Here is a 123,375-nt window from a genome sequence, read left to right on the forward strand (position 1 = left end):
TACCTCCAAGCCCTCCGCCTTATTCCATATCACTGCCTCCGTATTGGCTTCCAATTTCCAGGTACGTTTCTGGGCCTGTGCTCTTGTTGGGAGCCCCTTGGGCATTGTATTGATCTGAAGACCTTAGGGAGGGGGAATTTCTGGGCCAAGCAGTGACTGGTGATGGAATAATCAGCTGTTACTTGGCTGATATACCTGCGCTCTTCCACAGATAATTTGCCCCTGCTTTTCTTGGAGGCATAAGACTTTGGCACAGACAGAAGGATTTGTCCTGGAACTTCTCCACTCTGTGGATGTCTGCCTAAGGTTTTTCATTTTCAGAGGGCCTTCAGCTGTGATTTTTCCAATAAGATCTTTTGCTTGAATTATGTCTCTGCCTCCTCACTACAATCTTAGTTATTTAAAAAATCTTAAATAAAACAATCTGCCATAGTTATGGTCTTATCCTGTTGGTTTTTACTTTTTACCGTAATGGTCTGATAGTATTTTTTTTTTAAGTTTCTGCCTATACTAGACATGGTCAGATATGTTGTCTTGCCCAGAACCCCCCATTCCTATGTTCGGGACATCCTTACATAGGAGTCTTGGTGTGAAATGGAATCCCAAATCCCACATAGTTGGCATCTCAGCCTTCAGCTTGGGCCCATGCATTATGACCTAGGTGTGATCAGTCCGGTACCTCCACATGGACTTTGAAACTGGAGCCTGTGCGGATAAGAAGCAGGGGCAGTGGTGAATCGCCACAACATCCAGTTTCAGAGGAAGTACCTAGTGTCCAGTTCCAGTGAAGGTTGTGTGGTAAACAGTCGGTGGTCAGTAGTTTGGGATGCAGGTACAGCCATGTGCTCATGGATTCTTCTGTGGCATGATATTTGCCTATGATCTTGGCTCCTGTGAGCCTTTCCAGCAATTATGCAGGGCCAACAATATTCTTTCAGTTGACTTCTATTTAGGAATCAGCCAGAGTTAGTTGCATTTAAGAATTCTACCTATTTTCTTTACTGATTTCTCTTTACATCATTCCTCCTTGTACCTCTGATCATCTTTTTTGGGGTCCTTTTCTTTCTTGAAGGTCACACTTTAAAATTTTTTAATGTTTATTTTAGAGACAGAAGGAGAGAGAAAGACGGGCAGAGAGAGGGGGAGACACAGAATCTGAAGCAGGCTCCAGGCTCTGAGCTGTCATCACAGAACCCAATGCAGAGCTCAAATTCACGAACCATGAGATCATGACACAAGCCAAAGTCAGATGCTCAACTGACTGAGCCACCCAGGTGCCCCATGAAGTGCATACTTTAGAAGTTCTCTTAGTGTGGAACTACTGATGGTACAATTGACTTGAGCAATGCAGAAATTGGGGATGCTGATCCCCTGTGCAGTTGGAAGTTTGTGTGTAACTCTTGCCTCCCCCACAACTTAACTACTAATAGCCTGCTGTTGGAGTGGATGCCTAACTGATAACATAAAGAGCTGAAAAACAAACATTTTGTATGTTGTATGTATTATATACTATATTCTTAGTAAGCTCGAGAAAAGGAATGTTACTAAGAAAATTATAAGGAACAGAAAAAACATTTATAATATTATATTGTATAAAAAGAATACCCATGGACGCCTGGGTGGCTCAGTCAGTTAAGCATCCAACTTCAGCTCAGGTCATGATTTCATGATCCTGTGTTTCCTTTCTCTCTGTCCCTTCTTCTCTCTCTCTCTCAAAAATAAATAAATATTAAAAAAAAAAAAAAAGAATCCCCATATAGGGGGATCTGTGCAATTCAAACCCATGTTGTTCAACGATCAACTGTTCAGTACTCTCTCTCTCTTTTTATCCATAAATAAATATTTTACTCTCATCCTTGAAAGATAGTTTTTCTGGGTAGTTACTGGGTAGTTATTTTTCTCAGCACTTTGAAGGTATTTTTCCATTGCCTCCTGGCCTTAATTATCACTAAGAAAAGTCAATTTTCTAATGATTTCTTTGTAGGTGATCCATCTCTTTTTCACCTACTTTTGCATTCTTCTTTTTAAGAACTGAAGATCAAACTGAGAAGGTCTAGAACTTACTAGAAATGTATTTCCCAGGAAATTTCCTAGTAGTCATCCTGTTTTAGTCTGAATATCAACTCCAAGAGCCAAGTTCTGCTTCGTCTATACAATTGGTTCAGTTTTTCTTTTATTGTGATTCTATCACTCCTTCACCCTCATACCTTCTTTGTATTCCTTTTTTTTTTTTTAACTTATAGTCATCTGCATTTGTAGTTACCCTCAGAAGTCTTACCTCCTACATAGCTGCTGACTCTCCATCAGCCCCTCTCCCTCTCTAAGTCTAGATTTAAAATCAGTAGGCAGAAATTATGGAAACAGCCCAAGTGTCCATCAGCTGATGAATGGATAAAGAAGATGTGGTATATATACACAATGGAATATTACTCAGCTATAAAAAGAGAATGAAATCTTGCCATTTGTAGTGACATAGATGGAGCTAGTGTATTATGCTAAGTGAAATAAGTCAGTCAGAGAAAGACAAATACCATATGATTTCACTCATACATGAAACTTCAGAAACAAAACAGACAACCAAAGGAAAAACAAAATAGAGAAAGAGACAAACCAAAATGCAGACTCTTAATTATCAAGAACAAGCTCCTGGTTACCAGAATGGAAGTGGGTTAGGGGATAGGTTAAATAGGAGATGGGGATTAAGGAGGGCACTTGTGATGAGCACCGGGTGTTGAGTAGAAGTGTTGAATCACTATTTGTACCCCTGAAACTAATATTACACTGTCTGTGAACTAACTCGAATTTAGATAAGAACTTAATAATAATAAAATGGAATCAGTAGGCAAGGATGTAATGATCTGAGATAAACAGACCTCCAAGCTGAATGATGTTGACAGATCAGCACAGCAACTGTAGAATCAAACAAGCATAAACTGTAGAAGGCTAACAGAAGCATTGTGCTCGATGAAGAAGCACTAGAAGCGTGCTCCCATTCAATCAGGAATGAGATAAAGATGAATTCATCATAACTATCTCTGTTCTCAAGATATTGGCCATTGCAATTAGGCTGAAATAGAAATGAATGGCAAAAAAGTAAACATTTTATTTTTTTTAATGTCCATTTATTTTGAGAGAGAGAGAGAGAGAGTAGGTGAGGGGCAGAAAGAGAGAGAATCCCAAGCAAACCTCACTGTCAGCACAGAGCCTAATGTGGGGCTCAAACTCACAAACTGTGAGATCATGACCTGAGCCAAAATCAAGAGTTGGACACTTAACTGACTGAACCATCCAAGCTCCCCACAAGAAATGTTTTAAAAAGAAGGAGATTAAACCAATATTCACAGACCTCAGGATTCAACTAAAAGGCTAAGTGGTAGGATGATTCAGTAAGGTCACCAAGACAAAAAGCACAGAAATAGAACTTTATTTATTCAAACAACAACCAGTTAGAAGTGGTGATGGAAGAAATGATCCCACTGCATAGATTTGAAAAAGATAAAAAGAAAGGAATAGACTTAGCATGAAACATGAAGAATCTTTATGAAGAAAATTGTAAGACCCAATGGAAAGAACAGAAAAGAGACATTTATATAGGAAAATTTAATGTCTTCATAATATCAGTTCTTCAGCCAATCCGACTGACACCAACAGTATATTTTGGTTTTTGTTTTTTGTTTGGACAAACTGATTCCAGAAATCACATGGACAAACAAAGAAGTAACAGTTACCAGGAAATTTTTGAAAAGAGAAGATTAATGAAAGGGTACTAACTGTACTAAAAATAAAAACATATTCTACAGTAATAATAATGAGCTACTGGCACATGAGTAAATCAATAATTCAAAAGAACAGACTAGAAAACCCAGAAACAGACCCAAAGATACACAACAATTAAATGAAAGTCTTATTTCAAAACAGTGGAGAAGAAAGGGATTATTCAGTGAATTGTGTTGGGACAACTGTGTAGCCATCTTAAAAAAAAAAAGTTGGATCTCTACTGCAGAGATTATACCAAAATGATTTCCAGATGAATCAAAGAAATCCCATTTAAAAAATGAAACCATGAATTACCAGAAGACAAACAAGAAAACCCACTTATTTAACTACAAAAAGGAAGAAGGAAGGAAGGAAGGAAGGAAGGAAAGAAAGAAAATCACATAACCATAAAAAGAAGTCTAAAGAGAAAGGGCAAAAGGTGGGGATATTTTATAATTTACCTCACTGACAAAGGGCTAACTCCCTTAACATATAAAGTCATTAAGAAAAAAGATCAACAGTCCAGAAAAAAAATAGGTAAAACCTATGACAGTTAAGAAAAAAAGACAGAATGTAGTATGAGAAATGCATATGCAGTGACAGTATGATATTTTCCACAACATAACGGCACTTGGTTGGTGAGGAAGTGGAGAAACCAGCATTCTGGCTGGGCTGGAGTGCACATTTCCACAGCAGCTGTGATGGGCAGTTGGGAAATAGCAAAGTTCTTAGAGCACTTTTCCTTTAACTCAGCAATGTCATTCTTAGAAATTTATCTCAGACTATATTCACATATGTGTGAAATAACATATGGACAGGAATATTCCTTTTTAAGTTTTGAGAGAGAGAGAGAGATAAGTATGAGAGGGGAGGGGCAGAGAGAGGGAGAGAGAGACTCCCAAGCAGGCTCTGAGGTGTCGGCGCAGAGCCAGACGTGGGGCTCGAACTCATGAACTGCGAGATCGTAACCTGAACTGAAACCAAGAGTCAGACACTTCACTGACTGAGCCACCCAGGTGCTCCAGGAATATCCTTTGTAACAGAAAAAAAGATTGGAAATGACTGACATGTCTATCAACGGTGGCTGGTTATATAACGTATGGGACACCCACACAATGGAATAAGAGACAGCCACTAGGAAAGAATGCAGCAGCTGCAAGGAAAGAGCTCCAAGATGTACAGCCAGTTTCAAAAATATAAGGCATAGTAGGGTGTCTAGTGATCTACTTTCAGGGAAAAGGAAAGTGTCTGTACACACACACACACACACACACTATATATAAGACAAGTAGCCTGATTATCACCATTTTTAAGATAAGGCAACTGAGGATTACAGAGGCTAAGTAACTTTTTTCCCCTAAGTAACAGTTATATAAATAAATAAATAAATAAATAAATAAATAAATAAATAAATAAATAAATAAATGTAACACGGATAACAATGACCACGACAATAAGAGTCCAGGAAATCTAACTGCACTGTTCCTAGTCTTTACTCATATGTATTGTCTCCAGTGGGGAAGGGAATGTATACTCTTTCAAAGCTGCCCAAATGTTCACTTTCTTTTATTTGAAGATACACCAACGTGTGGTAACAAAGTAGTACTGAAACACTGATGACAAAAGGGACAATTTCAGGCTCAGCCCGTTCTTGTCTCAGCCCTCCTCTCCAGGGGTATCATAACGTCTTTTTCAGTGTCTGTGTTCTTCCAGTGATCACCCCACACAGCCTTATAAAATATGCTCATTCCTCTCTTTTTTGATTTGTCAAACTATGCTTTGTCAGTAAGTTCAGTTTAAATGGTGGAAACCAATAAATAGCATTTACATTCTTATGACTGTATCATAGCTCAACCAGAGAAGCAGAATGAGTAGGAGATTATATATATCCAGCTGTCAAGTTATCCAGGTGTCAGTCTAGCCATCTATCTATACATGTATATATGTGTAAATAGACATATATACCTATGTGTCCATACACACACACTAGTTTGTTTGCTGTTTCATGAAAGATAAGAATATGTGCCTATATTGGCAAGCTTTCTGTCTTCTCATTCATACTTAATACTTCATGAGGTACATTCCTTCCTCCCTCCCTCCCTCCCTTCCTTCCTTCCTTTCCAGCAAGAGTCTTCTGTCATCCCTTTTCAGTCTAGACTGCTCACCTTCCATGCTTGCTGTCCACTGGTCATTCCAGAACCTACCTTTCACTATTCTCCTGGATTGAATCCAGTTATTTCTGGATCCCATGTCTTTTGTTTTGCTTGAGTACGTCTGCAAGCAACTTCTAAGAATGATACATGGGATATACATTTCTGAGTCCTCGCTGTATCTGTTAGATACTGCATTACAAATAGACTCACCACGTAATCAAAAAGGAATTTATTGGAAGGATAATGGGGTGCTCAGAGACTCCAGGAGGCTCAGCCTTAGAAAAAGATAAAGCTCATGTAGATCCAGGGAAGGTCACAGCAAAAGGTGCGCATCTGTGTTGCTTGCAACCTACCTCAAGAACGGACTCCCATTGTCAGCCTCCTTGTTCGGCTCTGATCCCCAGTCCAAGAAAGGGGCACCAGCTTTTTCTGGTGCGTGGGTCACAGGCTTGTCACTTGGCTATGGAAAGGCGAATCTTGATCAGTGGTCCCATTGAACTACATGGAGACGTTGAGTCCCCAAAAGTAAAAAAGCAAAAACTATTATTAGCAAAGAGTGGTGGAATAGATGTTGAACAAAATATGACACATGTTCATTATACTCTGCTTGAGTTAAATGTCCTTTTTTAAAAGTTTACTTATTTTGATAGATAGATAGAGGGTGAGCAGGGGAGAGGCAGAGAAAGAGGGAGACAGAGAATGCCAAGCAGGGTTTGTGCTGTCAGCACAGAGCCCGATGCAGAGCTCGAACTCATAAACTGTGAGATCATGACCTGAGCTGAAACCCAGAGTCAGATGCTTGACCAACTGAGCCACCCAGGCTCCCTGAGTAAAAATGTCTTTAAATGTCTTTATTCTGTTCTCATGTAATGGATTACAGAATTTTAGGTTGAAAAATCATTTAGTTTTTCTGTAGGACCTTGAAGGCATTGCTCTGTGTCTTCAATCATCCAGTACTGTTGGTAAGACTTATGCCAGTATGATTCTTATCCTTTTGTGGGACTTTCTCTCAAGGTTTTTATTGTTTTTTGTTTTTTGGGTTTTTTGGGGGTTCTTTTATTTATTTATTTATTTTACAAATAGTTTATTGTCAAATTAGTTTCCACATAACACTCAGTGCTCATCCCCACAAGTGCCCTCCTCCATGCCCATCCCCCCTCCCCCCCACATCCATCAGTCCTCAGTTTTTGTCAGCATTCAAGAGTCTCTCATGGTTTGCCTCTCTCCCTTTCCCCCACCATTTCCCCCCTTCTTCTCCCCCTTGTTCCTCAGTTAAGTTCCTCCTAATCCTCCTATACGTGCAAACATATGATATTTGTCCTTCTCTGCCTGACTTATTTCGCTCAGCATAACACCCTCAAGGTCCATCCATGTTGCTACACATGGCCAGATTTCATTGTTTCTCATTGCCATGTAGTATTCCATGGTATAGATAAACCACATCTTCTTGATCCATTCGTCTGTTGATGGACACCTAGGCTCTTTCCATGTTTTGGCTATTGTCGAGAGTGCTGCTATGAACTGTTTTTTGTTTTTTAATAAACAATCCAATGGCTGACAAAAATACAACTGCCTGTGGAGATGCTTTCTTGAGGCCATCTTGTTAAACCACCTAATTGTCTGGTGACTCTTTCTAAGGAAGCATAAACAGTTATTGGTTCAAAGGATGCTGTGATCTTTGGATTTGAATTTCAGCCAACCCCTCACATCTCTCTAATGGGGTACAGTAATAGAACAGAAGTCAACGGGAGACCAGCATGCACTCAGATTCCAGATTCTTATCTAATACAGGTAAGTTCAAGTATGCCCTAGCTTCTTCCTCCACCTTCAGTCTCCAGGATGCATTCACCAGGGATTGCCCCAACTAGATGGCAGTTGGCTGAGGACCCCCTGGTCTCCAGCCAGAAGCAGCTGTAAACTAGGCCAGAGGAGAGCTTAGAGTGGAGCGGACTGGGACAGGGAGGAGGAAGGAGGGGTTGCTTTCCAAAAGTTTTTAAGCATCTTTATCCTTTTTCTGAAATTTCATTAAGTGTGATCAGATATGAGCCTGTTTTCATTTTTCATGTCGACTTTTTAGTCTGTATACTTGTGTCTTTGTTTTGCTTTGAGAAGATGTTGGATTTTCTTTGCCCGTTGTCTATATTAGTACTTTTTCTCCAATGATTTTACCATTTAAAACATCTGTTTTGTTCTCTTGATGATTCCCATCCCTCTTCTCTATGACCCTTATGATAGCTGTGATCAAAACTGTTTTCCCTTGGACACCTTGAAACTTATCTTTATTTCTAGATTACTTTTTCTGTTTCTTCCATTTCCTGAGTTTGGTCAACTCTCACTTCACATCTTCTCATTTTTTTTTTCCCTCTGTTTCTATTCTGAGTTATTTTGAACTTATTATTCAAGGTAATTTTTGTTTCAATGTGCAGACGCTTAATGTTAACATTTTAATTCAGATTAGAGGGTTCTGTGTTTTCTCTCTGTTTTCTCTCCTGTGTTCTTTTTGTTTATTTGTTGCTTTGGGCAGGGAGATTATTTTCATCTGTTGAAATGTTTCAGTTCTCATGATCTGTCTTCTAATAGCTTTGTATGATGTTGCCTGCCACTTTGTGTTCATTTTCAAACATATTTTATCTGGACAGGCCTCAAGGAGGGGGCAGGAGTTGAGTGTCTAGCCAGGTTTCTGAATTCAAAAGCATCTTCTGTTGCTTTAATGAAGTTCAGTTTTGAAGTAGATGGAAACTTTCCAGGGGTAGAGTCAGTGTGTTTCTCAATTATGTGGTTCCCTTCTATCTCTGTAAGGCCTTTCATTTCTATTGCTTTCTTTTCTCTCTTCACCATCTAACATCTGAGAGATACCTCCATCTTCTACAGCATCTTACCTCTTCTTCAAATGTTGCTCTCCTAAAACTGTGAAGACTTTCAAGCCAGTGCTCTAACCTGCGAGTTCTCAAAGCTGGTCTTAGTATTTCCTCTCTTAGGTAGTGGGCTCTCTGAGAGGGATTATCTGTATTCGACTGCTGCAAACTCTTGCTGGTCTCTCTTCTTTTCCATACAGTCTCTCCCTGACCTTTCTGTGGTATAGACTCTGAAGTCAGTCCTTGCTTTTCCTACTTACATGCAAATTGAAATTGTTAGTAATCTCTGGTTCCTAGTTGCTCTAGGATTGTTTTATTGAGTCTTCTAATTTATGTGATTTTTAGGGAGAATATATGGGGAAATTCAGTTCTAAGTGGCCACCATTTATCTTCCATGATGTTTTTTACTTATTAGTTTGTTCATTTGTTTGTTTTGTAAAGATTTTATTTTTAAGTAATCTCCACACCCAACTTGGGGCTCGAATTTACAAACCCAAGATCCAGAATCACATGTTCTACTGACTGAGCTAGCCAGGTGTCCCTTCATTTATTTATTTTTAAGAAGTCTCACCTAGCCCCCAGATTATGGTTTAAACATACCATTTCTCAGTAAAAAGAATCAGAATTCTGTACATAAATAACTGATTTCTTGCCTGGGACAGGAAATGTATAAGGTGACCCTGGAATATCTTGTCCTATAAGAAAGGGAGGAAAGGAGGAAGGAAACTATCAGAGATTACTAGAGTCATTTCAAAAAGACCAGTGCCAACTTTAAGATCACATCTGCCTAAAATTGCACACTTTGAGCAATAGTGGATAATAACTCTAACAGATAGAAACACTCAAATATTTAAGTAGAAATCTATTGGGGCACTTGGGTGGCTCAGTCAGTTAAGCATCTGACTTTGGCTCACTCAGGTCCATGATCTCACGTTAGTGGGTTTGAGCCCCACGTTGAGCTCTGTGCTGACAGCTCAGAGCCTGGAGCGTGCTTTGGATTCTATGTCTCCCTCTCTCTCTGCCCCTGCTCTACCCTGCTGTCACTCTGCATCTCTCTCTCTCTCAAAAAATAAACATTAAAAATTTAAAAAAAAAAAGAAACCTGTGAATTCATAATGAAAAACCTACAAGTTCATACTAAAAACAAACCTTATTTCTTAATTGCTTCAATGAGGATTCTAGAAAACCAAGTCACTATTTTCAAAGCGGTAAGTGAAAGAATGAAACATTTATTTTGCCTTTACTTAGGAACTATACCTCTGAGTAACCAGATGGCTGTTGAAGGAAAGTTGATCTTTATAAACATATTCCAGCAAATAAATGAAGAATAAATGATAAAATATCATCATATTGCAGCCTCTAATGAATTTAACAGATGTGGGAAAGAAATGACAGCTGCTATGTCATGAAAAGAGAGACAAGCAGACTTTATGTGCCTCCTGTTGAAAGTATCCAAAAACACCTATGAAGTAGTCCTGCCAAAAAAAGTAAACCTGAATCTGACCAAGCCTCTAAATCAACTTAACAACTTACAAGACAAATGAGATAGACTTACGGTAGAAAAAGATACCATGGTGATGCAATCAGCAAAATCCAGACTGTGGATTAGCTGTACATTACTGTACATTAGCAGTAGCTAATTCTTCAACTAATGAGTTGCAAGGAGAAAGAGAGAAAATGACAGGAGAGAAGGAGGGAAGTTGCCTGTAGATTAAAAAACTTCAAGGATAATGGCTAAAATTAACAACTTAGGAAACAACAGATGTTGGTGAGGATGTAGAGAAAGGGGAACCCTCTTGCACTGCTGGTGGGAATACAATCTGGTGCAGCCCCTCTGGAACACACTGTGAATGTTTCTCAAAAAGTTAAAAATACAACTACCCTATGATCCAGCAATTGCACTACTAGGTATTTATTGAAAGGATTCAAAAATACTGATTTGAAGGGACACATATTCCCTGATGTTTATAGCAACAATAGCTGAATTGTGGAAAGAGTTCAAATGTCCATGGACTGATGAATAGGTAAAGAAGATGTGGTGTATATGTATGATGGAATCATGCTCAGCCATGAAAAGAATGAAATCTTGCCATTTGCAGTGATGTCAGTGAACTAGACAGTATTATGCTAAGTGAAATAAGTCAGAGAAAGACAAATACCATAGGATTTCACTCAATGTGGATTTTAAGAAACAAAATAGATGAATATGGTAGGAGTGAGGTGGAAAGAGAGAGGCAAACCAGAAAACAGACTCTTAACTCTACAGAACAAACCAAAGGTTGCTGGTGGAAGGGAGGTAGGTGGGAAGGTGGGTTAAATGGGTAATGGGTGTTAAGGAGGGCAAATTGTTGTGATGAGCACTGAGTCTTGTATGGAAGTGACGAATCCTAATTCTCCTGAATCTAACATTGCACTGTATGTTAACTAACTGGAATTTAAATAAAAACTTGGGGAAAAAAACCCTTAAAGATATATGTTAATTGCAACGTATGAACCTTATTGGATTTTTATTCATACCAAGTATAACCAATTTTATGCATGAGATAGCTGGGAAATAGGAACAGCCACTGGATAGATGTCCAGGAATCATTCTTATCTTGAAGAATGAAGTGGTATTCTGGCTTTAATTAAAAAGTCATTTTCCTTAAGGAATATATACTGAACTATATATATGGATGTTTAAGATATCTTCAGGATAATCCTGGAGAAGAAAAATTGATGGGTAGGTGTAACAATGAAACAGGACTAAAGCTAGTTGATGGATGCAAAGAGGCTAATAACACTATTCTTCCTACTTGTTCTAATGTGTGAAATATCCCGTAATAAACATTTTTTAAATGGGAGAGAACTGTTCATCTAGGGTGACCAAAATGTCCTTGTTATTTCATTCTTTGAACTTTCTGAGTCTTTATAAGTTTTATTATATAGAAAGGATGAGCAAAGTATGTCTCTGGATGGGGTGGACTTTGAAACCATGAAGCAATGGAAATGTCCAGAAAGAAGAATATGGATAAATTTGATTGCATCACATTTGAATTACTGTACATCAGAGCTCATTGATTAAGTGAGCAAATTTGGTTTAATATTCACAGTAAATATTGCAAGGGAGTATTTTACCATTTCACAAGCAAAACACTAAAATTCCAGTAGGACATGGTCAAGAATAAGTCCAGATAATTTATAGAGGAAAAAATGGCTAACAAGCATATTGTAAATGTTCAGCTGCACCAATACGAAAACAAGAAAAACAGTGAGATACTTTTTTGGCTTATTATAGATTATATTTCATTCTCAGTGCTGCATTTTCTGGAAAGCAATTTGCCAGCATGTATCAGGAGTCTTCAATATATTCGTATCCTAAGAAAACATTTCAAATGTAGGGACAGATTTTTGTTTGTTTATTACCACATTATTCATAACAGGAAAACATTGAAAGCAGCTGAGTGTCTTACATTTAAAGAATTTTCATGTAGTTATAGTTATTTTATATATGTAATTGTGAAAACTTCTGAAAAAAACACTTGAATTACATGAGAAAATAATCAGAATTAACAAGGACTGAAAGCTATGTACAGAAGGATCCTACATGAAATATAGAAGTGTGTAGGGAAAAGACTAAGTATGTCAATGTTAGCAGTGATTCTATCTGACCATTGGTTTATAGGTAATTAATTTCCCTATACCTGTTTATATTTTTCAAGTTTTGCATAATGAGCACCTTTACAGTCAGAAAGAAATCCCCCCCCCCCCAAAAAAAAAGTCAAAGTCATTCATTCTTCTTCCAATTAGCCCCTTCTCTGGTTCTCAACCTTCCTAACTAGATACCCAGTGCCTGATTTGTGTTTCAGGGGGAAGGACATCTCTCATCGCACTATTACAGATAAATGACCTGCTATGGGAGTTCTCTTGGAACTCATTTGCATCAAAGTTAGTTCATCAGTAACTCTGACTGAAGCAGATCCTTATCTTCTAGGGGAAGGAAAGCACTACTCAAATGGGGGGGAAGCATCACGTGGGGCCAAATGAAGAAGGGAAACAAAGGTGTTGCTGGGGGGAACAGAGGGTGATGTCACCTGCTGCTTCATAATTTTCTTGAGAGCCATCAGTGTACATCTACGACACGACCAGATATTCCTATTTTGATACAATGTGGGGAAGCAGCAAACCAGTGTTGCTACAGAGACTGAAAATTACAGCCCGCTTCCATACAAAACCTTGATCACCTTCTGTAGTCAGAAGCCAGCAGCAAAAAGGAGCCCCAGGTTTCTGATAACTGAGTTCTTATTACAGAGAAACATTTCGTTGAGTTCTGCGCATTTTTTCAGATTGAGGAGTAACTTTCTTCTTTAGGTCAAGGACACCAGAAAAGGTAAGAGAAAGATGTTTCTTATACAGGCCCTTCCAAGAATAGATTACACCCACATACTTACTAGCAGGTTCTATATGGACATATAAAAGGATGTTTGAAGGAGAGCATGAGTGTAAAACAGGTTTTATTCTCATTAGTAAAAAAAAATTGCTAGCCCCACTGACCATTTATGACCTGTGGGATCCTTAGTAAATCAGAGAGAGTCTGGGCTCAGTAGCCAAAGTCACCCTAAGCGGATATAATCTGTGATACCAAGGCCATTCACAAAACCAAGAATCTGGAGAACAGCTTGGTATATCACTGGTCTTACTGATTCCCATGCATACACAGCTCATTCCCATCTTTGTGCTTTGTGTATTTACTTATCTTGTTTACCCTGTCGACAAGATCGTCTCTACTTTTTTAAAAGTCCCAATATTTCTGGGGCGCCTGGGTGGCTTAGTCGGTTAAGCGTCCGACTTTCGCTTAGGTCATGATCTCGCGGTTCGTGGGTTTGAGCCCCGCGTCGGGCTCCGTGCTGACTGCCAGCTCAGAGCCTGGAGCCTGTTTCAGTCTGTGACTCCCTCTCTCTCTGACCCTCCCCTGCTCACGCTGTCTCTCTCTCTCTCTCTCCTAGAAATAAATTTTAAAAAAATTTAAAAAAAAGTCCCAATATTTCTTTAAGACATAGCTATGAAGCTCTCTTTGGCAGATTTTCTTCTCTTAAACCTCATTGTATGTAGCTGGCATTTCCTTTTAACATTCATGCTTTTCCCCAGGCACTCAGTAGGCCCATTATGATTTACCGACTTTGAGAATAGTCATATGTAGGTTTCTGAACGTTCCTGGACGGGTGTATTAAAGATGGTAGGTTTGGAGAAACTCCACCTCTTAATATTTCTAAAGAAAATGATCTTTGGTTCTCTGAAAGAGGCAGTTAGTTGGAAATTCCAACTGCCTAGCCTTTAGATTTTCCAAGCCCACTTCTATACTTGGTAGCAGCTGATTGGCTGTTACTAAAGTTAAGTGGACCATTAAACCAGTAAACTGAAGCTGAGTCTTCTTGCTCAGCCTGAATGGAAGAAAGCTTGGGAAAACATAACACAGAAAAGTGTAAGTAACCAGGCATCTACTATTAGGAGGCAGTCACGGTAAGAAATAGTAAAATAAGATCCCTACTATAGTACATACTGATAGTGTAATCGTTATTCTATAACAGAGTGACTAAAAATTAATCAGATGGTGAAAAATGCAGGTTTCTTCTTTAGGACAATTCCCAGTGTTTATTTGGTGCTAGAGAATAGAAAATGCCCAGGTTTGTGACTTACTTCTGACCATTATATAAAGCTCATAATAATTAGATGGGATTGAAAACTGGAGGTAATTTAACTGCTAACAGAGTGAGTCAGGAGTGGGGTCAAGATAAAGAAGTTGCTTCAGTACATCAGGGCATGGATTCAGAGCTAGTATTTATCAATTACTTAGCCTATGTAAAGCAGCTTTTAAACGTTTGAAGGATATTATTTATAACAACTCTGTGAAGTGGCTGTTATACCTAGTTTACCGAATTCAAGAAGTGAAGTAACTTTCCAAAGATCAAACATCCCAACGGGCAGAGCTGATCGTAAGCCAAAGTCAGTGCTTTTTCTGTAGCCATGAGATGGCTGTTGAAAGGAGGTAGGACTCCATTGAGGAAGGTTGAAATACTGAAGAAGGGGGAAAGGAGACTAATGAACGTATGGAACAGAATCACGGTGGGCACATGCAGCAGTTTTGGCGAGAGGTCAAATCTAATCATGTACTTGATAGCTTTCTGTTTATAAAGGGTCACTTTGTGGGATCTTTGTGTGCTGACTTAGTCTTTCGAATCAGGAGATCTTGGTTCTATGCCCAGTGCTGTTACTAGCTAGTAATGGGCTTTAGATATGTGACTTCGTGTCTCGTATATTCGCTCTAAAGTACATTCCTTCTCTAAATGTAAAAAAGAACAAGTACGGGCTGAATTACTAGAACAAGGGAACGTGCAGCTACTCGCAAAGCCACAGAGAGCCCAGACATTGTTCCTTAGCTGTCTCTCCCTTCAATTATGCTCTGTCAGCTTTCCTTTCCTTAATGAAAGCACTTAAAAGCCTTTCAAAGTAGGTTTTTAGTTCTTTGGTCAAAGATAGATACAACCAAATCCACTCAAATGAAATTAGAGATCCTTTTATATTTATCTGAGAGAACTGAATTGGGACAACTCAGAGGATAACGTAATAACAGATCAACCGCACTGGAGCCCGGGAACATAATACATTTCAGTCAGCTTTTTAAGGAGGAGAAACACTAATGGATTCTGATACTGGTGTTAGGTCATTTAATGTGAATGTTCGGTGAACTAATACAAGATTTTCCTGGCAAAGGTACTACTTTCTTTCTCTTTCTCTCTCTTTTTTAATGTTTATTTATTTATTTTGAAAGAGAGAATTCCAAGCAGGCTCCGCACTGTCAGCACAGAGACTGATGTGAGTCTGAATCTCACGAACTGTGAGATCATGACCTGAGCCGAAACCAAGAGTCAGATGCTTAACTGACGGAACCACCCAGGCGCCCCTAAGACACTATTTTCAAAGTGGCTGTGATGACTTCTCCATTTAATGTTAAATTCATTCTCACACCACAAACATAATGGCACACAGCACCATGCTGATACAGTTTCACCATGCTGAAAAACTGTTCAGGGCTGTGTGAATTATGCGACTGACCATCCTCGATGCACTGCGTTTTTTAAAAAAAAAAATAATGTTCATAAGGAGTCAGTATGCAGCTTAAGAGACAATCGGTGTATGTCTTACATAAACAGTACATCTGTGGTTTTTAATCTGTGCTAGACTTCAAAACTGTGGTCTCCTGTTATTGAATGCAACCTTGAACTCCATCTCTCCAGTGTTCCTTCAGTGTTTAAGTAGATTATAATTATAAGCGAAGTCAGAGCAACTGAGTACTTACCTAAAAAGATTTTCTTTGGCTGGAGGTGAGCTGCACTGAAACTTACAACAAAATGTTTCTGGACAAGGAGAGTGAGAGAAGAGAAACAGAAGGACACTAATTCATCTGTTTTGTGTTAGCTTGTGAAAACAAATTGTTTTCTCAGATGACGAAAAAAAGCGCACTTAAAAAACCCACAGTTCTCCCCAACCATGTGATAAAAATGATGAATTTAAAAATCCAAAGAATGTGTGGATGTTAGATTGTCGAGTAAATGTATTGAATCAAGCAAACCAATTTTGAAGGAGGAAAAACATCAGTGAAATTGAATTCACTCAGCAGATGTCAGGAACCACACGGGATCTGGTTACGCTTTCCCTATATCTGGCAAGTCAGTCCGTTACTGTTTCTTGGATGCTGGCAAAAGACACAAGTCTCCTAGGTCAGAGACAGAGGACTTCATCACTAACAGCCAAAGCAATAGCCAGAGTCTCAGCATGATGCTCACTCTCCGTCTCCATGCCCCCAAGTCCCATGAAGTAGATATGCATCGTGGAAGCTGCATTAGCATATTAGGGTTACAGTAACAAAATGCCACAGACCGGGTGGCTTAAACAATAGAATTGACTCAGACTTCTGGAAGCTTAATGTCCAAGATCAAGGTGTTGGCAGGGTCGGTTCCTTCTGAGGGCCAAGAAGGAAGGATCTGTTCCAGGCTTCTCTCCTTGGGCATTTTCTCCCTGTGTTTTCACATTATCTTCCCTTTGTGCATATCTGCGTCCAAATTTCCTCTTCTTATAAGGACATAAGTCACACTGGATCAGGGCCCATCCTAATGATTTCACTTTACTTAATTACTTTTGTGAAGACCCCGTCTTCAACTACAATTGCATTCTGAAGCACTGGGGGTTAGGGCTTCAACATATGAGTTTTTAGGGGACACATCTCAGCCCATCACAGATGCTTGTTCGCACACATTGTGGGCTGCGTTGCAGGAGGAGAACACTGAGCCTGGGAGATTCACCATAGAAACAAGCCTGCTCTTGCCCAAGGGGGATGTTACCTTGTTCCTTAAGGTTTCCTGCCACAAACACAACTCTGAGAAAAAGCCTGAGTAAAGAGGGCCAGTGTTGGCACAGGGAGACACACAGGGTTGCTCAGGGCTCATGTGGATTCTTTCAAGAGCAATGCAGTCAGAGTCTCAGATCAAGGGACAGCTCTACCATCCTCAGAGCCTTTATCAGGTCAGGCTCTGTTTTATCCAGCTGTAGAATTGATCACACCTCTCCAACAGCTATCTGCATGAAAGAAAAACCAGAGCCACAGCTCTTTAGTTTGCAATAATTAGATTTATAAATATCTTTAATACCAACAAGGAAGTAAATGTAGAGCTTAGTCAACTGTTAACATTGTCTGTTTTGTCACATAAAGGGAAATATTTTGATCTTAAAAGGAAAAGATGGTTTCTTTATTATGTAGCTGTCTATAGAAAAAGGAACTAAAAAGTATGTTCAGAACAGCTAAATAGAAACAATTCTTATTTCTTTCAATAGATGGAATTGCCACTTTTATATATTATAATTTTACTTTTGAACATATTTGAGCTTCCATCAGGAATAATATATAATAAAGGTAAGTTTCTGATTCTCTTACTCTCTATTTTCTTGTAGTTCTCTTTTCCATCCCTTCCTCACTAACAGTTAAAATACATTTTTGGTGCTTCTTCTTTACCTTACCTCCCAAATTTTCTCAGGTGTTATATATTGTACCCTTGTCCAGCGATTGCTAATAATATTGTGAATCTATTGTTATTAAGTTGTGTAAATAGAGACTTTTGTTATAGTTTTCATCATTTTAAAGTCATAGAATATTTAAAGTTTGAGGAGCATTTTATTTTTTTAATTAACATTTTTTAAAGTTTATTTATTCTGGAGAGAGAGAGAGAGAACGAGCAGGGGAGAAACAGAGAGAGAATCCCAAGCAGGTTCTCCACTGACAGTGTGTAACCTGATGTGGGGCTTGAACTCACAAACCAGTGACCTGAGCCAAGATCAAGAGTCGGATGCTTAACCAACTGAGCCATCCAGGCACCCCTAAGGAGCATTTTGTATTTGAAAGTGTTCTTCATTTAAATAGATATTTTTGATTCTTTGGTTACCTATGGTATGAATTATAAACTGCATTGTGAGTCTAACTGATGAAGACTGAAGATCCTTTTCTGTTTTGTTTTGTTTTTTAATGTTTTATTTATTTCTAGAAGAGAGAGAGAGAGAGAGACAGCGTGAGCAGGGATGGGTCAGAGAGAGAGGGAATCACAGACTCTGAAACAGGCTCCAGGCTCTGAGCTGGCAGTCAGCACAGAGCCCGACGCGGGGCTCGAACCCACGAACCGCGAGATCATGACCTAAGCGAAAGTCGGANTTTGTTTTTTAATGTTTTATTTATTTCTAGAAGAGAGAGAGAGAGAGAGACAGCGTGAGCAGGGATGGGTCAGAGAGAGAGGGAATCACAGACTCTGAAACAGGCTCCAGGCTCTGAGCTGGCAGTCAGCACAGAGCCCGACGCAGGGCTCGAACCCACGAACCGCGAGATCATGACCTAAGCGAAAATTGGACGCTTAACCAACTAAGCCACCCAGGCACCCTGATCCTTTTCTGAAACTAATACATGGATTAAATTATTCAGTAGGACTTTCATGGTGGAAATGCTTTGTAAAAGGAATAAAACAATCCACCTCCATTTGTACAGATTGTCTAGATATTTAGCATTTTGGACTGTATCTGCTAGAACGTAGTAGATGCTTGATTAAAAAAAATTTGTTGACCAAATAATGAAGAGATGTGTGTTATTCACAGATGTGTCACAAAATCTGGAGTTCTGGGATGACCCAGTACCAGTTGCTAAGTTCTACTGAAGAATATGTAATATGCGCACGGGTATACTCTAAGATTGGAGCATCACAAACCAACTAAGGAGATTTTAGAGAAGGGAGAATTTACTTCCACCTGAGTGGGAGGTGATCAGGGAAGGCTTTGTACAAAGGAGAGCAATTAATCCAGGCCCCCCAAATGAGTAATCTGTGTCTATGCATGCATGGGGAAGAATAGTTTACAAAGACAACATCAGGGCAAGTGATGGTAAAGTCACAGAGGTGGGTAATCATATAATGTGAAGGGAGAAACAAATAGTTCGGTTTGGCTAGAACAAAGGGATAGAAAAAGTAAAATACTTTGGAAAGGTAGGAAACTGGCTCATGTCATCGGGGTACTGGAATGCCAGGCTGAGATTTGGGCTTTAGTCTAAATTCCTTGTGATGAAGATTGTCAGAATGGATAAAACACTTGATCCAGCTCCGCTGTCTACAAGAGACTCCCTTTAGATCAAGATAAGGAGAAGGGGTCTTCCTCCCAACCCTGCCCTTTTTGGGAAAGGAGTCACCTATCAGCAGCTCTCTATTAAAATACAAATTCTGTTTTTCGGGTGTGGAGTTTGGTGAGTTCCTTATAGATTTGGGATATTAACCTTTTATCTGATATGTCATTTGCAACTATCTTTTCCCATTCTGTCGGTTGCCTATTCGTTTTGTGGATTGTTTCCTTTGCTGTGCAGAAGCTTTTGATCTTGATGAGGTGCCAATCATTTATTTTTGCTCTTGATTCCCTTGCTTTTGGGGATGTGTCAAGTAAGAAGTTGCTGCGGTGGAGGTCAAAGAGGTTGTTTCCTATACCATGGAATACTACATGGCAATGAGAAACAATGAAATCTGGCCACGTGTAGCAACATGGATGGACCTTGAGGGTGTTATGATTAGCGAAATAAGTCAGGCAGAGAAGGACAAATATCACATGTTAGCACGTATAGGAGGATTAGGAGGAACTTAACTGAGGACCATGGGGGAGAAGAAGGGGGGAAATGGTGGGGGAAAGGGAGAGAGGCAAACCGTGAGAGACTCTTGAATGCTGAGAAACAAACTGAGGACTGATGGATGTGGGGGAGATGGGCATGGACGAGGGCACTTGTGGGGATGAGCACTGGGTGTTATATGGAAACCAACTTGACAATAAACTATTTGTAAAAAAAAAACAAAAAAACAAATTCTGTCTTCTGTTCCTTTTCTGTGCTCACCAAAGACTTTAAGAGTCAAGAACTATTTAAATTTACACTGCAGATTTTCCAGCTGTTTTTTATTGTTGATCTTTAGTTTTGTAAAACTGTGGTTGGAAAATATACTGGCTATGATTTCAGTCTTACTAAATTTGTAATATGTGTTATGTCTCTTTTAGTGTGATTTAACCAGGGGATTCTTCTGTGTGTACTTGAGGATAATGTGTATTCTATTTTTCTTGGATGGAAACATACATATATATATATATGTATTCTGAAGAATGCTTCAAATAAAAAAATGTTCTTGTTGATTTTGCATCTGGATAATGAAATTTGTTGAAAATTTTAAGAATTAAAAAAAAAACCCTGGTTTTTGGCCACTTCTGAATTTAAAACATACAACTATAATTTATACCTCCTTAAATTATTTTGTCCGTTAAAAAAATATGATTCAATGGAAATCTTTCTATCAGTGACCTAGAGTATATGTATTTTTGGTGTTATTTAGGTGATACGGAGAAACGCTTTGCCTGTGCCAGCCAAGGGATCCCCAAAAAGAATGAAATAATCAAGTTGTATCTTTCCTCAGATGACTTGGTAAGATCCATTCATAATATGTGACATCTCATATTCTTTCTGGCTCCACATTAAAATCAGTATCCCTGTACTCTTTTCAAGTACCTTCTATGTTCAGACTTGGGGAGGTAAAATTCTATATAAATAATCATCTTTTCTATTCCATTCCATTTGGATCAAGTGAAATACTGCATTTAGCCATTGAACAGCCTGGGTTGTTTTTGCTTTTTCTTCTTTTTATAAAGATACCGCCTCCTTCCCTTTTTATTTTATTTTTTTTTAAGTTTATTTATTTATTTTGAGAGATAAATACAGAGCTCATTACAGAGCCCAACTCAGAACTTAAACTCATGAACTGGGAGATCACAAAGTGACCTGAAATCGAAAGGCACGTAACTGACTGAACGCCTCCCTCCTTCCCTTTTTAAAAGGGTGACTGTAATGATTTTTATTTTTTATGGATCTGATTTGTTCTTTGGAAATGTGACCCATACAGCCTGTTAGAGAAATGTACTTCACATGACCTAAAGAAAGAATCTTTCTCTTTTATAACAAATACCACATTGCAGATGCCATTTGGGTTAAGGGATAATTTGATTTCTTCATTTCAATAGTGGCATTTACACACACACACACATACACACACACACACACACACACACACACACGCCCCAAAATAAGATAGCCATTCAGCAAATGCTAACAAAAACATAAGTTAAAACAATTTATGGATTGCTTGAAAATCTATGATAAATATAACACCCCACAAGGACAAATACATTTTTCCCAAAGTCTTTTTTGACTTAGTTCCCAGTTCTTTCCTGATATGCCAGACATATGTCCAGTTTTTTATTCACAATTGTTGTGAAGTGCATGCCCCTTGAATCAAAAATGCCTTTCCTCTTCGTGATTACTTATCATGGGGGAGAAATGGATTTTAGAGGAAGAAAAACCTTCAGAGTCGGGGTCAAGTCTTGGAATTACGCACAGACGTGCATGGTCTGCCATGCCCTGGGCCAGGGTACCTAACCCCTCTAATCCCTAGGTTTGTCCTCTTAAAAAGGGAATTAATTTTAACCTACTTTTAGATAGTTGTAATAGTAGTTCTAGAAGTGATATTAGAAGTAAAACCTAACATTTAGAAAATGTTTATGTGTCAGACATTTTTCAAAGCGTTTTATGTTTTATTATGACATTTAATCCCCTGTAAGGTAGGTACTTGAGATAAGTGGAGGGGTACTGGACCTACCCTCTTAGATTTAGTACCTGGAGCCTGTCAAATAAATGGACAAAAGACAGGTTAACAGGAGAAAAAGCCAGACTTTACTTACACATGCGGTTTGTACAGCCACAGGAGAACTCAGTGGTGAGTAATTCAAAAGGGTGGTTAGAATTTGGGGTTTAGATGCCATGTTAACAAAGGGCAATAAATTATTAATCAGTGACAAGACAGGGAAAAGGTGTTCATCTTCTTTCCAATCTCCATTAGAACCTAAGTTCCTTGAGAGCGGGGATTTTTGTCTGTTTTGAGCAGTTCTGTTTCCCCAGCCCCTATAACACTGCCTGATTCGTGGTAAGAGCTCAGAAAACATTTTTGTAATGAATATGTTTTCCTATTTTATACATAAGGAAACTGAAGCTCAGGGAACTTGCCTAAAGTGGTCTTAACTATTAGGAGAGCTTAATGAGATGAAGTTGTTAGCATCTATCTTGTACTGATTTTCATTTGTGATTGCTGCATTTTCTTTTTTCTTTTTTCTTTTTTTTCTTTTTTGAGAGGGAGAGAGCAGGGGACCGCCAGAGAGAAAGGGGGACAAGATCTGAAGCAGGCTCCGCTCTGACAGCAGAGAGCCCAATGAAGGGCTTGAACTCACAAACTATGAGATCATGACCAAGCTGAAGTCGGATGCTTAACTGACTAAGCCACCCAGGTGCCCCAACTGCTGTGTTTTCATATACTTTCTCAAAGCTGAGAAATATCGATAAAAATACACAAAAATGAGTTTTCCTTTATACATTTGCTCCTTTTTAAAAAAGGATTTGATTCTATATTTATTAAATGTAATAACTTTGTGTTATTCTTTTTACAGAAAAGATTTTACAGAAAAGGTTAATATATAGATGAGGTTTCAACTTATTATGAAACTAGTATGATAGGTTACTGAGTTCTAGAAATGTACTTTTTCAAAATAGATTTTTTTTCCTGGTTAGAGACGAGAATTACTACAGACAGCAGTCTTTAGCAGCATAGGCATTTCATAGATTACCTCTCACTTTTAAATTAATGTAAAATAGGCTTCTCTCCATCAGATTATCATCACTTTCCACCCCCTCTCTTTCCTACCAGAAAATCCAGTGTTTTCTCCAATCTGAAAGTAAGCATACTTCGCAGGAATTTCTAGGTGTGTTCACATCCGGAGGACTCGCTCCCAGCTTGGCAATTATAAATAGTACATATACTGGCATCTTCCACTTTAACTTAACTTTGGTAATGACACTTTATTTTATCCTTTGATATTATTAATGAGAAGCATATTCTTTCTATAGAATGTGGTTTTTTAAAAATAGCTAGTCATAAGATAACATCTACATATGTTTTTAAACCTAACAATACAGTGTTATACGTTTTGCTTTAAATAGTTTTTAAGAGATTAAAGAAAAAATACTTTTTTTGGTATTTATGTATTAATGATTTCCACCGCTCTTCATTTTTGTGCAGAGTTATAAGTTTGCCATCTGGTGTCCTATTTCTTCAGCCCAAAGAACTGTTATCATTTTTTTTCTTTAATATTTTATTTTATTAATTTTTTTCAGTTAAAATGGTTTATACCTGGTCTCATTCAAAATATTCATGCCAGCACTTTCCTTTGGGTAGCAAATAAATTTGTAAATTCTGGACATCCTTTCCCACATTATTACAAATATATTTGAAGTGTTCATTTCGTTTTTTAAATTTTTAAAAAATTTAAATCCAAGTTAGTTAACATATAATGTAATAATGATTTCAGGAATAGAATTTAGTGATTCATCACTTACATTTAACACCCAGTGCTCCTCCCAGCAAGTGCCCTCCTTTTTTTTCTTATTAAATTTGTTTAATGTTTATTTATTTTTGAGAGAGACAGAGCATGAGCATGAGCATGAGCAGGGGAGAGTCAGAGAGAGAGGGAAACACAGGATCTGAAGCCAACTCCAGGCTCTGAGCTGTCAGCACAGAGCCTGACGCGGGGCTCATGAACAATGAGATCATGACCTGAGCTGAAGTCTGACACTCAACAGACTGAGCCACCCAGGCGTCCCCATAACAAGTGTCCTCCTTAATGTCCATCACCCATTTAGTCCATGTCCCCACGCAACACTCTGCCAGCAACCCTTAGTTTGTTCTCTGTAATTAAGAATCTTATGGTTCTTATTTTGGCTTCCCTTCTCCTAGATTCATCTGTTTTGTTTCTTAAATTCTACATGTGAGTGAAATCATCTGATATCTGCCTTTCTCTGACTGACTTATTTTGCTTAGCATAATTCATTCTAGTTTCACCCACATTTTTGCAAATGGAAAGATTTCATTCTTTTTGATCACCAAGTAATATTCCGTTGTGTGTGTGTGTGGGTGTATATATATATATATACACTACATCTTCTTTATCCATTTATCAGTCAATGGACATTTGGGCTCTTTCCATAATTTGACTATTGTTGACAGTGCTGCTATAAACATTGGGGTGCATATGCCCCTTCAAGTCAGCAATTTGTATCCTTTGGATAAATACCTACTAGTGCAATTCCTGCGTAGTAGAGTAGCTCTGTTTTTTAGTTTTATGAGGAGCCTCCATACTGTTTTCCAGAGTGGCCGCACCAGTTTGCATTCCCACCAGCAGCACAAAAGGGTTCTCCTTTCTCCACATCCTCACCAACATCTGTTGTTTCCTGAGTTGTTAATTTTTGCCATTCTGACCAGTGTGAGGTGGTATCTCATTATGGTTTTGATTTGTATTTCCCTGATGATGAGTGATGTTGAACATCTTTTCATGTGTGTGTTAGCCGTCTGGATGTCTTCTTCAGAAAAGTGTCTCTTCATGTCTTCTGTCCATTTCTTCACTAGATTATTTGCTTTGGAGACTTGGGGTGTCATTTCTTACAGTACAGGTCTATGGGCAGTAAATTCTCCGGGAGTTTCATCCCCTTGAAAATCTCTTCATTTGCCCTCATTTTAGGGGGGAGTGGGTAACAACTTTTAAAGATATAATTGCATACCATACAATTCACCTATTTAAAATGCACAATTAGGGGTACCTGGGTGGCTCAGTCAGTTAAGCATCTGACTTCGGATCCGACTCTGTCTCTCTGTCTCTCTCAAAAGTAAACAAACATTAAATAAAATTTAAAAATAATCAGCCATGGAAGTTTAAAAAACTGAGCAGAGATAGCAGCTGCTGAAACCATAGCTAAGAGAGTTTACAGTTTGTATCAAGACAAGAAAAAACCTTTTACACTTCAACCAACAACAAAAGAGCACAGCAAATTCTCATAAGAACATAACAGAATCCAGAGTTGCTATAGCTTATTGTCTTAAATGTCCAGTTTCAACCAAAATAAAAAGACATGAAAAAAAAAATCCAGAAACATGTAACTGATAAAAAAAAATAAAAGTTAGATGATAAACTGACCCAGAGTGAGTCCAGAGAGTAGATGAAGACTTCAAAGCAGTTATTACTAATATGTACATAGGCTAGGGGTGCCTGTGTGGCTAAGTTAGTTGAGTGTCCAACTGTTGATTTTGCCCCAGGTCATGATCCCAGGGTCGTGGGATTGAGCCCCATGTCAGGCTCCACATAGAGCATAAGGCCTGCTTAAGTTTTTCTCTCTCTGCCTCTCTCCACTCCCTACAGTGTCTCTCTCTAAAATAAAAGTTTTTAAATGTACATAGGCTTAAAGAAAATGTCCTAGTGAAAGAATGGATAGGGAATCCCAGCACATAAGTGAAAAATATAACAATAAAACCAGATGAAAATAATGAGGCTGCAAAGTATAATAACTGAAATAAAATATTTAGTAGATGAACATATTGGAGATGACAGAAGAAAGAATCTGTAAACTTAGAGATACAGCAATGAAAATTATCCAACCTGAAAGGGAGGGGAAATGATTAAAGAAAAATGCCCAGATGCTTAGATATCTGTGGGATAATGTACATAATTAGAATCTCATGAAGAAAAGAGACAGAGAAAGGAGCAGAACATATTTTTTCAGAGAAATAGTAGCTAAAGACTTTACAAATTTGGTAAACTTATAATCCAAGAAGCACAAAGAAATCTAATTAGGGTAAATACAAAGAGAACATCTTAAAAGCATACAGGGAGAAACGACACATCACACATAGGGGACAAATAAAGAAGATGTGGTGTATATATAAAATGGAATACTACTCGGCGATGGAAAAGAATGAGATCTTGCCATTTGCAACAACATGGATGGAACTAGAAGGTATTATGCTAAGCAAAATAAGTCAGTCAGAGAAAGATGAATATCATATGATTTCACTCATGTGGAACTTGAGAAACTCAACAGTTGAACATAGGGAAAGGGAAGGCAAAAATAAGATAAAAACAGAGAAGCAAACCATAAGAGACTCTTAAATACAGAGAACAAACTGAGGGTTGCTGGAGGGGAGGTGGGTGAGGGGGTGGGTTAAATGGGGGATGGGCATTAAGGAGGGCACTTTTCTGGGTGAGCACTGGGTGTCATATGTAAGGGATGCATCACTAGGTTCTACTTCTAAAGCCAAGAGTACACTGTATGTTCACTAACTTGAATTTGAATTAAAAGAGAAAAAGAAATGAAGTAGTGACACATACTCCCACATGGATGAAGCTTGCAGATGTTACCCTAACTGACAGAAGCCAGTCACTATATGCTGTATGATTTCATTTACCTGAGATGTTCAGAATAAGCAAATCTACACAGACAGCTTAGTTTAATGGTTACCTACATCTGAAGAGCAGAAGGTGGACTGGGGAGTTAACAGGGATGGGCTGTCCTTCCGTGATGATGAAAATGTTATAAAATTAGATAGTAGCGATTTTTTACACTCTCTGAATTTACTACACACCATTTAATTGTGCACTTTATTTTTAAAAAAATTTTTAAATATTTTATTTATTTCTGAGAGAGAGACAGCGTGAGCAGAGGAGGGTCAGAGAGAGAGGGAGACACAGAATCTGAAACAGGCTCCAGGCTCTGAGCTGTCAGCACAGAGCTCGAGGCAGGGCTTGAACTCACCTACCATGAGATCATGACCTGAGCTGACGTCGAATGCTTAACTGACTGAGCCACCCAGGTACCCCATGGCTGATTACTTTAACATGGACTCCATGAGTCTCCTCTGCACATGTGTTACCCCAGGACTCAAGAAGAGTTTATATTTAACTCTTAACTCACCACTCTTACAGTTCCCTTGTTCATGGGATTTTCCTCTTAAATTCCCCAATTCTCTGCGAACACTGAGCTCTGACCTCTGACAATGCCTCAGTTTTATGTTACCTGAGAGTGGTATTTCACTTTATGGCTATACTATTTTACATACCCTATTAACAGTTTAGTTATTTCCAATCTTCTACTATTACAAGTAATGACAAAAAATATCCTTGGATATACTTTACTTCACACATATGTGAGTATATGGTAGGATAAATTCTAACCATGAAATTGCTGGGTAAAAGGTATATACATTAGATGCTCTTGTTTAATTTTCATATTTAAGGATAGGGTTGAATATGTAAAATAAGTGTTGCCACTAACATTGTAAAACACTATATTCTGATGTCTTCTTTATTCAAGTTCAGTGATCGAGTTTACTGGTTGATTGAAATTCCCAGAGAAAACATTACAAAAAATACAGGTAAGAGAGATATGAATTAATTCTTCTACTCATGGGTCTGGATTGCCAAATTTAGCAAGTAAAAAAATATTTATTGTATTAAAAATTATTTGCTATTCCATATGATGTCTCATGTAGTATTTCAGACACACTTACTAAAAATTATTGTAGTTTATCTAAAATTCAAATTTAACTAGGGTTCCTCTATTTTATCTGGCAATTCTATTGTAGATAGATTGGTTTGACACACATAACATTTATATTGTTCTTCATTTAAATAAACTCATTTTCTGGAACTCAAAAACTATAGTATCAAGAAATTCATGTACCAATAGGTTACCTTAAAATAGGCTGCAATATATCATGAGTTATTCACCATGGAATCGTCTACTAAGTGTTATGTGGTGGCATACATAGCTTTATATCCTACTGCAAATACTCACATGGAAAAGGAGGAAAGTAAAATATCAGGAGTTACAAGTATTGAGCTAGTGGACTGAACTAGTAGATCTTAAGGCACGAGATATATTTTCATAGTTTAAAAATGATGGGGGGTAAATTGTTTTAATATGGTAGGAGAAAGAAGCAGAAACCCCCTTGGTTTCACTGAAGGAATAATAAGAAATTTGTTTTTGTCATGGAACCAAATAAAAATGCAACCAGGTTACAGGAAGGAATTAGTACTAAGAAATGGATAATCACCAAGACCCCCAGAGACTACTTTCGCCCTATTCCTCTTTTCTATATTTTCTGTAAATCTACATTTGTTTCTCTTTCTCTCTCTCTCTCTCTGAAAACTATCTTCCTAAACCTGCCTCATTGCTAGTCAAATTTTTTAAACATATATTTCTTAGGGACCATCCCAATTCCAAATTCCCAGAGGAGTATCTTTAATCAACAAGTGTTGATCCAGCATCCACTTGTGTATCAGTCAAATAGTCATGAGGGACCAAGACAATGGGAATCTGATAGGCCAACCTAGGTACAGGAGTAATTAAAGGACATGTGAAATTATGTGTCAGAATAAAAGTGGGGGTTGGTTAGAGAAATGATAGAAAAGATTCCACATAATGAAGTGTCAAAGCAAAAGTAAGAGAAGCCCCAGTGCTGTAATATCTGATATGATTCATAACGGCATTTTATCCTTTATTCACCTCAATTTTTTTCTAAACTAATCTACTGAAAGCTTGGTGTGTTTTTTTTTTTTACAAGGAATTCATCCTGAAAATCATACTCTTTCTTTCTTTCTTTCTTTCTTTCTTTCTTTCTTTCTTTCTTTCTTTCTTTCACTTCACTGTCATCAGTATAAGGATGGATTGTTCTAGCTCCTTGGCATAATATTGACATTACTTTGAGAGCTGAAAAAGGGAAGATGACTTATTATTTTTGCTTCTTCTATTTACAAACTTTAGTTTCAGAAATGCAGTGATTCAAGGGTCACCCAAACAGGAACAAGGGTGAGCTGAGAACTTGAGTATTTTATGGAAAGACACCAAATGAGCTCTGCCACAACTCCCTGGACTGAGAAAAAGAAGTATATTTGAGCCCATAATACCATAGGAGGCAATGGTCTAATTAGTAATATGCTAGAAATTGGGAGGAGGGGGAGTATTCAGGGGAAAGGAGACCATATTTTCTCATTCTTTTTTTTCTTTCTTAATCATATCTTATTTCCTGCCCTGCCATGAATTGGAGTATTATGTAAACGTAACATCTTGGGAAGGGTAGTTGAGGTCACATCAACCACCAAGGAAGGAAAATAGTCATCATAGTAGTAGTAGAGTCAGCAGGTAGCATTGATTGAATTCTTGTATTTCATCACTACTGTAAACACTCTACTTATATTAACTTATTTATCCCTATAAGGTAGGTCCCATTATCATGTCCACGTTCAAATGATTTAACTGAGGCCCATGGAGGTGTAGGGAGGCGTAGTGATAGCTAGAGAGTGCTGAAGGCAGTCTGAAATTTGAACAGCATGTAACTATTCAAAGTAAAAAGAGTTGTTCTTTGATTTACACTACATAATTTGTCCTTTTTTTTTCCATTGGAAAATAAGGTATAATTTGCCTTCAATAAAACGTACCCTTTTTAGCATCTGGGTCTAGAAGTTTACACAAATATGTACGGTTGCGAAATCACTACAGTCAAGATACAAAATGGGTCCATTGCCCGATAAAATCACCCCACCTGTAGTCAACCTCTCCCTGTTGCCCAAGTCCCAGAAACCAAGACAATTGGTATAGGTGAAAAGACAGGGAACCCAGAAATAGAAATCAATGGAGACAAGTGTTTACAACAATGGTGGTGGAATGATTGGATATCCATATTCCCCCACTATTAACCTCAGTCCATACAATACACAAAAATTAGCTCAGATTGAGTCATAGATCTCGATACAAAACCTGGAACCATAAACCTCTGGCAGTAAATATAGGAGAACATCTTTGTGAACTTGAGTCAGCTATAATGCCAAAAGTGCGATCCATAAAATAAAAAATTGATAAATTAGCCTTTACCAAAATTAAAAACTCTGATCCTGCAACCTTGTTAAAGTCACTTATTGGTTCCAGTAGTCCTTTGTATAGTCTTTGATTTTTCTATGTAGAAAAATAGATATAATTTTATTTCTTCCTTTCCAGAATGTATTCATTTTATTTCTTTTTCTTGCCTTATTGTAGAGGTAAGACCTCCAGGACTATGTTAAATAGGAATAGTAAGAGAACGACTAGGCCTTTTTTTTCCAATTTTAGGAGGGAAACATTCAATCTTTCAACATAATGTATTATGTTAGGTATTTTATAGATACCCTTTATCATGTTAAGGAAATTCCCTTCTTAGTTTGCTGAGTTTTTATCATGAATCGGTATTGAATTTTGTTAATGCTCTTTCTACATCTGTTGAGAAAATAAGGATTTTCTTGTTTAGTATGTTGATACGGTAGATTTCATTGATTCATTTTTGAATTTTGAGCTAGCCTTGCAATCCTAGGATAAACAACTCTTGGTCATGATGTATTATCCTTTTTATATGTTATGGGACTCATTTGGCTAGAGGTTCTTGTGGTTATCAGTCTAGAGGTTTTCTTTTCTCCTTATGTCTTTATTTCCATTTGGTATCTGATAATGCTATCACTATAAAATGAGTTGCTTTTGTTGTTGTGGATGCTGCTGCTGAATGCCAGGGTGGTGATCAACTTAAAGCTGAAAAAGGACAATACAGGGCTTTGGGGAAGAGTCCAGGTAGCTCAGCACAGCTGATAACATCCAGGAGTTCTTATGGAGCCTCAGATGTTTTAGAATCTTCACCACCCTGGGGAATGTCTGTATGAGGCCCTGCAAGATCAAGCCGTTTGGCTCTTGAGCCCCAGAAATGAAACTAGAAACACACCTGCCCAGATGCTGAGTCTCCATCCCTCCATTCCTGATGACTTTAAGAATGTTTTTGACTGGTAAACCACTGACCTTCCCAGAAAGCCCAAGCTCATGGTGAGTTGGAAAATGTTTGCCAAGATGCACACAGTTTCCTAGCTACATTATTTTTCTTTCAAAGGTATTTTCACTTTGATCTCTAAATTGAAGTGCTTTCTACTTAAGGACTTTCAGGAGGCTTAACTAAGAGGCTGTGATACCGTTGCATTCCCCATAGATAAAAGAACATGTCTAAATCATTTTATTGTATGGGAAGTCAAGCTTTCTCTAGAAACCTGTTTCTGGATATTTCTTGGTTTATTTTTAATAGCCACCCTTTTGGTTCAAATTATTCAGAAGGTTTTTAAAAATCTTCTTATCCAGGAATCAAGGCAGAAAGTTTGGCTTTTAAGCTTTGATGCATGCTCTTTATTGGGCAGCGTTTATGAATAATGAACAAGGTCATTGTTGCTGGGTCTGACAGCAGCGCTGGGCCCAGCAAGGGGCCCTGTGTCCAAATCCCCTCCTCCCCATCCAGATGGGCTCTGCTTAGCAACTTGGTGCAGCTGAGGCCATCCCCTGGACTTTAAGGGTGAAAATTCCCATGGAAAGAGATGTAGAACAGTCAGCAGGGGCAGATGAGAATGCCGAGAAATTTCCCCTTGTCTTGAAGTCCTCTGTTAAATAAAGTAACTTTGGGGGCTATTGATTGTAAAGTTACCACAATGGTAATTGTAGTATCACGATGGTGATATTGTAACTAAGTTCTGAAAGCTTAGGTTTCTGAGGGTGACTTCAAGGTTGAAAAAACCGAGCCTCATTCTAGGAAATACGGCAGTTTGCACAGAAGTTTCTTTGAAAGGGAGCCCTGGGTTAATTGCCAAAACGAAATGCAGGTGGTCACTGGCTGGAATCCCACAATGCTGTGTGTTTGTTTGCTGCAGTTTTTGAAATCTTGGCCTGCAGGTAAACCTGGTGGGAAGGAAAAGTAAGTACGTAGGCTTTTAAAACTAGGTAACAGTGAAAATAATACCGACTTCTAAGAAGATAAATACATACATACATACATACATAAAATGAGGATTTTTCTCCTATATTATGGAAGAAACTTTGTAGTATTGATATTCTGTTTTCATTAAATGTTTGGTGAGATTCTCCAGGCCAGTGAAGATACCTGGGCCTGGAGTTTTCTTTGTGAGAAAGCTTTTAACCACAAATTCAGTTTCCTAAATAGGTGGGGGAATATTTGCGTTTTTGATTTTTTCTTACGTGTGTTTTGGCAGTTTGCATCTTTGTAGAAACTTTTCCGTTTCATTTACATTTTTGAATTTATGACACAGTAAGTAGAACAGAGAGTCTGTAGTGAGGTTCCCTGTTTCATATCTAATATGGGTTACTTGTACCTTTTTTCTTCTTGATTAGCCTAGCAGGTTCATCAATTTTATAGACCCTTGCATAGAAACATCTTTTGAATTCATTGACTGTGAATATTGTTTTTTGGGGGGGTTTTGTTTGTTTGGCCTCCATTTCATTGACCTTCACTCCTTATCTTATTCTCCTACTTGCTTTTGGTTCAATTTGCCCCCTTTTTCCTTTAAATTGGGAACCTTTAGAGAGGGGTCGACATGCTACACTTTTGGCCTGAAGCCTGTTTTTTAAACAAAGTTTTGTTGGAACACAGCCATGTTCATTAATTTATGTGCTTGCTGTGGCTGGGTCTGTACTACCATGGCAGAATTAGTGTTGTGACAGAGACCATATGGGCCACAAAGCCCAAAATATTTACTATTTGACTCTGTATAAGGCCTTTACTATCTTTCAGCCCCAGCTTCAGATCACTGATTTGAGATATTTGTTTTATCCAATATAAATATTTTACTGCTATATATTTCTCTCTAGCCCTGCTTTCTCTGCATCTCATAAATTCTGATATGGTGTGTTTTCATTTTCTCTCAATTAGAAATATTTTCTCATTTGCTCTGCTGCTTCCTCTTTGGCTTGTGATTATTTATAAGTACATTGTAAAGATGTCCAAATATTTGGAGATTTTCCAGATATCTTTCTGTTATGTATTTTTTCCAGAGTAATTCTGTGTTTTGAGAACATATTTCATATGATAATTTGTTAAGATGTTTGGTATGGCCTATTTGGTGAATCTCCTGTGCACACTTGAAAAGAATATTTATTCTGCTATTCTCAGCTGGAATGTTCTATAAATGTTGGTTGGGTCAATTGGTTTGTTAGTGTTCAGGTTTTCTGTATTCTTACTGATTTTTGTCAGTTACTGAGAGGAGTGTTGAAATATCCAACCATAATTGTGGATTTTTAAATTTCTCTTTTCAGTTTTATCAGCCTTTGATTTGTGTACTTGGAAGCTCTTGTTAAGCATGTATACATTTAGGGTTGTTGCACCTTGTTAGTGAATTGATCCCTTTATCATATACATCACTGCTCTTTATTCCTGATATTACCTTGATCTGAAATCTTCTTTGCCAGATATTGATATAGCCACTACCGCTGTCTAGGAATTAGTATCTGCATAATCTTTTTTTTTTTCATTCTCTTGCCTTTTTTTCCGAAGGCAACTTTTAGTCAACAGAATGGAAGCACAGAAATGAATTTGAAAACAAAATCAAACCGTCAGCAAATAAGATCAAACACAAAAGTATTGATGCCTCCCACTGAGAATCCAATCAAACAGAGGAAGGCAGAAATTTAAATCATAGAGCAGAGGAGGGCTGCATGTGAGGAGGAATTAACCAGACTCCAGCAAGATAGGATGAAAAATTACTCAGGTTACTAGTGGAATGGAGGAGCTGGAGCTATAGGAAGGACTCCATGGAAAACAACCAGCTGGTCTAGCAAAAATAAACATTCCATCACTGGAATAGCTATGGTGCTATTCCAGCTTTTCAGACTGGGATACCATAGCCTTGGTCACTTATCTAGTGGACGCGTCTTGTTTACCCAAAGTAACTAGGGTTTTAACAGCCAGATACCCCTCTTTTCTATAACTCTTAATGCAGTTCTACTATTGTTCTCACTGAATTCTTGAATAGCACGTGAGACAGATGAGAGGGCACATCAACTACCTGACTCGGTTTGTTTGGAGCCTTTGTAATTGAACCTCTTCAACTTCCAGCTCTAGATCTACCAGCTAACCCTGTGTTGCATGGCTTCTTGGCTGTTTCATATATAGCTTCACTCTATTAACCACACTACAGGTAGAATTAATATTTCCTGAGTGTTTAAGATGAGCAGGATTAGTATTACCACCAGAAGTGTGTGCTGGTTAATAAACATGTGGAAAGAGATACAGTTGCTATAAATCCAATCTAGATAATAATTGGATGTAACTGTTAATAAAGAATTAAATCCAGAGGTGCCTGTGTGGCTCAATCAGTTAAGTATCCGACTTCCACTCAGATCAGGATCTCACAGTTCCTGAGTTCCAGCCCTATGCCAGGCTCAGTGCTGATAGCTCAGAGCCTGGAGCCTGCTTCTGATTCTGTCTCCCTCTTTCTCTGCCCCTCCCCTGCTCATGAGTGCTTGCTCTCTCTCTCTCTCTCTCTCTCTCTCTCTCTCTCAAAAATAAACATTTACAAAAAATTTTTTGGAAAGAATTAAATCCACACTTTTCCTTATATTCAGTCACTCCATGTATCATTATAGGAACCACACCATTTCTGACTTTAGTAAGAACTTGTAAAGAGTTATCTAAGACTTGCGGATCCTCAGGGCTCTTCATATTTTAAAAGTCAAAGATAATTATGCACATACCAACTTTGAACCAGTCCCACCAAGGGTCAGTTAAGTCATAAATCCAAAGACTGACTTCTCTGGGTCAACCAGTCATGTGGAAAACTCCTTTTGTAGAAACATATGTGATGTTTTCTCACACCATTATCTTTCTCAAAGTCCAGGAATTGCTTGATGGAAAATAATGACAGCAAGAAGCACAAATATCATTTGATCTATTTGGGCTCACTAGCTGCTTCAGCAACCACTGCACACACCCAACTAGATGTCTGGGTGTACTTGAAAGCCCATGCAACTGAGTCATTTGGGTCAGGCATGTTTTTCATGAATGTACCCTGGTTTTAGCCTCAGTGTTGGTCCATGTCACAAGAGCTCCCAGGCTATTTACCACCCAGGGCTTCCCCAGGCCCCACTCATTCTTTTACTTTTAACCCATCGATGCTTTTATATTTAAAGTGGATTTCTTATAGATAGCATATTCAGTCTTGAGTTTTACATCTAATTGGAAATCTTTTAATTGGTATTTTTAGATCATTTACATTTAATATAATTGTTGATATGATTGTTTAAAATTTATCATCAGGCTATTTTCTACTCCATCTCTTATGTTCTTTTTTTAAGTTTATTTTTGAGTGAAAGAAAGTATGAGTGGGAGAGGAACAGAGAGAGAGGGAAAGAGAGAAAGTTGCTCCACAGTTAGTGTGGAGCCTGATGTGGGGCTCAAACCCATGAGCCATGAGATCATGACCTGAGCCAAAGTCAGACACTTAACTGACTGAGCCACCCACATACCCCTTTTCTCTCCTACTTTTCTTTCTGTCTTCATTTATATTAATTATGTTTAATTCTATTTATTGCCATTATTGGCTTATTCTTCATACCTTAAATTATTTAAAAACATATATATATATAAAGTGTATTTATTTTTAGAAAGAGAAAATGGGGGAAGGACAGAGAGAGAGGGGGAGAGAGAGAATCTCAAGCAGGTTCGGCATTGCCCGTGCAGAACCTGACACAGGGCTTGAACCCACAAACTATGAGATCATGACCTGAGCCAAAGTCAGACAGTAAACTAACTGAGCCACCCAGGTGCCCCTACACTATATGTTTTAATTAAGCNTAAAATATTATTTTCTGGATGGATGGCTGTGGTAGTAAGATCACTTCATAATTTTTTTTTAATTTATCATCAAAATGACTGTAGTAAAAGCATGGGAAACCTTATATGTAAATGCAGTCAAAGCAATTGGGAAATGAACAATAATATTGGTCATGTTTCTATAGCCTTAAATTTCACTAACTTGGCACACACACAAAAATATAGATGATTATTTACCTTTTGTTTTCAAACAGATATTGCAGCTGTAGAAGAATGGTTCATAAGGATCACATTACAACAGGGATTAAATATTTATACTACTGAAGGAACACTATTGGATAAACTCCGAGGTAAATGCCAACAGATAAAAGTGAAATGAAATTCATAATATTCTCTCAACAAATGTTGTAACCTACCAGACTCTGTGCTAAGTCCTAGAGATAAAAATGAGAGAAAGATGATCATTACACTTGAGGGACTCACATTCTGATGAGGAAGACAAAGAACTATACACCTCTAATGGTTAATAGAGGTCTGCAAAGAGTGCTATAGAGATATGGAAATACAACTTTTTTTCTGTAACCAAATGGGGGTCATGATAAACAATGGCTTTACAAAGTTTTTGCACCTTCTATGAACATGTTATAAAATCTACTGTTCACTTAAAATTCAGAAAAGAACATTTAAAATTCAGAAGACATATAAAACAATGTTATGTACCATTCGTGGGTACATACATATTGTAGTAAAAACATGGAATTAGAAATATACACAGCAATTTGATGATATGGTTGCATTTGGGGAAAATTTAGGAATAGGGCCACTAAGGCAGTGGAGATATCTTCAATCATTCTATATTGCTTTATTTCTTTAACCAAAATTAAAATATCTAAAAAAATTGGCAAAATGTGCTTTATTATTTGGTCATAGTGTCCAAGTTTTTAAAAAAATAGTCAATAATTCACTAGTAATTGCAAGCCTTTGAGATGGATATTTTGAAGTCCTGTGCTCGCTACCTTCACATACTAAAACAACAGTATGTAATTATTTCAACTAAAACATTTTTTGAAATATGAATCATTTACACATTGAAATGTACCCAGGTTATTATATACTGCATTTAAATGTTAGCGTACAATTAATTTAGAATGTATAGAGGTAACATGGTAGCAAAGAGTTCCACAAATTAGTTGTTCTTAAAGGTTCCAGATGCAGAAATGAGATTCATGTGTTTGAGGAGCGGAAAGGACGCCTGTGATGTGGAAGTAGAGTAAATGACAGGCAGAGTGGCTTATAATAAGTTTGGAGAGGCCAGCAGGGAGCATGGTGAAAAATGTAGGATTTATTCTAATTATAATGAAAAGCCGTTGGAGTGTTTTAAGCAGGAGAGTGATATATTCTGATTCATGCTTTCTAAATGGGTCACTTTGGCTGCTAGGTGAAGACCCTCAGAGAAGGTGGCAAGAATGGGATAAAGAAGATTGACTGGCATCTGTTGCCCTGGTCCATTCGGGAGGTGGTCCTGGGGACGTGGGCTGGGGGATTAGCGGTGGAGATGGTGAGAACTATTCACTGCCGACTCCAAATCCACCCCCTAGACCGCTTGACTAACACTGTTCCTAATCACAATCACTGGTTCCCCTTCATAAGAGTCACTTTTCTGTCTCTTTGACTTCTCAGTAGTAGTCAAGACTTACAATCACTCCCTCATTCTTAAAACATTTAAAATACAGTATCTGACTCTAGGGAGCTTGTACATATGAGGTGTTTTCAATCTGATGCGACCATGTCCCGGCCACAAGGTCCAGTCTCCCTGTCCTGTAAGATCTGGTTAATTAATTGCCTGCACAGATATGCTCTCACCTTGGGGGGTCAGCTGCCATACCTGAAATTTCTTTGAATTTCAGAGTGAATATCATTGGTTTATAAATTCTGTCTCTTTCTGTTCTAAGCTACCCTGTGTCAACCCAGGTGGAAACCTACCTCCAATTCTTGCTTTTGCAGGAAGTGAAACATGTATCGCTTAAAGTCTTCTGGCTTTCTCATTGCCATATAGTATTCCATCGTATAGATAAACCACGTCTTCTTGATCCATTCGTCTGTTGATNAAAGAATCAATTATTAGATATCTCTTTTTAAAAGTCCTTTGGCTGGTTTTGAAATTCAGACAGCAGTATTCTGTCAAATTGCCCTGGCTTGCTTTTTGTTCTCCCTTTTCTCATTTTTTCAGAAGAAAAAAAATCCCATTTTCTCATCATTAAAATTTGACATCATCCAGCCCCAATGCTTTGCATATCCAAGAATAGATTGCCCGGGTGAGGGATATGTCCCCCTCTGATTGGTTTTTCCTTGTCATCTCAGCCCAACTTCCAGAAATCCTTCTCAGTGTCCCAGCCTCTAATGCGACCTTTCCCTTCCTTCTACTGGTGTTCTGGATGTATTCCCATTGCTCTCTATCTGCTGCCATTTCTGTGGAATCAAAGGAAGAGAACTAAAAGTAAATGTGTGGTTGTGGGCTTCTGAAGCGGAAGCTGTTCTCCATTATAAATGTCCTGTGACCCAACAATTCCATTTCCAGGGAGAGAGCGTGCAGCCAATCGTAGTCCCCAAAGGAGACCAAAGCAGGGTCTCCCATCCCACATGTTCTTCTGCAGCGTGAGTGTCGCGGGCCCCCATCAAGGGCACTGAGCCTTCATCCCTGCTACTCTGGAAAATAAGAATCAACCTTTTTTTTTTTTTAAACCAATGAAAAGTGAGGTAGTACATGTGTTTTATGGAAAATGGAATAGGCCTTTTACCTAGTGCTTTGAAAATTCTTAAATGAGGGCATTGATTGTGATGAGCCACAGGTGTTGTGTGTTGGTGTTGAATCCCTAAATTCTACACCTGAGACTAATATTACCCTGTTTGTTAACTAATTTGGAATTTAAACAAAAACTTGGGGGGAAATAAAAGCAAAACAAAACAACAAAACCTTTAGAGGAAAGCAGGAACGTCCCCTGTTCAAGCCTGCAGCCACAAATTAAAGACCTAAATTTTATTTCCACAGAACCTATTCTTCAGTGGGATCTCGGGACTATAATGACAAAAAATAGTGTCAGTGTACTGTATCAGCACGTGGTGGATGTCAAAGTGGCAAAATGCCCGTGTGCCAACGATGTAGCGTTACTTGGCTTCATTTTGAATGAAACATACAATGGTAAGTTCATGGCTTTATTGAAAGTTGGATGTGGGGTTTTGTGTTTTATACACGCGATGTTTAACAGGCAGTGCAAGTTAGGCATAATGGAGTAAAAAAACGTTTTCTAAAAATACCTGCGAATTTACTCTCTCACTTCCCCTTGTCTACCTGCAAGTGTGATCAACTATTGTTACTCTGTGACTTCTGATCATGTTCATAGTGACTGAAGTGTCTCTCTTAATTTCACGTATCCCCTGATTTCTATTAATATATTGCTTCCTCTCAGAGATGACTCCTTGCATTTCTAATCTGTCCTGCCTTGTGTAAGTGGGTATCGTGTTCTAAGGCATCATCACATCATTTCATTTACTATGTAGGTGCTTTTAGATTCCTACTATAGCACTTAATAGCATCCTTATGCATTTCAACTTTTTAAAAAACTGTTTATTATTGAGAGACAGAGCTTGAGCGGCTGAGGGGCAGAGAGAGAGAAGGAGACACAATCTGAAGCAAGATCCAAGCTCTGAGATGTCAGCATAGAGCCGATGTGGAACTCAAACTCATGAGCTGTGAGATCATGACCTGAGCCAAAGTCGGACGCTTAACCCACTGAGCCACCCAGGCGCCCCATCATTTCAACTTCTAATGTATTATGGTAGTTGTTTTCCCTAGGCCATCTGTGACCTTCTAGTTCCCAAAGCCAATGAATGAAAAGGCAAATAAAAGAATTAAAAGATAAGAAACAAAATGTTATTACTCACAAATAATATGGGCACCCCAAAATCCAAAAGAATCAGCAGCAGTCAAGCTATCAGAACAAATATGGAGTGCTACAAAATTGAGGAATGAAATGGCAATAAAAATCATTCTACCAAAGACTAAAGATTATAATTTTTAAAAATCCTACTCGGAAAGTAACAAACCACAAAAGGTACTTAGGAATAAACAAACAAACAAAAGAATTGTAAGACCTCTTGTAAATAAATGATAAAACCTTAATGAAGGTGATGAATAAAAAGACTAAAATTGGGGCTCCTGGGTGGCTCAGTTTGGGTAAGTGTCCAACTCTTGATCTCAGCTCAGGTCATGATCCCTCGGGTTCATCTCACACATTGACACACATCTTACACATCTCACACATTGTTCTTTTTTTATTCTTCTTTAAAATCATGTTATTCACATTGTTTCAGTCTCCCCTAGGAATTTGGGTCTTGGTTTGTCAATTTCCACACACACACAAACACTACTGTAATTTTTCTTGTGAGGAACCTGCTTGGGATTCTCTCTCTCTCCAGAGTCTCTCTCTGTCCTTCCCCCCTTTGTGCTCTCTCTCTACTCTCTTTCTCTCACTCTCTCTCTCTCTCTCAGAATAAATAAATAAGCTTAAAAAAGTTTCTTTAAGACTAAAGGAGGGGTGTCTGGGTGGCTCAGTTGGTTAAGTGTCCAACTTCTGCTCATATCATGATCTCACAGTCCGTGGGTTTGAGCCTTGCATTGGGCTCTGTGCTGACAGCTCTGAGGCTAGAGCCTGCTTCAAATTCTGTGTCTCCCTTTCTCTCTGCCTCTCCCCCGCTCACTCTCTGTCTCTGTCTCTCAAAATAAAATAAAGACATTAAAAAAAAAAAAGACTAAAGGAAATATTTTATGTTCATGAACAGGAACCTCTAGTATTGTGAAGATGTTAATTCTCTCCAGATTTACTAATCAATTCAACACGATTCCAAGAAAAATTAGAACAGTGTTTGTGTGTGTGTGAAAATTGACAAACCAAGCCCCAAATTCCTAGGGGAGACTGAAACAATGTGAATAACATAATTTTAAAGAAGAATAAAAAAAGAACAAAAACTTGCCCTACCGTGACTTATTAGAAAGTAGCAGATTCAAACAGTACACTTCAGGATAGGGAAAGACAAATGCCCTTGCCCCAAAAGTCTTTGAATTCCTAATGGTTTAGTCTCTTCGTGTTCTCTGGTCTTGAATGCTAGCTTGTGCTGAATTAGTTTTGTTAGAAATTGTGTCTCTTTCCCCTCTTTGTCAACCAGATGGAAACTCAGCTCCTCTCCTAGCTTTCTTCTGTGATGCCAGGCTAGGACCCCCTCCCTTTCTCTCTCCACATCTGCCTTACTTCCCCAAGCCAAAGGAAGGGAGACACCCAAAGGAGAGTCCCCGAAGAGAAGGAGCAGCCTCCACTCCTTGGGATCTCCCTCACCAGTCTGCCCTAACCTCTCGAGAAAAGAAACAGTCTGGGAACCTTTCCTTTTTTCTGGATGAAACCACCTTTTCCCCAGCTGCCCTCCACTGTACTGAAACAAAAAAGAAGGTTCTACAGTATCAAGCTGCCACTGCCTAAACTTACAGTTCCTTTACGAGGCCCTTGTCTGTCCCCAACCTACCCACTCACTTACCCCATCCCACGCTCCCATCACCAGCCCCGCCCCCAGCCTTCATACTGCATGGGGTTAATGGTGGGATCAGGTCTCCGGGAGCCACGTGGATTCCAGTTTGGACTTGGCACCCACCTTCCTCCTCTGGGACACTCCTAGCACATCTGTCCTGCCTCTCACCCCCAGAAACCTAAGCTTCCCAGGTCACTTATGGTTCTCTACTTCCCTTAATTTGACCCAAATGTCTGTCCCGTTCCATCCACCCGGATCCATTCATTGCCATCTGTGGTCCGTCTGCAGCAATCTCCCCCATAACACTCATCTTTTCTCTGAATGGTCCCTTCACTTTGCTGCCCTAGAAAGTAACCTGGCTAGTCCCAGTAATATCCCCTCCCTGGAAGCCCTGTCACATGCCACGTGTCTTACACCCAAGGTCGGGCCATCACCCTTGCTCCTTACGGCTACTTCCTAGTGACTACCATGTCTTCTTTTCAAAACTCCTAGCTCCTCTGAACTCAGACCTTCCTTCCTAATTCCTCTTATGCTGACCTTTCTGTTATTACACTCACTCATTGAGGACCCCTCTGGACCCCTGCCTTCCTCCCCACACTATTTTTGTCACTATTTTTGGTGACTTCACATCCATATGGATGACCCACGCAATACTCAGCTCCCAGGCCTCCTCTCCTCCAATGATCTTCCCCCATCTTACTTCTATGGCCATGCTCTGGACCTCATCATCTCCCATAATGTGGTTGTCTGTGGAATCTCCACCACGAGCATCTCCCACAGTCCACACCCCTTCCTCCCACATTCTGTCCTTCTCTTCTAGTGCTCCCACTCCAGTGCTCCTTTGATTTCACTGAGACTTCAGTGTATTGTCCCTTCCACCTTCTCCACTTCCCAATACCGTTGGTTCCCACCCCCCCATAATTTGCATACCTCATCCTTGCAGACTTTTCTGTAACTTCCCTGCCCTGCTCTATCTTCCATGCAGTGCCAGCTCTGGTTAAACATACCTCTAGTCCTGCTCTGAGATAAAATAATGTTGCTAGAGAAAACAATGCATACCAGGCTCCCTTTCAAATTCCACAGACTGGTCTCGCTGTAAATTTCCGATCACAGATCTCAAGTGGGCACTCAGCACCACCCAGAAATCCTGCCTCTCTTCACTGGTATGGTTTATTTTCCAACACCGCAAGGTGACCTTATCTCATATCCCTTCCCACACCTCAAGCCCTCCACGTTATCCCCTTCCCCTTTTCACTCTTAGCTGTACCTTCATCTAATATTTCATTTGTGCTTGTGTGCCTTGCCTTCTCACCTGTTGCATTGCAAAAGGTGTCTCTACCTCTGTCAGAGGCCACTACCCCCAGCCCTCATGTTCTGGATCCCATTCCCTATGGCCATCTGAAGCACCTTGCACCTGCATCCCTGCTGCAAACATCACCTTTCCCTCTGCGTGATCTGCTCTCTCTCCTTACTGGTTTGGGTCCATCAGGATGCAGACAAACTCTACTTTGGAAACATCATAGGGGGTTTTCTGTTCTCCTTCAAAGCAAAATTTTGGCAAAGAACTTATTGTAGATGGTGCTCCGTTGTTCTGTCTACCGCTTTGTCTTCGTTCCACTAGAGATGAGTGTTTGGTGCCCAGCACTCTTGTGAAACGCTTCTTCCCAGGACCGTCCCTGATCTCCATATTGTCAGTTCCAGCCACCAGTTCTTTTTTTTTTTCTTTTTAATGTTTATTTATTTTGAGAGAGAGAGAGAGATACAGAGTGTGAGTGGGGCAGGGGCAGAGACAGACAGAGACAGAATCTGAAGCAGGCCCCAGTCTCTAAGCTGTCAGCACAAAGCTTGACACGGGGCTCGAACTCACAAGCCATGAGATCATGACCTGAGCTGAAGTTGGACACCTAACCAGCTGAACCACCCAGGTGCCTCCAGCTACCAATTCCTTCCCCCACCCCCCACCGCCAAATTTATTATTTAATTTGTTTTTAAAACTTATATCCAAGCTAGTTAGCATATAGTGCAACAATGATTTCAGGAGTAGGTTCCTTAATGCCCCTCACCCATTTAGCCCATCCCTCTCCCACAGCCTCTCCAGCCACCCTCTGTTTGTTTTCTGTATTTAAAAGTCCCTTACGTTTTGTCCCTCTCCCTGTTATTATATTATTTTTGCTTCCCTTCCATTATGTTCATCTGCTTTGTATCTTAAAGGCCTCATATGAGTCAAGTCATATGATATTTGTCTTTCTCTGATTGTAATTTTGCTTCACATAATACCCTCCAGTTCCATCCACGTAGTTGCAAATGGCAAGATTTCATTCTATTTGATTGCTGAATAATACTCCGTTGTATATATACCACATCTTCTTCATCCATTCATCCATCAGTGGACATTTGGGCTCTTTCCATACTTTGGCTATTGTTGATAGTGCTGCTATAAACATTGGGCTGCATGTGTCCCTTTGAAACAGCGTACTGAACCCCTTGGATAAATACCTAGTGGCGCAATTGCTGGGGTTGTAGGGTAGTTCTATTTTTAATTTTTTGAGGAACCTCCATACTGTTTTCCACAGTGGCTGCACCAGTTTGCATTCCCACCAGCAGTGCAAAAGAGAACCTCTTTCTCTGCATCCTTGCCAACATCTGTTGCTTCCTGAGTTATTAGTGTTAGCCATTCTGATCGGTGTGAGGTGGTATCTCATTGTGGTTTTGATTTGTATTTTCCTGATGAGTGATGTTGAGCATCTTTTCATGTGTCGGTTGGCCATCTGGATGTCTTCTTTAGAGAAGTGTCTATTCATGTCTTTAGCCCATTTCTTCACTGGATTATTTGTTTTTCGGGTGTTGAGTTTGATAAGTTCTTTATAGATTTTGGATACTAACCCTTTATCTGATATGTCGTTTGCAAATATCTTCTCCCGTTCCATCAGTTGTCTTTTGTTTTTTCTGATTGTTCCCTTCACTATGCAGAAGATTCTTATTTTGATGAGGTCCCAATAGTTCATTTTTGCTTTTGTTTCCCTTGCTTCCAGGGACATGTTGAGTAAGAAGTTGCTGCAGCCAAGGTCAAAGAGGTTTTTGCCTTCTTTCTCCTCAAGGATTTTGATGGCTTCCTATCTTACATTTAGATCTTTCATCCATTTTGAGTTTATTTTTGTGCATGGTGTAAGAAAGTGGTCCAAGTTCATTTTTTTTAAAAAAATAGTTTATTGTCAAGTTGGTTTCCATATAACACCCAGTGCTCATCCCCACAAGTGCCCTCCTCCATGCCTGGAATCCCCCCTCCCCCAGCAGCCCTCAGTTTGTTCCTGGCATTCAAGAGTCCCTCATGGTTTGCCTCCCTCCCTCTCCCCAACTATTTTCCCCCACTTCTCCACCATGGTCCCCGTGTTCATTTTTCTGCATGCCGCTGTCCAGTTTTCCCAGCACCACTTGCTGAAGAGACTGTCTTTATTCCATTGGATGTCCTTTCCTGCTTTGTCAAAGATTAGCTGGCCATACGTTTGTGGGTCCATTTCTGGGTTCTCTATTCTGTTCCATTGATCTGAGTGTCTGTTTTTGTGTCAGTACCATACTGTCTTGATGATTACAGCTTTGTAATACAGCTTGAAGTCTGGAATTCTGATGCCTCCTGCTTTGGTTTTCTTTTTCAAGATTGCTTTGGCTATTTGGGGTCTTTTCTGGTTCCATACAAATTTTAGAATTGTTTGTTCTAGCTCTGTGAAGAATGCTGGTGTTATTTTCATAGATATTGCATTGAATATGCAGATTGCTTTAGGTAGTTTTAACATTTTAATAATATTTGTTCTTCTTATCCAGGAGCATGGAATATTTATCCATTTTTTTGTGACTTCTTCAGTTTCTATCATAAGCTTTGTATAGTTTTCAGTGTATAGATTTTTCACCTCTTTGGTTAGATTTATTCCTAGGTATTTTATGATTTTTGGTGCAGTTGTAAATGGGATTGATTCCTTAATTTCTCTTTCTGTTGCTTCGTTGTTGGTGTATAGGAATGCAACCGATATCTGTTCATTGATTTTATATCCTGCAACTTTCCTGAATTCATGGGACAGTTCTAATAGTTTTTTGGTGGAATCTTTTGGGTTTTTCCATATAGACTATTATGTCATCTGCAGAGTGAAAGTTTGACCTCTTCCTGGCCAATTTGGATGCCTTTTATTTCTTTGTGTTGGTCTGATTGCTGAGGCTAAAACTTCCAATACTGTGTTGAATAACATTGGCAAGAGTGGACATTCCTGTCTTGTTCTTGACCTTAGAGGGAAAGCTCTCAGTTTTTCCCCGTTGAGGATGTTATTAGGGTTGGGTCTTTCATATATGACTTTTATGATCTTGAGGTATGATCCTTCTATCCCTACTTTCTTAAGGGTTTTTATCAAGAAAGGATGCTATATTTTGTCAAATGCTTTCTCTACATCTATTGAGAGGATCATGTAGTTCTTGTCCTTTCTTTTATTGATGTGATGAGTCACATTGATTGTTCTGTGAATATTGAACTAGCCCTGCATCCCAGGTATAAATCCCACTTGGTCATGGTGAATTANCTGTTGCTTCCTGAGTTATTAGTGTTAGCCATTCTGATCGGTGTGAGGTGGTATCTCATTGTGGTTTTGATTTGTATTTTCCTGANTATGTTTTTAATGTATTGTTGGATTCAGTTGGCTAATATCTTGTTGAGGATTTTTGAGTCCATGTTCATCGGGGATATTGGTCTATAGTTCTCCTTCTTAGTGGGGTCTTTGTCTGGTTTGGGAATCAAGGTAATCCGAGCTTCACAGAAAGAGTTTGGAGGTTTTCCTTCCATCTCTATTTTTTGGAACAGCTTCAAGAGAATAAGTGTTAATTCTTCTTTAAATGTTTCATAGAATTTCCCTGGAAAGCCAACTGGCCCTAGACTCTGGTTTTTGGGGGGAAATTTTTGATTACTAATTCAATTTCTTTACTGGTTATGACTCTTTCAAATTTTCTATTTCTTCCTGTTTCAGTTTTGGTAGTTTGTATGTTTCTAGGAATTTGTTCATTTCTTCTAATTGCCCATTTTATTGGCATATAATTGATCATAATATTATTATTGTTTTTATTTCTCCTGTGTTGGTTATGATGTCTCCTCTTTCATTCTTGATTTTCTTTATTTGAGTCCTTTTCTTTTTCTTTTTGATTAAACTGGCTGGTGGTTTATCAATTTTGTTAATTCTTTCAAAGAACCAGCTTCTAGTTTCATTGATCTGTTCTACTGTTTTGGGTTTTTTGTTTGTTTTTTGGTTTCGAGAGCATTGATTTCTGCTCTAATCTTTATCATTTCCTGTCTTCTGCCCTTTTTTGGGTTTTATTTGCTGTTCTTTTCCAGCTTTTTAAGGTAAAAGGTTAAGTTGTGTATCTGAGACCTTTCTTGCTTCTTTAGGAAGGCCTGGATTGCTATATACTTTCCTCTTATGAGTGCCTTTGCTACGTCTCAGAGGTTTTGGGCTGTGGTGTTATCATTTTCATTGGCTTCCTTGTACTTTTTAATTTTGTCTTTAACTTCGTGGTTAGCCCATTCATTCTTTAGTCGGATATCCTTTAGTCTTCAAGTATTTGTTACCTTTCCAAATTTTTTCATATGTTTGATTTCAAGTTTCATAGCGTTGTGGTCTAAAAATATGTACAGTGTGATCCCGATCTTTTTGTACTTGTTGAGGGCTGATTTGTGTCCCAGTATGTGGTCTATTCTGGAGAACATTCCGTGTGCACTGGAGAAGAATGTATAGTCTGCTGCTTTAGGATGAAATGTTCTGAATATATCTGTTACGTCCATCTGGCCCAGTGTGTCATTCAAAGCTACTGTTTCCTTGTTGATTTTCTGATTAGTTGCTCGGTCCATTGGTGTAAGTCGGATGTCGAAGTCCCCTGCTATTATGGTATTACTATCAATGAGTTTCTTTATGTTTGTGACTAATTGATTTATATATTTGGGGGCTTCCATATTTGGAGAATAAATGTTTTCAATTGTTAGGTCTTTTTGGTGGATAGACCCCTTAATTATGTTATAGTGCCCTTCTTCATCTCTTGTTACAGTCTTCACTTAATTTACTTTTTTGTGTGAAACATTTCGATCTTCTTTTATTTGTATTTTTATAATCTATTTTTTAAATAGCTTATTGTCAAGTTGGTTTCCATATAACACCCAGTGCTCATACCCACAAGTGCCCTCCTCCATGCTCATCACCCCCTTCCCCTCTCCTCCACCCCCACCAGTCCTCAGTTTGTTCTGAATATTCAAGAGTCTCTCATGGTTTGCCTCCCTCCCTCTCCCCAACTATTTTTCCCCTTCTTCTCCCCCATGGTCCTCCGTTAGGATCCTCCTAATGCACCTATATGTGCAAACATGTGGTATCTGTCCTTCTCTGCCTGACTTATTTCGCTCAGCATAACACCCTATAGTTCCACCCATGTTGCTANATTTTCTAGAAGGGTTGCATCAGCTTACATTCTAACCAACAGTGTAGGAGGGTGCCCATTTCTCCACATCCTCACCAGCATCCAGAGTCTCCTGATTTCTTCATTTTAGCCACTCTGGCCAGCGTGAGGTGGTATCTCAGTGTGGTTTCTATTCGTATTTCCCTGAATAGGAGGGACGCTGAGCATCATTTCATGTGTCTGTTGGCCATCTGGATGTCCTCTTTGAAGAAGTGTCTGTTCATGTCTTCTGCCCATTTCTTCACTGGATTGTTTGTTTTTCGGGTGTGGAGTTTGNNNNGTCTTTATTAAGAAGGGATGCTGTATTTTGTCAAATGCTTTTTCTGCATCTATTGACAGGATCATATGGTTTTTATCTTTTCTTTTGTGAATGTGACATATCACATTGATTGATTTGCGAATATTGAACCAGCCCTGTAACCCATGAATGAATCCCACTCAATCATGGTGGATAATTCTTTTTCTGTGCCATTGAATTCAATTTGCAAGTATCTTGTTGAGGATTTTTGCATCTGTATTCATTAAGGATATTGGCCTGTAGTTCTTTTTTTGCTGGGTCTTTGTCTGGTGAGGGATCAAAGTGATGCTGGCTTCATAAAATGAGTCTGGAAGTTTTCCTTTGGTTCCTATTTTTTTGAATAGCTTGAGAAGAATGGGTGTTAATTCTGTTTTAAATGTCTGGTAGAATTCCCCCAGGGAAGCCATCTGTCCCACGGCTCTTATCTGTTGGGAGATTTTTGATAACTTTTTCGATTTCCTCACTAATTATGGTTCTGTTCAGATTTTCTATCTGAAAAAGGACTTTTTCATGCATGATTTTTCTATTTGAGTGCTCACTCTTTTCTTTTTGAGAAGCCTGGCTAGAGGTTTGTCAGTTTTGTTTATTTTTCCAAAAAAACCTGCAGTCTTCATTTTAAAGTCTAGATTGTCTGATGTGAGTATGGCTACTCTGGCTTTCTTTTGTCGACCATTAGCATGATAGATGGTTCTCCATCCCCTTAATTTCAATTTGAAGGTGTCTTCAGGTATAAAGTGGGTCTCTTGTAAACAGCATATAGATGGATCTTGTTTTCTTACCCATTCTGTTACTCTCTGTCTTTTGATTGAAGCATTTGTCCATTGACATTTAAAGTGAGTACCACCAATTCTTTATCCTCATTCTACTTACCTTCCCAGCAGCACTTGGCACAGCTGGCCACTCTCTCTGCAAAACACTTTATCCTCTTGGCTCCTATTGCTTTTATCTGACCACACTGGTCGCTTCTTAGTTTTCTAGATGGACTCCTCTCTGTTGTGACCCCTCAAATAGTTGTTAAACTCAGGGCTTTTTCCTGGACTCTCCTTCCTTATGGAGCCACCTCTCTCTCTCTCTCTCTCTCTCTCTCTCTCTCTCTCTCTCAGAAACTTAACCCAGTCCTATGGTAGAAATGCCATTTCCAGGCCAGTGATTCTCAAATCTATATTTCTGGTGCCCAGACCTCCTTGGAGACCAAACTCCTCTATGCAACTCCCTATATTTTACATTTCCTCTTGATGTCTACTGAGCATCTCAATACAGTAACTCTGATCCAGAACTCTTTATTCATTTCCCTCTGAAGTCTGTTCCTCTCCAGTATTCCTTGTCCCAATTAATATGGAGATACAACTAAAATCTAGTGTATGTGCTGCCGAAGCGAGCACAAGTTACAACTAGAATCTAGAACACATTCATGACTGCTCTTACTCTCACGACATTCCAGGATGGGGCTGTACCATTGTGTATCCCCAGTGTGACCGCCTCTTTTCTCTGCTAAAATCTTAAAGCAACATTGGTTTTCCATGAGGCTAATTCATAGCTTCTTAAGTGGTCTCCCTATTTCTATTCTTGCCCCAATATATCCCATCTTCTATACAGCCACCAGAGTCTTCTCAAGAATAAACCAAATCACATCACTTCCCAGCTTCAAACACGTGGTGGCTTCCCTTTGACCAGCAGAATAAAATCCAAACTTTTCACAATGGTCTACATCAGTCGTGGTCATTTGTTATATAGAGCGGCTTGTAACTTAATTTGAGTCTAAAAGTATTAACCAGAATAAGGCATTTATTTTCCTGATTACCTCTCTATTAAATATTTCTAAACTTTGCAGGGGCCTGGTCATGTAATATCATACTGCTGATCATCCCTACTTTGAATATAGGATAGTGTTATCTGTGGAATGACACTTAATGCTTAGAAAGGCAACACAAGTCATTAGCTTTTCTCTTCCTGGAAAAAGTATATAACACTTCCTGCTACATCTTTCCTTACACAGAAAACAACTGAGAGTTGAAATACACACTTCACCATATGAGTGGTCCCACATTCATCTTTGGGAAACAGTATATGGATTAGATCATCAGCCTCTTCAGGCTGTCCCACTGCCCTCAATAATTATGCCTGTTGACTAGATTTCAGGTTTATATTAAAAACAAAAGACTCTCTACGTTCCTAGCTATGGGCAAAGAAAAGTGAGATCAAAGTATTTGCAGTGTGTTCTATCTTCTTTTACTAGGTTCTCATGAGGCATTAGCAAATAGGTTTTTCTATTTTTTTAATCACAAATATTCAAGTAAGTCAAACATAGTTTCTTGGTCTTGGGATTTTAATTTTCTTCTTGGAGCTTTTAAATTATTGGCTAAGATTATATTTCTGAAATAGGAAGTACTTATGCTTACAAAAATACCATCAGGAAAGAAACTCTATTCTACTCTCTTATGTCTAGTGAATGAGGGCTGACCCCTGCATCAGAGTCTGTGCTGATAGCTCAGAACTTGGAGCCTGCTTCAGATTCTGGGTCTCTCTCTTTGTTCCTCCCCGACTCACACTCTGTCTCTCTTTCACTCTAAAAAATAAACATTAAAAAAATACATTCACAGAGTTAACTTAAAAGCAGTGAAGCTCACATAGGTGGTTAAACTTGGGGGCATATATACCATTTTAACAAAAGAAAGAAGTTTGGGCTTCAAGGAATGATAAATTATGGGAAAGCAACTAGGAAATATGTAGGGGGATGAATGAAAGAGAAGAGCTATTCTAGTAAGGTGTGTTTATGCAAACTTGTCTCAGCATCGACTTCTCTTCCATGTCTGGTGGTAAGGGTGCTCTTCTCTTCCTGCTACCAGGGTGGGGAGGCATGTTTCCCAAAGGGAAAGTCATGCTCTGCTTTTAGGCAGGTGAGGGGAAGGCAGAGAACTCTCCCTGAATTTGTTGATTCTCAGTTGCTTTCAGCTCAAAGAAATCCTTAACCAGAATGGCATATTTTGGGGTGCCGTATTCTGACCCCCTTCAATATAAAACAAAATCCTTAAAATTTAAATCAGATGGTTGGCTAGAATCCTATGTTAATGTGAAGCCTCTTCATCTTTCCGAGATGAAGAATCTTTTCAGATTCTAGCTGAGGGGAGGGGAGTTGAAGCAGGGCAGAGAATGGTTTGGAAAGTGGGGCAGATGTGGGCTCTGGCTGTGGAAATCTGAGCACCGTAGACGTGGGTTACTCACTTCGTAAGGTTATCTATACTTAATTATCCTTTTTTCTCCTGTTAGGTATTTACTTAGGCCTCAGTTTTTCTGGATTTTGGAATTACAATGATATCACATGGTATAACCTGACAGATATGATCTATTCCCAAGTTGGAGAAGGTAATTCCTCTAATGGTTACTTCATCTTCGGGATTCCATATATATATCAATACTTGATCAGTATCTATGAAATGTCTTTGCTTTGCTGAGGAGCTCATCTTTTCCTTACTTTTTAACCCCTGGTGTGATTTCTTCCCTTAGAACACACAGAGCTTTCAGTGGTGGATATGGTTTTAACAAATCACTTTTTAGTTATGCTCACCTCTCTGGGTCTTTTTGTAAGTGGAGATCTCCGTTATCCATCATCCTCTGTCTTAACGGTATGTGAATTGCTTTTAAATACATTCCTATTTCAGAAATACAATCTTAGTCAATAATTTTAAAACTCCAAGAGGAAAATTAAAATTCCAAGAGGAAGAAACTATGTTTGATTTACTTTACCATTTGCGATATTAAAAAAAAAAATAGAAAAAGTATTTGCTAATGCCTCCTGAGAAACTCCAAGAGGAAGAAACTATGTTTGACTTACTTTAATATTTGTGATTTTTAAAAAATAGAAAAAAATATTTGCTAATGCCTCATGGGAACCTAGTAAAACAGATAGGACACCCTGCAAATACTTTGATCTCACCTTTTGTCTACATAAAGGACACATACTTGATATTTGAGCTATGCATGGTGTGTCTTAGAATTTAAATGCTTCTTCCTTTTAGAAAATGTAAAAGCAGAATACAATGGCTTTTTCCTTTGCCTCATAGTGTTGAATATACCCTTTGGAAATGGTGCTAGTTTTATTGCCACACAAATTTATAAGTTTTAAACATGTACATATAGAAAATTATTTCTCTATTTATACTTACATATGTTCCCAAAATACTCTATAGTAATTTATGCAGCTAAATATAGTATTACAAATGAACATAAATTTAGAAGTTGGTAATGGGATCGAGAGAAAGGGCATATACATTTTGGTGAGGGTACGTAATGTGCATACCATGAAATTCTTAAACATGTCAATAAACATTTCTCAAAAGTTACCACAACAGAAATAAGAGCAATGACAGATTTGGGGACAGAAGAAAAAAAGATAAGACGGAGTATAGAAGGGCCAATTACATTGGTTGAGAAACAGGTGTTTCTTACATGTGGGGGCTATGACCTTTCTTCAGGTGTATGAATATTCACAGCCTGCCCTCCTTCCTCAACGTTTCTGAGGAAGTACCATTTGTTGCTCAAACAACCAACAGGTCTGACCTTTGATGTGCTTACCATGTAACTGTTGAAGTAGAGACTTGAAGAAGCCGGGCACAGTGACGTCAGTCCAAAGCACAGAAGATTGGGCATAGGTTGTATAGTGAGGGCTGGCACTGGGCGAGGGAGAAACAGGTGACCATGGAGAAAATAATAGGTTAGGGGATTTCCTAATCCCAGTGGGTGGCAGATTTAGTACCTATCTGTACCCTTCTAAACTCCTCCATTTAAATCATTACAGGATTAAAAACAAATCTCAGATCCTTTCTGTAATTAAGTTCAAGTACAAATAAATTAATAAAACAGTGAAACAAAGCAAAGACCAGAGAGGAAATCTCCAGGATATTATATAAACTATGTTAGAGGCTGGTTTTAATGGGTGACACTAACTGCTGGGATACAAAAAGCATCATTTCCTTTAGTGTAATTTAAATTGCTATGTTTTGTTATGCCTTCTGATATGCAAGCAAAAATTAAAGTTTTTTTTTTTCCTTGTAGTTTTCAAGGGCAGACTTTTGTGGTTTCGAAAGGGTAAGAAGCTTGAAATTTCCAAGGGTTGGTTAGAAGTTAAGTGTTTGCTTGGGGCACCTGGGTGGCTCAGTCACTTAAGCGTCTGACTTGGGCTCAGATCATGATCTCATGGTTCGGTAGTTCAAGTCCTGTGTCAGGCTCTGTGTTGACAGCTCAGAGCCTGGAGCCTGCTTTGGATTTTGTGTGTTTCTCTCTCTCTGCCCCCCTGCCCCCCACTCATGCTCAGCCTCTGTCTCTCAAAATTAAATAAACATTAAAAAAAAAATTAGTGTTTCCTTGATGACCTAAGAGATGAGGTGCAAAATAAGAATTTACAACATAGATCATTCCTGTTACTGTGTTATTGTTTACAGTTTGAACCTAAAGAAACTTACTTCCAGCAAACACAAAGCAATGCTCTCTCCTTCCCTTTCAAAGGAAGAAGTGTATCTCCCTGTTTCATTGGCCATCCCCACCCCTTCTTTGCATGTTCTCTCCAGAAGGGTTGTGGTTATTAAGGTGTGTTCTGCACAATGGTACCCCCTTGGAAAGAGAGACAGGGCTGAAATTTGGCTAACACTTTTCTCCCCACCCCATCTACACCTGTGTGGGTCTGTGCCTGCCTGGAGAAAGGGACACTTCTAATTTTCACCGAAGTGCCATTTAAGCTAACCACAGGTTTGCTGCTGGGTGGGGGTGGGGAGGGGATTCCATCAGTCTTTTCATTCCTCTCTGTTATTACAAAGTCAAGTTTTGTGATTCAAGTAGGTCATTCCCATCAACATATAAGCATGCGTGGAACCCACCACAGAATTATGAGTATTCCTAGCCTACTGCCATGGCCCGTCTCCTTCCATCCTATACAGGCCTGTAGGTATACACCCAGCTGTTCACGCACACACACACTCTCTCACCATCTAGAAGGAAGGAACATTCATGTCTAGGACACAAATGGATCTGACTCCTGTCATACTAACAGGAGAAAGTGAAGCAGGGACCATGGAGGGCCAGGTGGGCAACACAGATGTACATTAGAAAGAACAGGGGGAAGTACCTGTCATAATAGAATTCCAAACCTGGCACAACTCTATCATTCGAGACTGAAGGGGAAGGAAAGAAAGTTGCACACATAAGACAAAGAGAGCTTACTACCCAGAGACACCCATGAAGGAGTGGAATGTCAGCAACAGTGACAGACCTAAAACATAAGCTCTAAGCTCTGACAGAGGAAGGAACTTTATCTGTGAGCTCCACTCTGGGATCCACGTCCAGCTCGGCACCTGCCACAAGGTAGGCTTAGTAAATACTTGTTCAAAGAATGGAGTTGGTATAAAAACAATTTACAGTTCCAAATTTTGCGTTTAGTACTTGGGTGGAACCAAAACTCCAGATACTACGAGGAAGAAGGGAGATGATTTTCAGTGGATGATCAGCCTGTTGTGAGATCCTCGTTTGGTGGGAGAATCAATATGGGGAATAATTCTGGAATCTGATAGAAAAGCATATAGTTCAACACAAATGATACAGTTTAAGGGACAATTACCAGAAAAGAAAAGGAACTATGACCCAAAGCTTCCAACCTACCAGAGGAAGGAAAGAGGATGAAGGAATAATCCATCAGTTCCTACAAAAAGCAAGAAAGGAGGAAAACAGATGCAAAGATAGAAGAATGGAAAACCAACCATGAAGTGAGAATCACGCAAGATGCAATAAGAGAGGAGACTGTAACATGAGCTTTTCTCCTTACCCCTTGGCTCCCACTAACTTCCATCTCCAGTCCATCCAGCTGTCTACTCAGCAGTGTTAGAGATGCTGAAGAGCTAGACACAAAGCCTGAGCTTTCAGGAACCCCTTGAGCTTTGAGGAACCCCGCTGAGGAGACCTGGCACATCTTTCCTCGCATGGGTCATGTGAGGACGAGGTATTTGGTGACATGCAGGTGGAGGACTGGAAGGTGGGGGGCTCCTGGAGAGAGCTTGGCTTGGAGAGCTCTAGGAACTCCCAGAGAAAATTTTGGTCAACCTTGTGAAAGTGGCTGTTCTCTTGGAGAAAAAAGCCCGGTGAGAAGACTGTATTCTCCCTGCGCCTGAGGTGAGCAGGTAAAGGAGATGGAAGTGAGGAAGCCTGTTTCAGGTTCTGAGGTGAGGGGAACGGCAGCCCAGAGGTTGGGGACCAGTTCTGGTACTCCACCATCTGAGATGCTCCCCAAACCAGACTTGAGTGCTTCAAAATACATCTCAGCCCTCCCACCATGCTGAGAGCATAAAAGATCAGTAGAATCAGTCCATACACCAGAATTGCTGATGGGGAGGATAACAAATGAAGAACAACAAAATTAATTCATCAACTCATTTAACAATTATCCAATGAGCATCTATTCTATGGCTGCTGTTCTTGGCACTGAGATTTTAGCAAGAAAAAAAAAGACCACCGACATCTATTGGCTTAGAGTTTCAAGTGCCACATGAAAGTACTTTCTGGGACTAAACACCACACATTGCAATTAAAAACTAGAATGAATTGAGATGCCTGAGTGGCTCAGTTGGTTAAGTGTCCAACTCTTGATTTTGGCTCAGGTCATTATCTCATGGTTCGGGAGTTCAAGCCCCACATTGGGCTCTGCACTGACAGCATGGAGCCTGCTTGGGATTCTCAGTCTCCCTCTGTCTCTGCCCCTCCTCTGCTTGTGCTTTCTTGCTCTCTCTCTCAAAATAAATAAACATTTTTAATGGAATAAACTGAAGGAGAGAATAGCCATTGTTTAGATGCAGATAAGCAGTGCTGAAGAGGAAGAGGAAGAAACTTCTCAAACCAGGGAAGATGGGTAAAAATCACTGGGGCAAAGATAGACCTTTGAGAATAATCGAAGTCTAAGAGGTGAGAGAAGTTTTGGAAGGAATAAAAAAGGAACCAATAGATTACAGGCAATGACAACACAAGTAGTAAAAGAAAATTACACTGAAATTAAGAAAGATCCATGGCTGTCTATTGAAAAGGCCCACTAAATCCTGGAAGAATTGAAAAAGATGTATGTGTGAGCATATCCTAATAATATTTCTGAATTGAACGGTTAAGGGGAAAATATTACAAGTTTCCAAACAGAAGGAAATTAGATGGTATTAGATTTCACTTATACAACAGTAGAAGCTGGAAATAGTAAAATCCACATCTCCAGTCTATCAAGACAGAGGGACCAAAGTCCAAAAATCCTATTTCCAGTCAAGAGATGATTCGTCTTTCCAATTAAGAAAGAATTCAGGGAAGTATATCGCCTGGTTATTCAGACTAAGAAAAATACTCAAGAGAGAACTTTAACAAAATAAACCAATGAGCACAGATATTGGGGAGATAAAGAGAAGAGGAAACGGTGATGAGCAATGCTTAGCTATTTCTCTCATTTTATGTAATATCTATGTTTTCTGTCTGTAGAAGTCAAAATGGAGTGCTAGACAAAGATCTTGAAACAGAACATGTTGCAAGGGAAATTAGAATTTTCAAAGCCTAAAAAGTATTATTTTCAAATACTAATAATACATTCCCATGGTTAAAAAACCAAAACAGTTAACATAAACATCTGCATTGAGAAGTCTTGCTTGCTCCTTTGTATACACTTTCCCTGGTCCTTCCTGCCTCTACATCTTTAATATTTTCAGTGATATTTATTTATTTATTTATTATTTAATTTTTAAGTAACCTCTATATCCAGTATGGTGCTTGAACTTACAATCAAGAAAGCAAGGGTCTCACACTCTTGCCCCTTCAGTGATTTTTAAGTGTAAATTTAAATAATTATGAATATATACTCTCCTCACTTGCTTACACTGTATTCTAAATATGAATATATCTGTTTTCACTTAGCAACATATTAAGGGGGAAATTCCATATTAGTACATGCACTAATTCTTGTTTCTTGTCCTCATTCTACAAACCTTGCCTTTGTTGGCATAGCATTTTTTTCTCCATGTATTTGCCTCATACTCCTAAACTAAACACTCCTAAACTCCTACACTTCAGAAGTTTTTATTAGGTTTTTCTATTTTGCCTAAATGATATATTTTTTTTTCTTTATGTAGGTTGACTATGTCAAAGGAAAATTGTGGTACAATGAAAGATGTTTTGCCAACAGAGAACAATTTGAAGGTAAATTGAAAAGAGATATTAACCGGCTTTTTTCAATATAAGTGGCATATCAAGATGAAATAAAATGACATAAAATAAAAATAGAATAAAATAGAAAAGTAGGTTTGTTTTATATAAGTTAATGGCCTAAAACTGAGTGTGAGGAGGGGAAGGGGGATTAAATCTGAGATAATAGGCAGGCCCTGTTATAAATGAAAAAATTGAATTTGAAGATACTTGATTAATGATACATTTAGAAATATAGTAGCTGCTTGTAATCTCTGTACCTTTTTATTTTATAGTTGATTATGTTACTATCACCTTTGAGAGAAACAGGACCCTGAGTGAGGTATGGTATTAAATACTTTAAAAGGTAAGAAATTTGATTTCTTCGATTATTTCGTGGATTGTCATTAATCTAAAAAAAAAAAAATGGCAGCTCTATAGACTGAACAACTTCATCCCTCTTTGTGCCCAATTGTGTTTCTACTTGGGTTTAATGGCAATTATCTAGTCATGTTAAATCAGGACCTACACAGCAGTTCTAGAAAAACAATTCATGCCAGAAAGAGGGGCTTCACAGTGTTTTCTGGCCTCACATCTCCCAGAAGAGAAGCACAGACCTCAAAGATTTATCACTATTTTTGGTGGTTGATCAGGGGAACACAGTGGTTCACTAGTTAATTTGCCTTGTAGAACTAATTAGACCTTATACTTTTAAAATGGCATTAACTTTTCCTTTCTCTTTTCGTAGTCCAGCTCTTGCTTTTATAGCAACGAACCATTTCATGAATGGCTACCTTGCTTACCTGACATTTTAAAAGGAACGAAAGCTATTGCTTCAAACGTAGTAACATTTCTCGTTGACCAAGAGCATGATGCTGGAGTCTACCTCTTCTCCAGCCAGGTAAGCATCACAGCCCCGGGGCAGGTGCTCCTGATGACACAACAACGGAAATTTACCTTTGCCTACAATGGAGTATGACAAGGCAATGAGAAAGAATGAAATCTGGCCATGTGTAGCAACATGGACGGAACTAGAGGGTGTTACGCTGAGCGAAATAAGTCAGGCAGAGAAGGACAGTTACCATATGTTTGCACGTATAGGAGGATTAGGAAGAACTTAATGGAGGACCATGGGAGAGAAGATTGGGAAAAAGAGTAGTGGAGGGGGAGGGAGGGAAGAGGGGAAGGGAGGTGATGGGCATGGAGGAGGGCACTTGTGGGGATGAGCACTGGGTGTTATATGGAAACCAACTTGACTATAAACTATTTAAGAAAAAACAATTTTACCTTTGCAAATGTATCTCTGAGTTCTTGTTATCTTTGGTGGTAGGAGCTGATAAAATTTAACTGCCACAAAATTATTTGTGGTTGATAATACAGTTTAAGGCACTTTAGGGATTTCTTGCCTCTGCTTGTCATTCAGTTCAATGAAAATGGAAAATATGATGCTGTCTGCATAGGGATTCTCCTTTGCTTATTCTCCCGGAGAATATAAGCTGAGCTTGGTCTATATAAAGTTAAGGTTCCATAAGTTGATTAGTTTAAATGAACAAAAAATAGGGCACCTGGGTGGTTCAGTCAGTTAAGTGTCCGGCTTCGGCTCAGGTCATGATCTTGTGGTTCGTGAGTTCAAGCCCCGCGTCAGGCTCTGTGCTGACAGCTCAGAACCCGGAGCTTGCTTCAGTTTCTGAGTCTCCCTCTCTCTCTCTGCTCCTCCCCTGCTCACACTCTGTCTTTTTCTCAAAAATAAATAAACGCTAAAAAAATGAACAAAAAATGGGACAAGCTCTACCCTTATAAATTTAGGGGAGAAAAAAATAATTTTCTTCTACCCTCTTATGTTCAGTTTTTGTGGCCCTGCAAATTGATTTATGCATGCAGTGTACATACACGTGGGTGAAAATCATTGATGAGAAACTCAAAAAAGTGGCTACAATTTGAGGATTATATACTATCCTAATAGTTTAAGGGGACAGGTGAGAAAGGCACTTAAGGGAAAACAAGTGAAAAGATAATGAGTTAACAGGAGATAAGAAAGTTTGTGATGTTTGTTTATACAGGTATGAGTGGTTTTTAGTCTCCTCGGGCCTTAAAACTCCTCTGTAGAAGGGATTTGGGGTGGATTTTATTTGCCTTCTCCCTTCTGGGAGTAGATCTGCTCTGAAGAGTAATTAATGATAGCCTTATTTCCCGGAAGTTGCTGCTTTTAGAGAAGGGAAGGCTTTTTTCCCCTGCATCTGTTGAATCTTAAATGTCTACAGCTTAATGATGATCTCTATACCACAGTGGCATATCTTGGGGTACACATTCTGACCCCCTTCAACATCATGATCCAAGTAGAATTGTAATGTAGCCCAAGCATCCACACTTTTAAAAGGTAGTTGACCATGATAGTTGTAAGCATGGACATTGGAATTGGTCTATTTGAGCAATAGTTCTCTAATAAACCTTCCCATACCATTTACTATAGAAGCTTGGACAAATTATTTAATCTTCTAAACCTCATGCTCAACATTTGTAAAATGGTCCTATAAGGCAGGGAGAGGCAGAGCAAAAACACATCGATCGTTGCTAATCCTTCCAGTTCTATTCTGGTTAATAGATGTGTCCCTATCTTAATCAAAATCTGAGTAACAGGAAACACAAAAAATTGTAGCATGGTCTAGTGATATTAATGGTAAAATTCTTACAATTTGTTCATGCTTAATCTATTTCTAGAAAACCACCACTGCCTCTGTGAACACCCTAAAAAATAACAAGCCAGGATTAAAAACAAAATTTCCACATTTCGTATTTCCTCCATCATTCTCTTCTCCTGTTGGAATGGTATTCCATCCGCGAAGCCATTTTCTGTATGCTTATGGTAACCAGGTGAGTACACATGACATTTCCCACTCTAGGGTAGATGTAAATCTTCTCTTGTTCTATGCTGAGTGGTTACACATCAAGTAAAGAGCAGCATCACTCTGATGATCAGGGAGATAGATAGAATGCCCAATGAAGAGAGATGAGAGGAGAGGAATTAGTGACAGTGAATACAAACAAATCCTGCAAAGTTTTGCTGAAAAGGAGAGCAGTAAAATGCAGCAATGGGAGCAGGAGGAAGGGAGATCGAGAGAAGGTGGGGAGAGGGGTGGCTCTATTGGTTAAGTGTCCAACTTCAGCTCAGGTCACAATCTCACGGTTTGTGGGTCCGAGCCCCCCCCCCCCGNAGCCTGCAGCCTGCTTCAGATTCTTTATCTCTCTCCTCCTGCCCCTCCCCCACTTGTGCTCTACTGAATAATGGGAATTATTGTCTTCTCCTGTTATCCTGAATAATAGGAATTATTCAGTAGAGAGGGAAAAACTGGTGTTGAGAGAGGGAGAAAGTGCTGGAGCGACATGTCTAAAAACAGTAACAGGAATAAGGGAGGGCTTTTGGATTCCAGAGCTGGTAAGTGAATAGGTGCGATAATGGAAAGGTGTGGAAATTTATCTTTTAATTTTGCCACAAAAATCAAAGTTATTATTTGAACATGCAGATGGAGGAGTGTTGGGGGTTTGAGGAAAGAGAACAGAGTGAAATAGTTGCCTAGAGAGCGGGACAGTGGATGACTGATGAGGGAAGGCAGTACGATTGCTTGCACTTTGTGCTCATAAATTCCAAATGTGACCAGTTCAAGATTATTGTATGTTCTTCTCTGTGTTCAGTTGTGGGAGTGCACACACGTCGGAGAAGACAAAGAGCTATATTTAACCACAGTTCTATTTTTATCAAGAGGTTATTAGGAAGTAAAAGAGTGTACAGAAGGAAATGCAATAGGACAAAAAAAGTTAAGAAATCAAAGGCATAAACAATAAAAAGTAAACAAACTATTTACTTACAGAAGATCTGATTGCCTGTATAGAAAACTTAAAAGATACAAATTATTTAAAAGAAGTAAAAGAGTTAAGGTGGAAGGGAAAGTCAATTTCATTTCTGCCCATGATCAACAAATTTGAAAGCATACTTTTTTAAAGTTTATTTATTTATTTTGAGAGTGAGAGTGAGCAGGAGCAGGGGAGAGGCAGAGAGGGAGAGAGAGAATCCCAAGCATGTTCTGCACTGTCAACACAGAACCTGATATGGGGCTTGATCCCATGAACTGTGAAATCATGATTTGAGCCCAAATCAGGAGTCAAACACTTAACCAACGGAGCCACCCAGGCACCTCCCAAGACACATCTAAAGAAGAATAAAGATGAGGGATTTGAACTACAAGATATTAATACTTTTTAAAAAGTTGTCATAATTATGATAATGTGTTTTGACCCAGAAACAGACCAAGTGACCAATGGAATGAAATAGAAAGCCTACAAATAGACCCAGCCATATCTAGAATGTTGATCGAGGCAAAAATGGCATCACAGCTGAGGGGAAAAGAAAAGACTGCTTATAGTAGGATGGGAAGTATTGGTTACATATGAAAAATGTTGCAACATACATCAAGTCCAACTCCTGATGGATTAATAATTTAAATACGAAAACCTTTACAGAAAAATATAAGTAAATACCTTTCTGAAATCAGGATAGCATACCCTGGACACAAAAATCAGGACATAAAAAAAAATAACAACAACAACCAGTGGCCATTAAAAAAAACAGCACCACTTTCATGAAAAGGAATTCTGGGTCTGCAAGATGGCAAATTTAGAAGCTTTGGGCCCTTGCGCTCCCACAGACTCAGTGAGTTAGCAACAAAATACAGATCAGAGTGCCCTTGCAAGAACTCTAGAGACCCGTTGATTACTTACAGCACCCAGAACAACAGAAACCCAGAAAGGGATTCTAACAAAAGGGGTAGGAAAATTTGCCCATCTGTGCCCTACCCCCAACCACCCTAGCATGGCACAACCAGGAGAAAACACACACAAGGGATCTTCCCTTGGGATAGAAACAAAATGTGGATCTTGCATCCAACATTTTGGCTTGTCTGAGGGATGCTCAAGGGACTGGTTTCAGTCTTGCCTAACCCAGAGCACTGACGGGACTAGCAGCATTTTTTTTGGAAACTGCTGAAAAGGAGGAGGAGGAGCCTTGGCAAGATGGTGGAGCTGGAAGCGTCAGACCATCCGTTTCCCCCAGAGACACCAGTGTAACAATATACAGACCACAATACCTTTGAAAGAACTCTAGAATCCATTTGAGAAGTTACAGCATCCAGACCAACCTCAAGCCCAAGAGATTCCAACAAAAGGGATAGGGAGACTTAGAACATCTTCCATATCCATCCATGCCTCTTCTTCTGTCTGACTTAATGCAGCACCACTTGGAGGAAGCCTCCCTCTCCAGGAATCCTCCCTCAGGATGGAAACAAAATAATTAACTGTGTGTCCAACATTCTGGCCAGACTGGGGAATCTGTGTCACCTAACTCAGAGCACTGATGGAACTGGCAGCCTTGTTCGGAAACTGTTGAAAACAGATATGACCTCTGCAGCACTTTAAAGCTGCAGTTCTACGGGCACATGCCAGGAGCAGCAAGAGCTTATGCGTGTCTGGAAGGAGAGGGATAAACTGCTGAGGCAACTTGGAATACTAAAAACACAGCACAGGCCAGAGAAAACACATCCTTAGAAGAGGTTTGAGAAGCCCTAGAGTGTCTAGTTGATCTGACTGGTAAGGGTCTGCGTGAAGCCAGTCCATAAACAGTGGGAGAAGTGGTTGTGTAATCAAATGCCCAAGTCTCCAAACAACAGCATCACAAAGCGTGCAAAGAAACAGGGAAACAGGGCCCAGTCAAAGCAACAGAACAAAACCCCAGAAAATGACCGTAAAGAAATGCAGACTTCTGAGCTGCCTGACAAAGGATTTTAAGCAACTGTCATAAAGATGCTCAATTAACTAGAAGCAAACATAACTAGACAACGAAATCAAGAAAATAATGAACTAATGGAGAATATAAAACATAGGAACTATAAAAGTCAAACAGGTGTTCTGGAGCTGCAACATCCAATAACTGAGCTGAAGTCCTCACTCAGAGGAGTTGAATGGTAGACTTACTATTTGATACCATCAAGTCAGAGAAGCAAAAAGCAAAAAAGAATGAAGAAAATGAAGAGTCTCAGAGACTTATAGGGTCTATCAGACAGACCTATCTCTGCAATATGGGAATTACAGAAGGAAAAGAAAGAGAGAAAGGGGCAGAGAACTTATTTAGAGAAGTAATGACTGGAATTTTCCAAAGCGGAGGAAAGAAATGGATGTATAAATTAAAGAAGCTTAAAGAATTGCAATCAGGATAAATCCAAAAAGACCAACACTGAGACATAATCAAAATGTCAAAAGTCAACAAAGAATCTTAAAAGCAATGAAAAAAAAAGTAGCTCATTATATACAAGGGAAATTCCATAAGATTATCAGTGGGTTTCTCAGCAGAATTCTTGCAAGCCAGCAGTGAGTGGGATAATATATTCAAAGTGCTGAGAGGAAAAAAAAATGTCAATCAAGAATACTATATTTGGCTGTCATTCAAAATTGAAGGAGAAAATAAGATTTCCCAGATAAACTAAAGATGGGGGAGTTCATTACAACTAGACCTTTCAGAAAGGATGGAAGGAAGGAAGGGGAGAAGGGAGGGAGGGAAGAAGGAAGGAGAGAAAGGGGGAGGGAGAAAGGGGAGGAAAGAAATTATTGAAGAGATTCCTTCAAGGTGAAAATAAAGGATGCTAGGTAGCATCATAAAGTCACATGAAAATTAAAAAGTTTTCCAATAACATAAATACATGGGCAAATTTAGTAACTTGGAGTGTAATTTTTGGTGCATAAATTCACTTTTAGTTTTTGTATAGAATTTAAATGAGAAACTCACTTTAAAAAGCTATAATCCTATGTTCATAAGGATATAATATAAAAAGATGTAATTTGTGACCTCAGTGGCATAAAGTGGGGAGGTAGTGCTATGTAAGAGGAGCTTTTGTACACAATGAAGTTTTTATCAGATTTAAAAGAATGCTATAACTTTAAGATGTTTTATTGTAATGGTTACCCCAAAGAAAAAATGTATAGGATATATGCACAAGAAAATAAGGAAATCAAAGAATGTCACTACAAATAGTGTAATGTCAAGGAAAGCTATAAGACACACACACAAAAATAAAATGGCAGTAGTAAGTCCTTCCATATCAGTAACTACTTTAGATGTAAATGGATTACATTGCCCGGTCAAAAGAGAAAAATAAGCTGAATGCATAAAAACAAAAAGCAATAACAAAAGCTCTCAGGATGCAACCATGTGCTGCCTACAAGAAATTCACTTTAGATCTAAGCACACACATAACCTGAAAGTAAAAGGGTTGAAAAAAATATTCGATGAAAATAGTCACCAAAAGAGAGCAGGGTTGGCTATACTAATATCATACAAAATAAACTATAAGTCAGAAAGTGTTGTAAAGAGACAAAGAAGGATGTTATATAAGATAAAAGTTCAGTTCATCAAGAAGATCTAACAATTATAAACATTTATGCCCTAAGCCGTCAGAGCTCCTAAATATAAAGAAGCAAACTTTAAAAGAATTGAAGAGAAAAATTACAATGTAACAGAGGGGGCCTTCAATACCCTGCTTTCAATAATGGATAGAAAAACCCAACAGAAGATAAATAAGAACACAGAAGACTTGAACGACACTGTAGACCAATTAGACCTAACAGACTAATCAGATGACTCCACTTGACAACAGCAGAATATAAATTCTTCTCAAATACACACAGAGAATTCTTTAGGACAGAACCTAAGTGAGGCTACAAAAAAGTCTCAAAACATTTAAAGTAACTGAAATTATACAAAGGGTTTTTTCCTGATCATAACGGAACAAAACTAGAAATCAATAGTAGAAAGAAAACTGGAAAATCCACAAGTGTATGGGAATTAAACAACACATTTTTAAACAACCAGTGAGTCAAAGAAGTAGTCAGAAGGAAAATTAGAAAATATCTTAAGAAAATTAAAATGAAGGAGTACCCAGGTGGTTCAGTCAGTTAAGCATCCAACTTTGGCTCAGGTCATGATCTGATGGTTCATGGGTTAGAGCCCCACATCAGGCTCTGTGCTGACAGCTCAGAGCCTGGAGCTGCTTTAGAATCTGTGCCTCCCTCTCTCTGTCCATCCCTTGCTAGAATTCTCTCTCTTTCTCTCTTCAAAATAGATAAAAACATTTTTTAAATGTTAAAATGAAAACAAAACACACCAAATTTATGGGATGCAGCAATAGCAGTACTGACAGGAAAATTTATAGCTATAAATACATACATTATTAAAGAAAAATCTCAATTCAACAACCTGACTTTATACCTTAACTATGAAAAGAAGAACAAATCAAACCCAAAGTTAGCAGATGGAAGGAAAGAACAAAAATTAGAACAGAGATAAAGGCAATAGAGAATACAAAAATAATAGGGAAAATCAACAAAACTAAGAACTGGTTCTTTGAAAGTTGAAAGGTCACCAAAATTGATCAACTCTTAGCTGTATTAACTAAGTAAAAAAGAGAAGAGTCTGGAAAGGGATAGAGGAGACCACAATTATCTAAGATAAGGTATAGAAGGAAAATTATTTTGATGGTTGTCAAAGAGACTTCACCTACATTTATAATCTGTTAAAATTAAGAAAAGCCTATTTTCAGCTATAACTTGTCATTGAAAAGAACTTTAAAAACCTGAAATCTTCATCTGACTAAGACTTAGGCTATTAAAAAAGGTACCAAGGAGGATTCATCCAATACAGGATCTGATTTATTTTCAAGCAACTCTTAACTGAAAGATGAAGGAGTAAAGACACTCACATGCTATGGTGGAGTATATGTGAGGATTTATTACCAAGGTCCCAAAACACGCCCTTGCAAGTGTCCAGGGGCTCTTCCACACAAAACATTGTCACATACAGATTGGCTGGGTGTCTGGAACATAGAAGTCTTATGTCGGTATGAGGTAAGTGCTCTCCTTCCTATCCAAGTACACCCAGCATTTCATCTTCTTGGGAGATGATGGGATAACTTCATTCTCTTATACATTCACCATTCACCATGCACACTGTGTAGACCTGAGACTCTGCCACATACACTGTCATCCAAACCCTAGGAGAGAGAACTAGAGTGTTGACCAAGTGGGTAAGGCGTCTGTACGTGTGTTCGCTTATGCGTGTGATGGATGCAGGAATATGGAAAAGACGACACTATAGGACTTTTCTTACCTAGGAAGATGAGGCCGATAGGCTAATGCTGACTGTCAGATGGCAGCCGTTCAGTGAGCTATTATCTTTTTATTTCCTTAGGTATGGCTTTCAATGGACGGTGGCAACACGTTCGAATTTTTAGCGGACTTTCATGATGATATCATAAAGAACACTTACCACAGTTTTTATACATCAGATATTACTTTTGTTTCCCAAAGTGGAAATGTTTACTTGACAAAGGCAGGTGAGGAATTCTCTTTTATTGGTGTAAGCACTACATGTGAGCCAGGGTGAAAAAAACTCTTCCATTTTAATCAACTAATCTTAAGGTCTCAAACCTATTAGTGGTGATGGATTTTTAAAAAAATATTTTTATTGTGGCAAAATACACATAACATAAAGTTGACCATGCTACTCAGTTTTAAAGTATACCGTTTGATAGTATTACATACATTCAAAATGGTCTGCTGCCATCAGCATCGTCCATCTTCAGAACTCTCCATCTTATAAAACTAAAACTCTGTGCCCCTTAAAAAATAAATCCTCATTTCCCCTTCCCCCCTCCCCGCAAGTCCCATTCTGCTTTCTGTCTCTCTGATTGTGACTACTCTAGGTCACTCATATAAGTGGAATCATCCAGTATTTGTCCTTTGGTGACTGGCTTACTTCACTTGGCATAATGTCTTCAGGGTTCATCTGAATTGTAACAGGTGTCAGAATTTTCTTCATTTGTCAGACTAAATAACATTCCATTGCATGTATATACCACTATTTGCCTATCTTTTCATTGCATCAAGGGACCTTTGTGTTGCTTCTATGTTTTTTTTTAAATTTTTTTAATGTTTTATTTATTTCTGAGAGAGAAAGACAGCGCGAGCAGGGGAGGGTCAGAGAGAGAGGGAAACACAGAATCTGAAACAGGCTCCAGGCTCTGAGCTGTCAGCACAGAGCCCGACGTGGGGCTCAAACCCACGAACCGTGAGATCATGACCTGAGCCGAAGTCGGACGCTCAACCGACTGAGCCACCCAGTGTTGCTTCTATGTTTTAGCTATTTTGAATAGTGCTGCTATGAGCATAGGTGTACAAATATCTCTTGGAAACCTTGCTTTCGACTCTTTTGGGTGTACACCCAGAAGTGGACTTGCTGAATCATATGGTAATTCTACTTTTTTAAGTTTTTGAGAAATTTAATTCTCTTTTCCACAGTAGCTGTACCATTTTACATTCCCACTGCCCACACAAGAGTTTTAATTCCTCTGCATCCTTGCCAACACTTGTTATTTTCTGTTGTTGTTGTTGTTGATAGTGGTCATCCTAATGGGTGTGAGGTAGTATCTCATAGTTTTGATTCGCATTTTCCTAACGATTGAGCATCTTTTCTTGTTCTTATTGGCCATTTGTGTATCTTCTCAGGAGAAATTTCTATTAAAGTCCTTTGCCAATTTATTAATCAGAATGCCTCTTTTTGTATTGCTGAGTTGTAGAAGTTCTCTATATATTCTGGATATTAATCCTTTATCAAACATTTGCAAACATTTTTTTTTCCATTCTGTGGGTTGCCCTTAATCTCCTTGGTTAGGTTAATTCCTAAGTAGTTTATTCTTTTTGATGATATTATAAATGGAATTGTTTTTCTAATTTCCTTTTCTGATTATTCTTTGTTAGTATATTGAAATACAACTGATCTTTATGTATTGATTTTATATTGTGTTATTTTGCTGAATTTGTTTATTCTAACTTTTTTTTGCAGAATTATTGGGGTTTCAACATATAGAATCATATCACTGTGAACGGAAATCATTTTACTTCTTCCTTTGTGATTTAGATGCTTTGTATTTTGTTCTTGCCTTATTGCTCTGGCTAGAACTTTTAGTATTGTGTTGAATAGGAGTGGTGAAAGCAGACATTCTTGTCTGATTCCTGATCTTAGAAGAAAACCTTTCAGTCTTTCACCATTGAGTTCAATGTTCACTGTGGATTTCTCATAAATGGCTTTTAATATTGAGATAATCTTTTATTCCTAGTTTGTTAAGTGTTTTTATCATGAAAAGATTGGAGCACAGATCCCAAGAGTTGGAAGACAGGGATCTCTTTGCCCACCCTGGCTCTTACAAGTTGCTGCAGGAATATGTGCCCAGCTGCCTGCCTGGTGGCTTGAGTGAAGGGCAGGTAAATACTGCCAAAGGCTGAAATTAACCATAATCTACCATCCAAGCCTTACTCTGGAAGTTGCAAGCCTTCAGTGGACTCCGGAATTCCAAAATAATTATCAGATATTTTCTGCCAGTGCAATTTTTGTGGGTAGACAGATTCCTGGGGCTTCCTACTCTACTCTTCCTACTCTTCCCAGAATCCTCCAGGGAGTGATGGAGTTTTAGGATCTGCTAAAGTAGGATCCTATGAACAGCCCAAAAGAGGGGGACCCTGGAACATACTAAGTTCTCATTTACAATTTCCGTGATGTTTTACTTTCTCAAGAGACAGTAATAACTCCCACTTACTGAGCTACATGTGTGCTTAGCACAAATACTATTGCATTGAACATTCACAGCACCTCAGCTGAAGTAGGTAATGTTAGCCTACTTTTACAAATGGATACAACTAAAATCACATGATTTGTAAGAGGTGGCATTGTATAAATGATATGACTCTCAATCTACTTTAATTCTGTGATTCCGTTGATCAAGCTTCCATAGCTCCTCTCAGTTTATTTGTGCAGCAAAAGAAACAGGGACAGACGCCCAATCTTTTCCAAATCAGTTGAATTTTGTTAACCAGACTTGGAGCCTAGAATGATAAAGGAACATGGTTCTCTATTCATGTCTATATCTCCATGACCTACATTTTCATTTCATTTTGTTATTCAATTACTAGGTCTTTGAGATCTTGTTTTGTTGAATCTATTAATTTATTAAGGTCTTTTGATGCAAAATACAGGGGAAATTTTGCCTTATCTTGGGATAGGCTTCATCTCAACTGGATTCTTATAGCTTTTAAATGCTATTAGTACCTACCTTCTCTGCCTTTTCATTCTCCTTCCCTCTGCTATCCCCCACCTTCCCCTTTACCCCTTTCCTTCGCTACGTCTTCTCCACCTTCTATCTCTGATCCTTCTTTCTTTATCTCTAATTCATCACAAAGTGTACAGCACTGGTCAAATCTTCTATTTGCTCTAATAGAATGTAGGTGGATTATTCCTGAGACCTGTTTGTTTCACCTCATTAAGGTAGCACTTGGACTTGCTCTCCTAGTGCAGTGCCTTGGGAGGTGGTAAACCTGGCTACGCTCAAGAGGGTTTGATTTTTTTTCCTTAGAGTACCATCTTTTCCATTGTCAACTTCTCTCTCGTGAGGAGAATGTTACTGAGAGTCCTCAGGATTTTGTTGATTTACCTTTCTTCTCACAATATTACCTAAAAGGGCCAGGTGTAGAGTGGTGGAGCCTGTTACATCAAAATTTTTCTTTCTTAGCACTTTCTTTTCTATGTTTTGGCATATTGTTCTTTTTCCTTTTTTGATCATTGCTGGTGGTTTTGTTTTGGTTTTTTGTTTGTTATTTATTTTTGTGGTAAAGTATACCTAGCACAAAATTTAGCATTTTAATCATGATAAATGTTAAATGAACCATGCTCATCAATGAACTGGCATTGAGTACATTCACGTTGTTGGGCAGCCATCAACACTGTCCATCTCCCTCTACAACTTTTCCATCTTCCCAAACTAAAATTCTGTACCCAGTAAACAATAAGTCCCCATTTTTCCTTCCCGCAAGCCTCAGGCAGCTACCTTCATCCCAATGGATTTGACTACTCTAGGTACCTCATAAAAGTGGAATCGTACACTTTTTGCTCTTTTGTGACTGGCTTATTTCTCTTAACATGTATTCAGGTCTTTTTTTTTTCTTAATGTTTGTTTGTTTTTGAATGAGAGTGTGCACAAGCGAGAGCGGGGGGTCGGGGGGACAGAGAGAGGGAGACAGAGGATCCCAAGCGAGCTCTGCACTGACAGAAGCAAGCCTGAGGTGGGACTCAAACTTACAAACCCAGAGATCCTGACCTGAGCCAGGGCTGGGCACTCAACCAACTGAGCCACCCAGCCACCCCCATGTGTTCAGGTTTTAATCCTGCTATAGCAGGTATCAGTACTTTATTCCTCTTAATGATCAAATAATATTCCATTTTATGGATAGGGCACATTTTGTTTATTAGAACATTTGAGTTGATGGACAGTTGATATTTAAACACTTTTTAGCTCTTGTGAATCATGCTTTTATGAGCACTTATGTTCAAATTTTTGTATAGAAATATGCTTTCAGTGCCATTGGATATGTATGTAGGAGTCTAACAGCTGGGTCATATGGTAACTCTGTGCTTACATTTTGAAGAACCGCCAAACTGTGGCTGTGCTAGTTTACATTCCCACCAGCAATGTGTGAGCATTATTTTTCCACATCCACGCCAACACTTATTATTTATTGTCTGTCTTTTTTATTTTAATTACTTCAGTAGGTGAGAAATTATATCTCATTGTGGTTTTGATATGCATTTCACTAATGATTAATGACCTTCAGCAGCTTTCCATGTTTTTAGTGGCCATTTGTACACCTTTGGAGAAAGGTCTGATCGAATCCTTCACCCATTTTAAAGTTGGGTTAATTGTCTTTTTATTGTTGAGTTGTAAGAGTACTTTATATATTTTGGATATTTGTCTCTTGACAGATTTGACAGATACGTGATTTGGATATATTTTCTCTCGTACTGGGTTATCTTTTTGACTTGCATCATGGTCCTTTTTGATACACAAACATTTTTTAATTTTGACAAAGTTCACTTTGTCTATTTTTCCTTTTGTTGTTTGCACTTTTGGTGTCCTTTCTAAGGAAACAGCCATTGCCTAATCCAAAGTCATGAAGATTTACACTTATGTTTTCTTCAAAGGGGATTATAGTTTTCATACATGTTTTTTGGTCCATTTTGTTAGGTGTTCATAAGATGATGAAGCTATCAACTGAATAAAAAATAAAACTGAAGTTCAATCAATAACATAATAGGCAAGGAGATTTACCTTCAGACATACAGTCTCCCCAAAAAGTTCTCAAGTAGCACTTGTGTAGATTATTGGGTAAATTTGGAATCGGGGCTGAACTTAGAGATAACTGATTAGGTGTAACCACAGTGAGCTTATTGACTATTCCCAAGATAAGAGTGAGGCAGGGTTCATTGATGTTGTTTGTTTTTAACAAGCCAGCATTCTTTACTGTTTAGCTTCAAACCAGTTTTTTCTGGTCTCTGATATGATTTTAAGCAGTAAGCCTTCTAAAGCTTTCTTTTTTTTTAATGTTTTTTAAATTTATTTCTAGGAGAGAGAGAGAGAGACAGCGTGAGCAGGGGAGGGTCAGAGAGAGAGGGAGTCACAGACTGAAACAGGCTCCAGGCTCTGAGTTGGCAGTCAGCACAGAGCCCGACGCGGGGCTCGAATCCACGAACCGCGAGATCGTGACCTAAGCGAAAGTCGGACTCTTAACCGACTAAGCCACCCACGCGCCCCTAAAGCTTTCTGATATGACTTCAAAATGCAAGATTTCTTTGACCTCAGTACTGTGTCCTTGATGCACACCAGCAGAACTCGGCGTCGCCATCATAGAATCTCCTCATTGGTTCTTCCTTACTCAAGGATGAGGAGAGACCACAGAATTCTGATTCTATTTCTCCACGTCTTCACCACTGTATTTATAGATCCTATGTTCAGTTTTTTTCCAGCTCAATTTTAAACTTTGATTCAATTTCTGTCGGTATCAGGTTCACCTTCTTGGTGTATTTTCTGGAACATTTGTGGAGACAGCAGCTGTGACATAGCATTTCAGGATCTCATGATCGGCCTTCGTAGGGTTATGAAATAAACGAAAATGGCTACGAGTAATATTGGGGGAGTTGGTAGAGTGAGATGTGGATTATTTCCAGAATTCCAGAAAGCTCCCTCATGCCACTTTCCCATCAGGATACTTTTAAGGATAGCCATTATTCTGACTTCTAATACCATAGATTGGTTTTGAACTTCACATAAATATAGTTATGCATGTATCTATTTTTTCAGTCAACATTATGACTGTGATATTCCTCCTTACTGATGCAGCAAGTTATTCTCTTTCACTGCTGTGTCATCTTCCACTGTCTGAATACTCTATCTCTTCCATGTCTAGTAGGTATATGAATTGTTTCCATTGGGTGCTAATTATAAATAGAGAAGCCTTGAACATTTTTGTGTTAGTCTTTTGCTGGACAGAGCTTTCATTTCTGTTTGGTATACACCTCAGAATAGAACTATTGCACTTTAAAGTGTCTGTTGGTCTAGATTTTTGTGGAAAAAAACTCATGTTAAGTACTATCAACATTTTTCCAAAGTCATTGTATCAATTTATTGTCCCAGGAGGAATATGAAGGAATTCTTCTTGTGCCTCCTTCTCACCAGCACTTAGATTGTTAGTTTTTTAAATAGCCTTTAGGACCAGTACGTAGTTGATCCACTGAAGATTTGCTTTGCACGAGTAATAACGTTCAGCACATTTTTGTATTTTCATTGACCAACTTTTATATTTTTTTGGTAAACTATCTCAAGCCTTTTTGTAATCGAGTTTTTATTGGAATGACCTTTTTATTGATTGCTATGAATTTTTAATGTATTATAGACCTGAGTCCTCTTTTAGAAATAGGACATGCAAACATTTTTTTCCAACCAATGGCTTGTCTTTTCTATTCCCTTTACAGTGTCCTCTGAGGGGCAAAATTATTAATTTTTAAAAGTTCAGCTTATCGGGGCGCCTGGGTGGCTTAGTCGGTTAAGTGTCCGACTTTCGCTTAGGTCATGATCTCGCGGTTCATGGGTTCGAGCCCCGCATCGGGCTCTGTGCTGACTGCCAGCTCAGAGCCTGGAGCCTGTTTCAGTCTGTGACTCCCTCTCTCTCTGACCCTCCTCTGCTCACGCTCTCTCTCTCTCCTAGAAATAAATAAAAAATATTTAAAAAAAAATAAAATAAAAAATAAAAGTTCAGCTTATCAATCTTTTCTTTACGGCAAGTGCTGCTTCTTTTATCCTGTTTGAGAAATCTTTGCCTAGCCCAAAGTTATGAAGATATTCTCCTGTGTCCTCGCAGATTGTTTTAGATTGGTTATGTAGGTCTGTGCGAAATTTCTGTTTTCATGTGTGGTATGAAGTGAGGTTCTTCACTCCCCATATAGCTGTCAGGTTTTCTACTGTGGCCTTGAGCTGAACACTCAAGGTCATCAGCTACTGTTGTTGTTGTTTGTGAACTCTTTAGTATATCCATAAAGGTCACACCTCCCTACAATCTTTGTAAAAACCATAATTGTCATGGTTGTCAAGTACAGCAACCGCATTTGACCATTTAAAGTGCTACCCTCCAGAGTACGCCGTCCCACGCTCCTGCAATAATACTTGGAGTAACTGCAATGTCGTAGCTTGCTGTGGATTGCCGGTGTCACGGTAGCCACCAGACACAGAGGTCCTCTGTGCATCCCTTAACTAGGGGAGGAACTCAGTCCCAGAATCCAGCCTGGATATTCTATTTTCCAGAGACATTTCTAGTAAAAATATTATGCTGCTTCTAGTCCTGGCAGGGAACGTGATTCCACGCCAAGTGTTCACTTGAAGAGCTTTATAAGGTGGCTATTTGCAGAGCAGTGGACAGCGCTAAAGGAACCAGCAATGACACTAAAATACCCAGAGATTAGCAACGGGAGAAAACCATTAAAGTCCTTTTGATTTAAGAGCTAATGCAAATAGGGGCACCTGGGTGGCTCAGTCAGTTAAGCATTCGACTTTTGATTTCGACACAGGTCACAAGATTGAGCCTCACAGGGGCTCGGTGCTGACAGCGTGGAACCTGCTTGAGATTCTCTCTCTCCCTCTCTCTCTCTGTCCCTCCCCTGCCTGCACATGCACACTCTCTCTTTCTCTCTCTCTGTCAAAATAAATAAACATTTTGGGGCACCTGGGTGATTCAGTTGGTTAACCATCTGACTTCAGGTCATGATCTCACAGTTCAGGGGTTTGAGCCCCGCATTGGACTCTGTGCTGACAGCTCAGAGCCTGGAGCCTGCTTCAGATTCTGTGTTTCCACTCTCTCTGCCCCTCCTCTACTTATGCTCTGTGTGAGTGTGTGTGTGTGTGTGTGTGTGTGTGTCTTTCAGAGATAAATAAACATTAAAAATTTTTTAAATAAATAAACATTTTAAAAGAGAGGTAATGCAAATAAATAGATGATAGACAGATAGAAAGTAGACAGGTAATGGCATCATCTAAGCCCAGTCAAAGCTGGGATGGAAGAAGGGCCATCCTATAAGAGGTATAGTCTGGGAGGCTCAGAGCTCCTGCCACAACTATGTCACTAAAGTAGGGAGAAAGGCAGGGAAAAAACTACCTAGACCTTTCCTTCCCTTGTTCTTCTGTCCTGAAGTGCCAAACCCAGTCAGAAGCCTTCTGGAAACAGAGCACAAGTATTGCAGTTCATAAGGGTCAGGCTTCCAGTGTAGGAAACAGGAAAGAGGGAGTCTAAGGATGGATCTGGAGGAACAGACAGATAGAGAATCAATAGCACATGCTGTGAAACAAAAATCAAAATAGGCTAAATAAGATTACTTTGCAAACAGTAAAGATAACACCTGAGAAAATGGAAGTAAATTGTCAATATAAATGAGGAACTATGACAAAGTATAGATATAAACTAAAGAAACATGTCTATGTAGAAAAAAAAAAGTGGGGCACCTGGGTGGTTTAGTCAGTTAAGCGTCCGACTTTCGCTTAGGTCATGATCTTGCGGTTCGTGGGTTCGAGCCCCGCATTGGGCTCTGTGCTGACTGCCAGCTCAGAGCCTGGAGCCTGTTTCAGTCTGTGACTCCCTCTCTCTGACCCTCCCCTGTCACGCTGTCTCTCTCTCTCTCTCCTAGAAATAAATAAAACATTTTAAAAAATAAATTAAAAAAAAATAAGTGGAAAGAAACTAAAATGATAAATACAGATGCTAAAGACTGGGAAACTTCTAGTTGTAGGAATTTTCAATGACGAACAGGGTGGTGGCTATGTTTCTATCTGCAGTTTCTGGTATGTTCCCTCCGGTACAAATGGATGGATGGGTGAATGAATAAACACTGAAAGTAGAAAACAATAAAGGAAACCAAGACTGACAATAAGATTTTTTTTTAACTAAAAGCAAAACACTTCTGAATTATTTGAAATAGAAAATGTAAATCCGTTTTGAAGGCACACACAAAAAAAATCAGGCCAGCCTTGGACTTTACTGCTGCGACAATGAAGAGCACATATTCTTCTCCAGAACCTTCAGAGAAAAATAATATTACCTAAGAATTTGGAGCCAACTCCACTAGAAATTCACATGCAAAGCCCACAGAAAATTGTAAAACCTTTGTTTAATCAAACCTGAGATTTACTGATCGTAAGATGACTTTGTTCTATTAACACAAAGAAAAACTTCCAATCAAACCTTAATGTAGCATTTTAACAGTGTTACTGAGTGATGCATGGATTAGTCTGACACTATGACCTTACTTGGTGTGTGATAGGGTAATCATTTTGAGTGGTATTTCACTAGCAAAAGATAATGGAATTTCATCTCCTTGTGGGATTCTTCCTTTTTTTTCATGTTTGTTTATTTTTGGAGAGAGAGCGTGAGTGGGGGAGGGACAGAGAGAGAGGAGACACAGAATCTGAAAAGGCTCTGTGCTGACAGCTCAGAGCCCGAATCACATGGGACTCAGACTCACGGACTGTGAGGTTATGACCTGAGTCAAAGTCAGACACTCAACCAGCTGAGCCACCTAGGCGCCCCTGACTCTCTCTTTCGTAGGTCCTAGGAAATACTTGGTTTAGTCATACAAGAAAATGTAAAATTGTGGTAATTCTTCCAGTGTTGTTTACTGATAAATATATGCCCTGCTTTGTTTTCTTCTCTTACGGAGCCCATAATAATTTTGTTTCAATGCCAAATTATAATGTAATATTATTTAAGGCATCTTAAGCATCCATAAAATTCAACTTGTGTTATACCAGTGCTTCAGGAAACTTGAAGTGATGGACAAGATAAAAAGCTGACACAAAGTACATGCGGAATTGACCACTGTACTGTGAGCGCCACCTGGTGGACATTGATTGCAAGACACAGCAATTATAAAAGTGATCTCAATCAAGATGTTAAATCCTGAAAAAAGTGTATCTCATGTTTATAGATGAAATAGGGTGTAGTGAACCCTAGCAACTATAATGGTTAATTTTGTGTCAACTTGACTGGGCCAAGAGGTGCCCAGATTTTTAAAAAAAAATTTTTTTTTTTTTTTATTCTTATTTTTGAGAGAGACAGAGTATGAGCCAAGGAGGGACAGAACCTGGCAGGCTCCAGGCTCTGAACTGTCAGCACAGAGCCCCATGAGGGGTGTGAACTCATGAACTAAGAGATCAAGACCTTAGCCGAAATTGGACACTTAACCAACTGAGCCCCCCAGCTGCCCCAAGGCTTGCCCAGATTAAACAGTATTTCTGAATGTGACCCTGAAGGTGTTTCTGGAGGAGATTAGCATTTGAACCAGGGCTCTGTAAAGCAGACGGCCCTGCTCAGTGTGGGTGGGTGGGCCTCATCCAATCCCTTGGGGGCCTGAGTGGGACAAAGGGGTGAAGGAAAACAGTTTCCTCCTTTGCTTCCTGCCTGCCTGTGAGCTGAGATGTAAGTCTTCTCCTGTCCTTAGCCTGGGACTTAAACTAGGGGCCTTTCTGGTTTTCAGTTCTCACGTCTTTGTCTTCTGCCTGGGTGTTATGCCGTCTGGTCTTCTGTTTCTCAGGCCCTCGCCTCTCTAGCTTACAGCCTGCAGGTCATAGGAGTTTTCAGCCTCCATAATTGCATGAGCTAATTCCTCTCAATAAACCTCAGCCCGTATCATATCCACTTGTGTGTGGTGACAGAGGCAGAATTGGTGAGTAAAGATTGGCTTCTGTATGTATCTTGAGACTAGAGTCAGTAGGATTTGCTGATGGCTTAGATATAGGGTGTGAGAAGAAGAGGGGAGTTAAGATTGACACCACGGTTATGGATTGAGCAAAACGAAAAATGCAGCTGCTGCCATGGAGAGGAGGAAGGCTAAGGGTCTGGAGGAGTTTGCCTGGGGTTTGGGAGTGCAGTCTGGGATGAGTTTGGGTTGAGATGCCCGACCCCGCTGTGGATCTGGAGCTGTCAGTAGGCAGCTGGATCTACAAATCCGGAGTTCAGGGAAAAGAATGGGATGCAAGGTTTCCATCTGAGAATCATCGCATAAAGATGGATTTAATGGCACCTGAGTGGCTCAGTCAAGTAAGTGTCTGACTCTTGATCTCAGCTCAGGTCTTGAGCTCAAGATTGTGAGCTCAAGCCCCACGTTGGTCTATGTGCTGAGTGTGAAGCCTACTCTTAAAAAAAATGGATTTGGGGCGCCCGGGTGGCTTAGTCGGTTAAGCGTCCGACTTTCGCTTAGGTCATTATCTCACGGTTCGTGGGTTCGGGCCCCGCGTCGGGCTCTGTGCTGACTGCCAGCTCAGAGCCTGGAGCCTGTTTCAGTCTGTGACTCCCTCTCTCTCTGACCCTCCCCTGCCCACGCTCTCTCTCTCCTAGAAATAAATAAAACATTAAAAAAAAATGGATTTAAAATCCTAAAACTGGATGAGATCTCCAGAGATAGAGAAGAGATCTAAAAATTGGGTTGAGTCCTGGGCGCTCCAACATTAGGGGTCGAGGGAGGCAGTCCTCGTTCTCATGTTTGTTCGTTTTCTCTCTCTCTCTCTCTCTCTCTTTCTCCCTTTCTCCCCCTCCCTCCCTCCCTCTCCGGACCAGTGTCTGTTTGGTTAGGGGAATGCTACTCTAATCTACTACCAGATTACTGCCAGGACTTCCTATCATGTTGCTCTAAAGGCATGAGAGAAATACAGGACACCAAATTTGGTTCAACATAGTCATCCCAGGATAGCTAATGACCCCGTGGTCTCTGCACAGAACTCTCCCAGCATCAGGAAGAGGAACCACCACCAGGGGGAGCTCACCTCCTTCTCCAGACCTCTCCTGACCCTCACCATGGCCTTCACCTACTTCAGGGAACAGGTTCTGCAATGAAATGGAGCCTGGAAGGGACTTTGGAGGGACTTAACCAAGACTAACATGTATTTTACTAATTGTGAAATCTCAAAACCCTATTTCCACCCCTTAGTTTAAGTGAAGTCTTTTTTTTATGGGGTATGGTATTAAAACTGTTTCTTTCCTAATAGGATTAAGAAGATACAGTAAAATCGGATCTATTAATGACAATATTTTCAGATTATACTATGATCACATGGGTTTTATACATAAACTGACTCCAGACCATTTTGAAGCTGGTGGGTCATTTTCAGGCTTTGGAAATTCTAAAGGTATTTTTAGACAGGTTAGTGATAAAATGCGTTGGAATTGTTTACCTTGTTTTAAGAATAGATGCCACATTCTATACACAGAATTGTGGGGACACTGGAAGGTATTTTCCATGGGACAAACTCTTATTAATGCACTTTGCTCTGTTTGACTACAGGAGAAAACCTCCAGATAACAGAACATCTCCAAATCCTTCTTCCCAGTCCCACTCAGGGTTATATGAATTTAACTCCACCTAGAATATCTTCATAGCAACATGACTGGATATTCTAAGCTATTTCTCAGACCTACTGCTTCCAACCCAGGTTCATGACAGGTTTGGTTTTCTACCTCGCAAGGTTGACCAAGAAATATGAGTTCCATTTTTCCTAGTGGTTTACCTTTCCTCTAAAATATTAACTCTGCCTCTTCATTTTTTTTCCCCTTTTCTAATATAGGACTTCCTCACAGACGATGTACATACATATTGCTCTAATAATTTAAGAAATTGTTTAAGGGGCACCTGGGTGGCTCAGTCAGTTAAGCGTCCGACTTTGGCCCAGGTCATGATCTCACGATTCGTGGGTTCGAGACCCACATCAGGCTCTGTGCTGACAGCTCAGAGTCTGGAGCCTGCTTCCGATTCTGTGTCTCCCTGTCTCTCTGACCCTCCCCTGCTCACACTGTCTCTCTCTCTCAGAAATAAATAAAACATTTTAAAAAATTAAAAACTTATTTATTTTTGAAAGAGAGAGAGCTGCCGGAGTCCAGCTCTGGCCGGTCCAGGGGTCCCTGAAGGATGGACGGTGTTGGCGAGGAGGGATGATGAGAGAGGTGCGAGATTCTTTCTGGTCACCAGCCAGGCCTCTCCACACTGTCGAGACTCAACTTTATTTTATGATTTAGTGTTAGGGGAGGGAGTGGGAGGAGGCGGCACAGGAATGGCATTCTGATGATAAATCCTTTTATCAGTAAAGATTCTCCAGAACATTGATATGCAAAAGGATGGGGAACAGCCCAGAGGTGGCATTAGCATCGTAAAGGCAAAAGTTATGCTCATTGCTTAATGGGAAGTATTAAGAAAAATGGGTCTTTTAGGAACTGGAACACGATGTTGCTCCCATAACCACGAAAGAAGTTCCTTTAGTAAGTTCTTTCACAAAGCGCAATCAGCATATCAAAGCCAGAATGAGTCACTCCTAATGTCAATTAACAAGGTGACTTGGGGGTCGGTACTCAGGCCGAAATAATTGGGTGCAGGAGGATATCAGCGTCGCCCTCTGACCTTAAGAGTCCATCCAACTTACCTTAACCTCATAAGGAGTTTTCTCAAGCTATGAGTTCAGAAACGGCTCCCAGCAGAGAGCATGAGCGGGGGATGGGCAGAGAAAGACACAGAATCCAAAGCAGGTTCCAGCCTCTGAGCTGTCAGCACAGAGCCCGACATGGGGTTCAAACCCATGAGCAGTGAGATCATGGCCTGAGCCAAAGTCAGACACTTAACCGACTGAGCCACCCAGGCGCCTGTGGCATTTGGAATTCTAAAGCACTCTCAGCTTTTCAAGAGCCCTCAAGACCCTGGTTCTGTCTCAAGTCTATTCTTGCAGCTGTTTCCCACTCTCTCCCCTTTTCAGTGGGTTCCCAAGTTTAAGAGACTAGGGGGTCAAGACGTTAACAGAAAATGAGTCTAGGAGGCACTACCGAATGGCCGCACCCCCCGACCAGTCTGCACTATCTAGCACCCACACTCCCCATGGCATAGCAATGGGGTCAACCCCACAACACTTCCTTCGAGATGGCCCCCCAAATTCCCCAAGATGGGCAAGATCAGGATTAGAGAAGAGCGTGTCTCAAAGACCTATGGGTCAGAAATTGGGGCAGTGGTGCTGGCGTGAACTATGGCGAAAGGCTTGTGAAACGGAAGAAACGGAGAAGGCTATAGCATGGGAGCTGGGGGTGCGGCCGGCAGCCGTGATGGTCACTGGCATGCAGCCGGGGACAGCAGCTTTCAAGCGAGGAGCGGTACACCACAGCCCCTTCCTGTTAGAAAAACAAAACAAAGCAAGACAAAACAAACAAAACCCCAGTAAGATCGGAGCTCTAAAATCTGCACCCGAGACCCTTCCCACACAGCGGAAGGCATGAATTCGTGCTCTCTTCTTCTCCAGTCTTCTGCCAAGGTCACAGGAATCCTGAACTGAATCTCCCCAGAATTTGCCTCCTCACCAGCAGGAGACATTATCCCTCACACATGCGTGGAGGCTCAAACAGAACATGTTGAGATGTTACTCCTACGGATAAACAAAACGTACTGTTTGGACCTAAACTGGAAACAAATCTGATACTTGCATTTTGCCCTAATTGAAGTATGAAGCAGTTTAGATGCAATGTTTTCTTCTTTGCTCCTCCAGGTTCCTGGCATGGGCTTTGAAACTGCCCTGGCGCCACAGTTCATCACTTTAAAAGAAATGGTCTTCTTTGCATACGTCCCCAAAAACGAGTCTCAACAAAGTATACACACCAAGAAATTCAGCAACATCCACTTGGGAAAAGTGATACACTCCAGGTAGTGACTGATTGGCCTCACACGTAGTTAGATTGCACACTGGTTTCTAAACGCTCAATTCTGGGTCGACTTGCTCAACTGTACCAAATAGAGTCCNGAGCCCGAGGTGGGGCTCAAATTCATGAACCATGAGATCATGACTTGAGCCAAGTCGGACACTTACTGCCTAAGCCACCCAGGCACCCTGCCACTTAGTTTATATAGGTACGTCCTTGTAGAAAACATACAGAATCACTTTTTATTTATTTATTTTTTAATATTTTTATTTATTTCTAGGGGAGAGAGAAAGAGACAGCGTGAGCAGGGGAGGGTCAGAGAGAGAGGGAGATACAGACTCTGAAACAGGCTCCAGGCTCTGAGCTGGCAGTCAGCACAGAGCCCGACGCGGGGCTCGAACCCACGAACCGCAAGATCATGACCTAAGCGAAAGTCGGACGCTTAACCGGCTAAGCCACCCAGGCGCCCCTAGAATCACTTTTTAGAAAACTAACATGATTAATATAATCTCAATGTTAATATTCTCTTTTTACAGCCTAATAATTTTAAAAAGCATATGATTCTCTTAAAGATCCAGATACAAATTTTTCCTCGCTATCCAAAAGCAGAGGGTTCCTATGAAACTTTCTGAAGGCCAAACTGGCATAAAGGAAAGACACAATTGCCCTTAATTTTTATGGAAAATCTCCTGAGCATTCCCAGACCCCAAAAATAACCTCCATGAGGCTTTTCCTGGTGCTTTATGACACATCTTGCTAAAGGATGCACAGAATGAATGGAGATAAACCACAGCTACTCCCACAGGTCCGAGCTCTGGCAGCCTGTGATCGGCCGAGGGGGAGGGGCTCGGTGGGACCCTCTTGCCACTGGGGGTGTGCGCTGCCCCTGGAAGGGGGCTCTGCTCACTGCAAAACAAAAGCTGGATTCTGTTTTCACTTTTTGCCTTTTCTCATGAAAGTGAACATTCTCTTGGGATTTCTTTCCGTTAGGGAAAACCAGTGCTTACTGGCGGTCTTTCCTGAAAGTGAAGTGGTGTAAGGTGAACTTGGGAAAAGCGAGGACAGCACATTCTGGGGTCAGATTCTAACTTTGCTCTACTTGTGCAGAAACGAGGGAATGGGGCATCTCCAAGGCAGGAAATGGGAGCAAAGCGCCAGGATCAGAGAACTAGAAGAAAGCCAAACTTCACCTGGGCAGGTCAAGGATTTGGGACCCGAAGTTCAAAGTCAGCAATAGGCCAAGACAGATTCTAGATATTCAGGCTCTGGAGCAGGGTGAGCCCTTCATTCCTTTCTTCCACAAATAATTCCTTGAAACTTACCACATGCAAGGCAATTAAGCACCACAGAGCAGTGAAGAGGACATTCAAACCAAGGCACACCTTGAACTCACGTAATGACTGTTGACAGCAGAGGAGTGTGGGACATCGAGAGTGTCTTCCGGAGGGTTGAGCCCTTGTTGGGGGATGTTGGAAGTTTACTTCTGGGCAGGAATGCTTATGATGGGAACAGAAGAATGCAGATGAAGAGAGGGGTGGGGGAAGTTTCCAGACTAAGAGGACAGTATGTAGAAGGCCCCCATGTCAATGGGAACATGGCGTGTGTTTGAGAAACCAAAGGAAACCAGAGTGATGTCAGTGTCATGAAAGGAGAAAAGTCATTCAAGACAGTGGAGCCAGGTCAGGTGGGGCCTTCTGAGTCCTGTGGGGGTGAGGTTGAGGGGTTAGAGGTCATTCCAGGTAAGGGGGGGTGGCATTGAAGGCTTCTAATTAGGTGAGTAACTGGATGCATAAATGTGAAATTTCTCACTGCATAAGCTGGAGAGAACACCTTTAATTTTCCTCCTCCTGTCCTTCAAACCCCTCTGTGGACTTCCCTCCGTTCTATCTTCAGATGAATATTAGGCAAGTCCTATAGCTTTTTCCTTCAAGGGCAGATGAATATTTCGTAGTCTAAAAAAGTCGAAGTCAGTCTAAGAATCACATGACTCTCTTCTTGTCCAGTGTTTTAGGAGAGGTCAAATTCTTACCCAACTTAAAGTTGTTTCCCAGCCCCTGTTTGGGCCTGACCTGGACTGGGCAGCCAGGGGAGGTGGGGTATTGCTCATTCTTACTATTTTCCAGCTTCTATTATCTTCTGCCCTCGAAGCTTATGGTTTCTAGCCCTTCTAGAGTTTGCATGAATATTGACTCATTTTTTCCTTTATGGCATTGACATGTACCTGTGCATCAACACATATTGTTTAGTTTTGCTAAATGTATTATTCTTCTGTGACTTGCCTTTTCCCACACAGCGATATGCTTTTTAAATTCCTCCGTACTGATGCATTTGTAATTCACTCCCATGAATACACCACGATCTATTTGGCGACTCTCCTGTGTTTTCTTGTAATAGCTTTAAAGTTTTGCTTTTCATTTTTAAGTGTTTAGTCTATCTAGAACTAATGTGTGTTGTGTGAAGTGGGAACTGATTTCTTCCTTTTTTTATATATATATACAAGTCACTCTTCCCCCCCAATGATGTGGGGTCCCCCCTGCGATATGTCAGTGTTCGTGTGTGTGTGGGGGGGGGGTTCTGTCTCTCTTCTGCTTCATTGTGTTCCCTTTATCACAGTGACTAAAACTCTGTGTAACACCCCCTCCTGGTTTTTCTTGGCCTTTGTCCTTGCATTTAAATGTTACATTCTGCTTGTCAGCTTCCATTAAGGGTCGGGGGGAAGCACCAAAAAACAATAATCTGTTAATAGAAATTGCCTCTTGCAGCCAAATTCTCCCTGGTATCTGAAGTTCAATCTTGGGTGGAAATTTCTGGCTCTTCTCCTCACAGTGAGATAATTCTTTAAAAAAAATTTTTTTTTTCAATATTTATTTTTGAGAGAGCATGTGCAAGCAGGGGAGGGGCAGGGAGAGAGGGAGACAGAGAATCCCAAGCAAGCTCTACGCTGTCAGTGCAGAGCCCAATGTGGGGCTCAAAATCACAGACTGCAAGACCATGATCTGAGTTGAAGTCAAATGCTTGACCGACTGAGCCACCCAGGTGCCCCAAGAGACATTCGTTTTATGGACATTAGATTTACAATCAATGTGACACTGGATAAAAATGCAGAAAGAAGAGTCTTTTCACTAAAAGGTGCTAAGACAGTGGCCTGAGCTGAAATCAAGACTGAACCATCCAGGTGCTGGTAGATAATTCTACCAGAACTACAGACCCAAGACAGCTTCCTGACCCTCTATAATGGGTAGAGAGTTATTATTTTCTACTTCTCTCATTCTGAACGTCTTTGCCTGTGCCCCATGGATGAGTGGCTTTGCTTCCTGTCTACCAGTAGCCTCGAGCCTTTGCTACACGGGGACAGGGGAAGGGGAGAAGGGAGGGAAGCAGGGCTACGGTAGTGACAGCACCCACCAGCACCCACCGTCACAGTACCGATCACCTCTTTGGAGGCCTGTGTGCAAAAGTGGTTAATGTCCCACCTCCCATGGCTTAAAGCTTTTGCTCCTTATGAAAGAAAGTTCAAGAAAGTGGGTGGTACTTTATGCCTGTTTCCTCCCATCCTCCATGCTGCCTGGACACCACCGGGGGATCTCTCTAGGCAGTTGCGCTCCTCCTGTCCTTCTCATGAGCCTCCAGGGATGCCCATGGGAAGGAAGGAACTTGTGAGTTCAAAAGGGACACCTCTGAAAAGTGCCCCAGCTTCCAAACTCACAATGTGAACATATATTCGGGCTTTCTTTTATATTTGTTTGTTTGTTTATTATAATATTAGCTGATTCTTTCTTGTGTTGTGGCCAACACTGGATTTCTCCCTCTCAAGCTCTTCCATAGGTAAGCCTCTTCCTGTGTTCAGACTCTCCTTAGAATGGCTTATTCCCGTGGATTTCATTGTCATTGTTTATCTTAGTTGGTGACCTTAGTTCTCTGATGGATTTACGGAAAGTGATGACTTTGTGCTTTATTTGCTTTGTTTTGTTTTGTTTTCTTGTTGGATTGATCTTTCTGCCTCTAAAGCAAAATCAGAAGTCTTATAACTAGGGGCGCCTGGGTGGCTCCGTTGATTGTCTGACATTTGATTTCAGCTTAGTTGATTGCATGTCTGACATTTGATTTCAGCTCAGGTCATGATCTCACAGGTTTGTGGGATCGAGCCCCACACTGGGTTCTGCGCTGAGTGCGGAGCCTGGTTAAGATTTTCTTTCTCTAATTCTGCCCCTCTTTCCTGCTCACACATTCTCTCCCACTCTCTCTCTCTCTCTCTCTTAAAAAAACAAAACAAAACAAAACTGATTTCTTACCTCTCCCAGAACAGTAGAGCTTGATTACTCCCAACAGAAATTGTAGGCACTTGAATAAAAGAGACTTGAGTGGAGAAGGGGAGAGATATCTTTGGTAGTTAAGGTATCTCCCTGGCCATTGGTCATTGACTTCAGAGGCAAAGAGGGTAATATTTTTTCTCATTAATAACCTTTACTTTTTTAAAATTTTTTAAAATTGATTTCTGAGGAAGAGAGAGTGTGAGCAGGGGAGGGTGGGAGGGTCAGGGAGAGGAGACACAGAATCTGAAGCAGACTCCAGGCTCTGAGCTAGCTGTCAGCACAGAGCCCGACGCAAGGCTCAAACCCACGAACCGTGAGATCATGACCTGAGCCAAAGTAGGATGCTTAACCAACGGAGCCACCCAGGCGCCCCAATAAACTTTACTTTTTAGAGAAGTTTTAGGTCGACAGCAAAACTGAGCATAAAGTACAGAGTTCTCATACACCCAGCCTCCACAGCCACATACACAACCTTCCCCACTGTCAACATCTTGCATTATGGTGGTACACTTGTTACCTACAATGACATACCATCACCACCCAAAGCCCATAGTTTATATTATGGTTCACTCTCAGTGTTCTATATTCTGTGGGTTTTGACAAATGTATAATGACATGTACCAACCTTATAGTACCATACAGAGTAGTTTCACTGCCTTGAAAATCCGCCATGCTCTACCTATTCATCCCTTGCTCCCCGATAACTGATCTCTTCAGTGTCTTCATAGTCTGTCTTTCCCAGGTGTCATATATAGTTGGAGTCGTTGCAGTACATTGGAATCACAAAGTATACAGCCTTTTCTGATTGGTTTCTTTCACTTAGGAAAATGCATTTAACTTTCCTTCATGTCTTTTCATGCCTTGAGAGCTCACTTCTTTTTAGTAGTGAATAATATTCCATTGTCTAGATGCACCACACTTCTTTATCCATTCACCTACTGAAGGACACCTTGGTTGCTTCTAAGTTTTGGGCAATTATGAATAAAAGCTCGTGTAAACATCCTTGCTTAGATTTTTGTGTGAGCTTAAGTTTTCAGCTCATTTGGAACCATACCAAGAAATGTGATCGCTGGATCACATGGTAAGAATACATGTAGTTTTATAAGTGGCTGCCAAACTCCCTTCCAACATGTCTGTACCATTTGGCGTTCCCACCAGCAATGAATGAGAATTCCTGTTGCTCCACATTCTTGAAGGCATTCGGTGTTGTCAGTGTTTTGTATATTTGCCATTCCAATAGGTGTGGTGTCTCATCATTGTTTTAATTTGGATTTCCTGATGATATATGATATGGAGCATCTTTTCATAGGCTTAACTGCCATCTGTATATCTTCTTTGGTGAGGTGTCTGTTGAGATCATTTGCCCATTTTTAAATTGGGTTGTTGATTTTCTTATTACTGAGTTTTAAGAGCTCTTTATATTATAGGGGATCAGATCATGCCACCCCAAAATATTCCAGTTTGGCGTAAGGATTGTTTTCAGCTGAAGGCAACTGAGAAGAAACGGACACAAGAAAAAAAAATCTCTGACACAAAACCCAAGTTTCCCCTTCAATAAAACACATGTAAGGACACTGTGACGCATAAGGACAGGCATTTCAAGACATCACACAAGTGATAAATGACACCGCTTTTATTTCTCCTCTGATCTTCTGACAAAGAACATAGATTTTTTTTATCATTTTCCTGAAATCTCATCTTAAAAAAAAAAACAGTGAAGCAATTAAGCTCGTGTGTGTGCACACAAACACACACATACACACAAAGAAAAAGAAAAAAAATCTCTGCCCTCTCCTTCCCCACCAGGAAAGGCAAGGTGATTCCTAATCTCCAGAAACTTCTAAGCCCAGAGGCCTGAGTGGAATCTACATAGCCAATTTTACTAAACACGACTTATCTTTCATTAGTTTCCCTCGGAGATATATTTACTTTTCCCATTTGCCACTCCTGAAAGCCTAAACCCCTTTTCCTTTGCCTTGTCACTTTTCAGATTACTGTTCTTTGTTAAAATGCTTTGTAAGCCCCAGGTTCCAACCACCCCTTCGAGTTCCTCAGCACTGAGGTTTCTTTCATGTGTAAACATGACACACAGGTTAATAATTCTATTTGTTGGGGTGCCCGGTGGCTCAGTTGGTTAAGCATCCAACTCTTGGTTTCAGCTCAGGTCATGTTCTCATAGTTCGTGAAGTTGGGGTCCTTGCTCACAGCACAGAGCCTGCTTGAGATTCTCTCTCTCCCTCCCTGCTTGCTCTCTATCCCCCCCCCCAAATAAATAAGTAAGCATTAAAAAAAATAAACTCTATTTGTTTTCTTCTGGTAATCTGTCTTTTGTCAGTTTAATTTCCAGGCCCTCAGGTTCAGATTCTAGGGAGTTAGAGGGGAAAAAAACGGCTGTTTTTTTTTTTTCTCTACAGTTTATTTTGGTAACATTCCTCTATCAGATGTGTCTTTCGCAAATATTTTCCCCTCGGTCTGTGGTTTGTCTTCTAATTCTCTTGACAATGTCTTTCACAGAACAGATGTTTTTAATTCTAATAAAGTATGGCTTATCAATTTTTTTCTTTCATGGATCATACCTTCAGCGTTATAGCTAAAGAGTCATCCCCATACCCAAGGTCATGTAGATTTTCTCCTATGTCAATCTTGTATGAGTTCTGTAGTTTTGCATTTTATATTTAAGTCTGTGATCCATTTCAAGTTAATTTTTGTGAAGGGTGTAAAGTCTGCATCTAGATTTTTTTTTTCTTTTACATGTGGGTATCCTAAGTGAACATTTTTTAAATGGATTTTTTCCCCTTTACTATAAAGTACTTGCTCAGTGTAAAATTTCTTAGGAGTCAGATAAACTTGAGGTCACAACTGCAAACATTTTGATGAGTTACCAATTAATCCGTTTAAATATGCATTTTTAATTTTTTTAATTACCATTTTTCACTTTCCTTCTTTCATTTATTTTTTGTTTCTTCCAAGATTGTATTTAAATTCAAGTTAGTTAACATGTAGTGTAGTATTGTTTTCAGGAGTAGATTCATCACTTACATGTAGAACACCTGGGTGCTCATCACAATAAGTACCCTCCTTAATGCCCATCACCCATCTTTTTTTTTTTTTTTTAAATCTTGTATTTATTTCTGAGCGAGAGAGAGACAGCGTGAGCAGGAGAGGGTCAGAGGGAGAGGAAGACACAGAATCTGAAACAGGCTCCACGCTCTGAGCTGGCTGTCAGCACAGAGCCTGACGCGGGGCTTGAACCCACGAACCGCGAGATCATGACCTGAGCCAAAGTCGAATGCTTAACCAACTGAGCCACCCAGGCACCCCAATGCCGGTCACCCATCTAGCCCCTCCCTCATCCACCTCCCTCCATCAACCGTCAGTTGGTTCTCTTGTTAAGAGTGTCTTATGGTTTGCCTCCCTCTCTGTTTTTATCTTATTTAATTTTCCTTCCCTTCCCATATGTTCATCTGTTTTGTTTCTTAAATTCCACATACGAGTGAAATCACTCTGATAGACTTATTTCACTTAGCATTATACACTTTAGCTCCATCCACATTGTTGCAAATGGCCAGATTTCATTCTTTATGATGGCTGAGTAATCCACTGTATATGTATCTATATCTATATTATATCTTCTTTATCTATTTATCAGTCAATGGACATTTGGGCTCTCTCCATAATTTGGCTTTTGTTGATAATGCTACTATAAATATTGGGGTACCTGTGCCCCTTTGAATCAGTATTTTTGTATCCTTTGGATAAATACCTAGTATTGCAATTGCTGGGTCATAGAGTAGTTCTATTTCTAACTCTCCAAGGAACGTCTAAATTGTTTTCCAAAGTGGCTGCACCAGTTTACATTCCCACCAACAGTGCACGAGTGTTCCCCTTTCTCCACATCCTCGCCAACATCTGTTGTTTCCTGAGTTGTTAATTTTAACCACCCTGACTGGTGGAAGGAGGTATCTCATTGTGGTTTTGATTTGTATTTCCCTTGTGATGAAAGATGTTGAGCATTTTTTCATGTGTGTCTTAGTCATTTGAATGTCTTCTTTGGAAAAGTGTCTTCTGCCCAATTCTTAACTGGATTATTTATTTTTGTGCTGTTGAGTTTGGTAAGTTTTATAGATTTTGGATACTAGCCCTTTATCCAATATGTCATTTGCAAATACCTTCTCCTGTTCTGCAGTCTGCCTTTTAACTTTATTGATTGTTGCCTTCTCTGTGCACAAGCTTTTTATCTTCATGAAGTCCCAATAGTTCATTTCTGCTTTTGTTTCCCTTGCCTCTGGAGATGTGTATAGTAAGAAGTTGCTGTGGGTGAGGTCAAAGAAGTTGGTGCCTGTGTTCTCTTCTAGGATTTTGATGGTTTCCTGTCTTACGTTTAGGGTCTTTCAACCATTTTGAATTTATGTGGTGTACGGTGTAAGAAAGTGATGCAGTTTCATTCTTCTGCATATCGCTGTCCAGTTTTCCAACGCCTTTTGTTGAAGAGACTGTCTTTTTTCCACTGGATATTCTTTCCTGCTTTGCCAAAGATGAGTTGACCATACAGTTGTGGGTCTACTTCTGGGTCCTCTACTCTGTTCCATTGATCTATGTGTCTGTTTTTCGGCCAGTACCATGCTCTCTTGATGATTATAGCTTTGTGATACAGCTTGGAGTTTGGAATTGTGATGCCCCCTCCCCCTTTGCTTTTTCAACATTATTTTGGCTATTCAGAGTCTTTTGTGGTTCCATACAAATTTTAGGATCATTTGTTCTATCTCTGTGAAAAAATGTTGGTGTTATTTTGATAGCAATTGCATTGAATGTGTAGATTACTTTGGATAGTAAAGACATTTTAACAGTATTTATTCTTCTGATCTGAAAGACTCCACCAAAAAATTGCTAGAACTAATACACGAATTCAATAAAGTCGTAGGATATAACATCACTGTACAGAAATCTGTTGCATTTCTATGTACCAATAATGAAGCAGCAGAAAGAGAAATCATGGAATCAATCCCATTTATAATTACACCAAAAACCGTAAGTTACCTAGGAATCAAAGAAGTAAAAGATCTATACCCTGAAAACTTTATAACACTTATGAAAGAAATTGAAGAGGACACCAAGAAATGGAAAAACATTCCATGCTCATGGATCACATTACTTCTTTCATTTAGACATTAGAACATGACCACTTTCCTTATATACTTAAAAGCACTTTCTAAATACAATTTGAATAGTTACATCTATTCTAACTAGATCATGTATTATCATTTACTTAATTATCCTATTGTTAGCATTTCTTATTTCTAACTTTCATCATAATGCCATAATGAACATCTTTGTGTGGAAACCTTTTTTTTTCTTTTTCTGTGTTTTAAGTTATTGCCTTAGGATAGAGCCCTGTTAGTAGACTTAATGGAATCAGAGGGGGAGAAATAAAGGTAGAGGTCTTCATGCATAACATCAATTTGCTTTCTGGGAAGCTTGCACCAGTTTATAAACCATCAGTTGTGGATGCGTGCTAATCTCCACTCAATTCTTGCCACTCCTGAACCCTGTCATTTAAAAACCTCTGCTATGGGGCACCTGGGTGGCTTAGTCGGTTAAGCGTCCGACTTTTGCTTAGGTCATGATCTCGCGGTTCGTGGGTTCGAGCCCCGCGTCGGGCTCTGTGCTGACTGCCAGCTCAGAGCCTGGAGCCTGTTTCAGTCTGTGACTCCCTCTCTCTCTGACTCTCCCCTGCTCACACTGTCTCTCTCTCTCTCTCCTAGAAATAAATAAAAATATTAAAAAAATAAAAATAAAAACCTCTGCTAATCTTTGATGGGTGAAAAATTGTATCCAGTTGCTATAGCTGACATCGCATTGATTGCTAGTGAGGTTGAATAAATGATAATCAAATATTCATTTGTTAGCCATTTGTGATATATTTGTAAATCATATTTTCACAAACTTGCTCATTTAAACCAGTGTTTTACCCAGATGGGTTTGCTGTTTGTTGGTTTGGTTTTTAGGAAAACTGGAATGGCTTATATAAGAAAGGTGTTACAACATAGCTCTCCTGAAGGATTTTTGTCCTCTGTTATTACGGAAGTGATAGACCCTTTCGGAATAGAAGAAGAGAATGAGAGCTCTTGTTTGTCTAGTTCCCTTTCCATTACTCAAGCTGGAAATGCCACCTATAAACTTACTCTTCAATCACAAAGTAAGTATAATAATACAGCACATCTCTGATGGCTAAAAAAAAAAATATGAAGAATTACTTTTTTAAGGAGGGTTGTTCATGCTTATTTATAAAACAGTATGTTTCAAAATTCATCCAATTGACAATCTTCTGGTCTACATACTCAGGTTCCTAGAGGAAGTTTTGGTTTCTAATATTATAAGACCTAGCTATAATTTCATTAATATTTCACCAATACTAGTGCCTGTCATTTATGCCTATAATGTTATTTCATCTTAAACAGTATTCAGGAGAAGTGGGAAAAAAATAGGAAGTTCAAAAAGAAAGATGTCCATGTAGATTTTGCCCTACATACTATGATGAATTTTTAATTTTTTTTCTTTTTTTCTAAGTTTATTGTCAAGTTGGTTTCCATTTAACACCCAGTGCTCATCCCCACAAGTGCCCTCCTCCGTGGCCACCAGCCCCTTCCCCTCCCCCCCACCCCCATCAGTGCTCAGTTTTTTCTCAGCATTCAAGAGTCTCTCATGGTTTGCCTCCCTCCCTCTCCCCCACTATTTTTCCCCTTCTTCTCCCCCATGGTCCTCCATTAAGTTCCTCCTAATCCACCTATACGTGCAAACATATGGTACCTGCATACTAAAATGATTTTAAATCACTGTTAAGTAGGATATTTCTATTCAAAGGATTACATGTGGTAGATAGAAAGCCAAAGTTTGTATAGTTTACTGTAAGGATGTGGATTTTATTGTGAGTAAACGGGGAGTCATTGGAGGGTTTCATACAGAAAGTAACATGACTGGACTTAGATTTGACAAGTTCACTTTGGTTCCTGTGTTGAGAATATGCTGGGTAAGTAATGGAGAGAGTTCAAGAAGGAAAGATCAAGAGAAATCAGTTTCAATATTGCGGTAATCAGGTGAGAGATTATATTAAATTTAAGACGCCTGTTACTCATCCAAGTGGAGAAAAGAGTTCATATTTAGGAAGGCAAAGGTGAAGTTCAGGAAAGGCATCTGGACTGGAGAGAGACTTGAGCCATAAGCACATGTATGATAGTTGATGCTATGAGACCAGATGACACAGCTGGAAGATGAGTGTAAATAAGGAAAGAAAAAGCCTAAAATGCAATCCATAGCCTTCCAACAGGTCAGGAAAGGAGAGCTGACAGCTCAGAGCCTGGAGCCTGCTTCAGGTTCTGCGTCTCCCTCTCTCTCTCTACCCCTCCTCTGCTCATGCTCTGTTTGTCTTTCCCAGAAATAAATAACATTAAAATTTTTAAAAAAGAAGGAGGAGGAGGAGGGAACCAGTAGTTCAGGTCAGATGAGGAAGGAAAACTAACCAGCAGATCTGTGTGAAAGTTACTGACAAAAGCTTTTGTTGGGTGTAGTAGTGTAGATGAAAGTCTAGTTGGATTAGGTTCTAAACATTAGGAGAGCAGAGGAATTGAAGACAGTGAATGAAGGGAATTGTCTTGAGGAATTTTGCTATAAGGGGAGGAGAGAGATTACGTGGCAGTCGGAGGAAAGGTGGGAAAGGATTTTCGTTGGTTTGTTTAGAGTGGGAGAAATTAGATCGTGTGTACATGATAGAGAACTGTGAGGGTCTCTTTTGACTGTTTCTCTTTACTTTTTCAGAATAAGGAGAATATTGGTGGTGGTGGTATGTTTCATGTCCTATCAAAGACCTATGTTTCAAAGACCTATCATTACTTCATTGTAATGACCGCCCCTCCCTTGAAATAGCCTTCGTTTGGCTCCCTGCACATCCTTGCTGATGGCTTTTCTCCACTCATTTCTTCGTCTACTTTGTGAAATCTTTCTCCCTTCCCATTCCTTACATGATGGTAGGACCTCATGGTCCTGCCCTAAAGTCTAGTTTCTTTTAAATCTTGATGATCTTCCTAAACAATCAATTATTCATCCACTCAGCAAATATTTGTTGAGGATATTCTATGTAATAAGCACACCTTTAGGTATTGGGGAGTCGCTGGGTATGTTATCCTTCTCTTGTAGAATCATAAGAAAGATTCTAAATTATTAAGGCTCTTGGCAGTTCTATAGTAAAGAAATCAGCCGTCTAATCATTATTTAGCCCTGTGCGGGTGGGGTTTTTTTCCGCTGAGGATTTTATAGAACTAGTTTCATAATAAAGGTTAAAGTATAGGTTTGTGCCTGACATATTTGTGATACACGTTCTAGAAAATAATTTGAATCCTGACCTCAGAATCTGGCCAACGTGTTCTCTGGTTAAGACCATAGTTTAAAAACTCAAATTGTGTTTCCACCAGTTATGTCCACCAGTATGCTTGGAGAACACTGGCTATTTTATTTTATAATAAATGATTCCCATTTTAGCTCCAGGTACTGTTTCTTCATTTCAAGATCTGGATATAGAGAAGACGGTGTTGATTCCTGGTTACAGCAGCTTCCTGATCATAAATGTTTTAGATGACAAGAATGCTATAGCAGTTGCTACCATGCCTACAACAGTACTCAATAATATGACCTTCCCAAAAGACTCCTGGTTCTTATACAACCTTGGGCACAAGAATGGACGAATGTGGGAAATATATGCAAAACCATGTAATTACTGGTTTCAACAACGTGATGATTCCCTATCCCTCAGTGTCCTGAAATACATTGACCTGGGGAAATCTTATACTGTAGAAGTTAAGGTCATCCCTAATACAAAAGGTAAGCTTATTTTTACTGGGAAACATCTAAAGGAGATGTTGTTTTTCTGGAATATAAAATATACATTCTGATATTTCCTTTACATTTGGCTTACATAGTATCTGGTATTCTAATAACAGTATGAGCTTCTAACAACAGAATGCTTGCTTACCGTGTGTGAGGCTCTGTACTAAATTCTTTTTATGTATTTTTATGACTTACAACAACTCTAAAAGGCTAGATTTTAATCCTCATTTGCAAATGAGGAGAATGAATTAAGTTACCAGACCCAGTTTATGCAAGATTTTAGTTTAGATTTTTATTGTCCTCCGAAAAGAAAACCTTTTAATTACTTTGGTATTGTTGTAATTATTTCAAGCATTTATTTTAAGCCCCCCTCCAAAGGCTTTTAAAATAGAATTCTATACTTTTCCATGACATTTATTTATTATAAAAGTAATGTGAAACTTAATTTTTTTTTTAATTTTTTTTTATATATTTATATTTTTATTTATTTCTAGGAGAGAGAGAGAGAGACAGCGTGAGCAGGGGAGGGTCAGAGAGAGAGGGAGACACAGACTCTGAAATAGGTTCCAGGCTCTGAGCTGGCAGTCAGCACAGAGCCCGACGCGGGGCTGGAACCCACGAACCGCGAGATCATGACCTAAGTGAAAGTCGGACGCTTAACCGACTAAGCCACCCAGGCGCCCTAATAATGTGAAACTTATTAAAGATGATGGAGAAATGGCATACTGGAAAAATAAAATAAAACAAAAATTTTAGTTAATAACTGAGCTAGAAAGAGAAGCGGGAAAGATATAAGGAAGGGAGCAAAAGAGAAGAAAAGCTCATCACCAAAAATTAAGAGGAAACTCAAAGCCAAATTTGTGGCTCCCTGAAGGGTGTGAGACTCAGATATAGGCCGTAGAGACAGATGGATAGATTTTAATGCCCAAGCATTGGTAGAATATACTTTGTGGTAGGAGGTTGGAACCAAGACAATTAAGTAAAACTAACAGCTTAAATAATGAAGAGAGGATTATGAAAACTCTACCAACAAACCAAAGAGGGAACTCAGGGGGTTATCATCTCCTTGAGACTCAAAGTGGAAAAAAGGATCTCCTGTAAAATCCCTAAACTCCAAGACTGTGTAATCCCCAGAGACTACACGTCAGTTGCAGGAACCCCAAGCTGAGAAATAATCATAACACCTGGGCCCTAGCATAGGCAAGCGTGATAGAAATACTTTCATAACCCAGGGAGCATAACTTCCATGGAAAAATCAACACCCATTAAATGTGAATTGAAGAAAAGAATTTTATTTTTTAAAATATTTATTTTATTTAAATAAAATATTTATTTTATTATTTATTTTGAGAGAGAGAGGTGAGAGAATTTGTAGGGGAGGGACGGAGAGAGAATCCCAAGCAGGCTCCATGCCCAGCATAGAGCCTGATGCAGGGCTTGATCTCACAACCATGAGATCATGACCTGAGCCACTTAACCCACCCAGGCACCCCAAGGAAAAGAATTTTAAAACCATGTAAGAAAACGACCTAACGTAAGAGAGAGTCCACAAGCTCTCCAAGAACTTGATACTTAATCTCTAAGAACTTGAGATAATAGAAAAATCAGAAAGACACAATAAAACAAATACACCTAAAACTCTCAAAGAGACAAAACATATGAACCATGATGAGAGGACAAAACACTGCTTTTTAAAAAGAGCTCATTTGAAAAGCAGAACCAAATACAATTTATACAAATGAAAATTACAGCCTTTGGGAAAAAAGTGGAGGATGTCTATTTCTGTTTCAATCAGCATTGTGGACTTAAATTTTGCAGAAAGCTTCCTCTTGAAACCCTTAGAATCCTCTCCTCAATTCTGGGACTCACTGTCCACAATTTTAGAGTTTTAATTTTATATTGTTAAATTTCTGGGTCTTTAATTCACCTAGATTTTTGTCTTAGAATATTGTAGCCATAAAACTCCTAGAAGAAAACATAGGGAGAAAGATCCTTGACATTGGTCTTGGCAACGACTTGGATCTGACACAAAATTCAAAGGCAGCAAAAACAGAAGTAAACAAGTAGGACTACATCAAACTAAAAAGCTGCTGCACAGCAAAAGAAACCAGCGGAAAAGTGGAAAGACAACCTACAGAGCGAGTGAAAATATTTGCAAACCATATATATAATAAGGGGTTGGGTTAATACTTAAAATACATAAGGAACTCATACAACTCAATACCAAAAACAAACAAAAGTCTGAAGTAATGTAATTTAAAAATGGGCAAAGAACCTGAATAGACATTTTTCAAGGAAGACATATGAAGGACCAATAGATACATGAAAAGGTGTTCGACATGACAAATCATTAGGAAAATGCAAATCAAAACCATAGTGAGCTATCACCTCACACCTGTTAGAATGACTAGTATCAAAAAACCAAGAGATAGCAAGGACTGCTGAGAATGTGGAGAAAAGGGAACCCTCATGCACTACTGGTGGGAATGTAAACTGGGGCAGCCACTATGGAAAACAGTATGGGAGTTCCTAAAAATTTTTAAAATAGAACTACCATAGGACCCAGCAATCTACTTCTAGGTGTCTGTCTGAAGGAGATGAAATCAGTATCTCGAAGAGAGATCTGCACTCCCATATTCATTGTGACATTACAGTAGCCAAGATACGGAAACGACATAAGGTTCGGCTGATGGATGAATGGATAAAACATGGTGTGCGTGTGCACGATGGAATATCATTAAGCCATAAAAAAGAAGGAAATACTGCCATTTACAGCAACTTGAATGAGCCTGGAGGATATCATGCTAAGTGAAATCAGCCACATAGGGATAGACCAGTCCTGTGTTATCTCACTCAGATGTGGAGTCTAATTTGTAAAAAGTCTAACTGACAGAAATTGAGAGTAGAATGCTGGTTGCCAGGGGTATGAGAGTAAAAGAGAAATGGACAGATGTTGGTCAGTAGATACTTCTCATTGTAAAATGACTGAGTGCTAGGGCATGGTGACTATAGTTAATCATCCTGTATTGTATCCTTGAAATTTGCTAACAGAGTAGATCTTACATGTTCTCACCACATACACAAAGTAACTGTGAGGTGATGGGTGTGTAATTAACTTATTGGGATGATCATTTGACAGTGTGTATGTACACACACGCGCACACGCACACACATGTATATATACATGCACGAAATCATCATATTATGCACTTTATATATAGTTTTGTTTGTCAGTTGTACCTCAATAAAGCTGAGAGGGGATGTGGAACCTCAGCGCCCTGCATCGACCCTGCTAAATCAGAATCTGCATTTTAACAGAATATCCAGTGATAGTTTAGGAAGCACTGGCCAGATCACTCTGGTTTAAGGGAAACTGTCGCAGATGAGACTTCAGGCTACTCATTTCCTGCTTCTCAGCCCTGACTTACTGATTAGTAACGATGGAAGTGAGACTACGAGGTCAGCCAAATCTCTTTTTCTATTAAATTTCTCGGTATGGAGTGATTGCAAGCAGGTGGCCTGCAGGCAGAGACTGGTCTCCTGTTGTGGTGTGTTAACTGCCTAGTTTTGTTTTGGCAACAGTGGCTGACAGCTCTTTTAACTGAGGGTTCACCCTTCCGTTTCTTCCCTGAGCCATCCCGTTCAGTGTGACCAGTACTGTCCAAGTGACCTTTCCATGCATTTGAGAACTTGGCTGAAGAACGAGAAGTGGAAGGGAGCGATATTTCTGTGAGAAAATATTTGCAAAGTTAAATTTTTCTAAGAACCATCAAAGTTAACTCTACATAAATTCCTAACTGTATTTGTGCCCATTACGCATCCTTCATAATAGATTCTGTAGATGTTCTAGAATCCTGATTAGTCTGCCATTGTGAAATTGTCCAAAACTTTCATGATTATGGGGCACTTGGGTCACTCATTTGGTTAAGCGTCCAACTCTTGATTTCAGCTCAGGTTGTGATCTCACGGTTCTTGAACAGACTTGCATCGGGCTCTGTGCCTACAGTGCAGAGCCTGCTTGGGATTCTCTCTCTCCCTCTCTCTCTCTGCCCCTCCCCTGTCCTCTGTCTCTCTCTCTCTCTCTCTCTCAATAAATAAACATTTAAAAAAATAAATAAAAAATAAAATATTCATGATTTAATATTTTTCTTTTTGTTTAATTTCCAGGAAAAAATATATCTATATTGAGAGAGATAAATACATATAGATATCGATATTTTAGTATAATTGACATCTAATGATTTAATTTTAACCTTTGGCCTTATTTCCATAGGTGTTCGAACACTTGAAATACCGCTACTGAATGTCATTGTTGGAAACCCAAATTTGTTAGAAGTTAAGACTGAAGGCTCTTTTGATGATACTGATAGCTATTTAATGAAAATTTCTGCAGCTAGCAACGCTTTACGTCAAGTAAGATTTTAATTACCAAAAAAAAAATCTATTAATTATGGAAAACTTAGACTATTAACTAAGAGAAGGAGGGAATATCACACATAATCCTGTCTATAAAGAATGACTAAGCACTTTTAACATTTGGGAATTGGCAAAAAGCAATGTAGCATTACAGAACAGAGGGTGAATGAGTGAGTTTTGGGGAAGACTGACTGGTATAGAGTTTACTGTCTGTGAACTTGGGAAGGTCCCTTTACCATGGCTCAGTATCCTCATCTAGAAAATGGAGATGGTAATGATAAAACCTACCTCATAGGGTTGTTTTTGAGAATTAAATGTAATAATTCAAGTAGGACATGTAAAACAATGACTACAGGCTCAGTTGGCTGGGCCTCGGACTTCGGCTCAAGTCATGATCTCGCAGTTCACAAGTTCAGGCCCCACATCGGGCCCTGGGCTGACAGCTCAGAGCCTGGAGCCTGCTTCAGATTCTGTGTCTCCCTCTCTCTCTACCCCACCACTGCTCATGCATGCACGCTCTCGCTCGCTTGCTCTCTTTCTCTCAGAAATAAATAAACATTAAAAATCTTTTTTAAAAAATAAAATAATGTCAGGGCACCTGGGTGGCTCAGTCGGTTAAGGGTCCGACTTCAGCTCAGATCATGATCTCACAGTTCATGAGTTCAAGCCCCACATCAGGCTCTGTGCTGACAGCTCATAGCCTGGAGCCTGCTTCATATTCTGTGTCTCCCTCTCTGTCTGTCTCTCCCATACTCATGTTCTGTCTCCCTTGTCTCTGAATAGTAAATAAAAGTGGAAAAAATTAAAAAATAAAACAATGTCTGGCATGTAGAAAATCCTCAGTCGCTATAAACTGACAGTATTTTTCTTTTCTTTTTCCCCCTAAAACTGGGAGAGCTTTGTATATACACTTTGAACATTTTGCCCTTTCCACTTAACAATGCGGCTTAATCCTTTTGAGTCACTAAATACTTCTCTACATATTCCAAAATTGTTTTGATCATGAAGACTTTCAGATACAGACACGAGGAGAATTTCCATGTACTTAAGACTCAAACAGTAGTCAAGACATTGCTACTTTTGTTTTATCATCACCCCCTCCCCCAGCCTGTGGTTTTTGGTTTATAGTCTGAGATATTTTAGAATGAAAGCAAACATCATGTCATTTCACTTCTTATATGATTCAATATACATGTATAAAAAAACATGTGATTCTCTCTCACGTAACTATTGTCATACCATTGTTTTTCCTAAAACTTTTTAACCTAGTTTTTTGGCATCTATAGGATGCCACAACCTAGCCCATAATCAAACGTCCCCCATTTTTAAAAAAATATTTTTATAATTGTTTTGTTTGAATTTGGATCCAAACAAGATTCGCACAGCACGTGATTCTTTTTCTCTGAAGTGTTTTTTGTCCAAATACAGGTACCAGTCTATTTTCTTCCCTTGCCCCTGAATTGTAGAAATCAGGTCAGTCGTGTCATAGAATGTCCAACAGTTTGGATTTCTTTTTGTTTGCTTCCTCGTCTCTTATTTAGCTTGTGCCTCCCCCAACCCCAACCATAGTCTCTTTAATAGTAGAATGAATTCTGTTTAGATTCTGGTCCAATGTATTTTGGTACAACTTTAAAATTACATCATGTTTAATGGCTACAGAGGTATAGAGTCTACAACATCACTATAGTTATTAGTATTTCTACGTTTTTTAAATTCCCAAAACACTTTAAAATTTCAAACAGATTTTTTTCAATTTTGTTGAATATTCAACAAAATGTGTTCAAGGTTCAAACGCACATATTGTGCATAAATTCCTACTAAAAACATATCTCTGTGAACTACAGCAATTGCTAAGTGTATATCTTCTTTTCAAGATGAATACCAGCAGAAGTTATTTTATTCACATTATCCAAGCAAATCTCCAGGTGCTCGTCAGTGAAGGGGAGAAGCATCATTAGTCTGAGTAGAGGGAAATAATGGTGTTTATTTCATAAGCTTTCTCATTTCCAGTGTTGCTCACAGCTGTTAGGATGCAGTGTACTTCTTCCTGGAAAAGAAAGTGTTTTCTGTTATGTTTTATTCTCAAACAGATCTTTATGGTCGTTAAACACATCTCTCTATTTCTATTTTTACCCTTTTTCTATTTCTTTCCATATATTCTTTAATTTTCTTAATGTTTTTTTGCTATTTTTGAGAGAGAGACAGACCATGTGCAGGGAGGGGGAGAGAGAGAAAGAGAGAGAGATGGAGACACAGAATCTGAAGCAGGCTCCAGGCTCTGAGCTATCAGCACAAAGCCCAATGTGGGGGCTCAAAATCACAAACAACAAGATCATACCCTGAGCTGAAGTTGGACGCTCAACCGATTAAGCCACCCAGGCGCCCCTCTCTTTGTATATTCTTTCATTGGTCAGTGTGTTAGTTTACTTGGCCTGTCATAACAAAATACCACGGACTAGGAGTCTTAAACCACAGAAGTTTATTTTCTCATGGGTGTGGGGGCTGGAGGTCCCAGATCAAGATGTCAGCAGGGTTGATTTCTTCTGAGGCCTCACGCCCTGGCTTGTAGACGGCCATCTTTTCCCCATGTCTTTACGCAGTCTTCACACTGCATGTGTCTGTGTTCAAATTTCCTCTTGTTAGAAGAACAACCATCATATCGAATTAGGGCACACCCTGACGACCTCAGTTTAACTGAATCCCCTCTGTGAAGGCCCTGCTTCTTCTTCTTCTTCTTTTTTTTTTTTACTTCTAGGAGGGAGAGAGAGAGAGAGAGACAGCGTGAGCAAGGGAGGGTCAGAGAGAGAGGGAGACACAGACTCTGAAATAGGCTCCAGGCTCTGAGCTGGCAGTCAGCACACAGCCCGATGAGGGGCTCAAACCCACGAACTGCGAGATCATGACCTAAGCGAAAGTCGGACGCTTAACCGACTAAGTCACCCAGGCGCCCCTGTGAAGACCCTGCTTCTAAATAACAGCCACATTCCGAGAGCCTGGGGGTTAGGGATTCAATGTACAAATTTTGAATGCACACAGCTGAGTCTAAACAGTTACTTTAAATAACCTTCATTTACGTGGATATTTCCAGGGTTCAACTTCATTGGCCTTAATTGTCTGGGGAGCATCTACTGAGTGTTTGGTCACAACAGTCATACCAATGTTGAAAAACAGCTGCAGTTACCTCAAATCTATGCATCACATTCCGAGTGAAACTATCCCACCGGAAGACTGGATTAGTGGTGTTCACAAAGATAGTCAGGGTTTCAATATGATCAAAACTTTGCCGGTGAGAAACCCAAGCACATTGTTATAAGGGCACGAGTGACCTACTGCTTTTGTGTGATTGGCTGGCCATTTTGTCTTAGCATTTCTTTCCTAAGATACTCAGAACACCCCGGTTATTTTTCAAATTTCTTGTCATCTCGAAGATGTGATTATTATTTATTTCTAAAATACAAGAACTTCCTGGAATAATGATTTTTCTTGGTAACTCAGTGCCACCATTTAAAAAATCATTTTATGCTATATTACAGTGGCAAAATCTTGGGGATTTTGTAATATATAGTGATTTGTCATTATGTTGCCCTGTTTAGGGCTGATACCTTACTGGTTCCATTTTGATGTAGTTATAGTTTTAATTTGTGCCTTGTCAGAATTCTGTGACACCTTAAAATACATATATTATTATTCTTTGCTGACTAACTTATTGCTTATCATTTTCTCTGACAAAACAAATAACCAAACTTGAAGTTTTATTTACTAAAGACATCACTAAGATTTTTATAAAGTGTTGAAACTTTATTGCATTTGTTTTATGATAGCTATTTTACCGACTGACATTTTTTTCACTTATTTACAAGTCCCAAACAGTTCTATTACCATGAGTTGCAGTTGTCAAAATTCCAGAAAAATAAGTTGTAGGGAGTGCAGAGGGAGTAGAAATGGACTCTAATACCCAGAACCAAAAATTAAAAATCTGTATATTTGCTTTGAATGCTTTTATGGAAAATCAAGATTTTTAAATTAAAGACTTAGTAAATAATAATGAATGACATGTTTTCTTTGTTTGATCACTTACAGGTCAACTATAGGCCTCCATCCAATATGGGAATTGCCATTCCACTCACAGATAATTTTTACCATGCAGACCCTAGCAAACCCATACCGAGAAATCTGTTTCCTAGGTCAAAGGTAAAGAATTTTTTCACGTATAAACCAGCACTTATTTGAATTTGAGAAATCATTTAGCGAAATTACGGATGGACCTAACTGCAGGGATTAACTGAAAAGGTGCATTCTAAATGCTGTTCTACGTGCCCTCATATGTCAGCGCTGTTATTATTACTATGAGGACTCCCTTGGTTCTTTTTAATTTTTTTTAATGTTTTATTTATTTCTAGGGGAGAGAGAGAGAGAGACAGCGTGAGCAGGGGAAGGTCAGAGAGAAAGGGAGTCACAGACCGAAACAGGCTCCAGGCTCTGAGCTGGCAGTCAGCACAGAGCCCGACGTGGGGCTCGAACCCACGAACCGCGAGATCATGACCTAAGCGACAGTCGGATGCTCAACCGACTAAGCCACCCAGGCGCCCCATGACTCCCTTGGTTCTCTTCCCCTTCCTATAGCCCCCTCTCCTCTCACTGCTGTTGCTAGATGTGGCTTTGAAGCCAAGAAGCCTAAATGGACCCTTTTCTCCTGGCCGCTCCCTGTTCCTATCTGTATTGCCAAAGGGATACGTGGGGTGAGAGTGCCTTTCCTCAAAGGAAAGGAGCCCCCAGGCCCATTTCATGTCCAGCATGGTGCAATGAATGGTTTACCTTGAGGAAAGAAGACTGTTTGAGCCAAACCAGGCACATTTAAAGTGCTGCCAAGGTTCTTCCTAGAGAGCAACCAAACCCAGCAGCACCCTGCCTCTGGAGCGTGCAGTGAACACAGTAGAAAGAACAGAGAGAAACCAGTGGGTTCAGAGGAAGAGTATGTGATGGGGCACGCACCTCCCTGCCTGTAGGCATGCACAGACGTCCGCATCCATTCCACAGCCGGGTGCGCTAAGTATGTACACGCACACATAGGCAAAAACACAAAACGGTTCTTTCTTTTGTTCAGAGCTCCCCCTTGTCACCCCATGCAATTCAGAGTCAAGTCAAATTCTCACAGTGGTCTATTAGGTCCTTCACGATTTGGCCTTGACATTGTGTCTGACCTGATTTCCCTGGGTTAATCTGTTTTCACGTGGTTCTTCAAATATGCCAGACATATTTCCAGCTCAGGACCTTTGCAGCTGAAAAAATCCCTGTGTGGAATGCTCTTCTGCCAGAGAGCGCATGGCGCACTCTGTCACCATCCTCAGGTCTTTGCTTAAATGCCACCGTCATTGTGAGGCCTGCCTTGGCCACTCTATTTAGAATTGGAAGCCCTGCCTCCATTGTCACCCATTCTTTGTGCCCCTTCTCTCCTTTATTGTTTCTTATTGCACTTATTACACCTTTATAGATCTTACTCTTTTGTTTCAGTTATCATGATTCATAAAAAAGGTAAGCTATATAAGTCAGGGTTGTTGCTACTGATTTGAATCTATCTTTCTAAAAAAAATTTTTTTAATGTTTATTTATTTTGGAGAGAGAGAGACACAGAGCATGAGTGGGGGAGGGACAGAGAGAGAGAGACAGAGAGAGAGACAGAATCCGAAGCAGGCTCCAGGCTCCAAGCTGTTAGCACAGAGCCTGACGTGGGGCTCGAACCCACAAACTGTGAGATCATGACCTGAGCCGAAGTCGGACACTTAACTGACTGAGCCCCCCAGGCGCCCCTGAATCTATCTCATTCTCTGCTGCATCTTTAGCACCCAGAACAGCGCCAGACATGAGGAGTGCTTTCAGACTGTTGGACAAGCCAGTAATACACACTTGTGCATATATATTATACACATACCACATGAGGAGGTTGACTTCTTGTTGAATCTTGCATTTTGGTGGAAGGAGCTGGATGCCAGGCAACGATCAGCTATAATGCTGAGTTCTTCTTTGATTCCCCCATTTTTCTAAAGATAAACCCCGTAGTGTCACTAGAACCAAGCTTCCACTACTGAAATGTGATTTTACTATATTTACATGGAAATCCTTAATTTGTTTGGGTTTTCAGGATTCCCTGAGGATTTGAATAGTAAATGTATCTAAGTTACAGCTAAATCAGTAATTTTTTAGTGTACTTTTTTTGTGCAGTGCAGCCAACACGTATTCATTTCAGTGTTTCTAGTGTGATCAGCTACTGTACAAACAGATGTTCTCTGAGGATACAGCAACAAACAAGATAAACAGATACTTTTATAGATCTTTAATGTAATGGGGGAGAAAAGGAATTAAACTAAAAAGTTGTGCAAATTAAATACCATTTCTGAGCAATATGGCCGTGCATAACCTGAAGCCGAATTATCTAGGCATATTGTTGCAATGCAGCTTTCTCCATCGTCCCTCATAGCTCCTGTATCAGAAACTACGGGTGCAGTCTTAAAATTTGCATTAAAGAAAAATCCCCCAGTCAATCCTTACTTACCGTTAAGTTTAAAACAGCCAAGTAGTAGAAACAGACACAAAGCACACAGGATGAGTGTGGGTCAGGAGCACATAATCTAGTTCAAGGGGGTCAGACTGAAAGAGGAGCAGGGGTGAGCCAAAAAAGAAAGTAAGGCAGGGTGTGGAAGAGGCTAAGGGAGAGATAGCATCCTGGAGAGAAGCCACCATCACAAGGGCAGTCATGGGAAAGAGCTCTGTGGCTCGGGAGGACTGAGAGGTGTGGAACACAGCCAGTGTGTCTGGGTAAAAACAGAGAATACGCACTCCGCACAGTCCGCATGGAACCTCCTTACAAAGCGATGGCTTACTTTGTAATAAAGTCTTCATGAATTCCAAAAAGGCTTAATACAGTCCATATTCTATAACTTTTTTTTATTTTTTATTTATTTATTTTTAAATAGTTTGTTGTCAAGTTGGTTTCCATATAACACCCAGTGCTCATCCCCACAAGTGCCCTCCTCCATGCCCATCCCCCCCCTTCCCCCCCCCATCTGTCCTCAGTTTGTTCTCAGCATTCAAGAGTCTCTCCTTCTATAACTTTAAATCATTCAAATTTAAAAAACACAAAAAATGCAAAAGGAAAATAGTATGTGCACACACACATAGGTCTTTAATTCACCCACCCCTAAATCTGTCTAGTCTGACTTGTGAGAAATCCTAAATAAAATACTACCAGCAAGTCAAATGCAGGAATACACCAACACTGTAGTATATCAGGAGACTGTAGGGTTTCTCCTAGGTGACAAAGTTTGAGCATATGAAAACATATTAAAATAATATATTTTATAAATGGAGTGAAGGAAAACTAATCTTGACAGAAGCCATAAAACATATTTGATACAATGTAAAGTTCACTTCTGAATAAATATCTGTAAACCAGAAATAGAAGTGATACCACCCAATCTAATAAATAAAATCTGTGAGAAGACTTTAGAAAACATATAAAATTCAATAGTAGAAGCATTCATGCTTTAAGGCTTCTATTTTATTTTGTTCTGTAGGGTCAAACAAAGCCAACGTGACGAAAAATAAAGTATAAATATTATAAAGAGACAAAACTCACCAGTTCCACATATAATTACTTAGAAAACATGGAAGAAATGACTGAAGAAATATTAAAATGAATAATAATTATCACTAATGTAGTCCAAAGGATATCAGATCACAAAGAAAAATCAGTAATGTTCCTATATATCTGTACTAATTAATTAGAAGTAATAACTAAACAACCCCCTCTTCATCTGCATACAATAACAGATGTAGAATTTAATCTAAACTTGTGTGCAAGGCAGGTATGAAAAACATTGTATGATTTAGGTGAAGCACATATAAGACACCTAAGAAAGTCTTATGTCCTTCATGGGAAGGTTCACCATTAAAAAGCTCTGTTCTCGCCCGATTAATCACACTGCATTCAGTGCAATTACAATCAAAACTACCAGGGTACGTTTGAGGGAAACAAAATGGGATTATTCTAAAGTTCATAATGAAAAGAAAATTTGTATTAATAAATAATCTGAAGGGGCTCCTGCGTGGCTCAGTCAGATAAGCGTCCAACTTCAGCTCTAGTCATGATCTTGCAGTTCATGGGTTCAAGCCCTGTATTGGGCTCTGTGCTGTCAGCTCAGAGCTGGAGACTGCTTCAGATTTTATGTCTCTCTCTCTCTCTCTCTGCCCATTCCCCACTCATCTTCACTCTCACTCTCTCTTTCTCTCTCTCAAAGTAAGTAAATATTAAAAATAAAATAATAATAACCTGAAGAACAGAAAATGAATTGATTTGTCCTCCTATATATAAAAAGTAATTAAAATAATATAGTATCACTCAAAGTAAGCAGATAGAAGGAAATAATAAAGATTACAGTGGAGGTGAATAAAAAAGAGAATTGGAAAACAGAGAGAATGAACTTTTACTTCATTATTAATGGATATGTTTGCCCTATTAACTTCTCAGTGACTTTATGCATTCAGGGAACAAATATTTACTGAACATTAACTCAGTTGGCAAAAAGCCTGCCACACAAAAAACAAGTCAACCTGTATTCTATTTGCAGAAATCTGGTAAATTCAAACAGTGCGCGAATGCGTCCACTCGGGAAGAGTGTAATTGTACAAATGATCAGAAGTCTTCACATGCTGTTGCTTTCTCAGACTGCAAAGAAAAGGTAAGATCATTCTTAATTACCTGAAGACAAAACTCTTTCATATTAGTAAGATTTTGAAATGTGCAGTTTTATTAAACATGAGTGTTAAGACAAAGAAATGTCTCAGTATGTCATAGAATTAAATAGGACACAGAGCTGGAAAGACCTGGATTTAAATGAGCCTAAACCAGTTAATTAACCACCTGTATAAAATAGAATAATACCCATACTACACTGTCCATTTCACAAGATTCTTATGAAGATACACACATGCACGTATCTGTATGAAAAGTTTGTAACATGTCCTACATTACACTAGATTATAATGAATATTGATTCATTAAAAAATGTGTATATCAGTGTCAGTACTGGGACTATGGGTATCAGTGCTGGGAATATGGGAGATGAAGTGCTTGTAATCATGGAGTTCAGTCTGGTAGCAGTGACAAAATAGAAGACAGTATAGTACATTGGTTAAAAGAATGGGTTCTGTGTCAACTATTTTAGTCTCAAAGCATTCAAAAGTATATCAAATGGATATTGATGTTTGCTATAGGTAAGTTAAATATCCACTTAGTATAGCTTTCAAGTAGATCTATTTCAAGGCCTTGTAAGACTATATAATAGCATTATAGACTATCTATCTTCTATCTATCTATAGCATTATATTAAGTGATTTTATTTTTATAAAATCTTTTATATAAAGATAAAATCACTTAATACCATGCTGGGCATGGTGTTAGCATTCAGTGAATTGTGAGGATTGTTATATATACCCCTATGATTCTCCCCTCACTGAATTATAGTGACAGCTCTTGAGCATTTACCATCTGCTAAACACTGCTCTAAGCATTCTCCATGATTTATCTCCAATTTGAGGCACAGACAAGCCAGGTAATTTGCCAAAGATCACATCATCAATATGTGAAAGAGCTAGATTTCAGCTCTGACTCCAGAGCCTGAGCTTAAAGAGTGTGGCTGAAAGATCATGGCTGGCTGGGAGACAGGTGTAAGAGAGGTGGCCAACAGCCAACTCATGCAGTGCGGTTTGAGATGTGGGTTAGCCAAAAAAGTTTGAATACCGTCATAGACAATTCCTGAATAAGACCAATAGAAAGTCATGAATTTTGTTACCACAATGTTTGTGTATTACTTGTGGACTGCACATTGATTCCACTATAAGACAGATTGTTTTTCATGCCCTGAGAAGGCAGAAACCCTGAGAGGCACATGTTCTTTAGAATGGCCAAACTCTTGGGGGCGCCTGGGTGGCTTAGTCGGTTAAGCGTCCGACTTTCACTTAGGTCATGATCTTGCAGTTCGTGGGTTCGAGCCCCGCGTCGGGCTCTGTGCTGACTGCCAGCTCAGAGCCTGGAGCCTGTTTCAGTCTGTGACTCCCTCTCTCTCTGACCCTCCTCTGCTCATGCTGTCTCGCTCTCTCTCTCCTAGAAAGAAATAAAACATTAAAAAAAAAATTTTAGAATGGCCAAACTCTTGGAGAATCTGTCTATTCACTCTTTACCAGGAAATGAAATAGGTCTTGAATTGTCCAAATTGACATTCATTTTTGGAATTTGCATTTTAGGTTCCTCGTTTTAAGTTTCCAGTTACACAATATCCAATTTCTTTGGAAATTTACAGTGAGGATGGACGTGTACCAGTGGAAATGCCATATCTGCTTACCGTAACTGAAGTGAACAAGAGGGAAAATTGGAAACTAAGTAGGATTTGCTTTCTTCTATAATTATTTTGTCTTATAAGTAATGTTGTTATTACCTAGGTAAGTGGCTTTTAAAACCAGTTTACAACAACCAGGAGTTCTTTGGAAAAGAATTCAAGTTTGTTGGCAAGTTGCTGTTTACTCTCTCCTCTTGTCTCCCATGTATTTCGTCATTACTTTTGGTGACCTGGATTTTGTGGTATAACAGCAGTTTTGAAGAACTTGAACTGTAAAACATTTGAAAGACATTTTGTCCTTATTGTTGTTTTGAAAGCCATTTTGTAGATGAGTAGCAAACACGATTAATTGAATTTGTGCTACATGTTGGTCTAGTGCCTCTTTTGACTGGTTTTGCGATGTTACAGAGGAGGTTCTTAAAGTTGTGGCCTTTTAAAAGATGGTAGAATCTACCATCTAATACGAGCAAAGTTTTTTCAAGATTCTAGGGTAAAATTATTAAAAAGATGCAAAAATATTTTTAAACAAGAAATATCAGGGGCACCTGACTGGCTTCATCAGTAGAGCATGCAACTCTTAATCTCAGGGTGGGAAGTTTAAGCCCCACGTTGGGTATAGAGATTACTTAAAAATGAAATTGTAAAAAATAAAATTAAATTAAATTTACCACAATTCAACTTTACCTCAAATATACAACTTTTTCCTGCACATTTTGTGTTTATAAATACTTTGAGGCAATCTCCCACTCAATCAGTAAGTAGACACACACATAGATTTATAGAATTAAGTGCAATTTTGATTGGTTATTAATGTTACCAAATATCCAGACATTGGGTATTCAGTGAGTCTTACTCTGCCCAGTATATGCATTCTTGAAATGAAAAATCTAGCAAAGAAAACTACTAACTATTTCACTTTAACTAACATCCTCATTTTCTGTGATAGGCTGGAACCTAATGTTGCCAGCTTTTGAGTATCGATTGTTAAATATTCAAGCATTTTGGGTACTGGTTGTTAAGCCATTAGTAGCTTGAGATTAGCCATGGCGAGGCTATTTACACAATGGAAATGAGCAAATGCTACTATCAGAGCTTTCTCCCTGTTAGATCCCATGTACCATTATACCACTGCAATTTCTAATCCCCACACCATAGATCTGTTTTTAGAAAGAATTATAAGAAAAGCAAGAACACCTGATCGTTTCTTTCAGAAAAGAATTAAATGATCCTATTGGGAAAGTTTTCTGCCACCTTATTGAAAATCAGTTACCAACCACTGAGTTTGCATTATCTCATTGCCGAAGACACAAAGTATGTGCAGGTTAGAAGTTGTCTAAGCATGGAACTGGACCTCAATAAATATAAAAGAATTGAGATCATACCATGCACACTTTAATATCACAATGCTATGAAACTTGAAATCAGTCACAAGAAAAAGTCTGGAAAACATCCAAAAACATGGAGGTTAAAGAACACCCTACTAAAGAACGAATGGGCGAATCAGGCAATTAGAGAAGAAATTAAAAAATATATGGAAACAAATGAAAATGAAAATACAACAATCCAAACTCTTTGGGATGCAGCAAAGGCAGCCCTAAGAGGAAAATACATTGCACTCCAGGCCTATTTCAAGAAATTAGAAAAAGCGCAAATACAAAATCTAACAGCGCACCTAAAGGAACTAGATGGAGAGCAACAAGAGCACCCCAAACCCAGTAGAAGAAGAGAAATAATAAAAATCAGGGCAGAAATAAACAATATAGAATCCAAAAATCAGTTGAACAGATCAATGAAACAAACAGTTGGTTTTTTGAAAAAATAAACAAAATCGATAAACTTTTCTTCTCAAAAAGAAGAGAGAGCTCCCAAATAGACAAAATCATGAATGAAAATGGACTTATTACAACCAACCCCTCAGAAATACAAGCAATTATCAGGGAATACTATGAAAAATTATATGCAGACAAACTGGACAAATCAGAAGAAATCGACAGATTCCTAAATGCACTACCAAAAGTCACTCAGGAAGAGATAGAAAATTTGAACAGATCCATAACTAGTGAAGAAATTGAATCAGTTATCAAAAATATCCCAACAAATAAGAGCCCTGGGCCAGATGGCTTCCTGGGGAATTCTACCAGACATTTAAATCAGAGTTAATACCCATTCTTCTCAAGCTGTTCCAAAAAATANCAAATACTGTTAAAATGTCATTACTACCCAAAGCAATCTACAGATTCAATGCAATCCCAATCAAAATTGCACCAGCATTCTCAAAACTAGAAAAAACTATCCTAAAATTTGTATGGAACCACAAAAGTTCCCCAATAGCCAAACTAATATTGAAGAAGAAAACCAAAACAGGAGGCATCACCATCCCAGACTTTAGCCTCTACTGCAAAGCTGTAACCATCAAGACAGTATGGTATTGGCACAAAATCAGACACATAGACCAATGGAATAGAATAGAGAACTCAGAATTGGACCCACAAATGTATGGCCAACTAATCTTTGACAAAGTAGGAAAAAGTATTCAATGAAAAAAGACAGCCTNAAGGGGGGTGGGGGAGGGGGGAAGGGGAGTTATGGGCTTGGGGGAGGGCACTTGTTGGGATGAGCACTGGGTGTTATATGGAAATCAACTTGACAATAAACTATGAAAGGAAAAAAAAAGCATAGGGCTGGAAGAAAAGGTCAGCCTGAATAATGTGGTCAGAGGTCTGTCTTGTCCTTCTTGACAATGTCCTTGAGAAGATGCATTGTTAGCTAAGTACATTTTCTATAAAGTCAGGCAGAACTGAAAGTCTAGGATAACTTGGCCATGTTATGGAGTAGGATCCTTCATTGTACCTTGATGTTTGTAATAAGTTTTATGCAAAATGTGACAACAGCATAATGTGCTTAAAATATACTTCATGTACTTCCAGAACACAGTGTACCAGAAAATGTAGAAAAATTGAAACATTACTTAGAACCACATCTTACTGTTCCCGTGTATAATCCTTTAGGCCTCAACTTAAGTATAAAGGTAAGTTGACAACATCTTTGTCTTTCCTCTTTTGAGTTCAGATAAAATATGTATGTCTACACTGAGATTGGTTTATGTTTTAAAGTATCGATGTCTATCAGTGGTAGAAATTGCATCTTTAAGGTATATGGAGAAGTGTTTCTTTTTCCTCCCTTTCTCTTGATATTATTATTTCAAAAGGTATCTAAAAGTTAAATGTAACATTTTACTATTTTTTTGCACTAATAGGCAAAACTAATAGATTGTTTTTCAAGGTAGAGCAGAAAAGTTGTCTCAAAATTTAGGGGATAAATGGGTTTGGTATACTTCATATGGATGTACACAGGTATGTCTTCGGATTCCAGCTACCCATAAGACACATGAAATTAATATAATCTAGGTAATTATAAAAGTAAAAATGAGTGGACATATCAAAACCATGGATATGACGATAAGCCCAAATTACTTGTCGAGGCCATATTAGGTTTTGTGTCTCTGTTTCTTCCTTCTAAAAAGAAGTATCAGCTATTGTCCTTCTCTTTCCACTTTTATTTTGATACATGAAGTAGATGCATAAGAGCCTTAGGAAGGGGACTGGATTTTTCTATGCGTCATCTGTAGGGAAAGTGGTCACAGTGTGTATTTTAGCTTGAATGTACATGGGTGTCCATGCTGCCAATGACCAGGTGTTTTGTTTTTTTTTTTTCCCACAGGGCTCTGAACTTTTTCACTTCAGAGTGTCCGTTGTTCCTGGGGTCACTTTTTGTAACTTAGTTGAAGAATTTCAGGTATAGTAAAGGCACCAGGTACTGATGGGGTGATGGCTGGGGAAGTAACATGACAAGTGTCAGTGCAGGAGACACTAAAGAGAAAAACAGCAGAATTTGTGTGATACACGAGGCTTGGAGACAAGGGATCCTGAAGAATGGTGGTGACATTGTCAGTAATGATGAAGGTAGAGTACATGACAGGTAGCAGGACCGTGCTGGGAAAATTTAAATAAGTGCTTGAATTTGTTTTTATTCTCTCTCCATCGTCCATATTTAACTCAGTTTTCAGAATTTTATTGCGCTTCCTCACACCCTATTGGGGGATGGGGTTTCCATTCCGATCTTCCCTTCGATAATCATCGCTGTGACAGTAGTCTTAATACGCTTAAAGCTATCAGGATCCGAAAGAATTGGGAACCAAAATCGGTGTCCCCAAATTACCCCATGATGTGCAATAAAGTAATTTTGGTCATTTGTATAATGACATTTGCTACCTTTGGAGGCTTAGGGGGCAAGGAAGATTTGATTAAATCAATTAATGGCTCATTCATTATGGAAAACTGATACCACATTGTCAAAAATAGATCTCTCTCTCTTTCTCTCCCTCTTTCCCTGCCCCTCTCCTTTTCCATCCTGATCCTGCCCTAAGGCTAGCCCCAGTAATAAGTCCGCACTGCTGCAGATATATGTTAGCTAACTATAATTTAAATAAAACCTTAAAAACTCAAATAAAATAAAATTGGTGAAAATATAGTAACTCAAAACAAAAAGAAAAAAGGAAGCATAGCAAAGGCTTCAAAATAAAAATACAATAGACACACCACTTAAGTTCTAGAATACCCCTATGTGACATAGAAACCAGGAAGCCACACTAGCAGAGCAAAGGTTTTGAAAACTGAACTGACAATGGAGCCACCATAGAAAGTAAAGCAGAACTTGGTCTCTGAACTCAACCAGTGTGTCCAAAGGCTAAAACAAACCAAAACCCCACTAGGGCACCTGGGTGGCTCAGTTGGTTACGCAGCTGACTCTTGATTTTGGCTCAGGTCATGATCTCACTTGTGAATTCAAGCCCCGCATCAGGCTCTGTGTTGACAGTGCAGAGCCTGCTTAAGATTCTTTCTCTCCCTCTCCCTCTGCCTCTCCTCTGTTCATACTGTCTCTGTTTCTCAAAATAAATAAATAAACTTTAAAAACAACAACAGCACTTTCCAAAGAATGTGGAACAGGACTCAGAGTCTCACAACATAAATACCTTTTTTTTTTTAATGTTTATTTTTGAGAGACAGTGTGAGCAGAAGAGGGGCAGAGAGAGAGAAGGAGACACAGAATCTGAAGCAGGCTCCAGGCTCTGAGCTGTCAGCACAGAGCCTGACATGGGGTTTGAACCCACAAACTGTGAGACCATGACCTGAGCTAAAATCAGCCACTTAACTAACTGAGCCACCCAGGCGTCCCTCACAACATCTTAAATGTCCAGGATAAAATCTAAAATTATTCAATATACCAGTAACTAAGAAAATATAATCAGTTCCCAAAAGACAATCAGCACTGCATGGAAAAATGAAATAGTCAGACTTTTTCTTAAAGTTTATTTATTTTTGAGAGAGAGAGAGAGAGATTGAGTTTTGGGGGGGGGGAGGGAGGAGAGGGAGATCCCAAGCAATCTCTATGCTGTCAGTGTAGAGCCTGACATGGGGCTCAAAGCCACAAACTGTGAGATCACGACCTGAGCTGAAACCAAGAGTCAGACGCTTAACTGACTGAGCCACCCAGACACCCCCAGACAGGTTTTAAACCAGCTGTGATAACCCGGTTCCATGGGGTAAAGGTAAACACTTGAAATGGCTGCAAAGGAACTGGGAGAAATTCTCAGTAGGGAAATGGAAGCTATAAAAAAGAACCAAATGGAAATTTTAGAACTGAAAAATTCAATATTTAAAACTTAAAAATCACTGGATAGACTCAATAGCAGAACAAATATGGCAGAGAAAAAAAATCAATGAATTTGAAAAGAAAATCAGTAGAAATCCACCCTGAAGAAAAAAGACCTTATAAAGAATGGCCTCCTTTCTACCCATGAGCACCACTGAGGAAGCATGTCTTCCCTCCCACTGCCATCATGTCTAAGTCGGAGTCTCTCAAAGAGCCTGAACAGCTGCAGAAGCTGTTCATCGGGGGTTTGAGCTTTGAAACAACTGATGAGAGTCTGGGGAGCCATTTTGAGCAATGGAGAATGCTTGTGGACTGTGTGGTAAGGAGACATCCAAACACCAAGCGCTCCAGAGGCTTTGGGATGGTCACCACAGCCGCTGTGGAGGGGGCGGACACAGCCATGAACACAGGGCCACACAAGGTGGGTGGAAGAGTTGCGGAACCACAGAGGGCTGTCTCCAGGGAAGATTCTCAAAGACCTGGTGCCCACGTTACTGTGAAAAAGATTTCTGTTGGTGGCCTTAAAGAAGACACTGAAGAACGCCACCTAGGAGATTATTTTGAACAGTATGGGAAAATGGAAGTGCTTGAAATCATGACTGCGGAGGCAGTGACAGAAAGAGAGGCTTTGCTTCTGTAACATTTGATGACCGTGACTCCGTAGACAAGATGGTCATTCAAAAATACTGTACTGTGAGTGGCCACAGCTGTGAAGTAGGGAGAGCCGTGTGTAAGCAGGAGATGGCTAGTGCTTTATCCAGCCAAGGAGGGCAAAGTGGTTCTGGAAACTTTGGTGGCGGTCGTGGAGGTGGTTTTGGTGGGAATGACGACTTTGGTGTTGGAGGAAACTTCAGTGGGCGAGGTGGCTTCGGTGGCAGTCGAGGTGGTGGTGGCTATGGTGGCAGCTGGGATGGGTATACCAGATTTGGAAATGATAGAAGCATCTCTGGAGGTGGTGGAAGCTACAATGATTCTGTCACTTACAACAATCTTCAAATTTTGGGCCCGGGAAAGGAGGAGATTTTGGAGACGGAAGATCTGGCTGCTGTGGCTGTGGAGGCCAATAGTTTGCCAAACCACAAAACCAAGGGGCTTAAGGTGGGTCCAGTAGCAGCAGCAGCAGCAGCTGTGGTGGTGGCAGAAGGTTTTCATTCCTGCCAGGACACAAAGCTTAGCTGGAGAAGAGAGCCAGAGACGTGACAGGGAGGCTGCAGGTCGTGACAGATGTGTGAACTGAGCCAAGCACCGTGGAGGCAGGGCCCAGCTGCTGCAGAGAAGACATGTTTTAGACGGTACTCACGTGTGCAGGCAAAACACTCGAGGACTCGATTTGTGACTAATCATACAACAGGTTATTTTAGTTTCTGTTCTGTGGAAAGTGTAAAGCAATCCAACAAAGGGTTTTAATACAGAATTTTTTTGCACCCATGTTGTTGATTGCTAAATGTAAGAGTCTGATCATGATGCTGAATATTTTTTTTATTTATTTCTGAGAGAGAGGGAGAGAGAGAGAGGGGGAGAGACAGACAGACAGACAGACAGCGTGAGCAGGGGAGGGTCAGAGAGAGAGGGAGACACAGAATCTGGAACAGGCTCCAGGCTCTGAGCTAGCTGTCAGCACAGAGCCCGACGCAGGGCTCGAACCCATGAACCGTGAGATCATGACCTGAGCCGAAGTTGGATGCTTAACCGACTGAGCCACCCAGGCACCCCTCATGATGCTGAATAAATGTGTCTTTAAAAAAGAGAGAGAGAGAGAGAGAATGGCATCAGGAACCTATGAGGTCTGAGGTCTGACCTTTATGTCACCAAAGTCAGTAAAGGACAGAAAAAAAGGATTAATGCAGGAAAAGAAGAAAGAAGAGAGGAGGAAGATGAAGAGACGGGGGGGAGTGGGAGGAGGAAAGAGGGGAGGGGAAGGAGAAAGAGAAATAAAGCCTGAAAATGTCCCAAATTTGGTTAAGACATAAATTTATATATTCAAGAAGCTTAATGAATCCAGAATAAGCTAGAGAGATCCTGTATAAACACATCATAATCAAACCACTAAAAATCAAAGATAAGGAAAAAAAATACAGACAAACAACATATAAGTGAACAGCAATTTGAATTACTGCTGATATTTTCTTCGGAAACTATAGAAGCTAGAAGAAAGTTGTCTAACACCTTAAATGTACTGGGGACAGGGGTAATTTGAGGAGGAAGGATTGCCCATCCAGAATTCTATATCTAGTCCTTCAGGAATGAAAGAAAAATAAAAGCATTCCCAGATGAAGGAAAATTAGGATAAGCCTCCCTGAGTAGAAACTCTCTTTTAAAGAAAAAATATATAAAGTTCTTCATGCTGGAAAGAAGTGTCAACAGAAGGAAACAAAGCTTTAGGAATGAAAGAGAAACCAAAAAAAAAAAAAAAAAGAAAAAGAAAAAAAGAAGAAGAAGAAGAATGAAAGAAAAATAAAGGGGCGCTTGGGTGGCTTAGTCGGTTAAGTGTTTGACTTCGGCTTAGGTCATGATCTCACGGTTTGTGGGTTTGAGCCCTGCATCAGGCTCTGTGTTGACAGCTCAGAGCCTGGAGCCTGCTTCAGATTGTGTATCCCTTTCTCTCTTCCCCTTCCCCCCTCACGCTCTGTCTCTCAAAAAATAAACATTAAAAAAATTGTTCTTGAAAAAAAAAAGAGGAAATGATTGCACGGTTAATAAAGAAAAAAGAATCAGGGCACCTTGGTGGCTCAGTCGGTTAAGTGTCCGACTCTTGATTTTGGCTCAGGTCATGATTCCAGGGTCGTGGGATTGAGTCCCATATCAGGCTCTGTCCTGAGTATGCAGCCTGCTTAAGAGTCTCTCTTTCTCTCTCCCTCTGCCGCTCCCCTGCTTGTGTTCTCTCTCTCTGTCTCTGTCTTTCTGTCTCTCTCTCCACACAAAATAAAGAAAGAGAATCATCAAGAAACAGTAGAAAAAAGAGTGTAAAGTTTCTCATGACTGTTGAAACCTGCTTTTGAAAGCAGGGGATCCTGAAGCAACAGAGATTTTTGTGCACCATAAAGGACATTATTGGGATAATTGACAAAATTTGAACAACGTCTGTAGATTAGAGAACAGCATTGTCTCAGTGTTAATTCCTTGACTTTGGTAATTACAAGGTGGCCCTTGAAGTGAATGCTTTGTGTTTAAGAAATGCAAATTGAAACATTTTGGCAGCAAAGACACATTGTGTCCAGAATATATTCTTTTATGATTCTGGGACTTAACCTTTTTTGAGACATGGTGTGGAATATTTGGATAGTCAAAGAAGATTGGAAGGGAAACATTTGGAGAAAAACTATTTTCAAGAACTTTCGAGGAGGCAGTTTAACTGGAGAATACAGAATTCAGAGGTGATACAGGTGTCTAGTCTCAAAAAATAATGGATGGCCTAACTGAACAAGTGAAATTTTTATAGTGTCCAGTGAGGTGACTCAAATTTTATTTTAGGTAAAAATGGGCAAAGAAGGGAAGAACAGCAACAAAGATACAGATAAGGGAAAGTATAAATTATCTCTTGAATAGCTTATGGCCATTTGGCTGGAATGCAAGGTTATGTATAAGAACATGCGGAGGTCAGGGTCAAATTGTGGGAGACCTTAAATGTTATAATGAGGGCTTTAGAACATTCCTATCAGCAATAAGAAGCTATTAAACATTTTTGCAAAAAGGTGTTTGGGGATGGACACGTGGCGTACAGCAGCCCAGTCAGAGTGAATCACAGAATTTTTGCTCCAAGTGCTGGGACATGGATTTGCTCTTTCTTGATGATGTTGAACAAAAAAGCTTGTAGCCCCAGGAAGTGCTGTTCTCACCCAGGAGGGCTGTGGAGATACCTGACACTGCGGAGGCAGAACAGGAAGCTGGAAACAAACCCCAAACAGACCATGATTATAATGGCTTGTTTCCTCTGGCTCTTTCTAACTTCTGCATAGAAAATTCACTTTTGCAATTACATGTAGCATATAACTGTCTCTCTCATTGGCCACAGACAGGTTAGATCTTTCTTTCTTTTCCTTTTTTTTTTTTTTTGAATGGAAAATTGAGGGTGGTTTTTTTAAGTTTATTCTGAAAGAGAGAAAGCATGTGAGTGCATGAGTGGGGTAGAGACAGACAGAGACAGACACACACACACACACACACAGAGAGAGAGAGAGAGAGAGAGAGAGAGAGAGAATTCCAAGCAAGCTCCATGCTGTCAGCACAGAGCCCAACGCAGGGGTCTATCCCACAAACCATGAGATCATGATCTATGCCAAAATCAAGAGTCAGACGCTCAACCAACTGAGCCATCCAGGTGCCCCAGATTAGATCTTTCTTAACAAAGCTAATTATCTAAACTCCTCTGATGGTCCAGCTTAAAAGGAAGATTTTTGTCTTCTTATAGTACCACCTAGAAGATCATGAGTAGAATATCAATTCAGTATCTAATATTTTCTATCAAATTCCCAACAATGCCTGTACCACTGAGCACACACCGTTGGCTCTAAAGTACCACAGGAGATGGTTAGACCAGCTGATCCATTATTGCAAGGATAATTATCTGCCTGGATGGGAAAGAATGGTTTCTCACAGCTCTCCATACCACTCAGCCGGGTCCACCTTTTAAATTCTGCTGCTTACAACATCCCATGTCCAGTATCAGCTCCCTGTGGTCAGCATTCTTTTAGTTGCAAATAAAGCAGCTTCGCTTATTTAAAAAGAAAAAAAGCGTTTTATGGACAGACTGCTGTCCTACAAAAATGAATCTGGCAATATTATTATGTCACCCTGGACTGACAGGGTGGAAAGGAGGCTAAGTGGTTTGTTTATACAAAGTGAAGCAATAAAGCTCACAGTAGCAGGACTGAAAATGGAATGGAACAAACGAATGTGAGAGAAACTGTAAAAGAATTGATGGCATCCAAGGGCTGTTTCTTTTTTTTTTTTTTAATTTTTTTAATGTTTTATTTATCTCTAGGAGAGAGAGAGAGACAGCGTGAACAGGGGAGGGTCAGAGAGAGAGGGAGTCACAGACTGAAACAGGCTCCAGGCTCTGAGCTGGCAGTCAGCACAGAGCCCGACGCGGGGCCCGAACCCACGAACCATGAGATCATGACCTAAGCGAAAGTCGGACGCTTAACCGACTAAGCCACCCAGGCGCCCCATCTAGGAACTTGTTTTTATTGGTTATCCTTAGTTACCCATTCAGGTGTAGGAAGCATTTTGAATATAGAGACATTTCCCTATGTTAGCACATAGAGGATTTTCTAAAGAGATGATAGCTTGAAAGAGCACATACTGGTTCTCCCTCCTGGGAATGACCATTCTTCTCTTCCTCTTCTGTGGACCCAATTATTCTTCCAGCTCAGGAAGTGCCATCCCTGGTCACCCTAGGCAGTTAGTCATTCCCTACCTGTGTTCCCAAAGCACCCTGTCCATTTCTCTATAACTGAACACAGAACGTTTCCCTGCCATACCCTGCCTACCTCTGCCATTAAAGACTGATGATGAAGGTATAGGATGGTAAATAGAATTCGGATCCTGTATGTGTGCTAATCATTTCTTGCCGGGTTGTCACGTGACTATTTCTAGGCTTTGCGGGTGCCGAATATCCTTATGTAGCTGAGCAGAAGTTTGGTAAATTGAGGGGCGCCTGGGTGGCTTAGTCGGTTAAGCGTCCGACTTTCACTTAGGTCATGATCTCGCGGTTCGTGGGTTCGAGCCCCACGTTGGGCTCTGTGCTGACTGCCAGCTCAGAGCCTGGAGCCTGTTTCAGGGTCTGTGACTCCCTCTCTCTCTGACCCTCCCCTGCTCATGCTGTCTCTCTCTCTCCTAGAGATAAATAAAACATTAAAAAAAAAAGAAGTTTGGTAAATTGATTAATAGTATCTCTACTGTTGGAGAAATCATAGAAAGTTCAGTGTTTTGAATGACTAGATTCAGAAAGCTAACGGACTTTGCTTTTCCATTGCAGATTTATGTCGATGAAGTACCATTGCCATTTCCAGGACACACACTTATTGCTGTTGCAACAGCTGTAGTGCTGGGGGGATTGATTTTTGTTACGTTTATATTTCAAATACGTAACATCCACCCGAGTGAAATGTGCCGAAACTTTATGACAACAAACAAAGTGAACTTATCAAATCTCAGCATCAGTCAGCTGCCTCATAGATGAACATCTGAATAGCGAACAAATGATAATCACAATTCTCTCTTTATTTCTTGGTTTTGTTAGACAACTCCTAGAACAATATATTTAAATGTGAATATAAAAATGAGATAAAATACTGCAGAATTCCAACTCAAATTTCTATTTGTCAAACGTTTGCCATTCTATTCTCTTATTTTAAATACATGGAAAATTTCTTATTTATTTATTATCTAATCTCTATACCCAACATTGGGCTAAAATTCACAACCCCGAGATCAAGACTCACATGCTCTTCTGACTGAGCCAGCCAGGTGCCCCTAAATACGTGGAAAATTTCTTATGTTAACACTTACATAGATTTCCCTTGAGGTTTTTAGAAAACTGTAAAATAACCATCTCTGTGTGGAATGGCTTTTCTGTACGTTTTAGCTTTTATTGATGGAGCCCCTTCTGTGGGATCAGAACACCTGAGCCTTGCTCTGTTCAAAAAACAAAAATAAGCAGAACTCGGTCCTTCAAGGGAAAGGCAGGTGTGGAAGACACCCATCCGCAGGTGCGCTATCACAACCTCATGGGAATTAAAGACGAAACCATTTGGGTTTCTTGAAGCAACTTCAAAACCATATAGTAGTAGCTAAAAAGGGGGAGATGTGACCTCCATTATAAACTGTGGCTTTGCCTGTATATCCGTAAAGTTCTCTTGAGGTGGCAGTGAGCAAGGTGGCTCCAAGAATCAGACCCAGGAGCCCTGTATCCAGGATTGCCACTTCCTCCATTTGTGACTTGGGCAAGTTACTTCTTTGTGCCCGAGTTTCTTCACCTGTAAAAAGGAAGTAGGCTTAATACTTAGCTGACAGGTTGCAGGTAGATTATTAATAGGTAGGCTATTGTGAGGGCCAAATGAAGAGATAACATGTAAAGTACTTAGAACAGTGCCTGGTTCCATGAGTACTATAATTGTTAGTTGTTGTTGTTTGGTTGCACATAATAGAAAGTGATTGTATAAAAAGGGGACATTTAGGGGCGCCTGGGCGGCTTAGTCGGTTAAGCATCCGACTTTCGCTTAGGTCATGATCTCGCGGTTCGTGGGTTCGAGCCCCGTGTCGGGCTCTGTGCTGACTGCAGGCTCGGAGCCTATTTCAGAGTCTGTATCTCCCTCTCTCTCTGACCCTCCCCTGCTCACGCTGTCTCTCTCTCTCTCCTGGAAATAAATAAAAATATTAAAAAAAAACAGTTAAAAAAAAGGGGGGGAAATTTATTGGAGAATACTATAGAAAGATAATCCTAACAAAATCTGGACAATCGATTCTTGTCATGGGCAAGAATGAGAACTTTTTGGGGACCTAGGAAACAAGAGTTTTTCAACTTAAGAGTGTCGCTTGGGCCAGAGGTCTAGAGATAAAACATGGCACGGTAGTTAAAAGGGTAAGTTCCAGGGTCTAACAGCCTGGGTTTTTTTTTTTTCTTTTAATAAATGTTTACAATTTTAGAATAGTTTTAGGTTTATAGGAAAGTTGTGAAGATAGTACAGAGGTTTTCCCTATAATCCACACTTGGTTGACCCTGATATTAACATCTTATGGCCTTGTTTTGATCTAGCTCTATCACTTACTAGCCATGTGGCCATCAGTAAGTTATCTGACCTAAGATTCTATGCTATGGTTCATAGATGCACACATGTGTCTTCCTGTACATTCAAAGATGATGCTCCTTAAAATAATCCAGCTACTGTACATGCACCCACATATTCACTCACCTCTTCTCCCAAAAAAGACAATCCAAAGTCTAGGTACTATCAATTTTCTCTTAGTTTCTTCTTCTTCTTCTTTTTTTTTTTTTTTTTATTATTTTTTTTTTTTTCTATGTGTGAGAGAGAGAGACATG

General features: G+C 39.6%; 1 protein-coding gene and 1 pseudogene across 1 annotated transcript; both read left to right on the forward strand.

Moving 5' to 3' along the window:
- The first annotated feature begins 6,152 nt into the window (after positions 1–6,152).
- Positions 6,153–121,613, forward strand: CATSPERB (catsper channel auxiliary subunit beta). Its single transcript, XM_077780838.1, has 27 exons — positions 6,153–6,434; positions 7,605–7,700; positions 13,115–13,133; positions 20,692–20,780; positions 27,597–27,657; positions 36,159–36,254; positions 38,954–39,103; positions 51,521–51,616; positions 51,758–51,876; positions 53,306–53,338; positions 57,391–57,457; positions 57,739–57,785; positions 58,191–58,343; positions 60,161–60,313; positions 66,729–66,873; positions 78,946–79,100; positions 81,475–81,629; positions 91,944–92,134; positions 94,471–94,809; positions 99,089–99,228; positions 102,320–102,517; positions 103,312–103,422; positions 107,856–107,966; positions 109,531–109,666; positions 112,550–112,650; positions 113,343–113,417; positions 121,312–121,613. The coding sequence occupies exons 1-27, from the start codon at positions 6,153–6,155 to the stop codon at positions 121,513–121,515; spliced, it is 3,522 nt and encodes a 1,173-aa protein (XP_077636964.1). The 3' UTR covers positions 121,516–121,613.
- Positions 115,522–116,509, forward strand: LOC144245565 (heterogeneous nuclear ribonucleoprotein A1-like; annotated as a pseudogene).
- Positions 121,614–123,375: the final 1,762 nt, after the last annotated feature.

This window comes from Crocuta crocuta, unplaced genomic scaffold, assembly GCF_008692635.1.
Source record: "Crocuta crocuta isolate KB4526 unplaced genomic scaffold, BGI_CrCroc_1.0 scaffold299, whole genome shotgun sequence".
Taxonomy (NCBI): Eukaryota; Metazoa; Chordata; class Mammalia; order Carnivora; family Hyaenidae; genus Crocuta; species Crocuta crocuta.

Excerpts from the sequence above, each read along its gene's own strand:
- CATSPERB (XM_077780838.1), top strand. The coding sequence starts at position 6,153 with ATGGGGTGCTCAGAGACTCCAGGAGGCTCAGCCTTAGAAAAAGATAAA. Across the intron at positions 27,658-36,158 it reads AAACATTACAAAAAATACAG|ATATTGCAGCTGTAGAAGAA; the intron begins GTAAGAGAGATA and ends GTTTTCAAACAG. Across the intron at positions 53,339-57,390 it reads ACTTTTGTGGTTTCGAAAGG|GTTGACTATGTCAAAGGAAA; the intron begins GTAAGAAGCTTG and ends TTCTTTATGTAG.